General features: G+C 42.3%; 4 protein-coding genes and 2 long non-coding RNA genes across 8 annotated transcripts; 4 read left to right on the top strand and 2 right to left on the bottom strand.

Annotated features, from left to right (window-relative positions):
* The first annotated feature begins 20529 nt into the window (after positions 1 to 20529).
* Positions 20530 to 23796, top strand: LOC146679663 (uncharacterized). Its single transcript, XR_014918487.1, has 7 exons — positions 20530 to 20784; positions 21503 to 21542; positions 21689 to 21735; positions 22048 to 22092; positions 22932 to 22961; positions 23415 to 23483; positions 23691 to 23796. It is a non-coding gene; the product is annotated as an uncharacterized LOC146679663 (long non-coding RNA).
* Positions 23797 to 39351: 15555 nt separating this feature from the next.
* On the top strand, positions 39352 to 41757 carry LOC146679662 (protein NLRC3-like). Its single transcript, XM_085450118.1, has 3 exons — positions 39352 to 39479; positions 39641 to 39827; positions 39956 to 41757. The coding sequence occupies exons 1-3, from the start codon at positions 39477 to 39479 to the stop codon at positions 41755 to 41757; spliced, it is 1992 nt and encodes a 663-aa protein (XP_085306244.1). The 5' UTR covers positions 39352 to 39476.
* Positions 41758 to 52375: 10618 nt separating this feature from the next.
* On the top strand, positions 52376 to 71009 carry LOC146679661 (stonustoxin subunit alpha-like). Of its 2 annotated transcripts, none has more exons than XM_085450106.1 (5): positions 52376 to 52552; positions 61699 to 61872; positions 62585 to 62758; positions 69112 to 69158; positions 69307 to 71009. In XM_085450106.1, exons 3-5 carry the CDS (start codon positions 62703 to 62705, stop codon positions 69849 to 69851), a joined length of 648 nt encoding a protein of 215 aa, XP_085306232.1. In that variant the 5' UTR covers positions 52376 to 52552; positions 61699 to 61872; positions 62585 to 62702; the 3' UTR covers positions 69852 to 71009. The 2 variants fall into 2 exon arrangements, with proteins under 2 accessions (XP_085306232.1, XP_085306231.1); XM_085450105.1 differs by lacking the exon at positions 52376 to 52552 and adding an exon at positions 55569 to 55738.
* A 10248-nt stretch (positions 71010 to 81257) lies between these two features.
* On the bottom strand, positions 81258 to 83372 carry LOC146679660 (uncharacterized). Its single transcript, XR_014918488.1, has 3 exons — positions 82437 to 83372; positions 82186 to 82359; positions 81258 to 81582 (listed from the first exon to the last, which is right to left on the bottom strand). It is a non-coding gene; the product is annotated as an uncharacterized LOC146679660 (long non-coding RNA).
* Positions 83373 to 90190: 6818 nt separating this feature from the next.
* Positions 90191 to 108630, top strand: LOC146679659 (protein NLRC3-like). The gene is made up of 9 exons (XM_085450109.1): positions 90191 to 90881; positions 91137 to 91238; positions 92231 to 92309; positions 92471 to 92657; positions 92786 to 94604; positions 95517 to 95690; positions 95964 to 96131; positions 104782 to 104828; positions 104977 to 108630. The coding sequence occupies exons 1-9, from the start codon at positions 90766 to 90768 to the stop codon at positions 105516 to 105518; spliced, it is 3234 nt and encodes a 1077-aa protein (XP_085306235.1). The 5' UTR covers positions 90191 to 90765; the 3' UTR covers positions 105519 to 108630.
* Positions 108631 to 113002: 4372 nt separating this feature from the next.
* LOC146679658 (uncharacterized) lies at positions 113003 to 118708 on the bottom strand. 2 transcript variants are annotated; one of them, XM_085450107.1, is made up of 3 exons: positions 118509 to 118708; positions 113462 to 113666; positions 113003 to 113346 (listed from the first exon to the last, which is right to left on the bottom strand). In XM_085450107.1, the coding sequence occupies exons 1-3, from the start codon at positions 118593 to 118595 to the stop codon at positions 113306 to 113308; spliced, it is 333 nt and encodes a 110-aa protein (XP_085306233.1). In that variant the 5' UTR covers positions 118596 to 118708; the 3' UTR covers positions 113003 to 113305. The 2 variants fall into 2 exon arrangements, with proteins under 2 accessions (XP_085306233.1, XP_085306234.1); XM_085450108.1 differs by having other exon boundaries at positions 113481 to 113666.
* Positions 118709 to 144179: the final 25471 nt, after the last annotated feature.

The raw sequence follows: 144179 nt of genomic DNA, 5'->3' as shown, positions 1-144179 counted from the left end.
ATACAGGAGATATACAGGAGACGCTGAGAGTAGAACTGATAAAATTAGGAGCTGGCTAAAGTGAGACCCATTTTTATTTCCACCCATTTTCCACTGTGGAGGACAAAAGGTTTCAAACTGGTCCAGGTCTTAAACCTCACGTGTTCTTCCTAATAGCAGTAAATGGATAGAAATAAGGCTTTTATGAAAACACTGAATAAAACTTGCTGCCTTTAAAAAGACTAAATGTACAGTTCAGTATTGAATACTACATAAAATAAACTATATATAAAGTGTGTCTGAATGGTAGAGATGCAGAAATATGTGCATGTAGCACAGAGCCACGGCTCAGTGTCTGAATGAGTCTCACAGACCTGAATGTGCTGTTGAAGCCATTTATAATTATAACGTAATTCTTTACTCGTTTGATCTGCTCCTTACCACAAGCCACCAGACGTAGAAGGTTTTGGACTTTTAACTATATTTTCTGAAGTTTTACAACTTTTCTTACTGTTAAAAACCTCGTTATGGCCATTCATGCTGTACAAAGTAATTAGACATGTGTGGTATCTACAGAAACGTCAGAATCTCAGCTAAAAGGTCACAAAACCATCTCAACAACCACCAAACAGCTGAAACAGCAGGTGAACAGATCACACAAAAAAGATGTAAACACAAATCCCCCTGATCATCTGTTTTTTAAACATGAAGTGTAGTTTTGGACGTTCATTTACTGCTGGTTCAGTGAATTTTGGTTGGACAGTGATGAAACCTGCAGCCTCAGAATCTGTGAGAAGTCTGCTTTCAGCATAAGAGTACGTTGCCCTTCAAAACACCTCCACTTCTCCTCTTATTAGAGGACTGCCTTATTATTAATCTGCTAATTCTGTCAGTTGATGAAAGAAAAATGCTTGATCTCACCTGAGAGTTTCCAGTGTACAGCGTGGACTCTTCAGTCCTTCAGACAGAAGCTTCACGCCTGAATCCTTCAGGTTGATGTTACTCAGGTCCAGCTGTCTCAGATTAGAGGTCTGAGAGCTGAGACCTGAGGCCAGAGCTTCACAGCTTCTCTCTGACAGGTCACAGTGACTCAGTCTGAAAAATAATAGATAAACAATTACAAAAATAAAACACTTATGTTGAAGCGTAATGAGATACTATTATTTTTAGCAATATTTCATCTTGTTTTGTCAGGAAACTGAGCACTGATGCAGAGCAACATGTGGAGAGAATCAGAGGAGAAGAAGTGAAGAGAGAACAGCAGTAAAACAACACTGAATTGTTCAGTGTGCTTTTGATATCAACAGAATGTGTCAAATTTCTTTATGTTGTATTTGTTTTAGTAGAATTGATGATTATCACTTAGATAACAACCACAGGCCAGGTCTAAATTGCACTTTGGTGACAGTTACACCCAGAAATATTTCAGAAACGTGGACAATTTGTGCTCCATTGTATTCAGTATTGAACAAACTGAGTACCGATGACCACTTAATATTTTTGATATGTTATTTGAGTTGTTCCACCTGATCTGTGTTAACTAGAATAAACATTTAAAAACTAAAGCTATGATCACATATGTACTTACAGAGCTTTGTTGGAGGCTTTGACCACTGGCAGCAGCCTCAGAAGAGCCTCCTCTGAAGCAGAGTATTTCTTCAGGTCAAACACATCCAGATCTTCTTCTGATGACAGTAAGATGAAGACCAGAGCTGACCACTGAGCAGGAGACAGTTTGCCTGTGGAGAGACGTCCTGATCTCAGGGACTGTTGGATCTCCTCCACTAGAGAACGATCATTCAGTTCATTCAGACAGTGGAACAGATTGATGCTTTTCTCTGCAGACAGATTCTTACTGAGCTTCTTCTTGATGTACTGAACTGTTTTCTTATTGGTCAGTGAGCTGCTTCCTGTCTGTGTCAGCAGACCTCGTAGGAGACTCTGATTGGTCTGCAGTGAAAGACCCAGGAGGAAGCGGAGGAACAAGTCCAGGTGTCTATTTGGACTCTGTAAGGCCTTGTTCACAGCACTCTGGTGGAGAGACTCTTTTTTTCTAAAAAAACTAGACCGCTTGGATGTTGTTTGTTGTTGTTCCAGCAGATTGAGTCCAGAGTTGATGAAGGTCAGATGGACATGAAGAGCAGCCAGAAACTCCTGAACACTCAGATGGATGAAGCAGAACACCTTGTCCTGGTACAGTCCTCTCTCCTCTTTAAAGATCTGTGTGAACACTCCTGAGTACACTGAGGCTGCTCTGATATCGATGCCACACTCTGTCAGGTCTGATTCATAGAAGATCAGGTTTCCTTTCTGCAGCTGATCAAAAGCCAGTTTTCCCAGAGACTCCATCATCTTCCTGCTCTCAGGACTCCAGTGTGGATCTGTCTCAGCTCCTCCATCATACTTGACCTTCTTCACTTTGGCCTGAACCACCAGGAAGTGGATGTACATCTCAGTCAGGGTGTTGGGCAGCTGTCCTCCCTCTCTGGTTTCCAGCACATCCTCCAGAACTGTAGCAGTGATCCAGCAGAAGACTGGGATGTGACACATGATGTGGAGGCTTCGTGATGTCTTGATGTGGGAGATGATCCTGCTGGCCTGCTCCTCATCTCTGAATCGGTTCCTGAAGTACTCCTCCTTCTGTGGGTCAGTGAACCCTCTGACCTCTGTCACCATGCCAACACAGTCAGGAGGGATCTGATTGGCTGCTGCAGGTCGTGTGGTTATCCAGAGGCGAGCAGAGGGAAGCAGTTTCCCCCTGATGAGGTTTATCAGCAGCACATCCACTGAGGTGGACTTTCTAGGGTCAGTTAGGATTGTAGTTTTGTGGAAGTCCAGAGGAAGTCGACACTCATCCAGACCATCAAAGATGAACACAACCTGGAAGTCTTCAAAGCTGCAGATTCCTGCTTCTTTGGTTTCAGTAAAGAAGTGATGAACAAGTCCCACCAAGCTGAACTTCTCCTCTTTCAGCACATTCAGCTCTCTGAAAGTGAATGGAAATATGAACTGGATGTCCTGGTTGGCTTTGTCTTCAGCCCAGTCCAGGCTGTATTTCTGTGTTAAGACAGTTTTCCCAATGCCAGCCACTCCCTTTGTCAGCACTGTTCTGATTGGTTCATCTCTTCCAGGTGAGGCTTTAAAGATGTCTTCTTGTCTGATGGTTGTTTCTGGTCTGTCTGGTTTCCTGGATGCTGTTTCAATCTGTCTGACCTCATGTTCATCATTGACCTCTGCAGTCCCTCCCTCTGTGATGTAGAGCTCTGTGTAGATCTGATTCAGGAGGGTTGGGTTTCCTGCTTTAGCGATGCCCTCAAACACACACTGGAACTTCTTCTTCAGGGTGGATTTAAGGTTACGATGACAAACTGCAGCTTGAAGTTCTGAATGAGAAGAAAAATAAACACTCAATTCCAAAAAGAACTAATCTTTAAAACATGTTGCTCCATCTTCCATCTCTGGAAAATGTTCATTTATCCAGCAGCTTAAATCTTTAGATAAATCCTCTTACTGCTCTGCAGACGGTCAGCCAGCTCCTCCTGCTTCATTCTCCTCAGGAAGTCCACTGTGATCTTCACAAACGCCTCCCTGCTGCTGCTCCTCTGACTCTCTAAGCATTCTGGGTAATCTGGACTCAGAACCTTCTGGATCTTCTTCAGCTCGTTCTTCACAAAAGTGATGATGTTGTCCTCCAGCAGCTGGAACAGAATATTTATGAATGAGCCAATCAGACTGAAATCATGGAGCCAAACATCAGATCCATGTTGGACACACTGACGATCCACTGCTCTACAAAGAGCAGCATGGAGATGACTGTGAACAGAACAGATGTAACAGTAGTTGTTGTACATGTACAGACCATAAATATGGAGTCCAGCTGTGTTTGATGCTGCTGGGCAGACTGACCACTGGGAACCTCTGAGCTCTGCTGCTCCACTCTGTGGAGGAACCATGAAGGATTAGATCAACACAGGATAAAGATCCAGGAGTTTCTGCTCAAATAACTTCATCTGAATCAAGTCTGTCAAGTTTTAAACTCTCAGATTGTGAACATATCAGTAATTTTCAGTCTGTTTTCATGGACGTCCTTTCAGTGGTGATGTCAGGGATGATTTTGAAGAAGCTCATCAAACTGAACCATCAGCAGATCACTGCTCCAAAACCAGAACATGATCCGAGTCTCCCTCCACCACCAGAACACCAGCTTTACTAACGTGGTAGATCAGTGTAGTACAGATCAATAACTGATGAGTCATTTGATCAAAATCACTGAGTGCTTCACGTCTGACCCTCTGATGCTTCTGTAGACATTTTGCATATTTAATGAATGTCTGACAGTTTTACATTCATTCTATGAACACAGTGGAAATGTTGTGTTATAGTCTCCATGTTGTTTCCAGCATCATAAATTCTTAAGTTCAGAAAATTAGATTCTTTCTTCACAGCTGAAAAACAACAACATTTATTCTCTATTGAAATCTGCATCGTCCACTCCAAAGGTCACAATCTGAAGGTAACATCTGGTTTTGTTCCCTGTGGTTAACTCTGAGCATCAGTATGGTGGGATTTATCCACTACATCCACACCACTGTGGTTCAGTGTTGTCCTGATGGAGTAACAGCAGCCAGTATGATCCAGGCTTTCGCTGCTGGGTCTCTGTGTGACCTCTCAGACTGTTTAACAGATCAGACACAAAGAGAATCAGAGCAGCTCTGTTCTTTAAAGACAAACATGAACCCACTCAGGTCACACTTTCCCCACAGATATGAGCATCACTGTCCTCAAACAGCAAATGACCAAGTCGAACATTTGGATCTTTTCTCTTTCATTGTTTTCTTTTTAATGAATCTTTGTAACAATCTGAGGATGTTTCAGGTCATATTTATCCAGGAAACACAAACATGTAAAGGAGTCATCACAGCTCTCTGACCTCGTTGCTCCAGGTTCACCACTGAAGAATGGATTTTGACCTTTGGACCAGTCACTCCTCACAGACGGACAGCTGGACCCTGCAGACTGTGACCTCTGACCTCTGCAGACACAAACATGATTGAAGCAGCTGTGATCACACAGACTGCAGATAATGCAGCTGTTTCCTGTCAGTAACATCCTCTTAGATTAGAGTTCAGCTTTTTACAGGAAAACTGGACAAAACTGATTTTTGTTACAAACTCATTTTCATTTCCTCTCAGCTCACAAACACAGTCAGACAATCAACCAGAGTCAACACTGATTATAATGTCAGTGCAGAATTATTTCTGTTACTCAGTGAGTTCAGCTCTCTGACCTCGTTGCTCCAGGTTCACCACTGAACTCTGGAGGATTTAGAGGTTTGGACCAGTCACTCCTCACAGACGGACAGCTGGACCCTGCAGACTCTGCTCTGTCCTCCTCTTCCTCCATCATCATCTTCAGTCAGTCTGAGAGGTAAACCACAAACACTCAGTGAGTTCACATTAACAGGAGGAACTGAGTTACAGTCGCTGACCTCTGACCTGTCATGTGACCATGAAACCAGGTCAATATGTCTGTAGGTTCAGTCATCCAGGTCATGTGATCTAAGGAGCTTGGAGAGAAAAGAGACGTCTTTAAGTTTCTGGAAGACGTTTCATCAGAGAAGCTTCTTCAGCTCTAAAACCAAACGGTGGAGAGTCCCAGATATTTAAACCTGAGAGGGAAAGAAAGCATGTCGCTGACCCACCACTGATGTTATTTCAAGGAGGAAACTGAGAGCCTTTGCACCAGGAGCACAAACATCAGCTCCAGCAATGATCCACTGATGTGTTTTTATTCCATGTATGAATGTTGTTATTGACAGAGATGACGTTTGTGTGTCAGTGATGCAGTGACTGTTGTTGTTACCTGTACAGGCTGGTTAGACTCTATGAAACAGATCATACAGATCTCTGCATGTTAGAAGAGACTATTAAAGGTCATGAATGAGACAAAGGCAGGGAGGCGTCCTTTACAGCTAAACAGCAGAGTGAGAGAACAGCCAGCACCTCTACATTTATCACATTATACAGCACATGTATGATACTGACAGGGATGAGAAGAATTTAGTGATTCTGATCCCATCATTGATATTACTTATTGATTCTCAGTAGCTCTGCTCTGACAGTCACCACCATCACTGAGCAGCATATCAAAGACATTTGTGCACATTAACTGCATGTTGTGGCTCAAATGTTTGTGCATGTTGGAGGCATTTCCTCTTTGTTGTGATCAGTGTTGGTCATTACTCAAAACAGTCATTATTACACATATTACACAGAACACTTTAATTAAAAGTAATGGAGTACGTTACTTCATTACTCCTCATAACATTACTTTGATGTTACTGTGTAAAATGAACAAATGAGCATGTAACAACATAAAGCTGAGGTACAGCCCCACACACCAACACAGATCCTGATGAGGTCACGTGATGTTTCTCTGAGTGTTTATGAACACAAATCAAAGATGAAACAGCACAAAGACACTTCAAAGTGATTCTACTGTAGAAACATGAACAGGTAGAAACCTGCAGCCTGACTGCTCATCACTTTGTTACCTGTTCAAGTTCAGCAGCAGCAGCTCACTTTATCATTGTGAAAACAAAAATGTCAAAAACCATTGCTATTCTCTATAAAACAAAGCATGTCCTGAACAAAAAATCATTATACACACTTTATTGTACTCTGTTGCTTCCATATATGACTTACTGTCTGGAGATATGGGGTAATGCATATAAAACGAACACTCTTCCTATTTTCAAGTTACAAAAAAGAGCTATAAGAATTATAAACCAATCAAACTATATAGAACCAACTAACATTTTGTTTATTAATCTGAATACCCTGAAATTTTATGATTTAGTTGAATATAAAATGGCACAGATAATGTATAAAGCACAAAATAACTTGCTTTGCCCCAGTACTCAGAAGCTGTTCAAAGTCAGAGAGAGTCAATATGACTTAAGGGGAAGAGATTTCTTTAAAAAAAAAACAAGATAAGGACAAATATAAAGCAGAGATGTGTTTCTGTTAGAGGAGGTAACCTGTGGAATAGTTCTGACAGGGATTTAAAAAGGTGTAGTTCATTTTCCTTGTTTAAAACATGTTTAAAAATAGAGTATTAGAAAAATATATAAATCAAGAATGAAAAGAGCAAAAAAAAAAAAACAACCTCTTGATTCTTTTGCTTTGATGTAGTTACTTATCTAAGGTGGAAAGTTTTTTTTTCTTGTTTGTTTGTTTGGTTTTTGCTTTGTTTTCTTATTTGCTTCAGGCCCTGTGTACAGGAGCTGCATGCAAAAAGATATTTTGTGAAAAGGGTTGGCGTAATAAGCAAATGCTTCAGCCAATACCTTTTGATTAGCCTTGTTTCATGCTTACTTGCTTTATGGTCGATTTTTGTTCTGTTTTCACTGAGATATTTGAATGCTAATCAATAAAATCAAAATCAAATCACGGTGCTGGTCTGGGGTCAGTGTTTACTCAGCTTTAACCTCACTCTGGGTTCTAGGTTAGCTTAGCGTTAGCTTAGCGTTAGCATGCTGTGTGCTAGCTTAGCGTCAGAGCTCTGCAGGTGTCTCGTGTGTAAATATTAATCACAGTGACAGTAAAGGAGGTAAAGGGCTGTGACGTCATCACGTACGCTGCGTCCTCTGTGGGCTCTGACTGAACTCAAAGTACAAACTACAAGTACACAAACACGAACGTAGCTCAGAGTGGCGGACACACTCGGCCTCGTTGGTCCAGCTGTGAGTCCGTTACCGTGAACTATGGAGCGGCAGATTTGTGCTGAACTAAGCTGCACACAGCTGATGTTAGCCAGGAAACATTACACACTGACTTTAATGGAGAGACCGGAAATACAAACACACACAGTTTGTTGTGTGAAGAAATCAAACACGAGCTGAACAAACAGTAAAGTTCCTAAAGACAAACTGTTAAAGGAGGAAACAAAGCAAACTTACAGTTTCTTCACACCAACAACAAGCTCCACTCCACACCTGGGGCCCGTTCTTCGTACGTCGCTTACTACATCCAAGATCAAATGACACATCCAAGATCAAATCATCGCGCTAACCGTGAGCTCGCTAATCCGGTTCCCCGAACACGCCTGCTGTTGACGATTAGTACAGCTGGACGCAGTAATGTGACATCACTGGGTGTCGTAAAAGGGGCTACGCATCGATAGTAGAAACATTGATCGGCAACCCGCTGATTGGTCGGCGAAAATGTCGAAGGGGCGTGCTCGGTATTTTCCGGCAGCAGAGCAAGAACTCATGAGTGAGGGATTTCAGGAGTTTCAGAGTTTAATTAAAACGCAAGAGAAAACTGCAAAGGCTGCAGAAGCAAGGAGAGAGGGCTGGCAGAAAGTTGCTGACAAATCAAACTCGTAGGTAATTTAATAATAATACTAATAATAATGGATTGGGTTCATATAGCGCTTTCCAAGGCACCCAAAGCGCTTTACGATACCACTATTCATTCACTCCCACATTCACACACTGGTGGAGGCAGCTACGGTTGTAGCCAGGCTGCCATATCGCGCCATCGGCCCCTCTGGCCAACACCAGTAGACGGTAGGGTAGATCTATCATATGACACTATATTGTCCAATATCATATGGCATTATATTATATTATAATATGTTATATTATATCCCCTTTCACATTAGAGCCACAACAGGACCCACAAGAACATGGGAACAAGTAAAAGTGGAATACAGGAGTATTCTACAGAATGGTAATATTTATCTCTTAGATTGCTTTTCGTCTCTTGGCAAGGTAATACTGGCCTGTAATACTCTGTTAGTTTGTTCATAACAGCAACCAAGAAAAGGGCAGAGGAAAAAAAGACAGGTGGTGGTCCTGCACCCCCTCGTCAACAAGTTGGTTATGTAAATAATACCCTCACGGGAATATCGATATCTCTCAATGAGCACACTGTCGCGCTGAGCTAAAGGATCCTGTCTATCCCGTAATATACGCTGAATTCTGAAAACTCTCCTTATCAATCTTGCACCTTCCGCAATGGGTTGGTCGCGTATACGGACAGGACATGGCTGCGACAGGCTTCCCAAATCCACCTTCGCTTTTATAGCCGTGGTCTCTCATCTTGATTACACGAAGTAATTTACAATTACTACTCTGAAATATGAATTACATCTGTAATAATCACATACATGTAATAGAATGTTAATAGTACATTTCCCTTTTTTAGGAAATGACCTGTATGTATCTGTGTGACATCAATAAAAGGATCAAGTGCTGCATTATCTTTAGTTACATTGATGTTATTTATTTATGGTGAAACAGTGGTGGAATATCGCTGTTGCTTTCGTATAAATGAAGCGGACATACCTGCGTGGCCGCGATCTAATCCTGTTTACATAAAGTAAACCTGCTCCCGAGCAGGTTTACGCTTACGGCTCTGTTGCTATGACAGCAAGTCCCGGATGAGCTTCGGGGAACCGACTGATCCAGGATCACGCGAAATCGTCAACAATCTAATCCGGCTAACCTACTTAGCGAGGTACGAAGAACGGGCCCCTGGACACTAAACACGGACACACAGGTGAGCTGCTTCCTGGAAGGAGGCGGGGCTCCACCTGAAACTCAGCACAGGTGGGAGGGGCTCAGCTCTGTGTGTGCTGATGTGTTAACTTTAAAAATATGCCGTCTGACTGCTCAGACTGAGTCAGAGTAAAGTTCACATGCTGACGTGTGGAGACATGAAACCTTGTTGTAGCTGCAGGTGTGAACACACTGGTCCCAGATCAGCTCTGCTGTATTTGTAACATGAACATTTCTGCTGCAAAGCTTCAAATGTTCAGCATGTTTCTCTGTTTCCAGTCTATAGATCCAGTCACACTTTCTACCTTCACCTGTGCAGTAAAGACTGAGAGCAGAGCTGAAACCAAGCGTCCAATCAGTGAGCAGCATCAACACCTGAGCTTCATTCAGACTCTGTTATTGAAGATGTTGTTGGTACAAAGTTCATCTGCTGCTCACATGAATCCATGAAAGATTTATTTCACTGAATGTTTCTTCAAAGCTCATTTCAACCTGTTGAAGTCATGAATGAAAGTGCAGACTGAGAGTGGATCACATGATGTTTGAGGTGTGTCATGTGACATGTTCAGTATTGTCACACATGTCTAGATTGTCCCTGATATCATAGCTGCTCAAACACTGATGATTATATTTGAAGAATTATTCCTGATGGCAGCAAAGTTTGAATGGAGCTCTCTGTCTGTGCTGATTTGTCGCCCTCTGGAGGTCAAAGCACAAACTGCATGATGTCACTGTAACCACCACAGTGACAGGAAGTGTTTTTATGACTGAAACACTGAAATGATGCTAACGGCTGTCGTTAGGCTCACTGACAGCAGTGCTGATGTGTTCATGTCAAACACTGGCTCAGGTCAGGCTCCTTCATCCTTCTCCAGCGTGAGGCCGCCCTCAGACCCACAGGAGCTCTGACCTTTGACCTCCTGACCCTAACCATTTTAGTCTTGTTGCATCTTTAAATGCAAATCCTGTGAAATGGTCAGGGGCGGCTCTAGAGAAATTTTCTTAGGGTGGCAAAATCAAAGCCTTTTTCCCCCAAACACATATGCAGGTGGTTACATGTGGTTAAAATGATTCAAATGCAGTAAGTATGCACGTTTTTCATATAAATATAGTCTATAACTTAATTATTGTCTGTACCCACATGATTACACACTTTAGTTACATGAAACATGTGAGTTTTGATGTTATGTACTGTACAGCCTGTATATTAAATACATATGTAGCCCAATAAGTATAAACTCCAGAAAGCTACACAACATGGGGCGCTTCATTTACAAACACAAGTCTAACTTAAGTTTCACTGTTTTTGTTAGAAAACTGTCACATTGTTGCAGCTTAAATGACACAAAATGTCAGAAATCTGCACTGTCATGAACAAACATGTAAACCTCATTTTTCATGATTTGTTGGATTCACCCTCTGAGGTCTGAAATACAACCGGACATTTGTGACTCCTTTGAGTTTACGTTTGTATTTCACCCTCAGATTGTTTCATTTTATTTTTTCCTCCTCTTGCTTTGTTTGGTATCTTTTCAGCTCAACTGGATTTAGTTGTTTTTTCACTGACATACTGCATTAGTATTACTATTACTATTAATGTAACTATTACTGATCTGAAATCACACAAAGAACCTAAAATCCTAGCAGTATTTTTTACTGTAAAAAAACCACAGACGTGTTGGGTAAATGTTTATAACTTGAAATGCAAATATAAATTGTACATTTTGTAAACATATACAGCTATTTATCTAAAAATGCAGCCAATACACCTGCTGTTTTTTCATTTTCTACAACCATTTAAAATAGCACTCACCTTCCTTCCATTTCCACAGTGTAACATCCACCCACCTGTGTAAAATCCAAAATTCCCATGGTGTTGTTCAAAATGTGCTCTGGCACAATCATAAGCATCGCTTGCTGCTGAAAACAAGAAAAAAGCCGGTCCTGCTATGGGCTGAACCATTTGTTAATGTGGAGGGGGGGACACTATGGAATATATCCAGTTCTAGCATTTATATTCACTGCTGACTGTAACTACGCTCAAACTGTTAAACTTATTTTAATAAACAACACTGTCATATGCAAAACTGGGGTGGCACTTGGGGTGGCAAGGGATCATTTTAGGGTGGCACTTGCCACCCCATGCCACCCTTCTAGATCCGCCCCTGCTGATGAAGCCAACAGGTTCGCTTCATTTGCAAAAAGCAGATATGAGTTTCTGAGGCCACAGTCTTCTGTGGCAGAAGGGGAATCAGGGGAAGCCCTGGAGGAGTCCACCACCCACCAGAAACAGGTCTGAGCTCTCACTGCAGTGGTAAAGGGGCTACACAGCCCACATGAGGCTGAGGGATGCAGCCTTCTGTCAGACTGTCACTAACACAGAGAAACACCCGTGTACACTCATACTCATGGGCACATACACCAATCAGCCTCGACCCTTTCTTCCTTTGCATTTGTGGTTTGGTGCCATAAATGCACAACATAGAAGAGCCACCTCGACGGGACAACACTCAGCGGTTCATCTGTCTCTCTTCCACAGCATGTCTTTATCCTGTTTTCCTTCTCTCACCCCAACCAATCACAGCAGATGGCCCCGCCCCTCCCTGAGCCTGGTTCTGCTGGAGGTTTCTTCCTGTTAAAAGGGAGTTTTTCCTTCCCACTGTCGCCAAAGTGCTGCTCATAGGGGGTCATATGATTGTTGGGTTTTTCTCTGTATCTATAATTGTGCGATCTACTGTACAATATAAAGCGCCTTGAGGCGACTGCTGTTGTGATTTATATAAATAAAATTGAATTGAATTAAGAAGCTCAGAAACAAAAGTGTCTGGACTTTTTTAAGTTTCTTGAAGACATTTCATCTGAGAAGCTTCTTCAGTTTTACACTGTGTGCACAATTATTATGCCAGAACTATTTTTGAGGATTAATGTCATTATGGACCAAGGACAGTACTCTGGGTCTCCTGCAGAACAACTCAAGCTGTGATACCTGAATGAAGAGCCTCTGCTGCTTTAAAGAAGGAGGCTCGAGGCAGAGGTGAGGTGCAGACCAACCAGCTTTTATTCAGCAACTTTAACAGAAGGATCAGAAAAATAAAACTATACAGCACAGTGATGCTGACTGAAGCCACAGCATTAAACTAAACAAACATCTGATCATCTTTAACAACATCTAATAAATAATGACAACTATTTACTCCTGTATTTCCTACAATAAAGCCTGTTCAGATATTTGTTGCTGATGGAAATGTAAAAGGCTCCCAGGAACCAAAGGACAAAAACAGAGGCAACAGTCACAGCTGCAAAGGATCCCCTAACACATAAACTGGTTCGAAGATATTTTCTAGCTCTGCAGAGGAGCTTGATTGCACGGACAGTAAAAAGTGGATTCAATAACAGCAGCGAGCGCTGAGTGATATAACGGTGCTGCGAGCAGCAGTGCAAAGGCTCACACAGAGACAGCAGCTACACTGTGTGTGGATGTGATCCACAGTCACAGCTGTGGGTTTCAGTCAGTGTGTCTCTAACTTCATGGTCACATTTCAAAGCTTATTGGAGCCAGAAGATGTTCAAGTAAAAGATTTATTGCTGTACTCGTCTACCAGGATAACAGGAGGTTCATAAAGCTGTGTAATACTTCAGCTTTCCATCATGGAGTAGTAGTTGTGTCCCTTTGTGTTCATTAGTGTGTTCACACGTCTACTTTAACTTCACTCTGTAATGAAAGGATTCAAATCACTGATAAATACATACATGCTGACTCTGAGTCTCAGTGAAGGAGGAAAGGATGGATGAAGGCAGCCTAGTGTGGGTCATGTGTGTCCAGCAGTCATCCAGGGCCTGGATCCATCTGTAACAGGAAGACAAAGTCCAGCCTGTAATCATCCTATCAGGCACAGCGTTTCCATCCAGCATCCTGACTACGCTAACAACCCGTCAAACGTCTCCTCTGGTCCACAGAAGTCACACTTCCTGTGTCATGTTTACCTTTTTAAGTGTGCTATTCAAGCCTGTGTGACCAACTCTGACTCTCCAGATTCCATCCTGGTCTCTGCTGCAGCTTCTTCTACACGACTGTTTTCTGTATAATAATATCTGCCTTTCCCGTCTCTGTCCCAGTGTGCCTGCCACTCGTCCTTCATCTTTACCTTCATTATACTCTTCACCTCACTTTCACTGTATTTTATAGTCAAACCTGCACGACTTCTTCTTGCTGCACCTTTTTAAACTTATTGTCCTGTTCATTGCATCAACACCGATATTCACAGGGAGCCATAAGAAATCCACTTCTATCCCTGTGTGTTTGATTCTATACAGTAAATGAAGTATATCAAAAACAATATGTTGCCTAGAGTCTGAAGACATATCACCTGTGCTCACTAGCACGCTGCTAGAGTCCCAGCAAACCACATACCTCCATATTAGTGCGTCCTCCACCCAGTTCAAGCCAGTAACATCACTACCAGCTCCCAGTATAAACTGCCACATCATCTGTAATTCTTTTACTCATCACCAAACTTATTTGTGGGAGAACAAATGCAGCAGCCGTTCTTTTATCTGACAGTGTTGACGCATCAGTAAATATCCTCACATGACCTGAGGACTTTCCCACTATATGAACCTGCTTTTAGTCGCCCCTCCTCCCTCGCCACAAGCTTCCTTTACAACATAACTTATAAAAAACAACTTTATTGACAATCAGCAATAACAATTACAGACAGTCTAGAAGAAGAATCACATGATCAAGGAGCAGAAGTTTATGGTTTTAATAGCTTTTACATTTTGGGAAAGTTTTAAAAACATTGTTTGGTTTTCTTTCTAAAGCGTTGAAAGGACGGCTTTGCATCAGAAAAGTAAGATCAGCAAATGAATCCATTAAAGTTCTTTTGCCTTGTTTGCAAAAGAAGCCAAACAACATTTGTGTTACAAAGAGAGACTTCAGAACAGATCAAAGATCACAAACATCAGGCACTGATGGAAACAGCCAAACACAGAAACAGAGGCACCAGCAGGTGAAGGAGGCCTGTTGTAGAAATGACTCTGAGTGCTCAGGTAGAAACGCATGAAGAACCAGTGCGTCTAATATTTGGAAACCAGTCTGTGTTTGAGCGTCCTGGATGAAACACAGATCATGTTGCAGAGCGAGGACGTCGTCTTTCCTCCCGAGTGTGTAACTACAGGACGTGTGCAGCAGGTTTAATCGTCCTCCTGACAGTTACTGATGAACGAGTCCTTCAGGGAGGCTCCAGGATCACTGTGGCTTTTACCAGCTGCTGCTAAACTGAGAGGTGTTGCTGCTTCATGTGTGAAGATGTTTGCATGGCTTTAACAGTGCAGACGTTCCTCATGTGCACCCATTTCATATGTTTTATTGTGATGTTTAGTAACATCTGCTTCCCTCCTTCAGGCAGACGATAAAGTGAGCTCAGCCTTAAACATGTGGAGAGAACGTTTGACCGACAGTCCTGGGACGACTGCAGAACAATGGTTTGTTTTTAATGATAAAGTTTCATAATGGAAATAAATGCTGAGCCTGTTTCATGATGTTGGCCCTGCAGCATCAGGCAGGATTAATACTGTAACAAACGTGTGTCACAGTTATAATGACTTTAAATGAAGACTTGGGTTGGATGGAGATGTCAGCTGGATTTGTGCTGACTGTCACTTTAAATGTTTTCAGTTCAGCTTCTAAATCTACTTTTGTATAATGTTTGCTGAGTTTTGCACTTCATGACGCTTTTAAGAAGAGCCAATAAATCCTGACTTTACACAAAAATAAAGGTTTAATGTGTTTAGTGTGACAGTGGAGGAGAGCGCACATAATAAGAGTCATTAACAGAATGGTGACAATTATAATCTGTCTCATTTTAGGAGCAGCTCACAGGCACAACAGACTACAGAGCAATCAAAGCACCAGTTAAACGTCCATGTGACCGGCTTACAGCCAATGAACAATCAGTCCCCACTGTCCCCACCAACATCACTGTACTGGAAAGACTGTGCTGCCATGGTCAGAGATGAACTGGTACTAAAATGTAAGGCAGCTGATGTGTGTGGCCTTAGCAGCACAAATGCATCACGGCTGCAACGCTGCAGTGTGTTTAAACATTTGAACATTTCTGTGGCTTCAAACCAGCAGCTGCTCTGTACTCAGTCGTGTTTGTGTGTCTGTCAAAGTGATTGTTGTCTTTAAAAAGCCTTTTGTGTTTGAGTTTTGTGAGCAGTGCCGAGCTTCTCTGTAGTCTAAGCCGAGTCGATATATTTGATTCCATGTTTGGTGTGATTTTCAAAGTCAGCAGCAGCAAACCCATACGGTAAAAAAATACATTTTTCCTGGCCAAAATATATTTCAAATATATGGTAAATATATTTTGTATTTGTGATGCTCCAAAAAAATATATTTTTGAAATTGAAAATATATTTCTTTCAAACCAAAATACATTTCAAAACATATTTTAGGGTGAAGAAAATACATTTCCAACCTTACAGTAGAATGTATATCAAAGTATCCTTTATTTAAAATATATTTAGTGCAATAATGATGATAATGATAACAATACTAAAAGTAACATGTTTTATGCACATCTGCAAAAAACAGTTGGATTCAAACAAAACAGAGTCAAAGGTCTATCACGAATTAGGTTGTTTATTCATTTGCTTACAGTATTTCACATTACACAATATCTCACTATAATGTAGCGTTCATTGACTTTGAAATTATCTGTCAGTGATACAGTAAACAAGATACAACAACTGCTATGTACACTTTAGTTTTTGACAATATATACAATTTAGTACTTAAAGGAACACACTCCACTGTTTTGGAAATAGGCTCATTCTCCATCTCCCTCAGAGTTAAAAATGCAGCGTCTTCTTTCTAGATCCGTACGTTAATAGGGCTCTGGAGCGTGATCTTACGGGATGGGGCGTAGCCAGGATTTTTGGTCAAGGCGCCATATTAGCAGGCCAAACAAATGCTTGCTGTGTGGTCGGTTGTAATGTTAGATTGCACTACCGACAAAGGAATAAGCTTGAAAACAGGCTCTCTTTTCATTGTTTCCTCACCTGGAAACATCATGAGGGAGCTTATGTGTTGGATGTTACCAAAAGAAGGCGTCTAGCCTGGATAGCAGCTGCGAGACGAGCTGATATTCAGTTCTCTACCAGCCACAGATATCTGTTGGTGTGCTCCAGTATTTTCATTCAGGTAAGTTCTAAATAAGTTCATATTATTATTTATAGCCTGTTAATTTTATTTTCAATGCGCTCTGAGATCATAGCACAAACTTAGAACAAACATGCAGAACTACCTTCTATTTATAGAGTTGCTAATTATTTGGCATTATTGCAACAAACCAGCCTATGAAATGAATGAAACAAATCCTGACTGGGTTCCAACACTACACATGGGGCACTACGAAATCCCTGCTTCAAACTACATGCTACATACCACCATGCCAATCAGATTACTTCTTCCATGTGAGGGTAAAAAGGTGACCTTCCTGGATAAGATGGCAAAGGTTTGCTGCGTTTTGGTGAACATGTGCCCCAGTGTGGTAGTAAAACCAGGGAAAAATGCTCTTGTTAAATACTTTTAAGTCTTGTGCTGTTTATGTAGTGATAAGTTTTCTTTTTTTTTTTTTTTCCTTTTTTCTCTTCTTTTTTTTTCTCCTTCTCTTTTTACAGTTGCAGAAACATATAGGTGATTGCTGTAACGTATGTTTTAATTTTGAAATTAAAGCAGCCTTTTTTCCGTTAAAAGGTTCTTTGTGAGGATCAATCCAGACATGGGAACAAAATGCCCTGCAAAACTTGGTACAAGCCGCAAGACAGGTTGTGTCGTAAAGAGGAAGGTTACAAGAATCAGCCCTCGGATCACCACCTTCCTCCAGCGGCTCTCTGAGTTTGAATGGAGGACTTCCAACTAGGTAAGAACAGAGATGATAATATCTTTTACATAGCTGATAATTATATACATACTGTACACACATCCATACAACAGTATGAATGATCTCAGACAGATGTGAACAAGTGAATAACCTGAGCAAACATGAATATTGATGATGTGTCTTTGACAGGTGGTGATAAAGACTACGCTGAACCCGACCATCCTGGTAACGGAAATCTAAATCCCATGTCACATTCTATTTCCTGGGACCCACTGATAATTATTACATTTTGTAAATGAGTTTTGTTTTACAATTGTAATAGTTTATTTAATGTTCATGCTGGTGGGTTTGTCCTGTTTTTAGTGGAATGAAAAACTGTTTTCCTTAAAAAAATCAGACAGAAAGGTGAAGGACTGTGTAGTTTTCATGTACGCTTCTATTTATTTTGGTTATTGGCATTGTTTTTATTCAGTTGAAAAATGTTTTTCTTGTTAAAAAAAAAAATCAACAATAAATGTTGGTTTAATTCACTATTCTGAGACTACTTTATTTTTTTTTTTTTTTTGTCCCGTTTGGATCTATAGCCATCAGAATTGTTGTCTTGAGGCCAAGAAAGATGGCAAGCGGATTTATTTTACCAAGTGGATCATCATGGCCTTGCCATATTGGTCCATTTGATTGACCTTTATTATAATTATGAATTTATTTTATTTTCAGTTGCAAACGGGACAGACATGACTGGGGGATAGGACAGGGGGAAAGAATGAAAGAAAGAGGGGGAGAGAAAGAAAGAAAACCAAAGGGGGGAAGAGACGGTGAGAAGGGGGGGAAGAGAGAAAAAAAAACAAACAACAAAAAAAAAACTCCTGGGTCACCTGTATGGAGAAAAAAAAAAAACAGAGGAGACAGCAAACAACAAAGAGCAACATAATAATAGAAAAAAAAGCACCATCACAATAAACTAGCTAGCCATAGATATCAATAGTTACTAAATAATAAACGATATTGTGCAGCACGCAGGATAGACAGCGCACAGTGTGCTTTGAGGCAGCAGCCAAGAAAGCTGTAGTCCGCGTCTGTGAATACCCATGTGTACACCTGTGTGCATACCTGTGTGGATCAGCATGGTTGCATTCCAAAGGTTTCTCCATGTGATAAGTGATAAGTTTTCAAAAGAGACAGTAAATTACAGAATGCTAGTAGTGGGTGATATTATACAAATGCTGTCATGATTTTATGTGAACATTTTGTCATTTGTAAACTATACATAACATTTTTTCTACATTGTAACTGATGTGATGTTCGACAAAGTGCTTTTAATTCAAAATAGGCAAACATTTCTTTGTTTCTTTATTCAACTTTTGAACAGTGGTATTTAGTAAGTACATATTCAGTAAATGCAAAGTATTTACATGGCCCCCTAAATTAAAACACTATGGGTTATTCAGAACAGAACTATGCTTGGAAAAATATTGTCCCATCAGTTGATCCAACTCCTCCACAGTAGCAGGTGGAACTTTTCTTTTTTGAGGATGGCTTCTTTTACCTGTCACTACAGATGGTCTGTCTATGTTTTGATCAAGAACCTTTTTTTTGGGCAGCTGAAGAGGAGAAGTCTATCTTATGGCCAACCTCTGGCTGTATCTTGGTCATATTACCCAGCAAAACCCAGTATGCAGGTTCATCTGTAACAGTCCTTGTGCCACAGATCCTCACTGTTGCTTCTACATTAAACAGAAGAGCAGTGACATGGCTGCAAGTCTCCACGACTCTAGCCATACAGCTGCAGTGGGCGGCTTCAACCTTCCCTGTGATGCTCACAATGACCTGTGGCTGCAATGCTGCAATTCAGTCTTTAAGAGTGCAGGACCTGAAACACACACAGACAAAGTTCATTTAAAGACAAGAACTATGAGCCAAGGCCGACACAAATGTGTTTTATTTACTTTCAAATCCATTTATCATAAATGTAACAAATAAAGTGTTTTTATGTATCCATCTATAGAACGCTGCATGTTATATTCTAAATCTGCATGTTTCTTTTTAGAAACCGATCAGCGAAAAATGAACCTAAAGTATGTAATGCAAGGATGTAATCACTTTCAAGAGGGAGAAAACATAAAGTTCGACTTTAAGTGACAACTATGGACACCTAATATGACAAGGAGATTCTGCAGGTCATTAATCAATGTATAAAACTAAAACAGAATGTATTTTTAGTGACACAGGACACAAACAAGGAAGCAAGATGTGTAATTAGGATTATTTATAATAAATATGAATTAATTAGGGCAATTTCTTTAACCATAAAGAATAACTAAATCCTTCAGGACAATGTCACATCAATGCACTGAACTCACTATGTTATCCCTCTAACAGAGCCTCTACATGTTCTCACTGTAATTTCCCCCTCACGAATGAATTTTTGCTAGCACTAATTTGAATGTTGGGGGGAATCAAACGCATTTTACTCGCAGTACTCAAGCTGACTTACCTTTGCTTGAATGACGGCGTACTCACAACGTGGAGGCTTAAAAATAGCCAAATCTTGTACCCAGTCCTTGGTGAATTGGATGTGCGCCTCCAGAGATTTATAATTGCGAAATTGGTGCGCCGTGTATGCTCTGACTCCACAGACAAGGTATGAGAGTAGATCATGCTAAGTCAATAGCGGTTTGGTCTTCAGGGTTTCTACTCCACGGCTATATTTCATACGGGTCCACATTTCAACAATCAAGTACCGTCTCTTTGCATCTGGACAGAATCTGTCTCTATACCGTCATTTTCTTTTGAGCTACGTTTCAGAATGGTTCGTAGCAATCTTGTTTTGATTCGTGACCTGCCAAGATGGTGCTGCGCTCCCACAATGCATTGCGACATTACGTCAACTCCAAAGCCCTTTGCGTGCAGGAGTGTATGCGCATGCGCATTGCCACGGTGGTTTAAAAAATAAAGATATAATGAAAAGTAATTAATAAAAATTAAATATTTAAACATTCCCACAAATGTGCAATGAACGTGCAAAAACTCTCTTTAGTAGTTGTTGCTGTTTCTTTCTTTCTTTCTTCTTTTTTTTTTTTTTTTGAAAAATAACGACGTCTCTGAGGCGCGAAATCTGACAGCGAGAGGAACGGCCGGATACAGGAGACGGGAAGAAACAAGCCGATTATGTTCGCGTTAATTAAGTGGTTGGAAGATGTAAAATTCTCAATTCTGCCAACTGAACATATACGAGATTTTAATGAGGATGAATAATTAGCCGGCATGGAGGAAACGGACCTTTATTTCGTGGAGTGGCGACAAGAAGCCAAGGCGGGTGGCCAGTCTAAGAAGCCTCCATCATCAAGCTAGCAGGTGCCTTTTCCCATATAATATTACTTTATTCTCGTGTATTTGGAACGGAAGCGTAGAGCTGCCACCCAGGCAAAAGAGAAATATAAGTATATCACGTTATAACGTGAAAAGTTTATCGTTCTAACAATATACTATCATGTTTGAACAACATGTTTGAACAACATTGTACGAAAAATGTACATAATTATCACGTCCGTACAATATTGTGCGAACGTGACAATTATGTATATTATAATAATGTGATATTATATTATACCAGTGGTTCTTAACCTGGGTTCGATCGAACCCTAGGGGTTCGGTGAGTTGGTCTCAGGGGTTCGGCAGAGCCTCCGCTGTGACGTGCACGGCTCATTTTGTGCACCAGTAAAAAACATATCTACGTCTAATTTGAAAAAAAAAACACACTTTATTTTTCACTAAAGAGGGGTTCAATGAATGCGCATATGAAACTGGTGGGGTTCGGTACCTCCAACAAGGTTAAGAACCACTGTATTATACAAACATGAAAAGCATAATGTTAGAACAATAAACATTTCACGTCATAACGTGATACAGCTCTATTTTTCTTTTGCCTGGGTGGCAGCTCCATGCTTCCATAATTTGGTAATCAAAATATGTAACTTAATTAATTATATTGTGACGTACTTTTGCCTTTTCTTATTATTCTGCCTTCTCAATAACTATCAAAGCCTATTCACATTTAATTTGGCTTTCACAGAAATCCTACCTCTCCTTCTGGCTACAGAGTACTTACCAAGGTTAGAAACAAAGAACAGTTATGCTTTATTAATGTTCGCTAATTACAATGTTCCACATTTCCTTGCTTTTTAAGTCATTTTTAGGCTTTTTAGAGTTTTTGTTTTTTATTTTTTTTAGCAGTAATGTTTCTGCCTATTTATTTCAGCCCATGAAATCGAATGCAGATCTTCCTAATGTGAGATTTACATAAATGTAAGTAATTTTGTTTGTCATTGTCATTAATGTTGTTGCTGTTGTTGTTTTTGTGCAGTTTGCAATCATATAAACCTAGCAAGCATCAGTCAGCACAGTGACTAACCTAAACAGATTCTTGCTTTATTCACATATATTATATGTAATTATATATACCTGCACATTGTACCTAGGGTTGCAGCCACTTGGCCCCACCCCATTGTTGTGACAGCCCTGATTGTACTTATACACTGCATCTGAACAGGGAACAGTCTGCCACATTAATGTATTTTTAAGTGACTTGTTTGTAATACATGAATTTGTTTTTTACAGATGTCAAAGTCTCAACCTCATGCTGCCCTCCCCCATCCTCCTAAAGTAAGTATTTGTTGTTGTAGTTTTTTATGCGGTGTCTGTGTCACATGCTAATCATAATTATTGAAATAACTGTTTTCTAACAGATTTTCCAAAACACTAGTTAGGTTTGTTGTCATTCAGACCAGTACTACTGCTTAGACATTGTTTAGTGGTCATGCATGTTTGACAAGCTCGTTATGATACCAAAACAGTAGGCCTATCACAATAATCGATATATCGACTTAACACACAATACATGTACATGACCTCAATAATTGTTGATGATGTAATTTATCTGCCATTATATTTACAAAAATAAAATATAATGATAACAAAACAATAACATTAAATAACATTGTTTTCTATTTGTTAGAAAACTTACTATTTATTCAAGTTTTTAAGGTATCTAATATTTTGATTCCTAATTTCAATGATCTAAATACTTTAAGAATTAGATGTTGGTTTGTCAATTGAAAGTGTGTAGATCTTGCATTATTATGGTGTTATATTATGATTATACATTCAAAGACATAAAATGGTCTTAAAATGACAATGACATAACTTGTCGCAATTGTTTATGGGGCAATATACCGACCAACAAAAAGTCGCTATCGTAACAGGCCTTCAAAACACACAGTTTTATGATTGATAAATTCAAAAAATAAATACATTTAATTTCTCTGAGATTCTCTAATATTCAGTTACAGTTCACAACACAGCTACCCGTACATGCAGTATTATACTGTAAATATAAATCTCTGCATTTAGCATCCCACTAGAAGCGTCACAGTTACTGCCTCTTTTTTTTTTTTTTACAAATACCTGTACTATCACTAACACATTTACTGTTTTACTTTTAGCCTGTGGATACAAATGCAGATTTCCTTAATGTAAGTTGTGCATTTTAATTACATCATGTTATTTTTATTATTATTTATTTATTTATTTTATTTTACATTCAAATATTTCAAGCTTCTTGGTTAAAGAAGCTTGATTGCTAGTAGGTAAAGAATAGTTCACCTATAATTCATATTCCCAATTAATTTCTCACCTCTGATTGAATGCCTTTGTTTGTTTTCCTATAACAAAACATTTTTGCTGGATATATATGGTGAATTTATATGCATAGATACAGTCGTAGTGCTTGACACATGCAAACAGCAGTAGATGTACTAAAAAGGAAATAATTACAATCATGATGTTGATTGCTGATGTCAGTATATATATTTTAGAGGAATGTTTTGTTTTTCACCCAAAATAACTATATTGCTTCAGAAGAGATTTATTACCCTACCGGACTCTTATATATTGTTCTGTTTTTTGTTTGTTTTTGTTATTTTCAGGTTCAATGGTGCGTGTTCTTCTAATGGCCGCCTTCCCACTGGAGGTTTTGATCCACAGCAATTTAAAAGGTAATCAGCTTTGAAAGTCAGTTCAAATGGTTAGCTAATAGTACTTTAAAAAGCCTACAACTCTGTCACCAGTTTCTTTACCAAAAATTACCCATAAAAGTATCGCTCAATAGCATATAATTGTAGTTCAAATGTTTAGTTGTACAAATATCAAATTTTTGGAAATCTAAAACTAGTCAAACACTCAAATGTTCATGCTTTTTATAGGAGGACAGAGCAAAACGGACATCGGCGCAGAGTGAAGAACTGCCCTTGATAAGGACACTATGACAGCCATATATAGTAAGTGAAGACTTTCTGTGTATCTAAAATTGCATACACCACAAGTAACTTACTTTGCAACCATTAAAATAGGTTGTAAAGTAAGTTACCAATACAAATAGGTGATGATGCATTGTAGTGGTTGGTCTCAGACAAAGAAGGTCAACAGATTTATGAATGCTGGAAGGTAAGGAGAGACGACCAAAAGGGGTGTTAGCATTACTGTAATGTGAACTGGATAGACTTCCCATCTAGGAAAAAAAAAGAGGTAAAATTATGCGTAAAATATATCTGTATTAATATCTGTATCTGTATAAACAGAAATATCTGTTTGCTAAATGAAGCCAGCTAACATAAATCACATTTTTATTTTAACTCTGATAAAAGTAATAGAACTGTGACTTTTGTTTGTTACAGTGGGGGTAAGGAAGGGGTTTCCCAGCGTGTCCAGAAGGGCTTTGAGGATTGCCGTGAAAGCTGGGGGACTGAGACTGTGTGTGTATATATATATATATATATATATATATATATATATATATATATATATATATATATACACACATATATGTATATGTGTGTGTGTTTCTTTTAGAATGTTTAAGTATGTAATGAGAATAAACTTATAAAACGAATATTCCTTGCTTGATTGATATGCTATATGTATGTTTTAAACATCAAATAAAGATTTCTTTCAGATGTTACATGTGAATGTGTTTTCTTAGAAATATATGAAGGGTTAAATTTATATTTTTTTGAATGATTTTAAATACATTTAAATTGTATTTTGAAATATATTTTATTAATATTGTTACACCCCGGCCTAGGCAACCGGGGTGCAACGTAGAAAAACAAAGATAAGGAAAATAAAACCACGAAGGCTCTCCACCAAAATCCCAAAACGAAAACATCCCATGACGAAAGTATTAACAAACCCATTCACAACTATTTACAACAGACTATTTATTTACAACAAAACACCAAACTATTTACAACACGGGGGAGATCGCGACCATGACACACTGAAACACAAGGCTTAAATACATAGAAGGAGCAATCAGGGGATGGACCACAGGAGGGAAACACAGCTGGGGCAAATTAGAACTGACGAGACAGGGAAAAAGTAAACTGAACACACTAAGATAACACAGACTTTCAAAGTAAAGCAGGAAATACATAAGTCATGCAAAAACAAAACACTGACACACCGAAACGTAACATTTCCCCCTACCCAAAAATCAAACATGTAACCCCAAGTGAAAAGTTTGATTCAGACAAACGAAGGCTGAAACGAAGGCAGACGAAGCTGATGGAGGCTGGAGCGGTCCCACTGACCCTCCAGCAGACGACGAAGGCTGGAGCGGTCCCACGGACCCTCCAGCGACGACAAAGGCTGGGGCGGTCCCACGGACCCTCCCCCCAGCGAAGGCGGATGAAGGCAGACGAAGCTGATGGAGGCTGGAGCGGTCCCACGGACCCTCCAGCAGACGACGAAGGCTGGTGCGGTCCCCCGGACCCTCCAGCAGAGGCGGATGAAGGCTGGAGCGGTCCCTCGGACGCTCCAGCGAAGGCGGATGAGCAGCTCACTAGCTGCACACATGGACACGCAGCCCACCAGCTGCACACACGGACACGCAGCCCACCAGCTGCACACACGGACACGCAGCCCACCAGCTGCACACACGGACACGCAGCCCACCAGCTGCAGAAGGCTGGAGCGGTCCCTCGGATCCTCCAGCGAAGGCGGATGAAGGCTGGAGCGGTCCCTCGGATCCTCCAGCGAAGACAGACGAGCAGTTCACTAGCTGCACACATAGACACGCAGCCCACCAGCTGCACACACGGACACGAGATCCTGGTCCTCCTCAGCTGTGAGTTCTTCCTCTGTCATGAGAACCTCAGGGGGAGAACATGTGCTCACTCTCAGCTGCTTTAACAGGAAAGAAGCTCTTTTAGATCAAAGCTGAGAAACTGTTTGTAACAGCGAACTCTGTCACCTTTCTCTCCTCAGCCTGCTGCTGGACAGGCCCATGAAGCTCTGCTGTAAAGGCTTCCATGTCCCAGGCTTCACCTTTACCTGCTGACCAACGGGAGGCGTGGCCAAAACAGCGATGGGGAGTGGAGCAGCAGGTAGCAGAGGTGAGCCTCTTGTATGCAGCCTGTTATCTGTGGGACCAGGGAGGACGTGACAGCAGATGTTGCTGATTCAACATCTGTGTGACAGCTGGAGCAGCACAGTCTGCAGGAAACATCTGTGCATGTAGGAGACACCAAGGTTTACATGGTGGAAGCAGACGACTGACTCAAGCAGCCTCACATCACAGGCTGCTGGCTACAAGCACATGACCACAGTGACTGGTTTCACTGGTGTCTGTCCCAGTCTGTGGCAGAGATACAGGAAGTCACAGACAGCCTGCACACAGCGTTTCCTCTGGAGTGTGTTTCACACCCTGTTTGTGTTTCTCACTAACATGTTGTAGTTCTTCCTGCACACAGCAGCACTTTGATCATTTCTCCTGCTTTTCTTCCTTTTCTAGCTTTTATACACTGACAGTAACACAAAACTCCAAAGTCATCATTTGAGGAGCTTCTTAAGAGTTTCTGTGAGTTTAGTGAAGTCAGCCTCTCAACAATAAGTGTGTGTGTGTTGATTAGCTAATGTTCAGAGAGGACTGCACTGATGTAGCATCCAGGTGAGCAGCTTATGAGCCAACAGGGGAAATTTAGCTGTATTATTGTTGTTTAAATGTAATAATTTATGATTTCATGTTCCAATATTTCACTTTTCCCAACGTTTGTTATCATTTGGTCTGAAAACCATGACAAACAGCAGTGTTACAGTTGTTAGCATTAGCTGCTATAGAGCACTCAGTCCCTGTATTGGTGTTAGCGACATGAACATATCTGAGCTAACTGTGTGTTCCAGATGTGCAGCAAACCCAACTGTCCCTGTGGTTTCCTGCTGTAGACATTATCCCCATGATGCTGACGTCCTCTGGTGGGACGAGCTCACACGTTTATGGATTCAGATGCTAACTGGACCAGACTGGTGTCAACCTTTGTGCTATAGAAGCAAATCAAAGAAGAACCAGTTGAACCTGAGCTGTCTGTAGTGGTGACACCAACACCATGTCACCTGCACATGCTGACCCAGGGTCAGTGTTGAACCTATAAGCTGTGTCCTCACAGTTCAATATGTCCTCACTGCACAGGTCAATGACATCAGAGCTGTAATGTTGTTCCCGTCTCACTAAAACTTCTGGCATAAGGTGACTTTTCTGGGTGATTCCTACTCCAGGGTCACCAGTTTGAATCCCTCTGTTACTGCTGGGAACGTGCTGCTAAAGTGCCCTTGAGCAAGGCCACGTCCAGCTTCTGAAGCCAACCCTGGGCTCTGCTTGCTGGCAGTGACAGAGTAGATGAAACAGCTCAGTGGATGCTAACTCACAGCTAACAGCGCTCTGTCATGGATAAGTGAAATAAAGCTGACTGACCCACAGCTGCACACAAACACCTCCAACACCTACAGGTCAGCAGGTCCACTGCTGTCTCTGATGGGCCCAAACTTTGCTTGTTCAGCGTTTGCTGCTGCTGACTTTGAAAATCACACCAGACATGGAATCAAATATATCGACTCGGCTTAGACTACAGAGAAGCTCGGCACTGCTCACAAAACTCAACACAAAAGGCTTTTTAAAGACAACAATCACTTTGACAGACACACAAACACGACTGAGTACAGAGGAGCTGCTGGTTTGAAGCCACAGAAATGTTCAAATGTTTAAACACACTGCAGCGTTGCAGCCGTGATGCATTTGTGCTGCTAAGGCCACACACATCAGCTGCCTTACATTTTAGTACCAGTTCATCTCTGACCATGGCAGCACAGTCTCTCCAGTACAGTGATGTTGGTGGGGACAGTGGGGACTGATTGTTCATTGGCTGTAAGCCGGTCACATGGACGTTTAACTGGTGCTTTGATTGCTCTGTAGTCTGTTGTGCCTGTGAGCTGCTCCTAAAATGAGACAGATTATAATTGTCACCATTCTGTTAATGACTCTTATTATGTGCGCTCTCCTCCACTGTCACACTAAACACATCAAACCTTTATTTTTGTGTAAAGTCAGGATTTATTGGCTCTTCTTAAAAGCGTCATGAAGTGCAAAACTCAGCAAACATTATACAAAAGTAGATTTAGAAGCTGAACTGAAAACATTTAAAGTGACAGTCAGCACAAATCCAGCTGACATCTCCATCCAACCCAAGTCTTCATTTAAAGTCATTATAACTGTGACACACGTTTGTTACAGTATTAATCCTGCCTGATGCTGCAGGGCCAACATCATGAAACAGGCTCAGCATTTATTTCCATTATGAAACTTTATCATTAAAAACAAACCATTGTTCTGCAGTCGTCCCAGGACTGTCGGTCAAACGTTCTCTCCACATGTTTAAGGCTGAGCTCACTTTATCGTCTGCCTGAAGGAGGAAAGCAGATGTTACTAAACATCACAATAAAACATATGAAATGGGTGCACATGAGGAACGTCTGCACTGTTAAAGCCATGCAAACATCTTCACACATGAAGCAGCAACACCTCTCAGTTTAGCAGCAGCTGGTAAAAGCCACAGTGATCCTGGAGCCTCCCTGAAGGACTCGTTCATCAGTAACTGTCAGGAGGACGATTAAACCTGCTGCACACGTCCTGTAGTTACACACTCGGGAGGAAAGACGACGTCCTCGCTCTGCAACATGATCTGTGTTTCATCCAGGACGCTCAAACACAGACTGGTTTCCAAATATTAGACGCACTGGTTCTTCATGCGTTTCTACCTGAGCACTCAGAGTCATTTCTACAACAGGCCTCCTTCACCTGCTGGTGCCTCTGTTTCTGTGTTTGGCTGTTTCCATCAGTGCCTGATGTTTGTGATCTTTGATCTGTTCTGAAGTCTCTCTTTGTAACACAAATGTTGTTTGGCTTCTTTTGCAAACAAGGCAAAAGAACTTTAATGGATTCATTTGCTGATCTTACTGTTCTGATGCAAAGCCGTCCTTTCAACGCTTTAGAAAGAAAACCAAACAATGTTTTTAAAACTTTCCCAAAATGTAAAAGCTATTAAAACCATAAACTTCTGCTCCTTGATCATGTGATTCTTCTTCTAGACTGTCTGTAATTGTTATTGCTGATTGTCAATAAAGTTGTTTTTTATAAGTTATGTTGTAAAGGAAGCTTGTGGCGAGGGAGGAGGGGCAACTAAAAGCAGGTTCATATAGTGGGAAAGTCCTCAGGTCATGTGAGGATATTTACTGATGCGTCAACACTGTCAGATAAAAGAACGGCTGCTGCATTTGTTCTCCCACAAATAAGTTTGGTGATGAGTAAAAGAATTACAGATGATGTGGCAGTTTATACTGGGAGCTGGTAGTGATGTTACTGGCTTGAACTGGGTGGAGGACGCACTAATATGGAGGTATGTGGTTTGCTGGGACTCTAGCAGCGTGCTAGTGAGCACAGGTGATATGTCTTCAGACTCTAGGCAACATATTGTTTTTGATATACTTCATTTACTGTATAGAATCAAACACAGAGGGATAGAAGTGGATTTCTTATGGCTCCCTGTGAATATCGGTGTTGATGCAATGAACAGGACGATAAGTTTAAAAAGGTGCAGCAAGAAGAAGTCGTGCAGGTTTGACTATAAAATACAGTGAAAGTGAGGTGAAGAGTATAATGAAGGTAAAGATGAAGGACGAGTGGCAGGCACACTGGGACAGAGACGGGAAAGGCAGATATTATTATACAGAAAACAGTCGTGTAGAAGAAGCTGCAGCAGAGACCAGGATGGAATCTGGAGAGTCAGAGTTGGTCACACAGGCTTGAATAGCACACTTAAAAAGGTAAACATGACACAGGAAGTGTGACTTCTGTGGACCAGAGGAGACGTTTGATGGGTTGTTAGCGTCGTCAGGATGCTGGATGGAAACGCTGTGCCTGATAGGATGATTACAGGCTGGACTTTGTCTTCCTGTTACAGATGGATCCAGGCCCTGGATGACTGCTGGACACACATGACCCACACTAGGCTGCCTTCATCCATCCTTTCCTCCTTCACTGAGACTCAGAGTCAGCATGTATGTATTTATCAGTGATTTGAATCCTTTCATTACAGAGTGAAGTTAAAGTAGACGTGTGAACACACTAATAAACACAAAGGGACACAACTACTACTGCATGATGGAAAGCTGAAGTATTACACAGCTTTATGAACCTCCTGTTATCCTGGTAGACGAGTACAGCAATAAATCTTTTACTTGAACATCTTCTGGCTCCAATAAGCTTTGAAATGTGACCATGAAGTTAGAGACACACTGACTGAAACCCACAGCTGTGACTGTGGATCACATCCACACACAGTGTAGCTGCTGTCTCTGTGTAAGCCTTTGCACTGCTGCTCGCAGCACCGTTATATCACTCAGCGCTCGCTGCTGTTATTGAATCCACTTTTTACTGTCCGTGCAATCAAGCTCCTCTGCAGAGCTAGAAAATATCTTCGAACCAGTTTATGTGTTAGGGGATCCTTTGCAGCTGTGACTGTTGCCTCTGTTTTTGTCCTTTGGTTCCTGGGAGCCTTTTACATTTCCATCAGCAACAAATATCTGAACAGGCTTTATTGTAGGAAATACAGGATTAAATAGTTGTCATTATTTATTAGATGTTGTTAAAGATGATCAGATGTTTGTTTAGTTTAATGCTGTGGCTTCAGTCAGCATCACTGTGCTGTATAGTTTTATTTTTCTGATCCTTCTGTTAAAGTTGCTGAATAAAAGCTGGTTGGTCTGCACCTCACCTCTGCCTCGAGCCTCCTTCTTTAAAGCAGCAGAGGCTCTTCATTCAGGTATCACAGCTCGAGTTGTTCTGCAGGAGACCCAGAGTACTGTCCTTGGTCCATAATGACATTAATCCTCAAAAATAGTTCTGGCATAATAATTGTGCACACAGTGTAAAACTGAAGAAGCTTCTCAGATGAAATGTCTTCAAGAAACTTAAAAAAGTCCAGACACTTTTGTTTCTGAGCTTCTTAATTCAATTCAATTTTATTTATATAAATCACAACAGCAGTCGCCTCAAGGCGCTTTATATTGTACAGTAGATCGCACAATTATAGATACAGAGAAAAACCCAACAATCATATGACCCGCTATGAGCAGCACTTTGGCGACAGTGGGAAGGAAAAACTCCCTTTTAACAGGAAGAAACCTCCAGCAGAACCAGGCTCAGGGAGGGGCGGGGCCATCTGCTGTGATTGGTTTGGGTGAGAGAAGGAAGACAGGATAAAGACATGCTGTGGAAGAGAGACAGATGAACCGCTGAGTGTTGTCCCGTCGAGGTGGCTCTTCTATGTTGTGCATTTATGGCACCAAACCACAAATGCAAAGGAAGAAAGGGTCGAGGTTGATTGGTGTATGTGCCCATGAGTATGAGTGTACACGGGTGTTTCTCTGTGTTAGTGACAGTCTGACAGAAGGCTGCATCCCTCAGCCTCATGTGGGCTGTGTAGCCCCTTTACAACTGCAGTGAGAGCTCAGACCTGTTTCTGGTGGGTGGTGGACTCCTCCAGGGCTTCCCCTGATTCCCCTTCTGCCACAGAAGACTGTGGCCTCAGAAACTCATATCTGCTTTTTGCAAATGAAGCGAACCTGTTGGCTTCATCAGCAGGGGCGGATCTAGAAGGGTGGCATGGGGTGGCAAGTGCCACCCTAAAATGATCCCTTGCCACCCCAAGTGCCACCCCAGTTTTGTATATGACAGTGTTGTTTATTAAAATAAGTTTAACAGTTTGAGCGTAGTTACAGTCAGCAGTGAATATAAATGCTAGAACTGGATATATTCCATAGTGTCCCCCCCTCCACATTAACAAATGGTTCAGCCCATAGCAGGACCGGCTTTCTTCTTGTTTTCAGTAGCAAGCGATGCTTATGATTGTGCCAGAGCACATTTTGAACAACACCATGGGAATTTCTGATTTTACACAGGTGGGTGGATGTTACACTGTGGAAATGGAAGGAAGGTGAGTGCTATTTTAAATGGTTGTAGAAAATGAAAAAACAGCAGGTGTATTGGCTGCATTTTTAGATAAATAGTTGTATCTGTTTACAAAATGTACAATTTATATTTGCATTTCAAGTTATAAACATTTACCCAACACGTCTGTGGTTTTTTTACAGTAAAAAATACTGCTAGGATTTTAGGTTCTTTGTGTGATTTCAGATCAGTAATAGTTCTATTAATAGTAATAGTAATACTAATGCAGTATGTCAGTGAAAAAACAACTAAATTCAGTTAAGCTGAAAAGATACCAAACAAAGCAAGAGGAGGAAAAAATAAAATGAAACAATCTGAGGGTGAAATACAAACGTAAACTCAAAGGAGTCACAAATGTCCGGTTGTATTTCAGACCTCAGAGGGTGAATCCAACAAATCATGAAAAATGAGGTTTACATGTTTGTTCATGACAGTGCAGATTTCTGACATTTTGTGTCATTTAAGCTGTAACAATGTGACAGTTTTCTAACAAAAACAGTGAAACTTAAGTTAGACTTGTGTTTGTAAATGAAGCGCCCCATGTTGTGTAGCTTTCTGGAGTTTATACTTATTGGGCTACATATGTATTTAATATACAGGCTGTACAGTACATAACATCAAAACTCACATGTTTCATGTAACTAAAGTGTGTAATCATGTGGGTACAGACAATAATTAAGTTATCGACTATATTTATATGAAAAACGTGCATACTTACTGCATTTGAATCATTTTAACCACATGTAACCACCTGCATATGTGTTTGGGGGGAAAAGGCTTTGATTTTGCCACCCTAAGAAAATTTCTCTAGAGCCGCCCCTGACCATTTCACAGGATTTGCATTTAAAGATGCAACAAGACTAAAATGGTTAGGGTCAGGAGGTCAAAGGTCAGAGCTCCTGTGGGTCTGAGGGCGGCCTCACGCTGGAGAAGGATGAAGGAGTCTGACCTGAGCCAGTGTTTGACATGAACACATCAGCACTGCTGTCAGTGAGCCTAACGACAGCCGTTAGCATCATTTCAGTGTTTCAGTCATAAAAACACTTCCTGTCTCTGTGGTGGTTACAGTGACATCATGCAGTTTGTGCTTTGACCTCCAGAGGGCGACAAATCAGCACAGACAGAGAGCTCCATTCAAACTTTGCTGCCATCAGGAATAATTCTTCAAATATAATCATCAGTGTTTGAGCAGTTATGATATCAGGGACAATCTAGACATGTGTGACAATACTGAACATGTCACATGACACACCTCAAACATCATGTGATCCACTCTCAGTCTGCACTTTCATTCATGACTTCAACAGGTTGAAATGAGCTTTGAAGAAACATCAGTTCAGTGCTGAAATATTTAAACGCTGCAGGAAGAACAACAGCAAAGTGATGACGGATGTTTGTGCTTCAAACAGGAAAACCAGCAGAAATAAATCACAGCCTGCCAGAGGTTTGGAGTTTCCGAGGTGCAACTGAACGCAGCACAGTGTTCCAATGCTCCTGATTGTCCTCAAACGTCTCTTTGGGTGTTTCCTTCCTGCTCAAAGTTTACTTTCACTTCCTGAACTTCGTGGAGTGGAGCTTGTTGTTGGTGTGTGAAGAAACTGTAAGTTTGCTTTGTTTCCTCCTTTAACAGTTTGTCTTTAGGAACTTTACTGTTTGTTCAGCTCGTGTTTGATTTCTTCACACAACAAACTGTGTGTGTTTGTATTTCCGGTCTCTCCATTAAAGTCAGTGTGTAATGTTTCCTGGCTAACATCAGCTGTGTGCAGCTTAGTTCAGCACAAATCTGCCGCTCCATAGTTCACGGTAACGGACTCACAGCTGGACCAACGAGGCCGAGTGTGTCCGCCACTCTGAGCTACGTTCGTGTTTGTGTACTTGTAGTTTGTAGTGATGTGCGGATCGATCCTGAAATATCGATTCCTCCGATACAGTCATTTATGTTCTAGAATCGATTCTCACATTAAAATATCGATATTTTAGTAATTTAGAGTAAATTTGTAGTTTATCATTAACAGGAACACAGTGGAAAGAAACTCTAATATTCGGATTGCCTACATTCAAAGGAACTACTTCCTCTTCCGCCTTTCATAGTCATGTGCGAAATACGGCTGTATAAATGTCTCGCAGCCCCTTGGCGTGCGCACTCACAACAATGGCTGAGCGTAATTGTGCGGATGTATTTTACCTCCACAAACAGCTGAGCCGTGGTTTGCAATAAATGTGGCAAAAAAAGTGAGGTGTTGTGGCCATACTTGCCAACCTTGAGACCTCAGAATTAGGGAGACATTCAAAAGGGCTGTTTGGGCGGATAAATATATTTTACAGGGTTTATTTATCGGATAAAATACGTTAAATGTCACCGTTATTATTGGCCGGCCCGGAAACAGCGGGGGTGTCCAAATTCAGAGGCTGCTTCCACCTGAGGACCGGTGTTGTGCCAAAAAGTGATTTCCAGTGTTTCTGTGTATTTTTTATGTGTAATATCTTTACGTATGTTCGTAAATAGACTTCGGTGAACAGGGTTTACAAAGGGGTTATATAGAGAATTAAAACAATATCTGTTTTTCAAGTATCTTTACAACTCTCTGCTATTGTACTTACATTATAACCAATCCGGTCCTTTATCCCCACTTAAAATATTTTTACAGAAATATTGTAATATTTGCTGCCATTTCTGCTGTCCTCTTGGCCAACTTACTCTTACAAAAGACATTTTTAATGTTAATGAGATTTTTTTAACTGCATAAATAAAGGTTATATAAAAGTCACTGCCAAAAACTGATTGCGGCTTCTACCTTGTTACACGAATGTTGTTTGTGGCTCAAGATGACTTTATGTCATCCATGAGGGATGCATTTGACATATGTTTCACATATTATAGCCCAACAAGTTACTTATAGCAGTTTAAATACGAGCAATCGGCAAATACCGGAAATCAGTTTTTGGCAGACAATCACTTTTTGGCACAACACCGGCCTTCGCGGTCTAAAGAAAGCCGGGTAATACGTCACGAGCTCCCTCGGTGGAGTGAAACTCTGCCGTCTGCTCCTTGCTGTCTAAAATATAACCGGACACTGACGTAAACTCTTCTGTTTAATCAGTTTTCTGTTTGACGTTTATTCAGCTGTGTGAAAACCCCGGAGGAACCCTCCCGAGGGAATAATAAAGTTTAATTTAATTTAATCTAATCTAATAACTTTAATCTCAGCCAAACCGATTTACTCACGAACAAATAAAACACTGAAAAAGCCAAACAAGAACATTTTTAAGTTATCAAAGTGACTTGTATATCATGTTTAACCCGAGTGGTGAAAGACTGCGGGGGTTTGAAGACGATGTGTCGGTCGGCTCAGATATTTGAAGTTTGCACAGCTACATTCTCACCTGAAAATATGTTAAAAGTTTTTTTGCGACCCAGAAAGAGAAATAAGAGTGATATTAAAACTAAGTCGCTGCCGTCATTGTTGGAAACTGGAATTGGCTGGGCCGCGCTATGAATTCTGCGATATGGTTTTTCAACTTTGTTGTCCGGGTGGAAAATCTGGAGAAAGGTGGGATTCTCCCGGAAAAATCGGGAGGGTTGGCATGTATGGTTGTGGCAACATCACTAACCTTGTCAAACACCTCAGAGTAAATCATATCACAAAATATGACGAGCGTATGTTGAGGCGAACTGAAGAGGAGGAGAGGGACAGGTGCTGCTAGGGTGAGAGTCTCTCACGGAGTCCTTTAGTCCTCCAGGCAGGCAAGGTGTTCAAATAGCACACAACTTTAGTTTTTTTATTTCTATATGATGAACTCTGCATTATTAAGTGATAAGAAGAAGGTATTCTGATGTCCTGTAATCATTATGACGCTATAATTTGAGATACAATAAATAAAATCCGTTTTGTACAAAGTATCGGTATCGGATCAGTATCGTCGATACCACCCTGAATATTACTTGGTATCGGATCGGAAAGGAAATCAGTGGTATCGCACATCACTAGTAGTTTGTACTTTGAGTTCACTCAGAGCCCACAGAGGACGCAGCGTACGTGATGACGTCACAGCCCTTTACCTCCTTTACTGTCATTGTGATTAATATTTACACACGAGACACCTGCAGAGCTCTGACGCTAAGCTAGCACACAGCATGCTAACACTAAGCTAAAGCTAGGCTAGCCAAGAACCCAGAGTGAGGTTCAAGCTAGTGATGGGCAGATGAAGCCTCATGAAGCACTGAAGCTTTTCATCCAATTGGTTCACCCCAACGCGAAGCTTCTTGAAGCTTCATTTGCTCTAGTAGGACACCTACTGGACGTAAAATTATTAGTTGGCATGAATTTGAAGAGTGTGGCCTTTTTGCACACAGCCTGTAAATGTCAACAACAAAAGGAGTGTGTAAAACATGTATATTGTAGTGATGCAGTGTACTGTGTATATTTATACTGGCAGTATGGAACATGATTATTTGGAAATGCCTAAAATGGAAATGATCATATACTGTGAGGTGAGGTGTGGACAGTGGTTGTGCTTTTGTAACATTGAGGCAAGGACAGTGATTAGTGTTTAGGGGACACATCATTGGTTTTTGTTAAAAAGAAACAGTTTCTCCACTGTGGCAGGTCGTAGGCGATTTTTTTTTTCTAAACTGTCTCTAACTCTCACTAACCGCAACTCTCCATCAAACGCCCACATTTTGTCTGAGGGGTTTATATCGCTGTCATAGCTCGCGGCAAAGTTCGAACCGCTTCCTGAACCAGTCACGTGGTACAGCCGGGCAGCGAGGCTTCGGACGTCATCATTTTCAGCTCCTCCCATAAATGAAGCATGCCTGGATACGCGCTTCGCGGAAACGCCCCCTCCATTACTCGACACACGCTTCGAAGCCTCGATACAGAACGTCACATCACTAGTTAAAGCTGAGTAAACACTGACCCCAGACCAGCACCGTGATAAAGTGAGCTGCTGCTGCTGAACTTGAACAGGTAACAAAGTGATGAGCAGTCAGGCTGCAGGTTTCTACCTGTTCATGTTTCTACAGTAGAATCACTTTGAAGTGTCTTTGTGCTGTTTCATCTTTGATTTGTGTTCATAAACACTCAGAGAAACATCACGTGACCTCATCAGGATCTGTGTTGGTGTGTGGGGCTGTACCTCAGCTTTATGTTGTTACATGCTCATTTGTTCATTTTAACATCAAAGTAATGTTATGAGGAGTAATGAAGTAACGTACTCCATTACTTTTAATCAAAGTGTTCTGTGTAATATGTGTAATAATGACTGTTTTGAGTAATGACCAACACTGATCACAACAAAGAGGAAATGCCTCCAACATGCACAAACATTTGAGCCACAACATGCAGTTAATGTGCACAAATGTCTTTGATATGCTGCTCAGTGATGGTGGTGACTGTCAGAGCAGAGCTACTGAGAATCAATAAGTAATATCAATGATGGGATCAGAATCACTAAATTCTTCTCATCCCTGTCAGTATCATACATGTGCTGTATAATGTGATAAATGTAGAGGTGCTGGCTGTTCTCTCACTCTGCTGTTTAGCTGTAAAGGACGCCTCCCTGCCTTTGTCTCATTCATGACCTTTAATAGTCTCTTCTAACATGCAGAGATCTGTATGATCTGTTTCATAGAGTCTAACCAGCCTGTACAGGTAACAACAACAGTCACTGCATCACTGACACACAAACGTCATCTCTGTCAATAACAACATTCATACATGGAATAAAAACACATCAGTGGATCATTGCTGGAGCTGATGTTTGTGCTCCTGGTGCAAAGGCTCTCAGTTTCCTCCTTGAAATAACATCAGTGGTGGGTCAGCGACATGCTTTCTTTCCCTCTCAGGTTTAAATATCTGGGACTCTCCACCGTTTGGTTTTAGAGCTGAAGAAGCTTCTCAGATGAAACGTCTTCCAGAAACTTAAAGACGTCTCTTTTCTCTCCAAGCTCCTTAGATCACATGACCTGGATGACTGAACCTACAGACATATTGACCTGGTTTCATGGTCACATGACAGGTCAGAGGTCAGCGACTGTAACTCAGTTCCTCCTGTTAATGTGAACTCACTGAGTGTTTGTGGTTTACCTCTCAGACTGACTGAAGATGATGATGGAGGAAGAGGAGGACAGAGCAGAGTCTGCAGGGTCCAGCTGTCCGTCTGTGAGGAGTGACCGGTCCAAAGGTTATAATCCAGCCTTCAGTGGTGAACCTGGAGCAACGAGGTCAGAGAGCTGAACTCACTGAGTAACAGAAATAATTCTGCACTGACATTATAATCAGTGTTGACTCTGGTTGATTGTCTGACTGTGTTTGTGAGCTGAGAGGAAATGAAAATGAGTTTGTAACAAAAATCAGTTTTGTCCAGTTTTCCTGTAAAAAGCTGAACTCTAATCTAAGAGGATGTTACTGACAGGAAACAGCTGCATTATCTGCAGTCTGTGTGATCACAGCTGCTTCAATCATGTTTGTGTCTGCAGAGGTCAGAGGTCACAGTCTGCAGGGTCCAGCAGTCCGTCTGTGAGGAGTGACCGGTCCAAAGATTTCCCTCCAAACTTCAGTGGTGAACCTGGAGCAACGAGGTCAGAGAGCTGTGATGACTCCTTTACATGTTTGTGTTTCCTGGATAAATATGACCTGAAACATCCTCAGATTGTTACAAAGATTCATTAAAAAGAAAACAATGAAAGAGAAAAGATCCAAATGTTCGACTTGGTCATTTGCTGTTTGAGGACAGTGATGCTCATATCTGTGGGGAAAGTGTGACCTGAGTGGGTTCATGTTTGTCTTTAAAGAACAGAGCTGCTCTGATTCTCTTTGTGTCTGATCTGTTAAACAGTCTGAGAGGTCACACAGAGACCCAGCAGCTAAAGCCTGGATCATACTGGCTGCTGTTACTCCATCAGGACAACACTGAACCACAGTGGTGTGGATGTAGTGGATAAATCCCACCATACTGATGCTCAGAGTTAACCACAGGGAACAAAACCAGATGTTACCTTCAGATTGTGACCTTTGGAGTGGACGATGCAGATTTCAATAGAGAATAAATGTTGTTGTTTTTCAGCTGTGAAGAAAGAATCTAATTTTCTGAACTTAAGAATTTATGATGCTGGAAACAACATGGAGACTATAACACAACATTTCCACTGTGTTCATAGAATGAATGTAAAACTGTCAGACATTCATTAAATATGCAAAATGTCTACAGAAGCATCAGAGGGTCAGACGTGAAGCACTCAGTGATTTTGATCAAATGACTCATCAGTTATTGATCTGTACTACACTGATCTACCACGTTAGTAAAGCTGGTGTTCTGGTGGTGGAGGGAGACTCGGATCATGTTCTGGTTTTGGAGCAGTGATCTGCTGATGGTTCAGTTTGATGAGCTTCTTCAAAATCATCCCTGACATCACCACTGAAAGGACGTCCATGAAAACAGACTGAAAATTACTGATATGTTCACAATCTGAGAGTTTAAAACTTGACAGACTTGATTCAGATGAAGTTATTTGAGCAGAAACTCCTGGATCTTTATCCTGTGTTGATCTAATCCTTCATGGTTCCTCCACAGAGTGGACCAGCAGAGCTCAGAGGTTCCCAGTGGTCAGTCTGCCCAGCAGCATCAAACACAGCTGGACTCCATATTTATGGTCTGTACATGTACAACAACTACTGTTACATCTGTTCTGTTCACAGTCGTCTCCATGCTGCTCTTTGTAGACCAGTGGATCGTCAGTGTGTCCAACATGGATCTGATGTTTGGCTCCATGATTTCAGTCTGATTGGCTCATTCATAAATATTCTGTTCCAGCTGCTGGAGGACAACATCATCACTTTTGTGAAGAACGAGCTGAAGAAGATCCAGAAGGTTCTGAGTCCAGGTTACCCAGAATGCTTAGAGAGTCAGAGGAGCAGCAGCAGAGAGGCGTTTGTGAAGATCACAGTGGACTTCCTGAGGAGAATGAAGCAGGAGGAGCTGGCTGACCGTCTGCAGAGCAGTAAGAGGATTTATCTAAAGATTTAAGCTGCTGGATAAATGAACATTTTCCAGAGATGGAAGATGGAGCAACATGTTTTAAAGATTAGTTCTTTTTGGAATTGAGTGTTTATTTTTCTTCTCATTCAGAACTTCAAGCTGCAGTTTGTCATCGTAACCTTAAATCCACCCTGAAGAAGAAGTTCCAGTGTGTGTTTGAGGGCATCGCTAAAGCAGGAAACCCAACCCTCCTGAATCAGATCTACACAGAGCTCTACATCACAGAGGGAGGGACTGCAGAGGTCAATGATGAACATGAGGTCAGACAGATTGAAACAGCATCCAGGAAACCAGACAGACCAGAAACAACAATCAGACAAGAAGACATCTTTAAAGCCTCACCTGGAAGAGATGAACCAATCAGAACAGTGCTGACAAAGGGAGTGGCTGGCATTGGGAAAACAGTCTTAACACAGAAATACAGCCTGGACTGGGCTGAAGAGAAAGCCAACCAGGACATCCAGTTCATATTTCCATTCACTTTCAGAGAGCTGAATGTGCTGAAAGAGGAAAAGTTCAGCTTGGTGGGACTTGTTCATCACTTCTTTACTGAAACCAAAGAAGCAGGAATCTGCAGCTTTGAAGACTTCCAGGTTGTGTTCATCTTTGATGGTCTGGATGAGTGTCGACTTCCTCTGGACTTCCACAAAACTACAATCCTAACTGACCCTAGAAAGTCCACCTCAGTGGATGTGCTGCTGATAAACCTCATCAGGGGGAAACTGCTTCCCTCTGCTCGCCTCTGGATAACCACACGACCTGCCGCAGCCAATCAGATCCCTCCTGACTGTGTCGGCATGGTGACAGAGGTCAGAGGGTTCACTGACCCACAGAAGGAGGAGTACTTCAGGAAGAGATTCAGAGATGAGGAGCAGGCCAGCAGGATCATCTCCCACATCAAGAAAGCTCGAAGCCTCCACATCATGTGCCACATCCCAGTCTTCTGCTGGATCACTGCTACAGTTCTGGAGGATGTGCTGGAAACCAGAGAGGGAGGACAGCTGCCCAAGACCCTGACTGAGATGTACATCCACTTCCTGGTGGTTCAGGCCAAAGTGAAGAAGGTCAAGTATGATGGAGGAGCTGAGACAGATCCACACTGGAGTCCAGAGAGCAGGACGATGATGGAGTCTCTGGGAAAACTGGCTTTTGATCAGCTGCAGAAAGGAAACCTGATCTTCTATGAATCAGACCTGACAGAGTGTGGCATCGATATCAGAGCAGCCTCAGTGTACTCAGGAGTGTTCACACAGATCTTTAAAGAGGAGAGAGGACTGTACCAGGACAAGGTGTTCTTCTTCATCCATCTGAGTGTTCAGGAGTTTCTGGCTGCTCTTCATGTCCATCTGACCTTCATCAACTCTGGACTCAATCTGATGGAACAACAAACAACCTCTACATGGTCTAAATTATTTAACAAACCAAACCTACAATCTCTCCACCAGAGTGCTGTGAACAAGGCCCTACAGAGTCCAAATGGACACCTGGACTTGTTCCTCCGCTTCCTCCTGGGTCTTTCACTGCAGACCAATCAGACTCTCCTACGAGGTCTGCTGAGACAGACAGGAAGTAGCTCACAGACCAATCAGGAAACAGTCCAGTACATCAAGGAGAAGCTCAGTGAGAATCTGTCTGCAGAAAAAAGCATCAATCTGATCCACTGTCTGAATGAACTGAATGATCGTTCTCTAGTGGAGGAGATCCAACAGTCCCTGAGATCAGGAAGTCTCTCCACAGGTGAACTGTCTCCTGCTCAGTGGTCAGCTCTGGTCTTCATCTTACTGTCATCAGAAGAAGATCTGGATGTGTTTGACCTGAAGAAATACTCTGCTTCAGAGGAGGCTCTTCTGAGGCTGCTGCCAGTGGTCAAAGCCTCCAACAAAGCTCTGTGAGTACATTTGTACTCATGTCTTTACTTTTAACATCCAACTGTGTCAGTAATTTATTTCACCAGGTTTTCTGTCTTTGTATGAATTTGTAAAGTTTTGGGATTTCTCCAATACAACTGTAACCTCTTTAATGCCTCCAGAACTCGAGACGCTGGATTCACCATAAACTCTGATCATCACTGCTGCTGTTATGTTATCAGTCTTTGTTTAAACACTTAGGCTGCATGTGCCTGATGTTGTGATACTTTATATTCACATGCATGCTCCTAGATACATTTCTACTGCAGGTCTATTTTAGTCACAAATGTTGGTGAAACACTTGCTTTTACATGCATGGTGGGTCCTGCATTAAAGAAAGCATTTGAATTACTCAGTGAATCCTGGCAGCCAGAGAAACATCCTTAGTTCCACTTTAAACTAAACTCAGCCTCGGTCTTCCACAGTGTGTTTGTTGTTTCTTTGTTGTTGTTGGCCTGCTCTCTCCTCTCACTCCAATCTGGTTGCAGCAGATGTTTGTCCCTCCCTGAACCTGCAGACTTGGGTGCAGCACCTCAGTTCATCTTCAGTCTGAAACCAGCTGTTGTAGCTATATCCCCTCAAGCACACCTTCCCTGGTCATCTCTGCTGTGGTTGCTATAAAATTTAATCTTGATTTTAAAAAAAAAGAACAAAAAACCTCAAGTCAGACTTGATGCCATTTGTTGGCAGCATGGTGCCTGTTTGTCTTTGATGATAAACTGCAGCACAGTCTAAAGCAAACCTTCGGACTTTATTGACTTTATGCATGTATATATTCTTCCTGTTCACCTTGGACACACAGCAGCTCTCTGTTTGTTGTGATTGGATCTAGAACAGCCAACATATCCTAATCTAGATGATTTCTAAGGTGGTATCTGGGAGGAAAAGTTAAAATCAGCTTGGATGGCCTGTACTGTATGATGGCCTTGGTTGCACCACATTGATAGCCATGCAGGGTGGTTCACTCCTTGGGCAAGAAGACCGAGGAGTGAGCCACCCTTGGTCAAAGCTTGGTCATTCAAGCTCACTGTTTTCCCCTTGTTGGTTGATGATAGTATTTTTTACCTGACTTATAGTCATCATTGTCTTCAAATTAACTCACACACTGCTGACTGCTGTAGCTTACCTGGCTGAGCAGGTGACCCATGCACTGAAGGTTAGAGTCGTGACTCCAGGGCCTGGTTTGAGTCTGCCCAAGACCATTTCCTGTGTGTTATTCTCCTCACTTCTCCCTCCCTTCCTGTCTTCTTTGTCCTGTACAGTGAAGACAAAAGGCCTCGAGTTGTGAAAACTCTTCCCCTTCATCATCTTCCAAATCATCTCTCTCATCTAAAATCTCCAGTATTCTCTGAGTAGAGAATCTTTTCACAATCTTGAATGATAAGGATCCAAGTGGGTAAAGTTATTTATTTGTTGTGTTCCTATTTGCAGCTGGGATAGATTAAGAAAAACTATCGGCTGCCCAAATTACATCCAGTTTAGAAGACAAACATTGAGTGAAGTGTTTGTTTCATCATCCTTCACAACTCATCAACCAGGTGTCACAAACTGCAGCAGGACAGTACAAAGCATGTCATACTGGATGGCTGCAACAACCAGAGTTTTACCTACCTTTGGTATTTGGTGACAGCATGAGCGTAATATTTACTGAACAGAGACGTCTTCTGTAATCTTTTCAGATTCAGAACACTGTATTTATTTTCAAGGGGCAATTAGGATACTGAGCTTTCCAACCGTACATACAATACACAAACATCACATTGGGGAGACGGGTCAGGCTAGGTAGCTGGCCGGTCAGCCGCTAGAGCAGCGACCTGGAACCGAACAGCAGAAAATGCACAACATCAGGAAAGATGAGGAGAAAAAAGAACTCCTCCCAGACTGAGCTTCAACAGGGAGATCAGTTTGAGAACAGACAAAAAAAATGACCCCAGCGCAGAGCACATGAAAACTCTTAATGCGCCATAGAAACACATGACAAGCAGCAGGGATGGGTAAAAGGTGAGAGACAGCCGGTGTAGACAGCGCATCCGGGCCTGCAGCATTTGCGCTGGTCCCCTCGACCCACCGTCTGCACCGGGAGGGGATAAGCATGCTTAGGATGGGAAGGAACAGTCTAAACACCGTCTGTTATCAGGGTGAGATTTGTTATGTTCAGCTCCAGCCTTGAGACCACAGCTGGCGCCGGTATGTTAGCCGCATGAGATGATGGTGGTTTTCTTTGGTGCGAACAACTGCATGTCAATTTCACAGCTGATCTAACAGTCCGTCACTCGTCTCTCAATCTCCCGTTGGAGAGCCACGAGCTTCTCCGAGAGGTTATCGGTTTTGCGCTCAAAGAGCAAAGTCTGAGAACTCACGACCGCCATGAGCTTCTTCAAGATCTTATCCGTGCTGCGTTCAATGAGCCCATTTTGAGAAGTCACGACGCGTCCCATTGTTTCAGTCACAGCGGGCAGCCTTGTGGGGGTTTGAACAGCTGATTCCGCTTTCTTTAATCTTCAATAAGCCAGGGCCAAGCCAGCTCAGATCAGCAAGAACCCTTTGCTGCTGTGAATGTCCGTGCTGCTATATTTCAGGATCAGGCTCTAAATGTACAAATGGATCTGAGAAGATTTCCAATCATGTTTCTACTAGATTTACAGTTTGTTTTCATGTCGTCTGACTCAGATGGTGGAGCAGGTGGAGCTTACAAGGAGTAAGTGCTGCTATAGAAGAAGAGTTGTGTTTTAATGAAGCTATTTAGTTAACCAATAATTGTATTGCATGCTGGCATTAAAAATGTTTCATTTGACTGATTTAATTGTTTGTTTGTTTTCTTCCAGACTGAGTGGCTGTAACCTCTCAGAGAGAAGCTGTGATGCTCTGTCCTCAGTTCTCAACTCCCAGTCCTCTAGTCTGAAAGAGCTGGACCTGAGTAACAATGACCTGCGGGATTCAGGAGTGAAGCTTCTGTCTGCTGCACTGCAGAGTCCACATTGTACACTGGAAACTCTCAGGTTAGGATCCAAACATATCATTAAATGATATTATTGTACAAACAACCAAGCTTTATAGAATTGGCAGGTGAACTTTTCTTTATCTTTGGATTGCTTAGGAGATTCTTAATTACTGTCTGAACATTTTTTACAGTCACATATTTTGTTTTAATGGTCAAACAGAATTATTGTTCAGTTCAATGAGCAGGTAGCTGTGAGATTCATAATAATGAGGTATATTTGTATTAAAGATGACTAAACTTGAACAGTAGCTGTGTGAGTTACTTTGTTTACTCATGTGTGCTGATGTTGTGAGTATTTTAAAGCTGAAGTAAACTTGTAATGAGTTTAATAGAGTTTCTGAAGTAAGTGTACTTGGAGACATTTATGTGTTTACTAAAGTCCAGGAGCAGGAGGCTGTGTGTAGCATAGAGGAACCCAGACCTCAGCTTTGTCTCCTGGTTTCTGTTGCTGCTGTTACAGTTTCCCCTCATCGTTCCTTCAACAGTCTCCTCACTGTAACAAATCAAAGTGTTACTGTATAGATTCACGTCTGAATGTTGCCATGTGCTATTAAAACTGAAAGCGATGTTTCATACACCCACGTGGTTCAGTCACACAGTAACTGATGGTAAATAATGTTTGTGTTGAGCACATCGTACAGGTCCATCCCACCTCACAGGTGTGCCACATCAGGATGCTGATCTGACATCATGAGTAGTGCACAGGTGTACCTCAGACTGCCCACAACAAAAGGCCACCCTGGAATGTGCAGTTTTGTCTCACAGCAAAATGCCACAGATGCCACAAGCAATGAGGGAGCGTGCAATTGGCATGCTGACAGCAGGAATGTCAACCAGATCTGTCGCCCGTGCATTGAATGTTCATTTCTCAACCATAAGCCGTCTCCACAGGCGTTTCAGAGAATATGGCAGCACATCCAACCGGCCTCACAACCGCAGACCTCGTGTAACCACACCAGCCCAGGACCTCCACATCCAGCAGGTTCACCTCCAAGATCGTCTGAGACCAGCCACCCAGACAGCTGCTGGAACAATTGGTTTGCACAACCAAACAATTTCTGCACAAACTGTCAGAAACCGTCTCAGGGACGCTCAACTGCATGCCCGTCGTCCTCATCGGGGTCTTGACCTGACTCCAGCTCGTCGCCGTAACAGACTTGTGTGGGCAAATGCTCACATTCGATGGCGTCTGGCACGTTGGAGAGGTGTGCGCTTCACGGATGAATCATGGTTCACATTGTTCAGGGCAGATGGCAGCTGAGAATGTCCCAGTTCTTGCATGGCCAGCATACTCACCGGACATGTCACCCATTGAGCATGTTCGGGATGTGCTTGACCGGCGTATACGACAGCGTGTACCAGTTCCCACGAATATCCAACAACCTCGCACAGCCATTGAAGTGGAGTGGACCAACATTCCACAGGCCACAATTGACAATCTGATAGACTCCATGCGACGATGTGTTGCACTGCATGAGGCAAATGGTGGTCACACCAGATACTGACCGGTTCTGGGTCCCCAGACCCCCAATAGCGCAAAAAACTGCACATTCCAGGGTGGCCTTTTGTTGTGGGCAGTCTGAGGTACACCTGTGCACTACTCATGATGTCAGATCAGCATCCTGATGTGACACACCTGTGAGGTGGGATGGATTATCTCAATATAGCAGATGTGCCCACTACCACACATTTGGACTGATTTGTGACCACTGTTTGGGAGGGATGGTTATATTGTGTATCTGGAATGAATTTTAGGTCTCTACGTCCATCCCATGGGGAATGGGAGCAGTAACAAAGGTGTTGTGTTTATATTTTTGTTGAGTGTATTTGAATGTAGGATAATGTAGGGGATCAGAAACAACAGTAATAACTAACCACCACCTCACCATTTGGGTTGGTAGCTGCATGTTGATTGATGAAGTCATTTTCTTCTTCCTCCATTTCTACCTTATAAACATCAGATTAAAAGCTGCACAGAGACAGGCACTGGACGTGTTTAGCCTAGCTTAGTACAAGGACTGGACATGGGGGAAACGGCTCTCATCACTGGATCAAAACATGAAAACAAATCTGAAGTAAAGTTTTGTTGAAGTGAACTGTGGTGGTGCCCAATGTTCCCTCTAAGCTGCGCTCGTGCAACTGCGCGCTGCTGGCACGTCTCTGCACAGAAAATCTGTGTTGCACACAAAAAAAAAAAATCAAATCTCAATTGAAATAAAAATTAAATCTTCAACAATTCTGTTTTGCAGTGTTAGTCAGTGACTGGCTGCTCCCATATGGGATTAGAACGATGCCACCTTATCCCATAGTCCAGCCAATCACGCGATTCACATTCGTATATACGCAGCTAATCAACGTCGCTGACAGGCTATGACAGCGTCCTTATGTGCCAACACCGGTGTTATAGCGAGCAAAGTGGCTGATGATGAGGTGAAGCCACGTTAATGACAACGTGTACAACCATTGGAGATGTGAGCAGGACAGACGGAGCAACTGAGGGAAAAAGTGTGGACTTTATACCAGTTTTTAAATTGTGTTGATCGGCCGCGTAAAACCAGAGTTATGATAAAATATCTGCAATGTTTGGTTTTCTTCCTGAATAGTATTGTTGTTTATAACAACGATAGTATTCAGTATTTATTGCAACAAACTTTGTTGTTTGCAAAACTCAGTTACTTTTTTGAAGAAGTAACTATATAATTAACTGCCCAACATTGGTCATTATATCCTGTATTTTGCAGACAGAGTTACAGACTCTCTCCCAGACCACAGACTCATAATACAAGTCAGAGCTTTATAAAAATAGAAAAAATAAAGTTGTGTTTTCAAAATTGGAGTTCAAGTTATTTTTACTTCCAATAGTGTTAACATGCTACAGGTCATGAACAAGGTTGTTTTTAATTTTCATTGTAAGTGGGCTAAAGCAGTTAATTAAAAGTAGTCTAACATAAATGTAAATGCTGTAATTTGATTACTTTAATAAACCATGTAACTTGGATGGATAAGATGCTGGCGTGACCACAGTGCACACGTCTGCTGTTGCTCACAGTGGTCCAAGGGACGCTCAGGGAGTTTGTGTGTTCGCTCAGACACATGAAACATTAGAGGGAACATTGGCGGTGACTGGCAGGGAAAAGGGGAATGATAAGACTTACTGTAAATATAATTATGTATGTATTGAAAAAGGAACAACTAAAATGTTCCAGCTGAAAAAATGAAATCAGTTTCAGTTTATGAGCTCTGTTTGTTTTCTTTACAATTCCAACCTTTTATTTTGAAATGAGCTGCTCGTTCCTGTTTAGAGTTGATGAGCTGATGTGGGTGAGAGGACTCAGGCAGCCTGACAGAGTTGATGTCCAGGGGCCCGTTCTTCGTACCTCGCTAAGTAGGTTAGCCGGATTAGATTGTTGACGATTTCGCGTGATCCTGGATCAGTCGGTTCCCCGAAGCTCATCCGGGACTTGCTGTCATAGCAACAGAGCCGTAAGCGTAAACCTGCTCGGGAGCAGGTTTACTTTATGTAAACAGGATTAGATCGCGGCCACGCAGGTATGTCCGCTTCATTTATACGAAAGCAACAGCGATATTCCACCACTGTTTCACCATAAATAAATAACATCAATGTAACTAAAGACAATGCAGCACCTGATCCATTTATTGATTTCACACAGGTCATTTCCTAAAAAAGGGAAATGTACTATTAACATTCTATTACATGTATGTGATTATTACAGATGTAATTCATATTTCAGAGTAGTAATTGTAAATTACTTCGTGTAATCAAGATGAGAGACCACGGCTATAAAAGCGAAGGTGGATTTGGGAAGTCTGTCGCAGCCATGTCCTGTCCGTATACGCGAGCCACCCATTGCGGAAGGTGCAAGATTGATAAGGAGAGTTTTCAGAATTCAGCGTATATTGCGGGACAGACAGGATCCTTTAGCTCAGCGCGACAGTGTGCTCATAGAGAGATATCGATTTTCCCGTGAGGGTATTATTCACTTAACCAACTTGTTGACGAGGGGGTGCAGGACCACCACCTGTCTTTTTTTCCTCTGCCCTTTTCTTGGTTGCTGTTATAAACAAACAGATTATTCCAGGGTCTCTTTCCAAGAGACGACAAGCAATATAAGTGATAAATATTACCATTCTGTAGAATATTCTTATATTTCACTTTTACCTGTTCCCATGTTCTAGTGGGTCCTGTCGTGGCTCTAATGTGAAAGAGGATAAAATATAACATATTATAATATAATGTAATGTAATATAATATTGGATAATATAGTGTAATATAATAAATCTACCCTACCGCCTACTGGTGTTGGCCAGAGGGGCCGATGGCGCGATATGGCAGCCTCGCTTCTGTCAGTCTGCCCCAGGGCAGCTGTGGCTACAACCGTAGCTGCCTCCACCAGTGTGTGAATGTGAGAGTGAATGAATAGTGACATTGTAAAGCGCTTTGGGTGCCTTGAAAAGCGCTATATCAATCCACTCCATTATTATTGTTATTATTAAATTACTTACGAGTTTGATTTGTCAGCAACTTTCTGCCAGCCCTCGCTCCTTGCTTTTGCAGCCTTTGCAGTGTTCCCTTGCGTTCTGATTAAACTCTGAAACTCCTGAAATCCCTCACTCAGGAGTTCTTGCTCTGCTGCCGAAAAATACCGAGCCGAGCGCGCTCCTTCGACATTTTCGCCGACCAATCAGAGGGTTGCCGATCAATGTTTCTACTATCGATGCGTAGCCCCTTTTACTACACCCAGTGATGTCACATTACTGCGTCCAGCTGTACTAATCGTCAACAGCAGGTGTGTTCGGGGAACCGGATTAGCGAGCTCACGGTTAGCGCGATGATTTGATCTTGGATGTGTCATTTGATCTTGGATGTAGTAAGCGACGTACGAAGAACGGGCCCCAGGTCTTCCCTGCTTGTCCTGATATACATAAACATGAGTATCCTTGCAGGTCAGATCTTATCAGTCACACCTGGTAGTGCAGCTCTCCTCTAGATTGTAGTGCTTGTTAAACTAGGATGATTTTAGGAGCCTGGACCGCAGATCTAAGGGAAGATATGACTTGGAAAGACTAAACCAACCTATTAGAGGTGTTCACACTAACATAGATAAATACTCAGATTTACACCTTTAGTGTCTCACAAAGGGTTGAAAAGTGAATGTGCACAGAGAGGTTGGTGGTGAGACGGGCACTTCCAGCACTGTAGATGTGTTCCAGCTCAGTGTTCATGGAAATAATCTGGAGAGCAGGATTCCTTGATGAATGTCACATCTTCTTAAAGTTATAATCCACAGGGAAAACTGTGAAACTGTCGATCTGATATCTACTCAACCAATCAGGTGTTTACATGCCCTTCACTGATCTCCAGCCCCACCTTATTATCAGTTTCTCTCTCTTTTACATCTGAATTATCTTCACTTCACATTTCAGTCAGTTCAGATTTCATTAGCACGTTCACTTTAGCATAATCCATTTTAATCCAAACACCTTTCTCTTTAAACTCTGTTTGTCAGTCACAGTATATCCAGTACAATCCTCTTTTTCACTGCGTCACACACATTCAGAGATCAGAGTGTCCTGTGTGTGCTCTCATTCACTCACACTCACTCTCATATGGCTGAAGTCTGTTTGTACACAGGCTGTCAGCCTGCCTGAGTTAGGCCTGTCTCTAAAATCATTATTTTATTACTTTTATTCTGATTCATCAAAGCCAAACTCAAACATATTTATATTTACTGATTATGTTCTCATCAATAATTAACAGTCAGTACATTCAGATATGAATCATAATTCAGTGTTTAACATATTATCACAGATGGACTGCACAGGAGATCTCCTTTATGAAGAAACTGTGAAAGTTTGTCCAACAGTGGGAAACATTTCAGAGAACATCTCAGAGAATATCTGTGAAGCAGAAACTAAACATAATAATAGAAGAAAAGCCAAATAATGATCCAAATCCTGCTCTGAGACTATCAGACAGTAAAGGCTTCCAAAGACTGCTCACCTCTCAGACTTACTTAAAGATGCTGGTGCTGTCCACAGATCAGCTGACCTGCTGGGTCTCCATGATCAGCTTTGTTTCTTGGAGATAAAGGCTGAAGCCTTTAGAGCTTCAGTTCTCCAGAGCAGCAGGATGTCTGAGGTCCGCAGAAACACAAAAACACAGCAGCTAAAAATAGTTGTTCAAAGAAAACGAGGTGGGAGCTGCTGATTCCTGAGCTTTGATACTGGATTAGCTTCAGTAGTTATTCCCATCACTGCTGTAGGAGCTACATTTAGTCACAGCTGACTGTCTTCTTTGAACAATCACAATGACTACTGTTCTAAAAAACAAGCACACAAAGAACCAATGAGAGTGTAGAACATGATAAAGAGCTCCTGTGATTGTGGCAAAGAAATGAGCAGCAGACGGCCGTCTACATGTTGTAGTGGTTTACAGTCACCAGGGGGCGCCGTCACGGCCACGCAGTCAGTGGGCTGCTCTGCTTGTGCTGTTGTTGGTGAAGCTGAAGTGAAAGCGAATGTTAAAACAATGAAAAGTGTCCACTGCAGCCTCCATCTGAGCTTGTCATGTTCTTCTTCTTTGATCCTTCGTGTTTGTGCTGAACACTGCTGTCGCTCTCTTCCCTGTTCCCGCCCACTTTCTAACCAATCAGCATTGGAGCGTGCACAGCGTCGTCCACACTGAGCTTTGTTGTGAGCGCATGGACTCGTCTGCAGAACATTTGTATGGGCTCAAAATGTGGTCATAAATATTTTGTACTTGTAAATCAGGATTTGTATGTGTAAAAAGAATTTGTGTGTGCGTGAAAAAAACTTTGTATGTGTAAAAAAGATTTGTGTGTGTGTGTAAAAAAGATTTGTGTGTGTGTAAAAAAAGATTTGTGTGTGGACTTAGCCAAAAAAAACCCTGCAAGTTACAAGTACGAATTTTGACCCTATTTTTCTTCCTTTCATCTGATTGGTCAATGTCATGTCAATCACAAATGTAACTATCCAATCAGAGAACAGATGGGTTTGGCTGTCGGAGGGGCACTTTTTTGACCTGACGTTCCCGTCACAAGTGTCTTCTAAGTGAAGCTACCAGGTTCAGGTCCATCTCTGTTTATCTGGAGCTGCAGTAAATGATCCGTCCTCACAAAGCAACACAGACACCAGATATGCAAACACAGCATCATACAACACAACCAAGAGATCCAAAGAATTATCTCTGCATTTCTGTGGCTGATGCTGCTGGAACGAAGCTGTTTGAAACCTTGTTGTTCTGCACTTTGGGACCTGAAGAGGAACCTGAACCTCTGTGCAGAGGGTTCAACTCTGAGGATTCCTGTTCAGTTTTTTTTTATTTCACACGGCAAAACTTGACAACTTTATGATAAATGTACGACTTCAATGTGAAAAATTCATTTTTTTCTCTTGTTTGTTTGAAGCTGCTTCCTGTTGGCTTCAGCTGTTTGGAGTTTCCATTTTCTAAACTTCTACATTCTGAACCTTCTTCAGCTCTGAACAGATGATGAAACACTGAATGATTTCAAGCTCACACTTTGTCTAATAAACTTACATCTTTCATTCTTTATACAGATTGTGGGACTGTGATTTGTCAGAGATCAGCTGTGATTATCTGGCAGCAGCGCTGAAGTCCAACCCCTCGTATCCCAGAGTGCTGGACCTGAGTGGAACCTACAACAACCTGCAGGATTCAGGAGTGAAGCAGCTGTGTGTTCTTCTGGAGAATCCACGATGTCGATTTGAAACTCTGAGGTCAGTCACATGTTTTAGTTGTGCTGAGATGAATATGATGTGAAAGTTGTGCTGACACTGTGGATCAGTAGGCCCACACACCTCTATACAGGAAGTCTGGTTCTACTCTTTGTAGAACTTCTGATCCCTGATCCTCTGAGTCTGACTCAGTAAATAATGCAGAGTTCTGAGCTGATGTGGGTGAGAGGACTCAGGCAGCCTGACAGAGTTCATGTCCAGGTCTTCCCTGCTTGTCCTGATACACATAAACATGAGTATCCTTGCAGGTCAGATCTCATCAGTCACACCTGTTAGTGCAGCTCTCCTCTAGATTGTAGTGCTTGTTAAACTAGGATGATTTTAGGAGCCTGGACCGCAGATCTAAGGGAAGACATGACTTGGAAAGACTAAACCAACCTATTAGAGGTGTTCGCACTAACACAGATTAATACTCAGATTTACACCTTTAGTGTCTCACAAAGGGTTGAAAAGTGAATGTGCACAGAGAGGTTGGTGGTGAGACGGGCACTTCCAGCACTGTAGATGTGATCCAGCTCAGTGTTCATGGAAATAATCCGGAGAGCAGGATTCCTTGATGAATGTCACATCTTCTTAAAGTTGTAATCCACAGGGAAAACTGTGAAACTGTCGATCTGATATCTACTCAACCAATCAGGTGTTTACATGCCCTTCACTGATCTCCAGCCCCACCTTATTATCAGTTTCTCTCTTTTACATCTGAATTATCTTCACTTCACATTTCATTCAGTTCAGATTTCATTAGCACGTTCACTTTAGCATAATCCATTTTAATCCAAACACCTTTCTCTTTAAACTCTGTTTGTCAGTCACAGTATATCCAGTACAATCCTCTTTTTCACTGCGTCACACACATTCAGAGATCAGAGTGTCCTGTGTGTGCTCTCATTCACTCACACTCACTCTCATATGGCTGAAGTCTGTTTGTACACAGGCTGTCAGCTGGCCTGAGTTAGGCCTGTCTCTAAAATCATTATTTTATTACTTTTATTCTGATTCATCAAAGCCAAACTCAAACATATTTATATTTACTGATTATGTTCTCATCAATAATTAACAGTCAGTACATTCAGATATGAATCATAATTCAGTGTTTAACATATTATCACAGATGGACTGCACAGGAGATCTCCTTTATGAAGAAACTGTGAAAGTTTGTCCAACAGTGGGAAACATTTCAGAGAACATCTCAGAGAATATCTGTGAAGCAGAAACTAAACATAATAATAGAAGAAAAGCCAAATAATGATCCAAATCCTGCTCTGAGACTATCAGACAGTAAAGGCTTCCAAAGACTGCTCACCTCTCAGACTTACTTAAAGATGCTGGTGCTGTCCACAGATCAGCTGACCTGCTGGGTCTCCATGATCAGCTTTGTTTCTTGGACATAAAGGCTGAAGCCTTTAGAGCTTCAGTTCTCCAGAGCAGCAGGATGTCTGAGGTCCGCAGAAACACAAAAACACAGCAGCTAAAAATAGTTGTTCGAAGAAAACGAGGTGGGAGCTGCTGATTCCTGAGCTTTGATACTGGATTAGCTTCAGTAGTTATTCCAATCACTGCTGTAGGAGCTACATTTAGTCACAGCTGACTGTCTTCTTTGAACAATCACAATGACTACTGTTGTAAAAAACAAGCACACAAAGAACCAATGAGAGTGTAGAACATGATAAAGAGCTCCTGTGATGGTGGCAAAGAAATGAGCAGCAGACGGCCGTCTACATGTTGTAGTGGTTTACAGTCACCAGGGGGCGCCGTCACGGCCACGCAGTCAGTGGGCTGCTCTGCTTGTGCTGTTGTTGGTGAAGCTGAAGTGAAAGCGAATGTTAAAACAATGAAAAGTGTCCACTGCAGCCTCCATCTGAGCTTGTCATGTTCTTCTTCTTTGATCCTTCGTGTTTGTGCTGAACACTGCTGTCGCTCTCTTCCCTGTTCCCGCCCACTTTCTAACCAATCAGCATTGGAGCGTGCACAGCGTCGTCCACACTGAGCTTTGTTGTGAGCGCATGGACTCGTCTGCAGAACATTTGTATGGGCTCAAAATGTGGTCATAAATATTTTGTACTTGTAAATCAGGATTTGTATGTGTAAAAAGAATTTGTGTGTGTGTAAAAAAGATTTGTGTGTGCGTGAAAAAAACTTTGTATGTGTAAAAAAGATTTGTGTGTGCGTGAAAAAAACTTTGTATGTGTGTAAAAAAGATTTGTGTGTGCGTGAAAAAAATTTGTGTGTGTGTGTAAAAAAGATTTGTGTGTGCGTGAAAAAAATTTGTGTGTGTGTGTAAAAAAAGATTTGTGTGTGGACTTAGCCAAAAAAAACCCTGCAAGTTACAAGTACGAATTTTGACCCTATTTTTCTTCCTTTCATCTGATTGGTCAATGTCATGTCAATCACAAATGTAACTATCCAATCAGAGAACAGATGGGTTTGGCTGTCGGAGGGGCACTTTTTTGACCTGACGTTCCCGTCACAAGTGTCTTCTAAGTGAAGCTACCAGGTTCAGGTCCATCTCTGTTTATCTGGAGCTGCAGTAAATGATCCGTCCTCACAAAGCAACACAGACACCAGATATGCAAACACAGCATCATACAACACAACCAAGAGATCCAAAGAATTATCTCTGCATTTCTGTGGCTGATGCTGCTGGAACGAAGCTGTTTGAAACCTTGTTGTTCTGCACTTTGGGACCTGAAGAGGAACCTGAACCTCTGTGCAGAGGGTTCAACTCTGAGGATTCCTGTTCAGTTTTTTTTTATTTCACACGGCAAAACTTGACAACTTTATGATAAATGTACGACTTCAATGTGAAAAATTCATTTTTTTCTCTTGTTTGTTTGAAGCTGCTTCCTGTTGGCTTCAGCTGTTTGGAGTTTCCATTTTCTAAACTTCTACATTCTGAACCTTCTTCAGCTCTGAACAGATGATGAAACACTGAATGATTTCAAGCTCACACTTTGTCTAATAAACTTACATCTTTCATTTTTTATTCAGATTGAAGGACTGTGATCTGTCAGAGATCAGCTGTGATTATCTGGCAGCAGCGCTGAAGTCCAACCCCTCGTATCCCAGAGTGCTGGACCTGAGTGTAGACTGCAACAACCTGCAGGATTCAGGAGTGAAGCAGCTGTGTGTTCTTCTGGAGAATCCACAATGTCGATTTGAAACTCTGAGGTCAGTCACATGTTTTAGTTGTGCTGAGATGAATATGATGTGAAAGTTGTGCTGACACTGTGGATCAGTAGGCCCGCAGACCTCTATACAGGAAGTCTGGTTCTACTCTTTGTAGAACTTCTGATCCCTGATCCTCTGAGTCTGACTCAGTAGATAATGCAGAGTTCTGAGCTGATGTGGGTGAGAGGACTCAGGCAGCCTGACAGAGTTCATGTCCAGGTCTTCCCTGCTTGTCCTGATACACATAAACATGAGTATCCTTGCAGGTCAGATCTCATCAGTCACACCTGTTAGTGCAGTTCTCCTCTAGATTGTAGTGCTTGTTAAACTAGGATGATTTTAGGAGCCTGGACCGCAGATCTAAGGTAAGATATGACTTGGAAAGACTAAACCAACCTATTAGAGGTGTTCGGACTAACATAGATAAATACTCAGATTTACACCTTTAGTGTCTCACAAAGGGTTGAAAAGTGAATGTGCACAGGGAGGTTGGTGGTGAGATGGGCACTTCCAGCACTGTAGATGTGTTCCAGCTCAGTGTTCATGGAAATAATCCGGAGAGCAGGATTCCTTGATGAATGTTACATCTTCTTAAAGTTATAATCCACAGGGAAAACTGTGAAACTGTCGATCTGATATCTACTCAACCAATCAGGTGTTTACATGCCCTTCACTGATCTCCAGCCCCACCTTATTATCAGTTTCTCTCTCTTTTACATCTGAATTATCTTCACTTCACATTTCAGTCAGTTCAGATTTCATTAGCACGTTCACTTTAGCATAATCCATTTTAATCCAAACACCTTTCTCTTTAAACTCTGTTTGTCAGTCACAGTATATCCAGTACAATCCTCTTTTTCACTGCGTCACACACATTCAGAGATCAGAGTGTCCTGTGTGTGCTCTCATTCACTCACACTCACTCTCATATGGCTGAAGTCTGTTTGTACACAGGCTAATCTGGGACTCTCCACCATTTGACCCTAGAAATAAAGAAGCTTCTTGGATGAGAGGTGAAAGGCGAAACGTCTTCAAAAAACTTAAAGAAGTCCAGATGCCTTTTTTTCTAAGCTCTTTAGATAACTGCGATCCTTCACAAACTCCTCATCAGTGGGACTCTCAGAGCTACCAGCCCTTTGCTACAATCACAAAGCTCTTCATTGAAATCAATGATATCAAAGCTGGAATCAAGCTATAGCCATATACACTGGTAAAGACTTCTTATCTCGAAATAATATACTGAAGTGGCAATGCAGAAATTGAAAATAGGTGGACGTGCTACCTATGCTATTAGTAGAATGGACATTGGCCTGCTGGCTAAAGAAGGCCCTGTCTCACATAGAGGTGAGACAGGCCCCCCTCGAAGCCCCCTCTTTTATCGGGGCTTACTTAGGGTCATATCGGGGACCCCACAGTTAGAAGTCTTTTTTTTTTTCTTTTATTTTTCTTTGACCAAATAAAGCTTATTTCTGTAGCTGTTGTTTTATACAGCTTTAATGTTAATATTAACATTTGCTTATGTATGTTTAGGGAGTGGTCTGATGGTACATGTCGTTGTCACATTAATAATATTCAAATAGTAAGGGTATGCTTAAAGATATGGTAAAAATCATATCATATAATGTAAATGGCCTGTCGAATCCAATTAAACGTAATAAAATTTTAACTAAAATGAAGAAAGAACAAGTACAAATAGTGTATCTACAGGAAACCCATCTAGACTGTAAGGAGCATGAAAAACTGAAAAGAATGGGTTATACAACAGTTTCTCCTCTTCCTATAAAACTGGACGAAGGAGAGGAGTGGCTATCCTGTTATCAAGCAAATTACTCTTTGAAAAAATATCCGAGATAAGTGATAAAGAGGGACGTTATATTTTGGTAAGGGGAAACATTGAGGGGAACCCAGTCACGTTGTTAAATATATATGCACCCCCTGGAAGCGATATTTATTTCTTTAAGAAAATTATAGATGTGATGGTAACAGAGACAGTAGGTTTCCTAATTTGCGGAGGAGATTTAAATATACATCTACAACCAAAGCTAGATATTTCCAATAGAAAAGCACAGAATACTAAAACATTAATTAAGAATATAAATACATTGATGAAGGAGGTGGGACTAATTGATATATGGAGAGACTTGCATCCCTACCAAAGGGATTATACTTATTTTTCCTCACCGCACTCGTTATACACAAGAATAGATTATTTCACAAGTTTTGGGAAAAATAAAGATAAAATAAACACTTGTGCAATTGGAACAATAGAGTTAAGCGATCATGCACCAGTATACCTGTCTGTTGATTTAAACGTGCAACCAAAACTCAATAATTGGAAATTAAATTCAAGCTTACTGAATGATCCTCACTTTAAAGGACAAATTAAGAAAGAGATTCACTTCTATATGGAAACTAATGACAATGGTGAGGTGTCTCCTCCTATACTGTGGGATGCCTTAAAAGCTGTCCTGAGAGGGAAAATTATAGCAATATCCTCTTATAAGAAAAAGATGAGAAATAAGAAATTAGAAGAGCTACAAAATAAGAATTAGAGAAAAGGCATGAAAGAAAAACATCTCAGGATATATTGGAGGAAATTAGGAAAACAAGAAATGAAATAAATGATTTGACCACATATGAAATTTAAAAAAAATCAATGTTTCTTAAACAAAGGTATATAAATACCTTTGTAAATACAAGATAATGTACGACGGACATTACAAATTATTAATCATATTCAAAAGAATAAAATAGAAGCAATGGTAATCAGTATCGATGCAGAAAAATCATTCGATTCAGTTAATTGGAACTTTCTTTACCGAGTCTTGCATACATTTGGCTTTCACGAAAATATAATTAAGACAATACAGGCACTTTATGATAACCCTACGGCAAGGATTAAAATTAATGGCTACCTATCAAATAGTATTAAGCTGCAAAGAGGAACAAGGCAGGGCTGTGCGTGCTCACCATTATTATTTGTGTTATATCTGGAACCATTGGCTCAATATATAAGACAAAATAAAGAAGTAGAAGGTATTAATATCCATGAAAAGGAGCATAAATTAGCCTGCTATGCAGATGATATTTTAATATTTTTGGGTCAACCATCAAACTCTTTACCTAAATTAATGCAATCATTTGAATACTTTGGTCGACTATCTGGATATAGGGTTAATATGAGTAAAACACAATTGCTTAAGTACAACTATATTCCATCAGAAGAAATTAAAAATAAGTATCAATTAGCATGGCAAACAGAGTACTTTAAATATCTAGGAGTCATAATACCTAAGGATCTTACAGAACTATTAGAACAAAATTATTTACCAATACAGAAAAAAATTAAGGAACATATAGCGAGATGGAATCTAATTCCATATTTAAGTTTATATTCGAGAATAGACTCAATTAAAATTAATATTCTTCCTAAATTATTATATTTATTTCAAACATTACCAATAGAAATTAACCAGAAACAGTTTAATGAATGGGATAAAAATTTTTCAAGATACATATGGCAAGGAAAAAGGCCCCGAATTAGATTTAAAACCCTACAACTTAACAAAGGAAAAGGGGGGTGGGGCTTACCTTCTCTTAGGGAATATTATTGGGCAGCACAATTAAGGCCTATGATATGCTGATGTAATCCTTCATATGACGCTCAATGGAAAGTTATTGAGGAGAGTCTGACCTCCATCCCCATATAAGCTATTATAGCAGACAGAAGCTTTCAAAATTTAATAAAAACTATTGAAAATCCATGGATCAAGTTGACTTTTAAAATTTGGGAAACAGTAATAAAAGAATATAAACTAGAAGAGGATATAGCAGTTCTTAAGTGGTGTGCACATGACACACATTTTGCTCCAAATAAATTGGACACCAGATTCAAAGATTGGACATATAAAGGATTAACAGCTTTATGTATGGTAATGGAGGAAGGCAGACTAATTAGTTTTGATAAAATGAAAGATAAATATTCATTAGAAACACAGGATTTTTATAGATGTCTACAGATGAGGCATTTTGTCAATAAAACGATAAAAGCTAAGGCTGAACTGAGTAAACAGCTGATAGACGTATTTAAAAGGGCAGTTCAAATAAAAATAGAGGTATTATAGGTGACCTCTATAAAGGATTAACAAATATGAAATTACACTCAACCTTGTATATCAAAACAAAATGGGAAATGGAGGGAGGAATAGAGATAAAGGAGGAAGAATGGACAACAATGTGGGCATATCAATGGAAATGTAGCAGCTCACAGAGCTGGCGGGAATTTGGGTGGAAATGCCTGATAAGATATTTTATTACACCTCACCAAAAATCTCACTATGAAGGTAACCCTCCCGCTTGCTGGAGAAATTGTGGAAATACAAATGCAAATCACTATCATATTTTCTGGGACTGTCATGTTATTAAAACCTATTGGAAGGGAATACATGCAGCAATACAAGAGACATTTGGAAGATATTTACCTTTGGAAAGTAAAACTCTACGTTTTGGACTTATTCCAGAAGGATGGACAAAGAACGATAAATACTTGTTTAATATTTTACTGGCAGCAGGAAAAAAAGCCATCACAAAAAAATGGCTTTCTTCAGAGAGCCCAGCTATGAACACGTGGATGAACATCACACTGGACATTTACAGAATGGAGAAAATGACAGCAGATGTGAACTACAAGAGGGAGCTGTTTGTATCACGATGGAAGAAATGGATGGACTACATTAGAAAACGCAGGCCAGTTTTTGCTTTTGCATTAGATTTTGACTTTGTTAACTACTAGAAGACTAGAGGAAAAACTAGTTACATTAATGGAAACAAAAACACACTCCCTATATTTATTTATTTATTTTTCTTTCCTTTTTCTTTTTCCTTATGTATTTTTTATTTATGTTGTTTGTTGTTTCCTGTTTTGCTTCTTTTTCTTTTCTTCTTCTTCTTTCATTCTTATTGTATGGATATTTTAGTTGTTTAAATATAGAAAAAAAGAAAAAAAATATGTACTGAAAGATAGCTGAAGTTGATGGTATTGTATAGTGATTCTAAAATGTCAATAAAAAAAAAAAGCTGGAATCAAATGAGTCCAAGTCTTCTGCTGATTCAGCATCACATTCATCTTTGCTCCTTGTTCTGCATCCCCACCATGGACTTCATTCCTTTCCAAGCCAGCCTTGAGTGTCCTTTATTCAGCTCATCCTCTGCTTTACTTTTACACCTGATTTTAGCTGCTTTTCTTCTCTCCCTCATAACAAGACAGCTTCTTCTGCCTGAGAACATGTTGGAGTGATTTACTAATCCAGGGCTGATTTTTGGGGAAAATACTTCCTGTTTTCAAAGTAATCCCCATTTTTCCCAGAATGAAATGTAAGTAGAAATAAATGATCTAAGTGAGAACATGAGCCTTTAAAAAGGCTCTTCTGAGGCTGCTGCCAGTGGTCAAAGCCTCCAACAAAGCTCTGTAAGTACATATGTGATCATAGCTTTAGCTTTTAAATGTTTATTCTAGTTAACACAGATCAGGTGGAACAACTCAAATAAAATATCAAAAATATTAAGTGGTCATCGGTACTCAGTTTGTTCAATACTGAATACAATGGAGCACAAATTGTCCACGTTTCTGAAATATTTCTGGGTGTAACTGTCACCAAAGTGCAATTTAGACCTGGCCTGTGGTTGTTATCTAAGTGATAATCATCAATTCTACTAAAACAAATACAAAATAAAGAAGTTTGACACATTTTGTTGATATCAAAAGCACACTGAACAATTCAGTGTTGTTTTACTGCTGTTCTCTCTTCACTTCTTCTCCTCTGATTCTCTCCACATGTTGCTCTGCATCAGTGCTCAGTTTCCTGACAAAACAAGATGAAATATTGCTAAATATAATAGTATCTCATTACACTTCAACATAAGTGTTTTATTTTTGTAATTGTTTATCTGTTATTTTTCAGACTGAGTCACTGTGACCTGTCAGAGAGAAGCTGTGAAGCTCTGGCCTCAGGTCTCAGCTCTCAGACCTCTAATCTGAGACAGCTGGACCTGAGTAACATTAACCTGAAGGATTCAGGCGTGAAGCTTCTGTCTGAAGGACTGAAGAGTCCACACTGTACACTGGAAACTCTCAGGTGAGATCAAGCATTTTTCTTTCATCAACTGACAGAATTAGCAGATTAATAATAAGGCAGTCCTCTAATAAGAGGAGAAGTGGAGGTGTTTTGAAGGGCAACATACTCTTATGTTAACAAGACAGGAAGTAGTTCCTGGGAACTGCTTCCTTTGTTATTGTCTAAGTAGAAACATGATGGTGAAACAGTGATGAGTTTGCAGAGGTGAATCCACACAACACAACAATGCTGTTGCGTGCTGAAAGCAGACTTCTCACAGATTCTGAGGCTGCAGGTTTCATCACTGTCCAACCAAAATTCACTGAACCAGCAGTAAATGAACGTCCAAAACGACGCTTCATGTTTAAAAAACAGATGATCAGGGGGATTTGTGTTTACATCTTTTTTGTGTGATCTGTTCACCTGCTGTTTCAGCTGTTTGGTGGTTGTTGAGATGGTTTTGTGAACTTTTAGCTGAGATTCTGACGTTTCTGTAGATACCACACATGTCTAATTACTTTGTACAGCATGAATGGCCATAACGAGGTTTTTAATTGTTTTTAATTTAATTTAATTTTTTTAATTTTAATCAATTTTAATTCATGCGCCAACCAGCATGGAGCCTGTTACAGTCGCTCCTGCTTTTCTCTTAGTTTAGCTCTTTTTTCTTACTTGTATTAAATAATTTCCCCCAGGGATCAAAAGTAAAAGTATTCTGATTCTGATTCTGCAGTCTGTCAGGCTGTTTGATCACAGAGGAAGGCTGTACTTCTCTGGCCTCTGCTCTGAGCTCCAACCCCTCCCATCTGAGAGAGCTGGACCTGAGCTACAATCATCCAGGTGACGCAGGAATGAAGCTGCTGTCGGCTGGACTGAAGGATCCAGGCTGGAGACTGGACACTCTCAGGTATGGAGATAATGTCTGACAGAGGAGGAAGAGCTGGAAACATTTTCTGTGTCCTTCACTCACTTCCTGTTTGTTTCCTGCAGATGAGACATGAGCAATCACACATGCAGGAATATTTTCAGGGACAGACACACTAGTCTAGCTGGATAGTACGTGGATATTTATGCAGGGGTCTCCAAGTAGTCTGTTTGCAGGAACATTAATGATAACTGATAAGTCATGTTGAGAGTTTCATTAAAAGTAGACCTACAGTCCATAAATATTTGGACAGAGACAACATTTTGTAACTTTAGATACACTTTATTAGGTCACAGATGTACTATACCTGAGATAGTGGCCACTGTGTACCGAATAAAGTGTCAGCCATGTGTATGTTTCCCATGCTGTATGTCCACAGTCACAGTGACAGTCAGTGACACTGACAGAAGGATGAAACAAGGCTGTGAATCATTTCAGTCTGTGTGTGTTACAAAGAGGCAGACAGGAGCAGCTAGCCTACCTAGCACTAGCTGCTCGCATTGTTAAAAGGGAAGAGAAAACAATATTAGCATTAGCTGCTAATAATTATTCACCCCTAATTAGAATAATCCGCTAAAAGCAGCCTACTTACCATTAACTCCTCACTTTGTTGTTACCCAACGGAAAAGAGTATTAGTATTAGCTACTATCATTTTTAATAAGTAAGAGAAAACAGTGTTATTGGATAATGCTAACTCACATTAAATTAGCATTAGCTATTTACAGCAGCGTACTTAGAATTAGCCACTCACACTGTTAAAAAGTAAGGGAAAACAGTATTAGCAGTAGCGCATAATGCTAATTCACGTCAACGTAGCATTAGTTAATAATGGCAGCCTACTTAGCATTAACTGCTCACTAATATAATGCTAATTTGCATCAAATTAGCATTAGCTGCTCAAGTTGTTATAAGGAAAAAGAGAAAACGATATTAGCATTAGCTGGTAATAATTATTCACCCCTAATTAGAATAAGCCGCTAATGGCAGCATACTTGGCATTAACTCCTCACATCGTTATAATGCAAATGAGGCTAACTTGCATTAAATTAGACTGCTGTTATTAGCTAATGCTATTTAGCAGTAGCTGCTCACATTGTTATAAAGCAAAGGAAAACGATATGAGCATTAGCTTCAAATGCATATTTGCCTTAAATTAGACGTAGGTGCTAATGGCGGCCTACTTAGCATTAGCAGCTCAGATGTTGTAATGCTAGGAAAAAGAGTGTTAGCATTAGCCGTTCACATTGTTATAAAGTTAAGGGAAATAGTGTTAGCAATAGCTACTCACATTGTTAAAAAGTAAGCGTTAGCATTAGTGCATAATGCTAATTCACATCAAATTAGCATTAGTTAATAACAGCAGCCTATTTAGCATTAGCAGATAATGTTGACCTTGGCCCACTGGAAAAGTTCAGAACTAAAGATTTAGGAGTGTTTCTCGATAGCTCTTTCTCATTTGAGAAACAAATGAATTCTGTTATTAAAACCAGCTGTAAGGTTTATATTGTTGATTGTCATTTATGCTTAGAAATATTTACTCATATATGCTTAATTTTATAATCGATTGCATGATGATAGAGGTTTGATCCTGAGTAGTCTGTAAAGACTCTGTGTGCCTTCCAGAGTGCTCTGGCATGCACACACCACTTGGGGCCATGAGAGAGGTCGTACCCTCTCTTACTGATTTATGGTGTAGGACAGGGGTCTCAAACTCAATTTAGCTGGGGGCCGCTGCAGGCAGAGTCTGGGTGAGGCTGGGCCGCATTAGGTTTTCCACAAGAAAGGCATGGTTAAAAAATTCCAATCTTCTCAAATCTCTTTATTTTTATTTTTTAACACAAAATATGAAAAATGAATAAACAAATTAAGAATTAATAAGAAAAAAAATCAATCTGTAATACATAAATAAAATAATAATAAGATATTTTTAGTCAGTGAACTTGTGTGTTTTTTTCAGTCTTCTATATCTGCTGTATTTAGATTGAAATGTCTGTATTAACAGTTCTATAACCTTCTTCTGAACATGAATGGAACACTGTAGAAAATGAACTGTTCTTCTGAACATGGCTTCTCTTGCCTACTCCTTGCTGCTAGAGACCTGGCAGCGTTTCCTCTCGCATAGCCGAGCCAGATTTGGCCTGAGGGAGGAAGCAGTTGCGACCCTCAGTATGTCTTGAAGATGATCATCCGTAAGTCTGGACCTGTACTTGGATTTATTGAAGTTCAAAGTGGAGAAGAGCTTTTGGCACAAGTATGTGCTACCAAAAAGGCACATGGTCCGCTTGAACATTCGGGAAAGCCGAGGGAAACTAGGGCTCAAGTCTCTCAAAAATTGTCCAAGCTTGTCTGCTTTTCCACTCACCTCCCTGAACTTTGCTTTGAGTTCAGAGTTGCACTGCAGCTCAATGAGCTCCATTTGAAGCACAGAAGGGGCATCTTGCACATCAAAGGAGAAGGGGTCCGCAAAAATGTGAAAGGTGGCTCTGTGTGTCTTGAAGTCAGCAAATCTGTGATCAAATTCCTCCTGTAGCCTCAAAATGACATCAACATACTCGTCAGCACTGAATGGTGTGCCTGCATCCACGAGTGCCTTGCATGCTGGGAAATGGCAAAGGTTTGTCTGAGAGAGCTGAGCTTTCCAGAGCGCCAGTTTTGTGGAGAATGCTCTCACGTTGTCATAGGCAGCACTGACAAGTTGCCCCTGGCTTTGTAACGTCTTGTTCAGTACATTGAGCTCATGTGTCATATCAACAAGAAAAGCTGAGTCCATGAGCCATTTGGGATCAGTTAGCACAGGAACACTAACTCCATCCTTCTCCATGAAGGCTTCACTTCTGCTCTCAACTCAAAAAGTCTCTTTAATACATTTCCCCTGCTGAGCCAACGTACCTCAGTGAAGTCGAGCACATCCCCATATTCTGACTCCATTTCCTCTAAAAAAGCACAGAACCTTCGGTGCTTTAAGCCCCTGGATCTGATTTGGTTGATGCATTTCACAACAGACATCACATTGTCAAACTTCAGGCATTTGCTGCAAAGGACCTGCTGATGGATGATGCAGTGCAGAGCAATGGCCTCCTCCACGCCTTCCTCTTCCAGTTTGTTTTGTGCCACCAGTCCATGTTTCCTCCCTGTCATTGATGGCGCTCCATCTGTTGTTATTCCAACAAACCTCTTCCATGGCAAACCAACATTCTCAATGGCATCACACAGCTTGTAAATATCTGCTGAGCGGTGGTCTGGCCATGCATTGGAATTACTGTGAGCAGCTCCTCCATCACTTCAAAACTGTCATCAACACCACGGACATACATTGGGAGCTGGGCAGTGTCGGTGATGTCTGTGGTCTCATCAGGAGCGACTGAGTATACACTGAAACATTTGGCTTTCTCACACAGTTGGTCATAAATGTCACTTGACAGGTCAGAAATGCGATCTGCTGCGGTGTTGGCAGAAAGGCTGATGTTGCTAAACTGACCTTTCTTTCCCGGACAGACTATATTTGCAGCCTGCAATATGCACTTTTAGACAAATGCACCTTCTGTGAATGGCTTCCCTGCTTTAGCAATCATCTCACTAACCACGTGGCTCCGACTGCTGCATTATTCTCTTTGGTTGCTTTCTTGGAGAAATCTTGCTGCCTCAGTAGATCTGTTTTAAGACTGGCAACCCGGTTCGCTCTCTCGTCTCCCTGGTATTTTGCATCCAGCTCAGCATGTCTAGTTGTGTAATGACGTTTCAAATTGTATTCCTTGTGCAGCGCAACTTTCTCTGTGCAAATAAGACAGGTCGGGGTGCCCCTGTGCTCAACAAAGAAATATTGCATTTCCCACTTTTCCTGAAATTGTCGGTGCTCATCACCAACCTTTCTCTTCACCGCAGGCTTTGAAAAAGACATGTTTGGGGCTATGTGACATTTATAATTCTACTTGGTGTCACTGTCGCATTGAAGTTTCAATCAAGCGTTTAGCCGACGGACGGGGAACGTCTCAACGCGTAGAGAACGTCATTTCTGCTTCTTTTTCTTGCAACCGTAGCACGGCGATCGGCAGATAAAAAGCCGGTAGCAGTCTCCTTTGTTTTTACGCTCGATGTTCATGTCTTTCATGACGACACGAACACCGTGGCGTTTGCAGATGGTAGAAAGTGCAGGGATAGCGAGCGCAAAAAAGGCGACTGCTCACGGCGCCGGGCTGTTGTTACAGGAGAAAGAAGCGGAAATGACACCGTGACATATAACAAATAACATCAGCTGTTTCTGATGTTAGTTGTTTTGACTGCTTTTACATTATATTGAAATATATGTAATGTTCATGTTTGCTGCAATGCAAACGCAGTGATGCAAATAAAAACATGGAGCCACAAATTACGGTGCGACCCTATAATTAGTCCGGGTTACCGGGGACTGTTGCTGCCGATGAACAGGTGTCGCTATGTGACTGCAGACTAAATTGGGCTGCATTGAGTTCATGACTTTTCTTTTATCCCGCCGCCTACGCATCACTGTGAGAGTTAATATGAGATCTCTCTCTGTGGAAAAATAACTTTAAATCCCACTGACGTGTGTATAAATCTATATACGTATAATGTCCCGCTGGGCAGCAACTTAAAAAAACAACTTTTTTTGAAGTGTTGTGAACGCAGCGCGCTGGGGCGAATGTCGGCGTTTGCCCAATAGAAAGGAGGAAGCCAGCCAGGCACAGGAAAGAAAGAAACACTCCAGGGCAACGCTGCTGGAACTTTGACTCATTGAGAAATGTTTCCCTGCTTGCATCAAGCCCGGCTGGTGTCCCCTGAGATCCATATCCCACCGTGATTGGTGGGTTAATTCAGCTCCGCCCACAACACTGTAAAGTGTCATACATTATCAAACTAACATTACATTTTCATATTAAGGTGGGGCCAAAAACTATCGTCCTGCGGGCCGCAATTGGCCCGCGGGCCGCGAGTTTGAGACCCCTGGTGTAGGAGGACACCTACTCTGTGTCTGGTTAAGTATAAGAGCCCTTTGTTAGGGGGACCGCTGGACTCTTAGCACCAGCTTTGGGGTCACAGGGTCACATCTGGAACACACACACAGACACACAGACACACACACACACAGACACACACACAGACACACACACACAGACACACACACAGACACAGACACACACACACACAGACACAGACACACACACACGCACGCACGCACACACACAGACACACACACACAGACACACACACACACACACAGACAGACAGACACACAGACAGACAGACACACACACACAGACACACACACACACACACAGACACACACGCACGCACGCACACACACAGACACACACACACAGACACAGACACACACACACACACACACACAGACACACACACACACACACAGACACACACACACACACACACACACACAGACACACACACAGACACACACACACACACAGACACACACACACACACACAGACACACACACAGACACACACACACACACACAGACACACACACACACACACACACACACACACACACACAGACACAGACACAGACACAGACACACACACAGACACACACACACACACACACACACACACACACACACACTATGCACAGACTGGTACTCTTTGTTCATACCTGTGTAAGACGTCATAATGAACTTGTGCATATTCATGTAAGCTCAATAAAGAGCAGTGTTACGAGGGAGCAGACGAGAGCGACTGAGGTCAAGTGAAGGAACGGCGCTGTCACAGTTCTCTCCCTCATCAATTGTCTGGTTCCAGCGGTGGGTCTGTGCTAGACGACCCATCACCAGCTTTTTCCACTGGTTACCAGTACGTGGTAGAATCCACTTCCAGATCTGGTTGTCTTTAAATCTGTGAATGGATTGGCTCCATCTTATCTCTCTTTAACAAAAGAATCCAAGTGGAGCCCTCAGGTCTGCAGATAAGCAGCTTCTGACCAGAACTAGACGTAAAAACAGAGGTGAGCTTTATCGATGGCTGCAGCCAAACTCTGGAACAGTCGCCCTTCACATCAGGTCGTCACCAACACTGGACATTTTTAAAAGCCGGTTGGAAACACATTTGTACTCTGTAGCTTTCAATCCTGACCAGTCTTTATAGTCATTACTGTGTATGTTTCCTATTTTCTCTCTACTCTGTGCAGCACTTTGGCTCAAGCTGTTTTTAAATGTGCTGATAAATAAATGTAGATTTCTTTGAATAAAACAGTGGAGCCGAGCTTTGAGCTCAGTGTGTAACAGTGTGTGTGTGAGAGCCATGTAATGTCCATGTGTGCATGCTGACTGTGCTGCTCTGACCCCCCTCCTCCTTTCAGGGTGGAGCCTGCTGGAGTCCGATGGTTGAGACCAGGTCTGAGGAAGTGTACGTGTGTTTTTAATGGGATTCATGAAAACAAAGCAGCACACATTCAACCATCTTCATCATGTCAGGAGTCATCATCAAAGTGTCAATCAATGAACAGATGATGGATCAATAACTGCAGCTGGATTGTGTTTGTTCTCTCCATCAGATTCCTGTCAACTCACAATCGACACAAACACAGTGAACACAGAGCTCCAACTGTCTGACAACAACAGGAAGGTGACACATGTGGAGGAGGTTCAGTCATATCCTGATCATCCAGACAGATTTGATGTTTTTCTTCAGCTGCTGTGTAGAAATGGTCTGACTGGTCGCTGTTACTGGGAGGTCGAGTGGAGAGGAGACGTTTATATATCAGTGAGTTACAGAAGCATCAGAAGGAAAGGAGTCAGTAATGACTGTTGGTTTGGATACAATGATCAGTCCTGGAGTCTGATCTGCACTGATGATGGTCCTGAGTTTGTCAGGCACAATAACAGCTACACATCCATCTCCTCCTCCTCCTCCTCCTCCTCTGTCTCTAACAGAGCAGCAGTGTATGTGGACTGTCCTGCTGGCACTCTGTCCTTCTACAGAGTCTCCTCTGACACTCTGATCCACCTCCACACCTTCAACACCACATTCACTCAAACTCTTTATCCTGGGTTTGGGTTTTATGTCTTGTCTCCTGGTTCCTCAGTGTCCCTGTGCTGAGTGGAGTGTAAAGAGTGTCTCCTGTTACAGAAACACTCTGACTGTTGAACAGATAGTTCAGTCTGTACATGTCTGTCTCTTTCACTCACAAACACGTTTTCAGATTCATGGATTCAATCAGTTGATGTTTGAAACTCTTCTAAATGATTCCTTGTAAACTTCTTCCTCTTCAGTCACAAACAAACAGGAAGTGATGTCACATGTGTTCCTGTCCACACAGCAGAATGAGTCTATTGCTGACAGTGATGTACAAACAGAGTGAGCATTTCTGAGGCCCAAAATAAACTGAGTAGTTCACTGAATGAACAATGGACTGTGAGCTCAGTTCCTTCATCATTAGTATGGATTATATATGTATATGTATTATATTAGTATCATATATATCAGGTGCTGCTGCTTTCAGTCATTGTGCAAATGTGCTGTTTGTAAGCTTGTAAAGCTGCAGTCAGCTGAGACTGAAGAAGTCACCTGATCAGTGAGCAAACGTTTCTGAAAACGTCCAGATGAACAGAATCAACCTTTTGGGATCAGCCAGCAATGCAGCATCATTGTTGTTCAGCTTCAGAGGTTTGCAGGAATGAACTGATGACCAGAAACAGCTGCAAAGTCCAAGAAAATACCAGCTGGAGTTCAGCTGCATTTGAAGAAGTCAAAGAAAAGTAAGGATGGCAAAGGGCGACGTTTTCTTCCAAAGAGCTGCAAACATGGTCGACGCCTCATTAGAAGAATCATCTGGACATTTGTGAGGAACTCTAACCAAGAAAGCAACGTCACACAGATCCAACAGACAGTTTCCATGACTGCAAGTGTTGAGTGGAAAAATGCTACATTGCATTATTGCATCCTCTCACCACAGGAGGCGCTGTTGGCACCACTGATTGCTGATCAGCTGTTCTCTGATGATCTGATTGATACTGTGAATAACGGGACTCACTGAACTCTGTGACACAGTGAAGATTACAGAGTTTAACTTCACCCTTTAAGACTGACCACAGAACCAAGTCCGCCAGAGCTTTTGTTATATTTTTACATGCTGTGGAGCCATTTGTGGGAGCATTTCAAGTTGCTATACATCAATACAACTGTTATAGCCCTAATTTTAATAATATGTATGCATTAAGTCCATAGTAACTACATAAACTGCAAAAAAAACCTCTGCTCATCCATCTCTGTGTGTATCAGGATACATTTGGTTCATAATACACAGAAAAATCAGAGTTATTACCTGTAATAAATGTGAAAGATTCCTGCAGTGATAACCAGGCAGGACTGAAACACATCCAAGCTGTCACCACGGTAACAGCACCGCCCATCCACAGGTGAGGGGAGGAGCAAAAAGAGGGACTTTGACCATTTTATACTAAAAACACTCAACTAATGTTTCTAATATGAAACAAATAAGCCCACATTAATGTGAGCGTTTATTAAATAATAATAATGATGATTTCCTCCTGATCTCATTTCCACAGCAGAGAAAACTGTGGTGTATATTGAGGTGGAGGGTGTGGTCTGTGGCTCAGGTGTAGAGTGAGGGTGGGGTGCACCACAGCAGCATGCTGGGACTGCTGAGGGTGGAGGAGGGAGTGATGATGACATCAGAGCTGCAGCACAGAGACCAGTGAACACACAGTCTGTTCATCTTTGCATAGATACAATATACAGCACAATATTGAATGACAGACACGCTGTGGGAGCTTCCACAGATACACTGACGTCAGCATCCAGAGTCCTCCTGCTGCTCCCCCCTCAGAGCCCCGTGATCAGCACCAACACATTCAGTTAGATGACAGAGTCCAGCTGCAGCTAGAATCAGCTCCCCTCTGTGAACAACAGCACAGCGTCAGTGTTTCACACTCAGTGAAAGGAGGAAACAGCAGAAGAACACCATGTGTGCTACGTTTCCCAGGACACACTACAAACTGCACAAATACAGAGCAGCACGTGGAAGGACCTGGAGCTGCATTTACAGAGCTGCAGACAGCGTGATGTCCTGTATGGACAGGTGGAAGGAAGCAAGTCCTCAGCTGGAACACTCGTGTTTGTCCACAGACAGGAAACACAGCAGGAAACTTCCTCACAGAAGTGCAGCTCATGGATAACACACTTCCTGTCAGTCAGAATGAGGCTGCAGCCAAACACAGAAAGGTGTTTTTGTCCAGATGAGCCCAGAGAAGAAACACGAGTGTTCACAGACATCAGAAGCTCAGAGAGGTGAAACATGAGGTTGGAGTCCTCGTCAGCATCCAGAAGAGCTGCTGTGAAACCCTGAGTACTCATGACAGACTCTGATGGCACAAACACATCATGATTCAAACAGAAAGACAAACATGGAGCTCCTGATCCTCCTGCATGAGAACAAGCTGACATGAGCGCTGTGTCTGAGAGTGTCTCCCTGTCACAGTGACAATAACACAGCTGCTGCTCACAGTCATTAAACTGACCTGAGGTCAGCTGTGCTCCTTACATATGAACCATGTGACCTCACATCAGTGCTGTGGATGACTGTAGTCATAGAAGAGTAGAGCTGTAGCAGGTGGTGTGAGGAGGAGGTGGTGTATTCTAGTTAACGCAGTACTGAAACACTCCAGCAGAGGGCGCTGTTAAGTCCTTATTGTAACACAGTTACTGTGTGCAGTTAGACTTCATACATAATCTGCACTTATTTCCATCAGACATGCTGTCAGTAAATGATTGGTTTCTATTGATTCTACTTCCTGTTGACTCGTTTGATGACAGTGAAACAATCACAGCTGATTGTGTGATGATGTAAACTGTCACTGTTACATTCAGTGTGTGTGACATAATGTTAGTGCAGGCTGATAACAGCCTGGTTCTGTTAGAAACACATGAACGTGTCCATAGATCAGTGTGTGTTTAACATGAGAGCTTCAGCCCTGCTGATGTGTTAAATAAAGACATGCAGGAAAACTGATGAGACTCTGAAATAACTCTTTATATTTATAATGTAACTCTGCATCAAAAGAACAACAAAGGATCCCAGACAGGTTTCTGTGAACAAAGACCATTCTGATGTTTCTGTGTTTCTAACACTTTGACATTATTAGTAAACAGACTGCAGTGAGCAGCATTTATAAAGAGCTTCTATATAAAGATATGACAGCTGTTTGACAAGTTTATCACTCTGTGTTTGGACCTGATCAGTCCAGCTGTTTACTTGAAACATGTTCATTTACCTGTTCTGTTATATTCATGTTCTTGTCTCTGTTGAAAACACATTTTAATGTCCCTCAGATTTTTCTCCCAGATGAATAAATATAAAAATGACACAAACTGACTGCAGCTACTTTTTGTCCTTTCTGTCAAAAACCTTCATGTGACTCATGAGAGACACGTTTCAGCTGTTTGTGACAGATCAGAGGCCAACAAGTCATTTATAACACTTTCCATCATTGTTTAAAGTTCTCAGTGTTTCTGTGTTGCTGCGTATAGGATCTCCCAGCATCATCACTGTGCTGTCCAATCATTGTGTGCGAGGTTACCCTTATAGTGCGATGTGTGTTTGCACAAAGAGAAGCATGTGTGTCAAATATAAATAAGCACAGAACAGAAACAGCTGCTCGTTTCTTCTGTTTAGAGTCAAGTTAGTGTTTTGTGTCTTTGTTTGAGGCCTGATGTCGAGCAGAGGTGTGTGTAACTGCACTGCTCTGTTATATGTGTGAAGTGTGTGCTTCTCTTCAGCATCATCTTTGTCACTGCTGATTCCTTTGTGTCATCATGTGTTGAGAAGAGAGAACAGTTATAACGGAGGAGCAAAAGGAAGCCCTGAAATCTGCATCAACAAGGAAGTGTTGGCTCACCAGTGATCCCAGCAGAGCCACTGGTTTGGCTCCAGTTGTTCTAGATTCAATGATGTTGTTGCTACAGATACATGACGGCTGTTTGATCCTCGACATGTTTAAAGGTGTCCAGTCCTGAGACACTGGGGCTGGAAACAGCTGTGATGTCATTGGACTGTCACACAGACAGAAGTGCATGAAGTGAGCAGCCGAGGAGCCGCTGATGTTTTGGATTCAACAGCATTTGAAAGGTCGACACAGACACATTTGCACACAGAAAGCTGAATCTGTCATATGCCACAGTGAACTCACTGTTCAGTGTTTTTCAGGAAGCTTCTTAACTGCCTCTGCTGCCAAACAAGCAGCTGATGTCCTTGAGAAGAAGCTGAAGAAGTCTTCAACAACAAATACAGGAAGTGGACTTTCAAATACTAGATTCACTTTAGACTCACAGAGAAATGACTCAACCAGCTGTGTTTGACTCCTTTGATTATATGAAAGGTCAGTGTGTGTCTGCACACAGACTGTTGTGTTGGACTGTTATTCAGTTGTCTGCTGAATGGTTTCAAATGTCTGCATCTCAGCTGTGATGAGGCTGGGGGTCATGGGAGGCCACCGTAGCAGCCTCTTCAACATCATGACATCATCATAAATGCTGCTGGACTGTCTGATGGGCTGACGGTGAAAAAGCCGTCGGGAAGGAAACAGAAGACATTTCAGAGGCTGCAGCAGATTTCTTTGATTCGGGGCCTTTTTCAGCTTTATTGGACAGAGCAGTGAAGATAAGTGACAGCAAAGCAGAGAGAAAGGGGGCGTGGCCCGGGTCAAAGCCAGGCCAGCTGCTCTCCACCTCGTGGTCACCTGCTCATCCTAGTGAGCTCCACCAGCAGCCCTTTCACACACTTTACACTGTCAAACACTGTGTGTGGACCTCAGCTAACAACAGGCTACATTTAAGTCTGGACTACATGCTTTTATATTGTTTTTATTCCATCAGCAGCTCAACATCATGAGCAGCTTTGACATAAAGACATCAAACTCAAGCTGACTTTAAACTACTTTTAATACAGGGGCTCAAAAACAACAACATCTTTATTATATATCAGGACACAAAGTCATTTCATCTCAAAGGGAAACAGCTTTATTTGGAATAACCAGCACTATCAACTGGTTTGGGATCTCCACCAGTTTCATGTCTTTGCAGCTTCTCCAACAAAGTTCCTGTAAAATCAGCATGTTTGTCTTTATTGGTTTGATAGTGATTGATTATTCAGTCCCAATCTGCTGTCATCTAAAGAACAAAATGATGTTTCTATGAGTCACAAAGCTCCAGATGTTGTCGGCTTCACAAAGAAAACAAAGAACTTAAACACAAAGTGTTTGGAGCCAAAATGTTCCCAAGCTGCTCTTTTTGAAATGGCAGAGGTACAGTGGTGTCTAACAGCACACTGTGGAAGGCAAACATGTTATTGTTGGATGAAACTTCATGAATCCTTTGTAGATTTGAGCTGTTGGAGCCTTTCTTTTCTCTTCAGGTGTACAGATGCTGAGGAGGCAGGTGAAGCAGGTGGAGCTGTTGTGATGCTGGCAGAGGGTGTGTCTTAGTAACTCTGTGAGGCACAACTGGATCCAACATTGTGGATGTGTTGATGTTGGAGCCATTAAGAGTCTCTGGCCACACTGTAGGATTTCCCTTTGATCCACTGTGGGGGCATTTTGGAGTCTGTCAGTGAAACTCTTCATGTTTGTGTTTGACTCCAGTTTATAGAAACAGAGAAATGTGTCATGCTTTTGTTCGGCCTCCACAAATACACACATTTGTTCATTGGTTGGACTTTTTGGAAGGAGACACATTGAAAACCATGTTAATAAGATCTTGTTGTTTCCTGTGGATCCGACACAGAGAGTGGACTTCAGACAGAAAGCGTGGAAGAGATTTTAGAGGCCGTGTGTGGCAACAGGAAGTTTCTGTGTGTTTGCTGATCTTACATGTGGAAAACAACACGTGATGTTTGTGAAGTTCTACAATGATCATTGTTCTCACAGCATTTTGAGTGGGAACAGTTCAAACTGGGAGTAGTGGGAGTTATTTACTGATTGAAACAAGCTGAATGTTTCTGTGACGATGAAGATCAGCAGCTCAGCTGATCAATGAACTGACATCTATCAGTCGTTTCATGAGATGAAGTCGTCAGCAGACATTTGTTCTGACTGTGTGATGAATGTCAGAACGTCAGGGCTCTGCTTTAGTCACTGCTTGATGATCATTGGCTCATTGTTGAATCCAGGGGCCCAGTCTGACCTCTGACCTTTGCTGCAGGTCTTCTGTGTTATCTCCACTTTCATGTCTGATCTTCTACTTGTAGTCCTGTGTCTATATATACAGTGGCTTTCAAAAGTATTCGGCCCCCTTGAACTTTCCCACATTTTGTCACATTACAGCCACAAACATGAATCAATGTTATTGGACTTCCAGGTGAAAGACCAACACAAAGTGGTGCACACGTGAGAAGTGGAACGAAAATCATACATGATTCCAAACATTTTTTACAAATAAATAACTGCAAAGTGGGGTGTGCGTAATTATTCACCCCCCTGAGTCAACACTTTGTAGAACCAGCTTTTGCTGCAGTTCCAGCTGCCAGTCTTTTAGGGTCTGTCTCTGCCAGCTTTGCACATCTACAGACTGAACTCTTTGCCCATTCTTCTTTGCAAAACAGCTCCAGCTCAGTCAGATTAGATGGACAGCGTTTGTGAACAGCAGAAATTGAAATTGAAATTGCAGTGAAGTCAGCTAGAAACTTACAGTGACGTGGACATCATGCAAAGACTGCCAGACTCTGTAATACTGCAAATGATCAGTGACTCAGGTTAACACTAAACTTTAAACGGCACCTCTGTGTCTCTGTGTGCTGAACATCTAGGATTGAGTCAGGCTGCATCAGCTGAAGCTGTTATTTGTATATATCAGTATTTTTTTATTCAGGTGTGGGGAAAATACGTAAGACTGCAGTGAAGCGATGCACCAGATGAATCCCTGGCCAAAGGTATCGTACTCAAATCAGACTACTGATCCAGCCACATCAGCCTTTTGTGAGGTCTGTTTAAAGTAGACTAAAAGTGAACTGCAGGTTCCTGAGAGGTGGACTGTGAGCACAGAAACACATGTTCATACATACAGCTGCAGCAAACTTACATTAATTTTAAATAGATTTGTTACTCTGATGTCTGTCTCTGTGTTAGTCCTCTGACAGACTGGTGACCTGTCCAGGTGTGCTCTACCTACTACTGGGACAGGTTCCAGCCTCTGTAATAGAAATGTTCTGTTATTCTCATTTAAAGTGTTTAAGTGCTTATGCATATGCTTAGTTGTGACACTGTTACTGTTCAGTGAAAGTTGCTAAAACTAGATGAACTTACTTCAGCAGTTTGAGAAAACAACTCCCTTTACAGGTGCTGATAAGGCCAAGGGCACAAAACAGCACAACCATTGATGCGTTAGGTTTCATAGCGAGACACGTGAAGTGTGGTAGGATCAGTTTATAACTTCCTCCCTCTTCCTTGGAAGGCGTAAAGGAGGAGGAGCACGACTTCTGTGGCAGCGCTGACATGACTGAACTGTGATGTTTGATGTGTGTTGGCGCAGTAATAAATAGCTTGATCACAGCTCTTTCTGTGTTGCAGACTTTATTTAAAAAATTCCACGAAACCCCCCCCCCCCCCCCCCCCCCAACCCTCCCACTGTGAACCTGAATTGAATATTCAGAAGACATTTGTTTAAATAGTTCTACAAATCTGAGCTGTTGGTGTGTCCTTGGATTGTGTGGTAATAATATTAGAGCCTGCAATCTTTCTTACTGGATCTCTACTATGAGTCATGTTACCTGAGATTAGTTCTATGTTTACCTGTCAGCCTGGACGAATGTGCTGTGTGAAGAATGTAAATGACATCAGATCTGAACTGCTTACATCTAAGGAGCCTGTTCATATTTAATTGTAATATGAACCAATGATTTTCTGATTGATTGCTGATATATACAGTGGGGCAAAAAAGTATTTAGTCAGCCACCGATTGTCATCATTTTAGGTGGGGGAACTTGCACAGAGGTCAGTAATTTGCACCAGAGGTACACGTCAACTGTGAGAGACAGAATGTGAAAAAAAAAATCCATGAATCCACATGGTAGGATTTGTAAAGAATTTATTCGTAAATCAGGGTGGAAAATAAGTATTTGGTCAATAACAAAAATACAACTCAATACTTTGTAACATAACCTTTGTTGGCAATAACAGAGGTCAAACGTTTACTATAGGTCTTTACCAGGTTTGCACACACAGTAGCTGGTATTTTGGCCCATTCCTCCATGCAGATCTTCTCGAGAGCAGTGATGTTTTGGGGCTGTCGCCGAGCAACACGGACTTTCAACTCCCGCCACAGATTTTCTATGGGGTTGAGGTCTGGAGACTGGCTAGGCCACTCCAGGACTTTCAAATGCTTCTTACGGAGCCACTCCTTTGTTGCCCGGGCGGTGTGTTTTGGATCATTGTCATGTTGGAAGACCCAGCCTCGTTTCATCTTCAAAGTTCTCACTGATGGAAGGAGGTTTTGGCTCAAAATCTCACGATACATGGCCCCATTCATTCTGTCCATAACACGGATCAGTCGTCCTGTCCCCTTGGCAGAAAAACAGCCCCATAGCATGATGTTTCCACCCCCATGCTTCACAGTAGGTATGGTGTTCTTGGGATGCAACTCAGTATTCTTCGTCCTCCAAACACGACGAGTTGAGTTTATACCAAAAAGTTCTACTTTGGTTTCATCTGACCACATGACATTCTCCCAATCCTCTGCTGTATCATCCATGTGCTCTCTGGCAAACTTCAGACGGGCCTGGACATGCACTGGCTTCAGCAGCGGAACACGTCTGGCACTGCGGGATTTGATTCCCTGCCGTTGTAGTGTGTTACTGATGGTGACCTTTGTTACTTTGGTCCCAGCTCTCTGCAGGTCATTCACCAGGTCCCCCCGTGTGGTTCTGGGATCTTTGCTCACCGTTCTCATGATCATTTTGACCCCACGGGATGAGATCTTGCGTGGAGCCCCAGATCGTGGGAGATTAGTCAAAGGAGCTTGCAAAGAAAAGCGTCTGGACTTCTTTAAGTTACTTGAAGACGTTTCACCTCTCATCCGAGAAGCTTCTTCAGTTCTAAGGTCAAATGGTGGAGAGTCCCAGATATAAACCTAGTGGGAGTGACCCCCCACAGAGGGACAAAAGGACCCCCTGATGATCCTCTAATCACCTGAGCCAAGGTGGGAAACTGGGTGTGGGCCCCAATCAGCCAGTTTCGGGTGAGTTCATTGTGAAACCTGGCCCCACCTTATCATGCGAATTCCTGAGGTCAGATGGCCCAGGATGTGAGTGGGCGTTAAGGCGTCTGGGAAGGGATCTCAAAACTGGATTATAGATGGCAGAGAGTTGGTGTCGTAAACCCCGCCTCTGTTCAAAGATGGTCGCTCACAGTGGACATAGATGGCTTCTTTCACTCCTCTTTCAAACCATCTGTCCTCTCTGCCCAAAATGTGAACATTAGCATCCTCGAAAGAGTGTCCTTTATCCTTAAGATGCAGATGGACTGCTGAGTCTTGTCCTGTGGAGGTGGCTCTTCTATGTTGTGCCATGTGCTTGTGAAGTGGCAGCCACTTGGCAGCCACAGTGATAAATGGCTGAGATGGCTGCAGCTGTACGTGTGAGGTACCTACATGTTTCAAGATGAATTTGCAGAGATGTCATGTTTGGTGCTTACAGACATCACACTGCATTTTGTGATTTCGTAGCTATTGTTGTGATATTTCGGAGCTTCCCATGATCACCGTGACAGTCATTCATTTTAACATAACCTTTCTATTCCTTTCAGGGATCCTCATTTTTTTGGTGAGGAAGATCAGCAGCTGTGTCGACAGGCAACAGGTAACGGCATGCTTTTCTGTTAGTACTGTAGACCTTGGTCTGGTGCTCTTTTTTAGTTTAACACAGTATTTTCATTTGCCGAAGTGTAGAAAGCTTGTTCCAGGAGAAACAAACTTTAGTGAGTTCTGCAAAATGATTCCCACCATTGCACACTCTGTCAGCCTCCAGTGTGCCCTTTTTTTGTCCTTTAACTGAAGAAAGTCGGTAGTCAGAACATATGAGATAAGTGAGATCCTCATTTTGCCTGCTTATTTCAAGATACAACATTTTCACAAACTGCTGTAGGATAACCTTGCTATTTGTCTTTTCCAACACTTCTACATTCATCCATATTTCCTTGTCTGCTTCTTTCCAGGTGAAAAGTACCTGAAATGGGTGAAAGATTTTGTTTCCAAAAACAAAAGCATGTGCGTTCACCTGAAGAAGCCAAGTGGTGCTGACCTGTGGATAGAAGAGCTTGAGAACACCAAATACGACGGGGATGATGATGAAGTTAACGCCTGGGGAAAATTCTACCTTCCCGAGATTGTAAAAATGCAGGTTATTGGTGTGGTAAAGGGCACCTCATGTCCATGTGACGAGCTTGTGCTGATGACATGTGAGGACAAAAAGCTGTACGGCTATGACAGAGAGGAGCTGCATCTGCTGGCTTCCAGTTTCCTGGAACTATGTGACAAAACGATAGAGTATCCAGCATCCAAGCGCTACTACAATGGAGAGGCCTTCAAAGATATGGTGAGAAGTTAGACTGCTAAGAATAAGACTGGGGATGCCTAGTGTTAGAGATCAATCACCTGAGCTTTTCTTTGTATTGTTGTGTGTTCTGTTTAGACTGAGGAGGACTGGAAAAAAGTTAAGATGAGTGATGTGGGGAGGAAACTGCAGGAAGAACATAAAAAGCTGGTAAATGAAACCCAGTCAGCGTTCGTCAGCCTAATATCATAGGTGGGTATTGGAGCTGAGTATCATCACTGATTTCTAGAACCTGTTCAATTCCAATTCACAAGGTCCCAATTAGATTCCATTTAATTCTTACTCAGAGAGTCAGAAACATTATAATTCTGATCATTTATCAGTACTGACACTTGTGAAACTTCATCAGAGGTGTGAGCATCACAGCAGATGCTTTTGTGTCAAAGTAACTGAGGATAAAACACAAAACCATGAAGCAGATTTTCCTGGCCTAGCTTTTTACAGTAGATAACCTTAAAAATATTATTCTGCAGTAGAACAAAAGCAGACGAGAACCACGACTCAACAAATGTACATTGGCTGATGCTGCTGAAGTGATTCAGAGGTTTTAATAAGAGGTTTTAATAGAGACACAGCAGAGCATTTTGCAGTTTCACTTAATTTGAAAAAAATAAATAAAATTTGGTATTGAACAGCAGAAATGAGGCTGTCTTGTCGGAAGTCATTGAAAAAAAAAAATGGCTGTAAACAACGGTAGACTGCTTCATAACAAGCAAGCGAATAAACACAGCTATTGTTTGCAAATTGCTCAGGCTCTCAGCTTCAGCACAGTTACCATATGGCCACTCTCTGAGGTCTTCTGTGTTCAAGCCAAACAAATTCTTACATGATCTGCAAGGCTTCATTCTGGCACCATCACGGAGACAAAAAGCCTCACACCTGATATTTCCAGGTACTTCAATTGTTCCATCAAAGTAATCTTTCTGGACTGTGTTTGGATAATAGGTCATCACCGCACCAGATACATATTTATGCCATTTGCTAAGACAGGAGGCAGCAATCATAATTTTCCCAGCGTTAGGACCTTTGGTGGACATGGAGACTCCGTAGTACCTTTCTGATTTGTTGGTTTGGGATTTTTGAGAAATGCAGATGGTGGACGAGACGAAAGCTGTTTTTTTTATTATTCTCTTCTAAGTCCAAGTCTGTGAGGAGATCTTGCAGACTCTGCTTTATTTGCTCTTCATTCTCTGAGTTATTTTGCAGGACGATCTGAAAACAGTTACAGATCTGGTCAAAGTGTTGCACCTGATTATATAGTTGTTTTTAATAGAAAGTTGATCAACATGTTTGTTTCGCTGCTTGACTTGTTTAACTATGCAGGACCATTGGATGCTTTTGGTTTAAACATTTTAAGATAGGGGGTGAAACAAGTCACAAAAATCTATTTAATTTTAAATCAATAAGCAAAAATCCATCTTTGTTCTCACTAATTTATAATTAAATTTGCTAATTGACCTTTTTTTTTCTATTTTGCTATGCCGGGCTGTCAAAACACGCTGAATTTAGAGTCTTTGAGCTTAACAGATCCAGCAGCTACACAGTGACAGCATCATATACGCCTTGAAGACTGTAAGCATCTCCAATAATGAGTCTGTTAGACATTATTTAGAACTAACAAATTCTGAAGCAAGTCTCCAGCTCTCCTGCAGTCTCTGTGTTTGGTGGAGAAGTATAGCTAGAAGCATATGTTGAAGTATAAGGTACAGTATGGATTTTCTTTGGATTTCTCAGTAAAAAAGCACTTTGCATTATACTTTCCTAAAAACTGGAAGTTTGTCAGATTGACTGAAAATGTGAGAAGAGTTATCTTACCATGTCGAGCACACAGGAGAAGGGACTTCGCCTGGGAAGCTGAGTCGAATACAACTTTAAAGGCCTGGGATATCTTCTCATTAAAGAACCCAAAACAAAAGGATTAGGGAAGATTTCTTCTGGAGAAAAGGGGATGTTGTTGATTTTGCCCAGAAACAACATGCTGTGAAGGATCTGTTGAGTGAAAACATATTTGCTTATTGTTAGTAGTGATAAACAGGACTGTCTTAAAAGTGTCAAAGGTAACACACCTCATCCACCAAGTGTTGACTTCCCGGAGTCATGTAAGAGCCCCGAACCATCCTCTTGGTAATCTTGTAGGCATTAGTTTTGAACCTCCTTTGAGAAATTGTTGTCTTCTAAAATGATAATGATCGAGCAGTTAGGGATTTAAAGACACAGGAGATCTGATAACTTTGGCTACAGCAGAGTCTGCAGACATACCTATTTTGCTCTTGGTCGGCCTATTTTAAACATGAGAGAAAACATAGTTAGTGAAATGTTGATAACATACAATGACTATCATTGGTGGCTGAAAAGATGCCAGGTAACAAGTGAAAAGCTGCTACTTACCATCGCCACAGTCTAAGAATGAAACAGGAAACACTGAGCGAGTTGCCTCCATCTTAAAGCTGTTGATCATGTGATTTAAAGGAAAGCCACACCCAGCTCTTTCCTGGAATTTTACTCGACTGTAGAAAACTTCTCCATTTGCCCCGCCCACCCATGATCTTTAATATCTACCAAAAACAACCTTTTGGTTGTCAGTAACCAGTCGATCGTTTGCGCGATTAAAAAATGACTTTGTGCGGCGGCGTTCCCACCGCGAGCAGAACTCCGGCTCAAAAACCGCTGTTTTTGAACACTTTTATTTACTTAAGCATTTTAATGGGCTTACTTTGAAACAAAGTGCGATTGAATGATTATTGTTATGTGTTGCCTTGAATTCGGCTATGCTGTCTGTTAGACAGCTGTTTTCCTTTATTGTTGTTTTTGTATTGTTTGTAGCGAACGCTACTGGAATGTATAGATTAAGCTACGTAGCCAAGATAATTAATAATTTAACTGTTGTACATTGGTTGATGATGATTTGCATTGTTACATAGGCTTGCAGAAAAATATATTTGTTTACCGGTAAACTGAATCGAACTTGATGTGCTAATGGACGTTTTTCTGACCTACAGGTCAGGTTTTGTTCCCTCCCTTTGAATTAATCTTCTTCATATTGAAGTGGCGAGCCGGTAGGACCATTCTTTGTTTCCCCTCTTTCCCCCACTTAGCCGTCTTTGGATTACGGACATATTTCCCCATTTGTATGAAGCTGGACTCTAAGGAGGAATACCTTAAAAGTGAACTTTAAAAAGAAGAGGACCAAAAAGGACTTTTGCACAGAAAGATCACAGCATTGATTTATTATTTAATTGTGGGCATTTATGTTGTGTGTTGTGTTAATTATTTTGTTCCATTTCCCCTGTCCTCCATTTATTCAATATATTTTTGGTACAAGATATTGCAGTCTTTGGTCTCATCATTCACACCATCTAGGCTCCATAAAGAACTATTTCTTCTGCGCGTCAGTCAGTAAACTCATCCATTGAAATAAACTAGTCCTTAAATAACTTTGAGTTACACAGTGGCAAATGTAATAGAGAAAGACACAGGGCCACCTGAAATCTGTCGTCCTATCTGATTCAAAACCAACATGTAGGAGAATCTGGAATCTTTGATTTTGAGTTAAAAATAAAATATGGGTAAAATGCAGAAATGTTTTTACTAACATGTACTAACAGAGACTTGGAGGAGAGAGACCTAATGTTTAATAATCCACATTTCACTGTTTTACTCTTTGGTTCAGATGTGGATACTGTATTGTTCTTTCTTTGTGATTGTTTATGTTTAAGTTGTTTGTTGCTGGTTTTTAGTTTGTTTTTTGTCTGTTTGGAAGCTGACACAGTCTCTATGGAGATGGGTTTTTGGGGGGTAGCAGGAGGAGAGAAGCTGCAGAGAGGCGTGTAAGACTGCAACTCTGCTTCCTGGTCCCAACTCTGGATAGTCATATTTTGGGGGGTTTAATAAACTACTACTGCATGATGTAAAGCTGAAGTATTACACAGCTTTATGAACCTCCTGTTATCCTGGTAGACGAGTACAGCAACAAATCTTTTACTTGAACATCTTCTGGCTCCAATAAGCTTTGAAATGTGACCATGAAGTCAGAGACACACTGACTGAAACCCACAGCTGTGACTGTGGATCACATCCACACACAGTGTAGCTGCTGTCTCTGTGTGAGGTCTGTGTATATATGTACATATTTATGCTTATATTCATATTCTCTTATTCCCCTTTATTTGATATCCTAATTCTGTGCTGTGTAAAGATTTGTCGGTGTTCTGCTGCTACAAACTGGATTTCCTGGAGGATAAACATGAGGGATTCATAAAGTTCTATCTCTCTGTTAAAATCCCCCAAAATAAATGAAATGTGAATTTCAGGCAGACGTGTTTTTAAAAGAGTCTCTTTAATGGAAAAATGTGTTTTTAAAACCAGCCAATAGGAGCGTCTGTGGATATCAGCTGAGGCTGAACTCAGGAACACCATCACATATAAATACACAGAATTAAATCACTAGATAAAAGACGTCATTAAATAAGGATCAAATCAACATGTCAGAGGTCAAAGGTCAGTCAGAAGAGGTGTGGTTAAACACTGGCAGTGCAGTGACCTAATGCAGTTTGGTTACCGCCACGGGAAAAGCCCCGCCCCCTCTGAGCCTCCGCTGTGTCCTCAGCACATCCAGGAGCAGCAGGTCAGAGGGGGCGGGGCCATGTCAGGACTTATTTTAAGTAAAATTTAAAGTGGAGCGACGGCAGGAGTCACACAGCAGTAACCAGCTCTGTCTGCCAGGGTCAAAGGTCAAACAAGTCCTGCAGCTGACCCACACACAGACTTACACTGATCCACAGAGAGTGATGAATCCACACATCACTCGGCTGGAGGAAGCTGGGTTTCCACACCGTCCAATCAGAAACCAGCGTTGACGCTGAGACCCGTCTCTGTAACAGGAAGTCCATGAACAGGCAGACCCTCTGCAGCAGGCTGACCTGTGACCTCTGAGACAGAGGGAGGAGTTTGTGTCAGCAGGGGGCGCTGCAGCATCGCCTGAGAGCTTTAAGAACAACAGCAATAAACAGGAAGTGAAAGTCACACTTCTGTTGGTGTGCGTCATCAGCAGACCCCACCCTCTGCAGGAAGCTGAGATAAGAAGCAGCCAATCACAGAGCAGAGAGCATGTGACTTCCTGTTCCTGCTGTTACTGTGACAACAGCTCCTGGGACAGAGAGCAGCTTTCTAAAGAGGAAAGATGTTGCTGTCACCCCCGGGTGTCATGTGACCCGCCTGATGTACCGATTTAAGACTGTAAGAACAATAATAACAACATGTTTTAGTCAGGTGATCCATGCAGAGCAGATCCATGTGACCAAACACAGCTGGATCACATGTTTCCTCTCCTGGAAACAGAAAGCCTTCATGTATAAAGGCTCATGTACCCACTGAGCCCTGCTCTCAGATCTGTGAGGCTTTAACAAACAACAGTTTAAAGTCATGTTTAGCATCTTCTGTCAGTGTGGAAGGTCACACACTTTCCTGAGTGTTGAACCCTGAACTACTAGCTGTTCATGTTAGCCTGGACATAAATACAGACCTGCCTGCTGTCATAGACCCCAGCACTCACATGTTACTTATAAGTGACTCATATGTATGCATGTATATATTGTGTATATTGTGCTATTTCTTACTTAGTGTGTTGTGTCTTTGTTCCTGTTTGTGCTGCAGCACTGTAACCTAAATAATTTCCCCTGGGGATCAAAAAAGTATTCTGATTGTGATTAAATGAAAGCAGTCAGAGCAGAGGACGGTGATGTAAGGAATGGGATTTTAATCAGCCAGTCTCCTTTAACTCTCAGCATCACAAAGTAATGTGGTAACATGTGGACTGATGTGTTTACTGTCAGCTAGTTTAAATGCTGTAGGCTGCAGCCGCTGCTCTAACACTATAACTGTAACAGGGCTCAGTGCTGCTTCTAACAGTCTGAGCTGCTTCAGGCTTTATTTGTGAGGAGCACAGCAGCTTACAAACACGTGGCTGGGCCTGGACCCAAAGGAGTGTTTGTTAAAGCCTGCAGTGAATCCAGCAGCAGAATGATGGAAATGCAACACAGCAATGATGAAGAGGAGCAGCATTAAAGCCAAAGTCCAGTTCATACAGTTAGGTCCATAAATCAAATAAGGGAAAATAAAATGTTGTTGGATGCACCTGTCTGCACCCTTAATGCTCTCTGGTCGCTATGGTAACGCGTAAACATTTCTTTCAAAATAAGACACACGACTACAACACGGGAAAAGACCCAGGGAAACGAAGTTAAGGATAAAAACCCTGAAAACCATTGTTGGATTTATATTTTATCATTGTCATTGTTATTGGGGAATATCTAACCATATATGCTTAGAGGTGTAGAACCAATTGTGTAATGATAGTAGTCTTTAAAGACTTTGTGTGACTCCAGAGTGTTCTGGCATTCACACCCACGTCCTGGGATCATGGGAGAGGTGCTACCTTCTTATTGTTTTGTGGTAGGATGTCTGTTTTAGTCTAAGTGCCTTTTGTTTAGATGAACTGCTGGACTTCCAGACCAGCAGGTTTAGGGAAGTCGTTTATGGGGTCACACTCTGACTCCACACACACACACACACACACACACACACACACACACACCTACATAACATACAGACTGGTACCTTTGTTCACGTGTATGTTCATGTAACCTCAATAAAAGAGCAGTGTTACGAGGGAACGGACGAGAGCGACTGTGGTCAAGCGAAGGAACGGCATTGGTCCAGGTCTCTCCCGTGCACGAGAAACATAAAGAACTACTCGTGTCTTGGGTGAACCCATTGTGAGATCTAGCCCCACGCTATCATGTGATTTCCTGTGATCAAATGTCCCAGGATGTGAGTGGGCGTTAAGACGTCCATGTCCCTCATCAAGCAACTTAAAGAAGTCCAGACGCTTTTCTTTCCAAGCTCCTTCAACAACATCATTCATAGAACAACTTCCAGCTTCTTTTGCTCGGCTACAGTTTGGATGGATTTGCATTTAAAGATGCAACAAGACTAAAATGGTTAGGGTCAGGAGGTCAAAGGTCAGAGCTCCTGTGGGTCTGAGGGCGGCCTCACGCTGGAGAAGGATGAAGGAGTCTGACCTGAGCCAGTGTTTGACATGAACACATCAGCACTGCTGTCAGTGAGCCTAACGACAGCCGTTAGCATCATTTCAGTGTTTCAGTCATAAAAACACTTCCTGTCACTGTGGTGGTTACAGTGACATCATGCAGTTTGTGCTTTGACCTCCAGAGGGCGACAAATCAGCACAGACAGAGAGCTCCATTCAAACTTTGCTGCCATCAGGAATAATTCTTCAAATATAATCATCAGTGTTTGAGCAGTTATGATATCAGGGACAATCTAGACATGTGTGACAATACTGAACATGTCACATGACACACCTCAAACATCATGTGATCCACTCTCAGTCTGCACTTTCATTCATGACTTCAACAGGTTGAAATGAGCTTTGAAGAAACATTCAGTGAAATAAATCTTTCATGGATTCATGTGAGCAGCAGATGAACTTTGTACCAACAACATCTTCAATAACAGAGTCTGAATGAAGCTCAGGTGTTGATGCTGCTCCCTGATTGGACACTTGGTTTCAGCTCTGCTCTCAGTCTTTACTGCACAGGTGAAGGTAGAAAGTGTGACTGGATCTATAGACTGGAAACAGAGAAACATGCTGAACATTTGAAGCTTTGCAGCAGAAATGTTCATGTTACAAATACAGCAGAGCTGATCTGGGATCAGTGTGTTCACACCTGCAGCTACAACAAGGTTTCATGTCTCCACACGTCAGCATGTGAACTTTACTCTGACTCAGTCTGAGCAGTCAGACGGCATATTTTTAAAGTTAACACATCAGCACACACAGAGCTGAGCCCCTCCCACCTGTGCTGAGTTTCAGGTGGAGCCCCGCCTCCTTCCAGGAAGCAGCTCACCTGTGTGTCCGTGTTTAGTGTCCAGGTGTGGAGTGGAGCTTGTTGTTGGTGTGAAGAAACTGTAAGTTTGCTTTGTTTCCTCCTTTAACAGTTTGTCTTTAGGAACTTTACTGTTTGTTCAGCTCGTGTTTGATTTCTTCACACAACAAACTGTGTGTGTTTGTATTTCCGGTCTCTCCATTAAAGTCAGTGTGTAATGTTTCCTGGCTAACATCAGCTGTGTGCAGCTTAGTTCAGCACAAATCTGCCGCTCCATAGTTCACGGTAACGGACTCACAGCTGGACCAACGAGGCCGAGTGTGTCCGCCACTCTGAGCTACGTTCGTGTTTGTGTACTTGTAGTTTGTACTTTGAGTTCACTCAGAGCCCACAGAGGACGCAGCGTACGTGATGACGTCATAGCCCTTTACCTCCTTTACTGTCACTGTGATTAATATTTACACACGAGACACCTGCAGAGCTCTGACGCTGAGCTAGCACACAGCATGCTAACACTAAGCTAAAGCTAGGCTAGCCAAGAACCCAGAGTGAGGTTAAAGCTAGTGATGGGCAGATGAAGCCTCATGAAGCACTGAAGCTTTTCATCCAATTGGTTCACCCCAACGCGAAGCTTCTTGAAGCTTCATTTGCTCTAGTAGGACACCTACTGGAAGTAAAAATATTAGTTGGCATGAATTTGAAGAGTGTGGCCTTTTTGCACACAGCCTGTAAATGTCAACAACAAAAGGAGTGTGTAAAACATGTATATTGTAGTGATGCAGTGTACTGTGTATATTTATACTGGCAGTATGGAACATGATTATTTGGAAATGCCTAAAATGGAAATGATCATATACTGTGAGGTGAGGTGTGGACAGTGGTTGTGCTTTTGTAACATTGAGGCAAGGACAGTGATGAGTGTTTAGGGGACACATCATTGGTTTTTGTTAAAAAGAAACAGTTTCTCCACTGTGGCAGGTCGTAGGCGATTTTTTTTTTCTAAACTGTCTCTAACTCTCACTAACCGCAACTCTCCATCAAACGCCCACATTTTGTCTGAGGGGTTTATATCGCTGTCATAGCTCGCGGCAAAGTTCGAACCGCTTCCTGAACCAGTCACGTGGTACAGCCGGGCAGCGAGGCTTCGGACGTCATCATTTTCAGCTCCTCCCATAAATGAAGCAAGCCTCGATACGCGCTTCGCGGAAACGCCCCCTCCATTACTCAACACACGCTTCGAAGCCTCGATACAGAACGTCACATCACTAGTTAAAGCTGAGTAAACACTGACCCCAGACCAGCACCGTGATAAAGTGAGCTGCTGCTGCTGAACTTGAACAGGTAACAAAGTGATGAGCAGTCAGGCTGCAGGTTTCTACCTGTTCATGTTTCTACAGTAGAATCACTTTGAAGTGTCTTTGTGCTGTTTCATCTTTGATTTGTGTTCATAAACACTCAGAGAAACATCACGTGACCTCATCAGGATCTGTGTTGGTGTGTGGGGCTGTACCTCAGCTTTATGTTGTTACATGCTCATTTGTTCATTTCACACAGTAACATCAAAGTAATATTATGAGGAGTAATGAAGTAACGTACTCCATTACTTTTAATCAAAGTGTTCTGTGTAATATGTGTAATAATGACTGTTTTGAGTAATGACCAACACTGATCACAACAAAGAGGAAATGCCTCCAACATGCACAAACATTTGAGCCACAACATGCAGTTAATGTGCACAAATGTCTTTGATATGCTGCTCAGTGATGGTGGTGACTGTCAGAGCAGAGCTACTGAGAATCAATAAGTAATATCAATGATGGGATCAGAATCACTAAATTCTTCTCATCCCTGTCAGTATCATACATGTGCTGTATAATGTGATAAATGTAGAGGTGCTGGCTGTTCTCTCACTCTGCTGTTTAGCTGTAAAGGACGCCTCCCTGCCTTTGTCTCATTCATGACCTTTAATAGTCTCTTCTAACATGCAGAGATCTGTATGATCTGTTTCATAGAGTCTAACCAGCCTGTACAGGTAACAACAACAGTCACTGCATCACTGACACACAAACGTCATCTCTGTCAATAACAACATTCATACATGGAATAAAAACACATCAGTGGATCATTGCTGGAGCTGATGTTTGTGCTCCTGGTGCAAAGGCTCTCAGTTTCCTCCTTGAAATAACATCAGTGGTGGGTCAGCGACATGCTTTCTTTCCCTCTCAGGTTTAAATATCTGGGACTCTCCACCGTTTGGTTTTAGAGCTGAAGAAGCTTCTCAGATGAAACGTCTTCCAGAAACTTAAAGACGTCTCTTTTCTCTCCAAGCTCCTTAGATCACATGACCTGGATGACTGAACCTACAGACATATTGACCTGGTTTCATGGTCACATGACAGGTCAGAGGTCAGCGACTGTAACTCAGTTCCTCCTGTTAATGTGAACTCACTGAGTGTTTGTGGTTTACCTCTCAGACTGACTGAAGAAGATGATGGAGGAAGAGGAGGACAGAGCAGAGTCTGCAGGGTCCAGCTGTCCGTCTGTGAGGAGTGACCGGTCCAAAGATGAAAATCCAGGCTTCAGTGGTGAACCTGGAGCAACGAGGTCAGAGAGCTGAACTCACTGAGTAACAGAAATAATTCTGCACTGACATTATAATCAGTGTTGACTCTGGTTGATTGTCTGACTGTGTTTGTGAGCTGAGAGGAAATGAAAATGAGTTTGTAACAAAAATCAGTTTTGTCCAGTTTTCCTGTAAAAAGCTGAACTCTAATCTAAGAGGATGTTACTGACAGGAAACAGCTGCATTATCTGCAGTCTGTGTGATCACAGCTGCTTCAATCATGTTTGTGTCTGCAGAGGTCAGAGGTCACAGTCTGCAGGGTCCAGCTGTCCGTCTGTGAGGAGTGACTGGTCCAAAGGTCTACCTCCACTCTTCAGTGGTGAACCTGGAGCAACGAGGTCAGAGAGCTGTGATGACTCCTTTACATGTTTGTGTTTCCTGGATAAATATGACCTGAAACATCCTCAGATTGTTACAAAGATTCATTAAAAAGAAAACAATGAAAGAGAAAAGATCCAAATGTTCGACTTGGTCATTTGCTGTTTGAGGACAGTGATGCTCATATCTGTGGGGAAAGTGTGACCTGAGTGGGTTCATGTTTGTCTTTAAAGAACAGAGCTGCTCTGATTCTCTTTGTGTCTGATCTGTTAAACAGTCTGAGAGGTCACACAGAGACCCAGCAGCTAAAGCCTGGATCATACTGGCTGCTGTTACTCCATCAGGACAACACTGAACCACAGTGGTGTGGATGTAGTGGATAAATCCCACCATACTGATGCTCAGAGTTAACCACAGGGAACAAAACCAGATGTTACCTTCAGATTGTGACCTTTGGAGTGGACGATGCAGATTTCAATAGAGAATAAATGTTGTTGTTTTTCAGCTGTGAAGAAAGAATCTAATTTTCTGAACTTAAGAATTTATGATGCTGGAAACAACATGGAGACTATAACACAACATTTCCACTGTGTTCATAGAATGAATGTAAAACTGTCAGACATTCATTAAATATGCAAAATGTCTACAGAAGCATCAGAGGGTCAGACGTGAAGCACTCAGTGATTTTGATCAAATGACTCATCAGTTATTGATCTGTACTACACTGATCTACCACGTTAGTAAAGCTGGTGTTCTGGTGGTGGAGGGAGACTCGGATCATGTTCTGGTTTTGGAGCAGTGATCTGCTGATGGTTCAGTTTGATGAGCTTCTTCAAAATCATCCCTGACATCACCACTGAAAGGACGTCCATGAAAACAGACTGAAAATTACTGATATGTTCACAATCTGAGAGTTTAAAACTTGACAGACTTGATTCAGATGAAGTTATTTGAGCAGAAACTCCTGGATCTTTATCCTGTGTTGATCTAATCCTTCATGGTTCCTCCACAGAGTGGACCAGCAGAGCTCAGAGGTTCCCAGTGGTCAGTCTGCCCAGCAGCATCAAACACAGCTGGACTCCATATTTATGGTCTGTACATGTACAACAACTACTGTTACATCTGTTCTGTTCACAGTCATCTCCATGCTGCTCTTTGTAGACCAGTGGATCGTCAGTGTGTCCAACATGGATCTGATGTTTGGCTCCATGATTTCAGTCTGATTGGCTCATTCATAAATATTCTGTTCCAGCTGCTGGAGGACAACATCATCACTTTTGTGAAGAACGAGCTGAAGGAGATCCAGAAGGTTCTGAGTCCAGGTTACCCAGAATGCTTAGAGAGTCAGAGGAGCAGCAGCAGAGAGGCGTTTGTGAAGATCACAGTGGACTTCCTGAGGAGAATGAAGCAGGAGGAGCTGGCTGACCGTCTGCAGAGCAGTAAGAGGATTTATCTAAAGATTTAAGCTGCTGGATAAATGAACATTTTCCAGAGATGGAAGATGGAGCAACGTGTTTTAAAGATTAGTTCTTTTTGGAATTGAGTGTTTATTTTTCTTCTCTATCAGAACTTCAAGCTGCAGTTTGTCATCGTAACCTTAAATCCACCCTGAAGAAGAAGTTCCAGTGTGTGTTTGAGGGCATCGCTAAAGCAGGAAACCCAACCCTCCTGAATCAGATCTACACAGAGCTCTACATCACAGAGGGAGGGACTGCAGAGGTCAATGATGAACATGAGGTCAGACAGATTGAAACAGCATCCAGGAAACCAGACAGACCAGAAACAACCATCAGACAAGAAGACATCTTTAAAGCCTCACCTGGAAGAGACGAACCAATCAGAACAGTGCTGACAAAGGGAGTGGCTGGCATTGGGAAAACAGTCTTAACACAGAAATACAGCCTGGACTGGGCTGAAGACAAAGCCAACCGGGACATCCAGTTCATATTTCCATTCACTTTCAGAGAGCTGAATGTGCTGAAAGAGGAAAAGTTCAGCTTGGTGGGACTTGTTCATCGCTTCTTTACTGAAACCAAAGAAGCAGGAATCTGCAGCTTTGAAGACTTCCAGGTTGTGTTCATCTTTGATGGTCTGGATGAGTGTCGACTTCCTCTGGACTTCCACAAAACTACAATCCTAACTGACCCTAGAAAGTCCACCTCAGTGGATGTGCTGCTGATAAACCTCATCAGGGGGAAACTGCTTCCCTCTGCTCGCCTCTGGATAACCACACGACCTGCAGCAGCCAATCAGATCCCTCCTGACTGTGTTGGCATGGTGACAGAGGTCAGAGGGTTCACTGACCCACAGAAGGAGGAGTACTTCAGGAAGAGATTCAGAGATGAGGAGCAGGCCAGCAGGATCATCTCCCACATCAAGACATCACGAAGCCTCCACATCATGTGTCACATCCCAGTCTTCTGCTGGATCACTGCTACAGTTCTGGAGGATGTGCTGGAAACCAGAGAGGGAGGACAGCTGCCCAAGACCCTGACTGAGATGTACATCCACTTCCTGGTGGTTCAGGCCAAAGTGAAGAAGGTCAAGTATGATGGAGGAGCTGAGACAGATCCACACTGGAGTCCAGAGAGCAGGACGATGATGGAGTCTCTGGGAAAACTGGCTTTTGATCAGCTGCAGAAAGGAAACCTGATCTTCTATGAATCAGACCTGACAGAGTGTGGCATCGATATCAGAGCAGCCTCAGTGTACTCAGGAGTGTTCACACAGATCTTTAAAGAGGAGAGCGGACTGTACCAGGACAAGGTGTTCTGCTTCATCCATCTGAGTGTTCAGGAGTTTCTGGCTGCTCTTCATGTCCATCTGACCTTCAGCAACACTGGACTCAATCTGCTGGAAGAACAACAAACAAGAGGCTCTTGGTGGCCTTTCCAGTTTATGCTGTGGTTTAAACCATTTCCAGAGAAAATACATCTTTATCAGAGTGCTGTGAACAAGGCCTTACAGAGTCCAAATGGACACCTGGACTTGTTCCTCCGCTTCCTCCTGGGTCTTTCACTGCAGACCAATCAGACTCTCCTACGATGTCTGCTGACACAGACAGGAAGTAGCTCACAGACCAATCAGGAAACAGTCCAGTACATCAAGGAGAAGCTCAGTGAGAATCTGTCTGCAGAGAAAAGCATCAATCTGATCCACTGTCTGAATGAACTGAATGATCGTTCTCTAGTGGAGGAGATCCAACAGTCCCTGAGATCAGGACGTCTCTCCACAGATAAACTGTCTCCTACTCAGTGGTCAGCTCTGGTCTTCATCTTACTGTCATCAGAAGAAGATCTGGATGTGTTTGACCTGAAGAAATACTCTGCTTCAGAGGAGGCTCTTCTGAGGCTGCTGCCAGTGGTCAAAGCCTCCAACAAGGCTCTGTGAGTAAATCTGTGATCATGTTTATTTTTAAAATGTTGATTAAAAGTGGTCATAGATTTCTTCCATGACAGATCCATGTCCTAAAACCATGAGCCAGAGTAGTTGTATAGTATAAAAGAAAAAAGGAGAACTTTTGACCACAATATTGTAACTTGAATGAACTTTTGATACAGCCTTTAAACATAAAATTTATGAACAGAATCGGTGACAAAGGGCAGCCCTGGTGGAGCCCATCACCCACCGGACTTATTACTATCCAACGTATTGCCGGCTATGCCAACCAAGCTCTTGCAATGGTTGTAAAAGGATCGAATGGCCATAAAATGTTTCTCAGTTTTATTATTTTCAGTCACATCTGTTTTTGATTATTAACTGAATATTTTAAAATTCAGGCTTTTTATGTTATACAAAACATCATATTTTCTTATGATGTCTTGTATTGATTCTGAAGGAATAGTTTTCATCAGTATCGCAGATACCAGCCTGAATTTTACTTTGTATTGGATCAGGAAGGAAATCAGTGGCATCACACATCACTTACAGCAACTTCAGTACCTCTTCATTTTAATAAACTGGGGGAGGTGCACCAAGATTCAGTATGAGATAAAGAATTATTTTTAACTGTAAGGTTGGAGAAATCTGTTGTTGGAAATTGGAAGAACAGGTCATCTTAAAAATCACTGCATTGTAGTTTTATTCAGGCCCCTTCAATCTGTGATCGCTGTTGCTTTGCATTGTAAATGCTACTATTACAAAAGTCACAAATATTAGTGTATGTGTGTGTTGTTGGGTAATAAACCAAAAGAACAGAATCTACCAGCACCTCACTGATTTCTGCTTAAAAACAATAAAAAAGCAATAAAGCTCTGATTTGTTTGGTTGATCTTGTCTCCCTTCCACCTTGATTTCAGACTGAGTGGCTGTAACCTGTCAGACAGAAGCTGTGAAGCTCTGTCCTCAGTCCTGAGCTCCCAGTCCTCCCGTCTGACAGAGCTGGACCTGGGTAACAACAACCTGCAGGATTCAGGAGTGAAGCTTCTGTCTGCTGGGATGAAGAGTCAATACTGCAAACTGGAAACGCTGAGGTCAGATCAAGCGATATCGATTTTTTTTTCATCAATTAACATCATTTAATCAATTTCATTTGGAAAAAATTAACAGTGTTTATGTTTTGTTTTTTTAATGAATCCATCCAAATCACAGTAAACTGCCACATTTGTCTTTTGTAACATGAGGCAATAAGGATTCCAGCATGTCCTGAAACAGTGTTGAAATATTGTAAATGTAGTAGCTCCTCATGGCACCATGAATATACTTTAACACAAGTGTTTCATGTCTTCTTGTCATCCTTTCTTCAGACTGAGTGGCTGTAACCTGTCAGACAGAAGCTGTGAAGCTCTGTCCTCAGTCCTGAGCTCCCAGTCCTCCCGTCTGACAGAGCTGGATCTGGGTAACAACAACCTGCAGGATTCAGGACTGAAGCTTCTATTTTCTGCAGTGGAGAGTCCAAAGTGTACAATTCTCAGGTCAGGATTCAGTCTTTTCTGATGATGATTTAAAACCTGAGTCAGGTCGATAAATGGCTTACTCATTTACAACAGACATGATTTGTCAAATCACCTTATATCTAACCCAAAGGTCCTGTGTTTTACTACTTTGATTTTTTAGTAAAACACAGGACCTCTTAATATTTATCTAAGAGACCATATATAATTTTTTTCCCTGGATCATGTGTGTACCCTCCTGGTTGGAGCTCCAGCAGCCTGTATCAGTGAATGGGACTTTAAATGAAATTGCTGCCCCTGTCAGGAAGAGGTCTGAGTGACACACAAAACAGAAAATATGAGCACTGCATGTGTCTGAGGCTACTCAGATACAGACCTGAATGAGACACTAACTTTGTCTCTGAGAGATAACTTTTATTATTAAATACACTTCATTTCTCATCTGTGTAGAGAATGTAGAGTTTGACATGCTAATATTACAAAATGAAAAATCACACTGAGTCACAAAGAAATTGTTTTGGAGTATTTATGGTTCAGCTGATGAAATTGTTCAAACAAACCAGTAATTTACACCGAAACAGCACAAGTGAAACTTTTTCGAGGGACTTACACTAAGCTTGTCCTGGTACACCTGTAGAGCCCAGCTTCTATGGACCATGAGCTTAAGTTCTGTGCTGCTCTGATTTATTGCCTGTGCTGTCTTTCAGTTCAGCTTTGTCGAGTCTCTGGTAGGATTTCTTTTACATGACCTGTGTAAAAACAAAACAGGAAACACATTAAGCTGAAGTAAGATGCACAATTTGAAAAATGGGGCACAAAAAATGTTGCTGCTTTCTGGAAAGTGCGTCTAAGAAGACCCAATGGAGAAAGTGAAGAGAAAAATCAAAGATTAAGAAGAAGAAAATGGCAGAGGCAGTTTCTCTTGGACTGCCTGCAGATGGGGTGAGACTCTAGAAACAGGGATGATTGGAGAAAATGCAAAGAGGCCATAGGATAAACCAGGAGATGAATACTCTGGTGTTCTGGGGATAGTGGGAGTGAGAGGGAGAGATGCCAGTAAATGATTTCAAGGATAAATTTGAGAGAATCAGAGCTAAGAAACCAAAGCAAGTGGGGAACTACAAACATATGGAGGAGCTTAGCATGAATTTGCATTGAGGAAAGAATAGCAACGAGCATCAGAGGAAACAGTTAGGAAAACTAAAAGGATGTACTGGCAGGAATACTGCAGTACTTTAGGAAGAACTACCATATTTCCCGGACTACAGAGCGCACCTGAATATTAGCCGCACAAGCTAAAATCAGGGGAAAATCCTGTTTTGTACATACATTAGCCGCACCTGACTAAAAGCCGCAGGTGTTTCAATGTTGACTTATCATATGTAAGAGAATATGCACAAAGCGAATTGTCAGGAAAGAGATGGCTGTTTGGAGACACACCCCTTTTATTAATATTTTGAAAAACAAGTTATGGGTACATATTTGTATAACTTTTTAGGTATATGTACAAGTAGCGGTAATTACAAGTACAAAACATGTACTGTGCTTCATAAATGAGTAACAAATGTAGTACATAACAATAACCTACAGCACACCAGAACAATAGATTCGGACTACCTTTTAGGCTCAGGTGCAGTGACACGGCTTTAACAAGAAGAAAAGTCAGTCATTCACCACCATCTTCCTGCGCACTAAAACCACCAAAGTCCTCTCCTCCAGTGTCGGAAACAAACAGGCTCAGGGTGGCTTCGTCATCCACTCTCAGCTTCTTTCTTTCGTTGTCACTTTCAAAACCAAAGAAATCCTCGTTGTCAGTGTCAGAGTCGAACACCCTCAGAAGGGCCGTGGCGGTGTCCTCCTCTCCATCATGCAGCATTCAGCCCTTCGAAATCTGTTGGTGATCGTGGATGTTTTCACACTTTTCCACGCTGTCAGAATCCAATGGTGGAGTTGGGCATAACTTGCTTTTTGCAAGTTTATCGCCGCTCATCATCCAGGCCTCCAGCTGAACGGGTAGCGCTACTTTGAAGTTTGTTTTTCGCGCTACCTCGTACTGCACTACGTTGCCTGACGGATGGACATGTGACCAACATACCACTCTTGAACCCCGATCCTTCCGCCAGGCAACGTAGTGCCGTACAACAGCGGAACAAACAAAACAAATCCGCTCATGGACAATCCATAGAAAAGCCGCACCTGACTAAAAGCCGCAGGGCTCAAAGCTTGTGCAAAAAGTAGCGGCTTATAGCCCGACAATTACGGTACACCAGTTCAGAATGTGTGGAGTACAGTTAAGAACATGAATGCAGACAGGAAACAACAGCAGCTGTTGTAAAGTAAATTCAAACTCCTTCATTAAATGCAGCTGGTTGAGTTGAAAACAATGGAGAATGATTGTGTTACGTTGTTTATTCTCTATAGAAATGGAGCAGGAGTGCATGCAGAGCTGGACGTGGGCTGTATATACATGCGTGTATCTGTGTTGTCTGTGAGCAGAGAAAACAAAGCGCTGGAAATGTCATATTGAAATGTTAAATCAGGAAAATCCTGGAGAAGAGGATAGTTCTAATGTTCAGTTTGTAATGTTGAATTCAACACAGCTCTTAAATGCATAAAAATGACTTCACCTGACGTCAGACTGAGCAATCGGATTAGCTACTGATATTGATTTAACCCTTTAAGACCTACCATAGAACCAAGTCCGCCAGAGCTTATATTATATTTTTACATGCTGTAGAGCCATTTTTGGGAGCATTTCAAGTTGCTATACATCAATACAACCATTACAGCCTAAATTTTAATAATATGTATGTATTAAGTGCATAGTAATTACATAAATTGCAAAAAAGTGCAATAAACTACAAAAAAATTGAAAATCGTTTTTGTTTTTTTAACATATATTTCTAGTTAGAGAAATTTAAGAGGCTTATCCCTCAAAACTGTAAATACAAAAAAGTTGCACAAAATAGTTTCCCACCTCAGGAAATTTATTTTGAGTGCCTTCATAGTTTTATTTTTGAAATACACCAATTTTTATATACTGCAGGAAAAACGAAAATAAATATTATACTGCAAATTTGCAAAATAACAGCATATGCATCAAAATAAACTATTTCCAGCAGAGCAATATGAGTCCTAAGCATATGTGGAAGGAAACTGTAACCTAGGACAAGCTGATGGCATAAGATGTAAATACAACTCCTCAGGTTTCATATGCAAAAAAAATTATTGCGCTAGCTCACGTGATTACAGTGCTACCGGGATTTAAAAATAGTTGCGCAAATCGGAGTGTGCCCACTCTGACCAGTTTTAAAGGGTTAAAGCAAGAAAATATGGTATTAGCATTAGATGCCAATTCCTATTAACCTTAAATTAGCATTACCTGCTAATGGCAGTCTACTTAGCATTAACTCCTCACTAATGTAATGCTAATTCACATCAAATTATCTTTAGCTTTAGCATTAGCTGCTAGCTTCAGCCTACCTAGCACTAGCTGCTCACATTGTTAAAAGGGAAGAGAAAACGATATTAGCATTAGCTTGTAATAATTATTCACCCCTAATTAGAATTAGCCACTAATGGCAGCATACTTAGCATTAACTCCTCACATCGTTATAATGCAAATGATGCTAACTTGCATTAAATTAGACTGCTGTTATTAGCTAATGCTATTTAGCAGTAGCTGCTCACATTGCTATAAAGCAAAGGAAAACGATATGAGCATTAGGTTCTAATGCGTATTTGCCTTAAATTAGACGTAGGTGGGCAGCACGGTGGCACGATGGTTAGCACTGTTGCCGCACAGCAAGAAGGTCCTGAGTTCAATTCCACCATCAGGCCGGGGTCTTTCTGTGTGGAGTTTGCATGTTCTCCCCGTGTTTGCGTGGGTTCCCTCCGGGTACTCCGGCTTCCTCCCACCGTCCAATGACATGCAGCTTGTGGGGATAGGTTAATTGGATAATCCAAATTGCCACTAGGTGTGAATGTGCGAGTGAATGTGAGTGTGAATGGTTGTCTGTCCCTGTGTGTTAGCCCTGCGACAGACTGGCGACCTGTCCAGGGTGTACCCCGCCTTTCGCCCTATGACAGCTGGCATAGGCTCCAGCGCCCCCCGCGACCCTGAAAAGGATAAGCGGAAGCGAATGGATGGATGGATGGATGGATAGACGTAGGTGCTAATGGCGGCCTACTTAGCATTAGCAGCTCAGATGTTGTAATGCTAGGGAAAAGAGTGTTAGCATTAGCCGTTCACAATGTTATAAAGTTAAGGGAAATAGTGTTAGCATTAGCTACTCACATTGTTAAAAAGTGTTAGCATTAGTGCATAATGCTAATTCACATCAAATTAGCATTAGTTAATAACGACAGCCTATCTAGCATTAGCAGATAATGTCGACCTTGGCCCACTGGAAAAGTTCAGAACTAAAGATTTAGGAGTGTTTCTCGATAGCTCTTTCTCGTTTGAGAAACCAATAAATTCTGTTATTAAAACCAGCTGTAAGGTTTATATTGTTGATTGTCATTTATGCTTAGAAATATTTACTCATATATGCTTAGAGTTGTATAATCGATTGCATGATGATAGAGGTTTGATCCTTAGTAGTCTGTAAAGACTCTGTGTGCCTTCCAGAGTGCTCTGGCATGCACACACCACTTGGGGCCATGAGAGAGGTCGTACCCTCTCTTACTGATTTATGGTGTAGGACAGGGGTCTCAAACTCAATTTAGCTGGGGGCCGCTGCAGGCAGAGTCTGGGTGAGGCTGGGCCGCATTAGGTTTTCCACAAGAAAGACATGGTTAAAAAATTCCAATCTTCTCAAATCTCTTTATTTTTATTTTTTAATACAAAATATGAAAAATAAATAAACAAATTAAGAATTAATAAGAAAATAAATCAATCTGTAATACATAAATAAAATAATAATAAGATATTTTTAGTCAGTGAACTTGTGTGTTTCTTTCAGTCTTCTATATCTGCTGTATTTAGATTGAAATGTCTGTATTAACAGTTCTATAACCTTCTTCTGAACATGAATGGAACACTGGAGAAAATGAACTGTTCTTCTGAACATGGCTTCTCTTGCCTACTTGCAGCACTGACAAGTTGCCCCTGGCCTTGTAACGTCTTGTTCAGTACATTAAGCTCATGTGTCATATCAACAAGAAAAGCTGAGTCCATGAGCCATTTGGGATCAGTTAGCACAGGAACACTAACTCCATCCTTCTCCATGAAGGCTTCACTTCTGCTCTCAACTCAAAAAGTCTCTTTAATACATTTCCCCTGCTGAGCCAACGTACCTCAGTGAAGTCGAGCACATCCCCATATTCTGACTCCATTTCCTCTAAAAAAGCACAGAACCTTCGGTGCTTTAAGCCCCTGGATCTGATTTGGTTGATGCATTTCACAACAATAGACATCACATTGTCAAACTTCAGGCATTTGCTGCAAAGGACCTGCTGATGGATGATGCAGTGCAGAGCAATGGCCTCCTCCACGCCTTCCTCTTCCAGTTTGTTTTGTGCCACCAGTCCATGTTTCCTCCCTGTCATTGATGGCGCTCCATCTGTTGTTATTCCAACAAACCTCTTCCATGGCAAACCAACATTCTCAATGGCATCACACAGCTTGTAAATATCTGCTGAGCGGTGGTCTGGCCATGCATTGGAATTACTGTGAGCAGCTCCTCCATCACTTCAAAACTGTCATCAACACCACGGACATACATTGGGAGCTGGGCAGTGTCGGTGATGTCTGTGGTCTCATCAAGAGCGACTGAGTATACACTGAAACATTTGGCTTTCTCACACAGTTGGTCATAAATGTCACTTGACAGGTCAGAAATGCGATCTGCTGCGGTGTTGGCAGAAAGGCTGATGTTGCTAAACTGACCTTTCTTTCCCGGACAGACTATATTTGCAGCCTGCAATATGCACTTTTAGACAAATGCACCTTCTGTGAATGGCTTCCCTGCTTTAGCAATCATCTCACTAACCACGTGGCTCCGACTGCTGCATTATTCTCTTTGGTTGCTTTCTTGGAGAAATCTTGCTTCCTCAGTAGATCTGTTTTAAGACTGGCAACCCGGTTCGCTCTCTCGTCTCCCTGGTATTCTGCATCCAGCTCAGCATGTCTAGTTGTGTAATGACGTTTCAAATTGTATTCCTTGTGCAGCGCAACTTTCTCTGTGCAAATAAGACAGGTCGGGGTGCCCCTGTGCTCAACAAAGAAATATTGCATTTCCCACTTTTCCTGAAATTGTCGGTGCTCATCACCAACCTTTCTCTTCACCGCAGGCTTTGAAAAAGACATGTTTGGGGCTATGTGACATTTATAATTCTACTTGGTGTCACTGTCGCATTGAAGTTTCAATCAAGCGTTTAGCCGACGGACGGGGAACGTCTCAACGCGTAGAGAACGTCATTTCTGCTTCTTTTTCTTGCAACCGTAGCACGGCGATCGGCAGATAAAAAGCCGGTAGCAGTCTCCTTTGTTTTTACGCTCGATGTTCATGTCTGTCATGACGACACGAACACCGTGGCGTTTGCAGATGGTAGAAAGTGCAGGGATAGCGAGCGCAAAAAAGGCGACTGCTCACGGCGCCGGGCTGTTGTTACAGGAGAAAGAAGCGGAAATGACACCGTGACATATAACAAATAACATCAGCTGTTTCTGATGTTAGTTGTTTTGACTGCTTTTACATTATATTGAAATATATGTAATGTTCATGTTTGCTGCAATGCAAACGCAGTGATGCAAATAAAAACATGGAGCCACAAATTACGGTGCGACCCTATAATTAGTCCGGGTTACCGGGGACTGTTGTTGCCGATGAACAGGTGTCGCTATGTGACTGCAGACTAAATTGGGCTGCATTGAGTTCATGACTTTTCTTTTATCCGCCGCCTACGCATCACTGTGAGAGTTAATATGAGATCTCTCTCTGTGGAAAAATAACTTTAAATCCCACTGACGTGTGTATAAATCTATATACGTATAATGTCCCGCTGGGCAGCAACTTAAAAAAACAACTTTTTTTGAAGTGTTGTGAACGCAGCGCGCTGGGGCGAATGTCGGCGTTTGCCCAATAGAAAGGAGGAAGCCAGCCAGGCACAGGAAAGAAAGAAACACTCCAGGGCAACGCTGCTGGAACTTTGACTCATTGAGAAATGTTTCCCTGCTTGCATCAAGCCCGGCTGGTGTCCCCTGAGATCCATATCCCACCCTGATTGGTGGGTTAATTCAGCTCCGCCCACAACACTGTAAAGTGTCATACATTATCAAACTAACATTACATTTTCATATTAAGGTGGGGCCAAAAACTATCGTCCTGCGGGCCGCAATTGGCCCGCGGGCCACGAGTTTGAGACCCCTGGTGTAGGAGGACACCTACTCTGTGTCTGGTTAAGTATAAGAGCCCTTTGTTAGGGGGACCGCTGGACTCTTAGCACCAGCTTTGGGGTCACAGGGTCACATCTGGAACACACACACACACAGACACAGACACACACAGACAGACACACACACACACACACAGACACACACAGACAGACACACACACACACACACACACACACACACACACACAGACACACACACACACACACACACACAGACACACACAGACAGACGCACACACGCACACACACACACACACACACAGACAGACACACACACACACACACACACAGACACACACACAGACACGCACACACACGCACACACACACACACACACAGACACACACACACACACAGACACACAGACACACACAGACACAGACACACACACACACAGACACACACACACAGACACACACACACACACGCACGCACACGCACGCACGCACGCAGACACACACACACACACACAGACACACACAGACACACACACACAGACACACACACACACAGACACACACACACACACACACACACACACTATGCACAGACTGGTACTCTTTGTTCATACCTGTGTAAGACGTCATAATGAACTTGTGCATATTCATGTAAGCTCAATAAAGAGCAGTGTTACGAGGGAGCAGACGAGAGCGACTGAGGTCAAGTGAAGGAACGGCGCTGTCACAGTTCTCTCCCTCATCAATTGTCTGGTTCCAGCGGTGGGTCTGTGCTAGACGACCCATCACCAGCTTTTTCCACTGGTTACCAGTACGTGGTAGAATCCACTTCCAGATCTGGTTGTCTTTAAATCTGTGAATGGATTGGCTCCATCTTATCTCTCTTTAACAAAAGAATCCAAGTGGAGCCCTCAGGTCTGCAGATAAGCAGCTTCTGACCAGAACTAGACATAAAAACAGAGGTGAGCTTTATCGATGGCTGCAGCCAAACTCTGGAACAGTCGCCCTTCACATCAGGTCGTCACCAACACTGGACATTTTTAAAAGCCGGTTGGAAACACATTTGTACTCTGTAGCTTTCAATCCTGACCAGTCTTTATAGTCATTACTGTGTATGTTTCCTATTTTCTCTCTACTCTGTGCAGCACTTTGGCTCAAGCTGTTTTTAAATGTGCTGATAAATAAATGTAGATTTCTTTGAATAAAACAGTGGAGCCGAGCTTTGAGCTCAGTGTGTAACAGTGTGTGTGTGAGAGCCATGTAATGTCCATGTGTGCATGCTGACTGTGCTGCTCTGACCCCCCTCCTCCTTTCAGGGTGGAGCCTGCTGGAGTCCGATGGTTGAGACCAGGTCTGAGGAAGTGTAAGTGTGTTTTTAATGGGATTCATGAAAACAAAGCAGCACACATTCAACCATCTTCATCATGTCAGGAGTCATCATCAAAGTGTCAATCAATGAACAGATGATGGATCAATAACTGCAGCTGGATTGTGTTTGTTCTCTCCATCAGATTCCTGTCAACTCACAATCGACACAAACACAGTGAACACAAAGCTCCAACTGTCTGACAACAACAGGAAGGTGACACGTGTGGAGGAGGTTCAGTCATATCCTGATCATCCAGACAGATTTGATGTTTTTAATACTCAGCTGCTGTGTAGAAATGGTCTGACTGGTCGCTGTTACTGGGAGGTCGAGTGGAGAGGAAGCGTTTATATATCAGTGAGTTACAGAAGCATCAGAAGGAAAGGAGGCAGTGCTGACTGTTGGTTTGGACACAATGATCAGTCCTGGAGTCTGATCTGCTCTGATGATGGTCCTCAGTCTGTCAGGCACAATAACAGACTAACATCCATCTCCTCCTCTTCCTCCTCCTCCTCCTCTGTCTCTAACAGAGCAGCAGTGTATGTGGACTGTCCTGCTGGCACTCTGTCCTTCTACAGAGTCTCCTCTGACACTCTGATCCACCTCCACACCTTCAACACCACATTCACTCAAACTCTTTATCCTGGTTTATGGGTCGGTCGTGGTGGCTCAGTGTCCCTGTGCTGAGTGGAGTGTAAAGAGTGTCTCCTGTTACAGAAACACTCTGACTGTTGAACAGATAGTTCAGTCTGTACATGTCTGTCTCTTTCACTCACAAACACGTTTTCAGATTCATGGATTCAATCAGTTGATGTTTGAAACTCTTCTAAATGATTCCTTGTAAACTTCTTCAGTCACAAACAAGCAGGAAGTGATGTCACATGTGTTCCTGTCCACACAGCAGAATGAGTCTATTGCTGACAGTGATGTACAAACAGAGTGAGCATTTCTGAGGCCCAAAATAAACTGAGTAGTTCACTGAATGAACAATGGACTGTGAGCTCAGTTCCTTCATCATTAGTATGGATTATATATGTATATGTATTATATTAGTATCATATATATCAGGTGCTGCTGCTTTCAGTCATTGTGCAAATGTGCTGTTTGTAAGCTTGTAAAGCTGCAGTCAGCTGAGACTGAAGAAGTCACCTGATCAGTGAGCAAACGTTTCTGAAAACGTCCAGATGAACAGAATCAACCTTTGGGATCAGCCAGCAATGCAGCATCATTGTTGTTCAGCTTCAGAGGTTTGCAGGAATGAACTGATGACCAGAAACAGCTGCAAAGTCCAAGAAAATACCAGCTGGAGTTCAGCTGCATTTGAAGAAGTCAAAGAAAAGTAAGGATGGCAAAGGGCGACGTTTTCTTCCAAAGAGCTGCAAACATGGTCGACGCCTCATTAGAAGAATCATCTGGACATTTGTGAGGAACTCTAACCAAGAAAGCAACGTCACACAGATCCAACAGACAGTTTCCATGACTGCAAGTGTTGAGTGGAAAAATGCTACATTGCATTATTGCATCCTCTCACCACAGGAGGCGCTGTTGGCACCACTGATTGCTGATCAGCTGTTCTCTGATGATCTGATTGATACTGTGAATAACGGGACTCACTGAACTCTGTGACACAGTGAAGATTACAGAGTTTAACTTCACCCTTTAAGACTGACCACAGAACCAAGTCCGCCAGAGCTTTTGTTATATTTTTACATGCTGTGGAGCCATTTGTGGGAGCATTTCAAGTTGCTATACATCAATACAACTGTTATAGCCCTAATTTTAATAATATGTATGCATTAAGTCCATAGTAACTACATAAACTGCAAAAACAACCTCTGCTCATCCATCTCTGTGTGTATCAGGATACATTTGGTTCATAATACACAGAAAAATCAGAGTTATTACCTGTAATAAATGTGAAAGATTCCTGCAGTGATAACCAGGCAGGACTGAAACACATCCAAGCTGTCACCACGGTAACAGCACCGCCCATCCACAGGTGAGGGGAGGAGCAAAAAGAGGGACTTTGACCATTTTATACTAAAAACACTCAACTAATGTTTCTAATATGAAACAAATAAGCCCACATTAATGTGAGCGTTTATTAAATAATAATAATGATGATTTCCTCCTGATCTCATTTCCACAGCAGAGAAAACTGTGGTGTATATTGAGGTGGAGGGTGTGGTCTGTGGCTCAGGTGTAGAGTGAGGGTGGGGTGCACCACAGCAGCATGCTGGGACTGCTGAGGGTGGAGGAGGGAGTGATGATGACATCAGAGCTGCAGCACAGAGACCAGTGAACACACAGTCTGTTCATCTTTGCATAGATACAATATACAGCACAATATTGAATGACAGACACGCTGTGGGAGCTTCCACAGATACACTGACGTCAGCATCCAGAGTCCTCCTGCTGCTCCCCCCTCAGAGCCCCGTGATCAGCACCAACACATTCAGTTAGATGACAGAGTCCAGCTGCAGCTAGAATCAGCTCCCCTCTGTGAACAACAGCACAGCGTCAGTGTTTCACACTCAGTGAAAGGAGGAAACAGCAGAAGAACACCATGTGTGCTACGTTTCCCAGGACACACTACAAACTGCACAAATACAGAGCAGCACGTGGAAGGACCTGGAGCTGCATTTACAGAGCTGCAGACAGCGTGATGTCCTGTATGGACAGGTGGAAGGAAGCAAGTCCTCAGCTGGAACACTCGTGTTTGTCCACAGACAGGAAACACAGCAGGAAACTTCCTCACAGAAGTGCAGCTCATGGATAACACACTTCCTGTCAGTCAGAATGAGGCTGCAGCCAAACACAGAAAGGTGTTTTTGTCCAGATGAGCCCAGAGAAGAAACACGAGTGTTCACAGACATCAGAAGCTCAGAGAGGTGAAACATGAGGTTGGAGTCCTCGTCAGCATCCAGAAGAGCTGCTGTGAAACCCTGAGTACTCATGACAGACTCTGATGGCACAAACACATCATGATTCAAACAGAAAGACAAACATGGAGCTCCTGATCCTCCTGCATGAGAACAAGCTGACATGAGCGCTGTGTCTGAGAGTGTCTCCCTGTCACAGTGACAATAACACAGCTGCTGCTCACAGTCATTAAACTGACCTGAGGTCAGCTGTGCTCCTTACATATGAACCATGTGACCTCACATCAGTGCTGTGGATGACTGTAGTCATAGAAGAGTAGAGCTGTAGCAGGTGGTGTGAGGAGGAGGTGGTGTATTCTAGTTAACGCAGTACTGAAACACTCCAGCAGAGGGCGCTGTTAAGTCCTTATTGTAACACAGTTACTGTGTGCAGTTAGACTTCATACATAATCTGCACTTATTTCCATCAGACATGCTGTCAGTAAATGATTGGTTTCTATTGATTCTACTTCCTGTTGACTCGTTTGATGACAGTGAAACAATCACAGCTGATTGTGTGATGATGTAAACTGTCACTGTTACATTCAGTGTGTGTGACATAATGTTAGTGCAGGCTGATAACAGCCTGGTTCTGTTAGAAACACATGAACGTGTCCATAGATCAGTGTGTGTTTAACATGAGAGCTTCAGCCCTGCTGATGTGTTAAATAAAGACATGCAGGAAAACTGATGAGACTCTGAAATAACTCTTTATATTTATAATGTAACTCTGCATCAAAAGAACAACAAAGGATCCCAGACAGGTTTCTGTGAACAAAGACCATTCTGATGTTTCTGTGTTTCTAACACTTTGACATTATTAGTAAACAGACTGCAGTGAGCAGCATTTATAAAGAGCTTCTATATAAAGATATGACAGCTGTTTGACAAGTTTATCACTCTGTGTTTGGACCTGATCAGTCCAGCTGTTTACTTGAAACATGTTCATTTACCTGTTCTGTTATATTCATGTTCTTGTCTCTGTTGAAAACACATTTTAATGTCCCTCAGATTTTTCTCCCAGATGAATAAATATAAAAATGACACAAACTGACTGCAGCTACTTTTTGTCCTTTCTGTCAAAAACCTTCATGTGACTCATGAGAGACACGTTTCAGCTGTTTGTGACAGATCAGAGGCCAACAAGTCATTTATAACACTTTCCATCATTGTTTAAAGTTCTCAGTGTTTCTGTGTTGCTACGTATAGGATCTCCCAGCATCATCACTGTGCTGTCCAATCATTGTGTGCGAGGTTACCCTTATAGTGCGATGTGTGTTTGCACAAAGAGAAGCATGTGTGTCAAATATAAATAAGCTCAGAACAGAAACAGCTGCTCGTTTCTTCTGTTTAGAGTCAAGTTAGTGTTTTGTGTCTTTGTTTGAGGCCTGATGTCGAGCAGAGGTGTGTGTAACTGCACTGCTCTGTTATATGTGTGAAGTGTGTGCTTCTCTTCAGCATCATCTTTGTCACTGCTGATTCCTTTGTGTCATCATGTGTTGAGAAGAGAGAACAGTTATAACGGAGGAGCAAAAGGAAGCCCTGAAATCTGCATCAACAAGGAAGTGTTGGCTCACCAGTGATCCCAGCAGAGCCACTGGTTTGGCTCCAGTTGTTCTAGATTCAATGATGTTGTTGCTACAGATACATGTCAGCATCTTTATTGTAGTAAAGTCTTGTAATGTGAAGATAGAAACAAGGCAGCAAACAGCTCCATGATCTGATCTTAATGATGTTGTTTTTATTCCTGTCTGTCAGAACTGGATTGGAAACTATCAAAGGTCTAAAAACAGCCTCGACCCTCCCACAGAGCAAACTTTACACACGTCATCTTTCAGCTACAATCTTTGTTGCAGGGATCTTCTGCCAAACAAGGCTGAGAGAAGATTTCTTACAGCTGTCATGTTGATGCTGTTTCAGTCTTTGGGCAAACACACTCATATATTAGGGCTGATATCAGGGCTGCACAAGTTCTTTGTGTTTGTGATCATGAATAACAGAAGTGTGCCTGTTGAAGATCATGTTTCTACATTATTATATGTCCTGTTATTGTTCTGTGTTATATTCAGCTTTCAGCATCCTTTCCCAGCCCCCTGTTACACCATCCATACAAAGCCAATCTGACTGTGAGCCAATGTGTTTGTTTGTGTTGGATCAATAGATTTGACAGACTTGGTTCATCCAGAGGGAAACAGTCCACATTCAGATCTAATGAAATGATGGAGGCTGTTTCCTACCACGGTGCTGATGTGTGACTAACAAGGCTCATGGTCTCCAGCAGACCAGCGCCTGGAATGAGGTGAGCTGAGTGTTGCTTTGGTGGGTCTGTGCCCACGTCATGCATCAGGATTCATGTTGGCAATAGTTCATATCTCTGTTCTTCAGCCTTCATCACAAAGCTGTGAAGGAAAAACAAACATCTAACAGGATGTGATGGATGCAAAGTCCACTGAGCTCTTTGTCATTTACAAACTTGTCCAACCAACAAGAGCACAGATCAAAAACACAGTGACAGTTACAGGATTTTGCCATATATGAGCATAGATGACTTTCATATAGATTTTCAATGCAGGCTTTTGGTGAGCCGCTGGGTTCTGTCTAATAATCATCTCAGCATTTTACAATAGAACAGCTCTTTATTAGCTCTGCATTTATTGTTATTGGACATGAAACAAGGAAGCTGTTTCTCATTGGATGTTAGTTTCATGTTCATCAGGATCATTTTCTAAAGAGCTGATATTGAGACCATTTACTGCACTGGCTGCACATCCTGTCTACATTTCTCTGTATGTGCTGTGTTTAGACTCACAGAGAAATGACTCAACCAGCTGTGTTTGACTATATGAAAGGTCAGTGTGTGTCTGCACACAGACTGTTGTGTTGGACTGTTATTCAGTTGTCTGCTGAATGTTTTCAAATGTCTGCATCTCAGCTGTGATGAGGCTGGGGGTCATGGGAGGCCACCGTAGCAGCCTCTTCAACATCATGACATCATCATAAATGCTGCTGGACTGTCTGATGGGCTGACGGTGAAAAAGCCGTCGGGAAGGAAACAGAAGACGTTTCAGAGGCTGCAGCAGATTTCTTTGATTCGGGGCCTTTTTCAGCTTTATTGGACAGAGCAGTGAAGATAAGTGACAGCAAAGCAGAGAGAAAGGGGGCGTGGCCCGGGTCAAAGCCAGGCCAGCTGCTCTCCACCTCGTGGTCACCTGCTCATCCTAGTGAGCTCCACCAGCAGCCCTTTCACACACTTTACACTGTCAAACACTGTGTGTGGACCTCAGCTAACAACAGGCTACATTTAAGTCTGGACTACATGCTTTTATATTGTTTTTATTCCATCAGCAGCTCAACATCATGAGCAGCTTTGACATAAAGACATCAAACTCAAGCTGACTTTAAACTACTTTTAATACAGGGGCTCAAAAACAACAACATCTTTATTATATATCAGGACAGAAAGTCATTTCATCTCAAAGGGAAACAGCTTTATTTGGAATAACCAGCACTATCAACTGGTTTGGGATCTCCACCAGTTTCATGTCTTTGCAGCTTCTCCAACAAAGTTCCTGTAAAATCAGCATGTTTGTCTTTATTGGTTTGATAGTGATTGATTATTCAGTCCCAATCTGCTGTCATCTAAAGAACAAAATGATGTTTCTATGAGTCACAAAGCTCCAGATGTTGTCGGCTTCACAAAGAAAACAAAGAACTTAAACACAAAGTGTTTGGAGCCAAAATGTTCCCAAGCTGCTCTTTTTGAAATGGCAGAGGTACAGTGGTGTCTAACAGCACACTGTGGAAGGCAAACATGTTATTGTTGGATGAAACTTCATGAATCCTTTGTAGATTTGAGCTGTTGGAGCCTTTCTTTTCTCTTCAGGTGTACAGATGCTGAGGAGGCAGGTGAAGCAGGTGGAGCTGTTGTGATGCTGCAGAGGGTGTGTCTTAGTAACTCTGTGAGGCAGAACTGGATCCAACATTGTGGATGTGTTGATGTTGGAGCCATTAAGAGTCTCTGGCCACACTGTAGGATTTCCCTTTGATCCACTGTGGGGGCATTTTGGAGTCTGTCAGTGAAACTCTTCATGTTTGTGTTTGACTCCAGTTTATAGAAACAGAGAAATGTGTCATGCTTTTGTTCGGCCTCCACAAATACACACATTTGTTCATTGGTTGGACTTTTTGGAAGGAGACACATTGAAAACCATGTTAATAAGATCTTGTTGTTTCCTGTGGATCCGACACAGAGAGTGGACTTCAGACAGAAAGCGTGGAAGAGATTTTAGAGGCCGTGTGTGGCAACAGGAAGTTTCTGTGTGTTTGCTGATCTTACATGTGGAAAACAACACGTGATGTTTGTGAAGTTCTACAATGATCATTGTTCTCACAGCATTTTGAGTGGGAACAGTTCAAACTGGGAGTAGTGGGAGTTATTTACTGATTGAAACAAGCTGAATGTTTCTGTGACGATGAAGATCAGCAGCTCAGCTGATCAATGGACTGACATCTATCAGTCGTTTCATGAGATGAAGTCATCAGCAGACATTTGTTCTGACTGTGTGATGAATGTCAGAACGTCAGGGCTCTGCTTTAGTCACTGCTTGATGATCATTGGCTCATTGTTGAATCCAGGGCCCAGTCTGACCTCTGACCTTTGCTGCAGGTCTTCTGTGTTATCTCCACTTTCATGTCTGATCTTCTGCTGTATCGTCCAAAATAAACATCTGGATCATTTCCAACACTTCAGCAGATCTTTAGTTTGGGCAGTGCAGCACAGAATAACACATATTGTACTATACTGCCCACTTCCTGATCTTATTGGATCTGTGTGTGAGGTTGGTGAAGGAAACACATGTTTACTGAGTGAGTCGCTGCCATTAGGAACTAGTTTTTATATCACAGCCTGGAAATCACACAGGACCATTTCTGCAAGTGAAAAGTCGTCATTGGAGGAAAATGATTGTGTAGTTTGTGCGACTGAAGACTTGTCCCAACTACATGTGCTGCTGACCCTTGACCTTTTCTTTAGGTGCACAGAGGAGTCTGTGGGAACATCCAGAACTGAGGCATCTTGTGTACAAACGTGTTCAGACCAGATGTCAAATGATGTCAGATGTCATCCGTGAATGGATGCAACTGTGGATCGTTCCAATAAAATGAGGCAGTTTTGTAAGTACAAGCCCACTACAACCCATCATCAACATTTTAAATTACATTATACATCTTCACTGATATAAAGCACCACTATTTTAACCTGATTCACTTTTTCCACCCTAACAGTTCATTCCTCAAATCAAACAAGATATTTGACCCTAAAAAAATGCATCAACAAATAATTTTGTAATAAAATATTTATTCTTCAACTTTTACAAGTGAAATCAAACAAGTGTGTTTAAGAGTGAAACCAGAGTGGAAGCTGCTCATATAGAGTCCAACCCAGGCTAAAGTAAGCTGAGTAGAGCAGCACCATCAAAGTGTCGGCTCTCTGAACACGGTGCAAGATCGCCATCTGCAGGACTAAACTAGTTTTTCTCGCCCTCCTCGTCAACATCAAGATGATGTCATCGTACAGCAACTGATTCCCTGTCCGTCTGGAACAAAGCATTTACATTAAAAAAGACATTTACAGAAAATACAAACACCAACAACACATCTCATCATCACATGATATTTTATTATTTATTATATTATATATTTTTATTGTACCATCAACATCAACAAACACCAGCATATTTTCTTTGAGATTGAGTAGAGTGGACCTTTCCCTTGGTTCACTTCCTGCTCGCAGCATCAGCTGACCTCTGACTTCCTGGTTAAGGTCTCTCAGCGTTGACTGGAATATCAAATCGGACTCACACCATGTTCTTGTAATGTGGTCATGTCTGTCCGCTGTTTGAAGAGCATCTCTGGCCTAAACACAATAGGAAGAACAACAACACGGCAAAAAAAACAACACATTTCCATATTAGATGAAGGGCACCGTAACTGGAAATGGTAACATTCATCTGATGCTGCTTTGGATTTATCTTCTGTTTTAGACCAACTTTGATCACTTCGAGCCATCTTAAGTCCGTTTGTTCTAACTTCTCACTAACATCTCGTATGATTTCAGATCCCTGCTGTTCCCCAGCTGCCCTGTAGGTTTGTGCTTTGACCTCCAGAGGGCGACAAATCAGCACAGACAGAGAGCTCCATTCAAACTTTGCTGCCATCAGGAATAATTCTTCAAATATAATCATCAGTGTTTGAGCAGTTATGATATCAGGGACAATCTAGACATGTGTGACAATACTGAACATGTCACATGACACACCTCAAACATCATGTGATCCACTCTCAGTCTGCACTTTCATTCATGACTTCAACAGGTTGAAATGAGCTTTGAAGAAACATTCAGTGAAATAAATCTTTCATGGATTCATGTGAGCAGCAGATGAACTTTACAAAGAATCAGTGGATTTATCTTCTGTTTTAGATCAACTTTGATCACTTCGAGCCATCTTAAGTCCGTTTGTTCTTCTCACTCACTAACGTCTTGTATGATTTCAGATCCCTGCTGTTCCCCAGCTGCCCTGTAGGTGGCCTCAGTGTGTCTCACACCATTTACAGATGATTACAGGTCGTTTACAGTTCAAACAGGTCCAACATAAGAAATATGTAGAAAATATCCTGCTATAACAGTTTGGGTCAAAGTGCAGATGTTCCAGATGTTCTGAGTCTGTCTGTGTTTCATGTTAACATGTAGATGTTGGACCAAAGTGAAGCTTTTTGATGTGACAGCAGGAATGTGAAGTGTAACTCTGAGCTGTAGGAAATGAAACTAAACGGACTTTTTCTCCTTTATTTATAGGAAAGTGTAGGAGAGCAACAGATGAACAAGCGTTACTGTAACAGGAAACATCAGAGGACCTGTATGTTCATCATCATCACTGTTTCCTTGTTCTGTCACAAACACACACTTCCTGCTCTCTCTCTGATGGATCTGATTGGCTGTTTCATTCACAGGAGGTCAGGGCGTCACACAAACAGCTTTAACTGCACAACGACACACTTTAAATCATCTGCAGACAAACCTGTGTGTTTGATTTATGAAGAAATAATAAAGACGTGTGTACAGCTGTCCATGAAGCAGCTTCTCACACAAACTCTGACACTTCAGCCACTTTAATTCCTGCAAAGCTGCGTAATAAAGAGCTGTGACTGCTATGAGCTGCTGATGATGACTGCATGAAGCTCTCAGCTGAAGCTTCTTTCATTTATTTTAATGTTAATGTCGCCTTTTTAAGTCTGTGTGAGGATTTTAATGACACACATTAAAGGAGCTTCTTTGATTAGAACCAAATTCATGTTGATTTTCAGCCTGAAATGATACAAACTTTAATAATTCTGTTTATAATCATCAACCTGGAGACTAATGAAAAGTATAATAGTGAAAAAAAGCCTTTATTATTTGAGTAATGCCTGAATCTGCTCAGAGACAACACAGAGGTGTTGATGACAGTTTGACATTAACTGAATTAAAAACAAAGTGCTCTTATTGTGAAAATCTGCCTCCTACTTCTTTAAATCATTTTTATGTATTTTTTAACCTCACAGTGAAACATTGAGGCATTAATCTGACACAGTTTGATCAGCAGCTGTGTTTTCACTGACGTTTCACTTTGATTTGTTCAGACTGAGCAGAGAGGATCGGTTCTCTGTGTGCGCACTGCTGAGAAACACAAGCTCATTTCTGCTGTTTCATGAAAAGTGTTATGGAGGAACAAGAAGTTCAGCCTCTAAACTCTCAGCGTGAGGACTGAGTGAAGAGTTTCAGAGCAGAGAGTTTTGGCTCACAGCTTTTAGCGTCTACACAAAGAGACGATTACGCACTTGATCTGAGAACATCTCCACCTCCTACAAACAAACTCTCCTACGAGCAGCTGTCACAACCACAACAGGCAGAAGACTGGATTTCTTCAGGTCAGATTTACTGCAGTTTGCATAAATTGTGTGTCACAGACTTTGTAGTTCACATTTGTGTGACTCGTTTAAATCTTCTCCTCCTGAAAGTGAAACTCTTACAAACACATCAGGCCACAACCTGCTGCAGGTTAATGATTGATCTGAAGGCAGCTGACCTTTGAGCAGGAACTTGTGAGTCTTTTATTGTGTTTAGCACTGCCAAGTGCTGGCCTCTGCTTCCACCATCACATTTACACTGGTAGGTTCAGCACTGCTGCCTGCTTCAGACTGAATCCAGCAGCACAAAGACACAAGTTAATAAAATCAGCATCTATTCCTTTATCACTGCTTTGTTACAGAGGAGAACAACGCTCCAGTAACGCGTAATCTGATTACTTTTTTGAAGTAACGAGTAAAGTAAGGGATTACTATTGCAAAAACAGTAATTAGATTACCGTTACTTTCCCGTAGGAACGCTGCGTTACTGCGTTACTAAAACCGTGATTTTTTTGCGAGAATGTCTCACGACAGTGACGTAAGCGAGTGCGACGTTAGTGACAACAGCTGTGTGCAGATCAACAATGGATCACATATCGAGTGCAGAGAGAGTATGAGCGTGCAGCGTTTAAAGCGTGGAAGTACTGACCTTACTTTGAGTTTGATTCCATAAAAGTGACAAAAACATTAGTGTCCGCTGTGCGTGGGAAGAAAACTTCTTTTTACAGCGAAAAAACCCCTAAACTTCCAACAAGCACCGAGTAGCTACGACGTAATGGGAAACTCACAGAGAAACTCGCGGATTCTTCCACTGACCGCGGCACACCTGCACCAGGGTAAACCTCCGCCTACCCCACTCCTGCTTTACAGGTGAAAATAGAGCAACAGGACCGCTGAGTCTTTGACTTTATTTATTTTCTGCTGTGTTTTACTTGCATCTATTTGAAAGACTGAGTGTAAACACAAAAAATATTTTATTTTATGTGCTGGAATGTGCAGAAAATAGGTTTAAATGTTAAACTAATTTCTTCCAGTCAGAGAATGTTGCAGATAATTAAATGTTTGCTCGATGCATAAAGTTAAAAGATTAAAACTAATAAAACAAGTTTTAAAAAGAGACTTTTCCATTTGATTACATTTTGTATGATGGATTATGCAGAAAAAGTAGAATTGGGCTGAAAGATCTATCACTTTATCACCTACTCAGGTTGGAAATCGTGTTTTTAAAAAGTAACTAAGTAACTAAGTAATTAATTACTTTTGAAAATAAGTAATCAGTAAAGTAACAGGATTACTTTTTTTGGGAAGTAATTAGTTACTGATTACTGTTTTCAAGTAACTTGCCCAACACTGGACAGAGTGTTGGCTTCATCACCGACACACGTCACCACATCAGGAAACAGCTGGTTCAGTGAGTATTTAAGGTTCACTGCAGACAAACTGGAGAAAAACGAATCACATGAAACATTTGTTACTGGTTTCTGACCTCGTCGTAGAGACTCACATACCTGTGTTCTGCTATCAGTGTGATCACATGTGCTGGTACAGTTTGCCAGGTTGACCCATGTAACCTCCACTATCCTGTAGACGTGGAATATGTTTCACATATGGATCGCTTCATTACTCGACTATGACTGTGTGCTTCACAGGTGCTTACTGAAGTGCTGCTTTACACAAAACCAGACAGTAAAAATAAGAACTGCAGGTCCAGACCACAGGTTTATGTGTTGATAATGATGATGTGCAGTCACTCATTGTCACAGGATACTTCCTGCAATGATGCTACAGGTCATGCAGTTCTGCAGAAGTGGAGGAAACAGATGCTTTTCCTAACAGAGACACTTTAATGACTTAAAGAATCTAACTGACACACAAACCTCAGTTTGTCTGACATTCATGAGAGTAAACTGCTCCTGAATGTTCTGTTAGTTCACTGGATGTTCACCTGACTTCAAATGTAAAGATCCCTGAGACAAACTCTCACGAGTTCAGCGGCGACGCGATCGCACAACCAGCCGCGACGTTAAAGGCCGACGCGCTCACTACCTTTGGTTACAGCTCTCAGCTCACACGACATACACAAAAATAATGACAACACGAGTCCTCTGTAGGACGTCACTGTGGTTTACTGACAATGTTCTCAACAACAGACGCACAACCCTGGTTTGGTCTGGTTATTTGTGTTGTACGGCTTCGTTGGTCTGACGAGCTTTTAGGGATGTCAGCAGTAGGATTTCACGTGCTGAGGTCATATTTATGAATCAACCTGAACAGCAAATAGTTTACCTCTTTATTTTATAACACATATGAACACGTTATAGTAGATTTGTGCAATGTGTGTTTCACGTCTTTATGGGCGTATAGATCTGTAAACAGGCTGATGGGTGTGTGTCTGTTTATTGTAGCGGTGCAGAAATGTTAAAAATGATGATAATAACAACACTTCTCACATCAGGCTACAACACAAACCTCCTGATAGCTGCAAACACCAAAACCCCCAACGACAGGCACACAAAGAGCGAGCAGGGACCCACCCTGACAGCATGTGAGCCTCCTACTACGACTCACTGTGGAGCAACACAACACCAGGAGACGGAGGATATGAGAGAGGATACAACTGCTGTGGGGGAGCAGCCACACACTCCACAGGAGACGACGGGGTGAGAGATGGTTCGGTGCTCCTAACATCATGTGGACGCTCGTCTGCACATAAACAAACCTCACCTAACCCCACCTCCTTTCTCTTTTTGCAGGGTGGGGTGCTCCATCCTTACACACTTTGCACCACGTGGCGCTCCATCTATTCGTTTACCTTCTTGGGTCTCTTCCTCCTCTGTCCCAGCCCGTTGAGCCGATCGCTGGGGTCCAGCCTGTAGTGGGAGTGGCTGTCCTCGCTCATCCTGTCCCCGTCCACTCCGGGTTATTCCTTTCTTCTTTCTGTCCTCTGAATCGAGCTGACCTCTCTCCTCTCTGGTCCTCGCTCTCTGAGCCGGCAGAGCATGAGAGAGAGGAGTGGTTGGGGAGAGGGAGGGGAGACGAGCCAGGGAGGGAGGGAGCACAATGGTGTTGCCATGGCAGCAGCTGCCACCAGTGTTTATCTGGAAACGTCGCTGGCAAACCAGAATAGTTGCCACACGTTGCCACACTCGCACACTCGGCAGCCACACGTTTGTGTGCGACCTGCCCGTGGCTTCCTCGTTACAGACACACTGAGAGGAAACGCTCAGACACAAGGCCGAACATGAACGAACACTCGTGTGTGGGAGGAACAGGGCACAGACTCCACGCCATCGTTAAAGATGGCGTGTGTGCTAAACGGAGCTGTGCGCTGATCGATCAGTCAAGTGAAAAAAAACAAAGGAAGCTATCTGGATGGAGTTTGCTGCTCCCACTAATCAAAGAGATGCATCACAGCTGGAGCTGATTGATGCACGAGCCACCGTTTGCACCACCGACTCCACGCTTGTGTTTCCTTTCTGCACCATGTTGTTAACACTGACCCCACACAGACACACACAGACCCACACAGATCCACACAGACACACACAGATCCACACAGACCCACACAGATCCACACACACACACACACACACACACACACACACACACACACACACACACACACACACACACACACACACACACACACACACACACGTCCTGCATGCTAAGAAGTGAGTGAAGGATGCAGAGGTGTTGAGACACTGAGGATGTGGGAGCACAGACACCGTTCAGCCTGTGTTTGTGTATCAGAATGAATCAGGCAGAAAAACATTAAAAGCAAACTGGTTGTCCTAAAGTGAATCAGGCTGCAGTCAAACTTCAGCTGATCTCTCATCAAAGCTCCCAGATCGATTCGTGCTCCAGTTTCACCATTTCAGCAACACTGTGGGAGAACGGGGTCAGCTTCCAGCAGGGGCCACGATTATGCACAGAAGGAAGACGGGACACGGCCGGTCCTTCAACCATCGTATGGATGTAAGAGCCTAACACAGGTAACACAGGTCACAGCAGCAGAGCTGGTAGCAGCTTTGTGCGCTTGTAGAAAACTCAGCGGTACTGCAGAGGTTGTGTACTTTACCAGGGAAACGTATGTATTTTGTGTGTGGTTGAAGATTTCCAGGTTGTGTGTTCTCCTGTTTTATTCAGTTTATCAGAAGTGAGCAACTAAAATGTAAAAGCAGCTAAAAAGAAAAGACAATGATAGCATTGTGTGCACAGTGTGTTACAGAGCTGTTGGTGGCAGTCCAATCCAATCCAATCTTATTTATAAAGCACTTTAAAATAGCCAGCACAGGAACAAAGTGCTGCACGGAAAATAAGTTAAAACAATAGAACAACAGAAAACAGCAAAATAAATAAATAAAACACATAAAACATCAAATGAAAACAAAACAAGATAAAACAGCATCGAATCACCTAAAAACAACTGAAATAAAAACCAACATCTCACGTGGTGTCAAAGCTCAGGGTAAAGAGGCGGGTTTTCAAGACTTAAAAACAGGTAAAGAAGAGGCCTGTCTGATCTCCAAAGGAAGCTCGCTCCACAGTTTGCAGCTGCTACAGCAAAAGCAGGATCTCCTCTAAGTTTACGCCCAGTCCTGGGTACATGCAGGAGCAGCTGATCAGCTGGCCTGTATGAGGCTGTCGCAGCTCAGAGAGATGAGATGGGGCGAGGCCATGGAGAGCTTTAAAAGTAAATAAAAGAATTTTAAAATGAATCCTAAGAGAAATGGGCAGCCAGTGACGTGAAGCTAAAACAGGGGAAATGTGCTCAAACTTTCGAGTGCCAGTTAAAAGACGAGCTGCAGCATTTTGACTAATATATGATGCGCTGACCCCAACATGAAGGTCATCACAGTAATGCAGCCGAGTGCTGACAAAGGCGTGGATCAAAGTGCTGCCGTGAAAGAATTGGCTTTGTTTTTGCAGCTGCCTGAGCTGAAAGAAGCTAGATTTGACCACTGCCTTGATTTGACCACTGCAGGTAGAATGAAATGCCAGCATGTTGTTCACACTTCTTACCCGAGCTGTTCTCCAGCGCATCCGTGAGTGTGGCTGTGAACAGAGGAAGCACTCGAGCAGAAAGTGCTCGTGTGAATGAGTTCAGAGTAGAGCAGCTCGATGTGGGAACAACTCGTGGCGTTCATTTAGAGAACGAATATGTTCATGGTTACTGTATCTCCTCAGCCGAGCCGCCCTTCGTGCCCCTCCCACAGCCACATGCTCCGTCAGCTGGCCGTCTGCCTGGCAGAGAGGGAGGGGGCGTCTGGCCTAGTGCCAGGCTCTCTCAATATTTTATGAGAGGGAGGGGAGGGAGGAGGTGCAGCGGGTTGGTTGGGGGTTAAGAGACTAGCTACACTGAACTACGACGGGGAAACAATTATCCTCCCTGCTGAATTTATAAGTTTGCTCACTTACAGAGAAATGAACAGTCTCTGATTTTTACCTGAGTTTAGAAACATCGAACAAAAAACATATCAGTTATGAACAGATCTGCATGTCCCTGAATGAAGTGTGTGATCCTCTACAACCCTGGATCCCACAGACTGGCTGTGGGACTCTCAGCATATAGATGCAAAGGGCGTCAGCATGAAGCTCGGTGACTGTGGGTGCAGCAGTTCTGACCATGATGTGATCAGTCAGCCTCATGGGCGGAGGATGATCACAGGAAAGGTGCTGGATGGGCCCAAACTCACACAGGAGGAGCTGGTTAATGGTGAGAAGGCAGGTGGATGACAGTCACCACATACTGGTAACACTGGTAGAGGATTGAACTACTGCAGCACCCACGCGGTTTAGCATGTACAAGCCCGTCTGAGGTTTGACCGTCTGGATGATTGGCTGAAGGCTGAGAAATGCTGAGTGTGACACACCAACATCCCCACAGTCAAACACACAGTGGTGGCCGTGGATGGGTGCAAACAAAGCAGGGGCTAAAGAAGAAGTGGGCTAGCCAGCCTCCAGAGCCTCCTTTACTAAATCTGTGGAAGCAGCTGTAAAGAGCAGTGGGCCAAAATCCCTCCGGACATGTCGGCACTTTTTGATCAGTTCAGATTCTGGGAGATGCTCTGATATAAAACATGTACACAACAGAAACGAACAGAAATATCCGTTATTGTCCTGATTGGGGAAATCCCGGTGCTCCAGCAGCAGAGTGACGGGCAGGAGCAAAGCCTCACACAAATAAGAAACACGAGACTTACAGTAACAATAAGAGCTGTACAACATGGAACAGCAGCAGAGTGACGGGCAGGAGCAAAGCCTCACACAAATAAGAAAAACGAGACTTACAGTAACAATAAGAGCTGAACAACATGGAACAGCAGCAGAGTGACGGGCAGGAGCAAAGCCTCACACAAATAAGAACTACGAGACTTACAGTAACAATAAGAGCTGAACAACATGGAACAGCAGCAGCGATGGAAACAACCTCGTGTTTGTTGGAGCAGGGATGGTTAGAAAGAGACGACGCTGCTTTGTGCACGGACCATATTTATGAGTACGAGTAGTGAGTTTAATGATATTTCAATTATATGACAAATATCCAGTGTTGGGGAGTAACAGAGTACACGTACGAGTAACTGTATTCTGTTACAGTTACCGTTTAAACAGGTGGTATTTAGAATACAGTTACTTTGTTGAAATAAATGGATTACACTGCATGTTGGGGAGTAACAGAATACATGTACGAGTAACTGTATTCTGTTACAGTTACCGTTTAAACAGGTGGTATTCAGAATACAGTTACTTTGTTGAAATAAATGGATTACACGGCGGTACTTTCCTGTTCATATTGTGGCGGGTCAGGACTGTTTGGGTTTGTTTGACATGTTCTGTTGTTCCAGGCGGCAGCGTTGTGGTTGCCATGGTTACAGGGTGACACGCTGCGTGTTTCCTGGGTGAGAGAGGCCTTGTTGTTGTTGTTGTGCTAAGCTAACAGGCAGAATGTAGCATCATGGGCAGTGTAGTCCGTGCTGCAGGGAGAATGGACTGCTGTACCCGTGATGTGTCTGTGAGCGAGGAGGGAGAGAAAGGAAAAGCACGAGCTGTCACCGAGCAGAAACGGGAGCTGGAAGCATGTAAATATAATAATAACCACTGCAAGAAGAGAGCCTGACGAGCCCAGCTGTAAGTAAGCTGTTAAGACTCGACCGTACACCGTGTTCCTGTTTTCCTCCGAAAACAATAAGTTCTGTTGTCTGTGAAGGTTCTCAGTCATCCAGGTCATCGTAGTCTGAGGAGCTTGCAAAGAAAAGCATCTGGACTTCTTTAAGTTGCTTGAAGACGTTTCACCTCTCATCCAGAAGCTTCTTCAGTTCTAAGAACAGAAGGTTTGACTCTGTTCTGCTCCTTTGACAATAAGTTCTGTTGGAGCAGCCTTTCAACGCCTCTCTGTCTCTGCTAGCAAAGTTGACCCAGACAACAAAGTAAAGCTCGTTTTCAGCTACGAGCCCGACACGAACCCGACGTGTTAGCCAGAGGTCCCTTTACTACGGTTCGGAGCCGCGGACCTTCAGTAACAGTAATAAATCACAGCAACAGTACATTCATGCAGTTGTAAACAGCATGATAATATATTAAGTAATCCAAAGTATTCAGAATACATTACTCTCATTGAGTAACGTTACAGAATACATTTTGGGGCATGTAATCTGTAGTCTGTAGTGGAATACATTTGAAAACACTGCAAATATCCAGCACACTGACAGCTGTGACCTTATACACATGCCCAGTGAAAGGTTGATTGAACACTGTACATGGTATATAGCTGATCTGGGGTCAGATTCTGCCAACCAGGCAGCGCTGCCTCATGACACGGGGCTGGATCAGCCATCTATTGATCCATCCCAGAGAAGATGAAGGACACGTGATGATAATGCATATGAAGATAATGTGTTTGATATATCTGTTAATACCTGACACGACTTCTTTCCTTTCAAGTCTGTTTCACATCCAATTGTAGAGACAAGTGTGTCAGAGGATCGTGTGAAAGGATGTTCTGTCTTTCTTCAACATACATATCTGTGTCACGTATTTACATAAAGAGAAATCGTATCGATGGCGAGGCTGGCGAGGAGGGCCCGCCCTCACCGATCCACCGTTTATATGCAGCCTGTGTCTTTCATGTGTCTCCACCTGGATCCCTGCTGAGCCACTTCCTCCCCAGCCCTCAGAAACACTGTTGCTATAGTAATTGTATCTAAGTGAATAACCATAGCAACCACAGAGATGTTTTGGATGGCACAATGGTAGCTGCTGGTTTTAAGTGCTGGAGATCAAAGGGGCCTAACGTTGTTAGGGAAGAGGAGGGGTTAATCAGTGTCGGGGAAAACGGAGACCAGCGGGGTCGGCAGGAGCAAGCAGGAGGCAAAGGGAGGAGCGAGGAGAACGACGGTTTTCCCTCATGGCACCAACACCCGTCCCATTTCCCTGCGGTCCAATAATTAGCTGTTTGGGGTATACTGCGACAGGAAGACGGCTCCTGCTGTCGAGCTTGCAGTGATGGTTAGTAGCTGTTCCACCCATGCTGTGTGAAACTTAATACACGGCCTCATTAAAGATGGAAATTAGCCTTTGGCTATAATCTGGCATGTTTACATTCATGTAATTTTTCTTTTTACATTTATGTTCATTAACATGCACGGTCCTAAATAAATAAATAAAATAAAATCGCTTCCTAAGGAGATTTGGTTTCAAGGTCAAATTTATTTCTATAGCACATTTCAAACAGCCGATGATGCACAAAGTGCTTAACAATATAAAAATGGTATTAAAAAGCAACAATGTAACACAATAATAACAGTAAAAACAATAATAGGACAGTAAAAGAATTAAAACAATAACTAAACTAATTCAAATAAGACCAGAATGCTTGGGTCATAGTGTGTTAAAAGCCAGGGCATAGAAATGTGTCTTTAGTAAAGATTTAAATTGCTCAAGTGTTTGTGCAGATCTAATATTTAAGGGGAGACTATTCCAGAGTCTGGGACCTGCCACAGAGACGGATCTATCACCACGGGATGTGAGGTCAGTCCGTGGGATGGACAGCATTAGTTTTGAGCTGGACCTCGTGGTTTGTCCTGGAGCATAGGCAGAGAGGGGCTCAGACAGGTGAGGAGGGGCTCGGGCGTTAATGACTTAAAAACAAAAAGTAGAAGTTTAAATTGGATCCTGTAGGAGACAGGAAGCCAGTGTAGAGAAGCTAAAACTGGGGTTATATGCTCTTTCCGTTTGGTACCAGTTAGCAGGCGAGCAGCTGCATTTTGAACCATCTGAAGACGATGGATGGAGGCCTGATCTAGACCATAACACAATGAATTGCAGTAGTCTCATCTGCAAGTAAGGGAAAGGTGAATAAGACGCTCAAAGACGTTAGGAGGTCTGGCTTTACCTTGGCCAGCTGTCTTAACTGAAAGAAGCAGGACTGAACACTGCACTCACCTGCTTCTTCACTTTAAAAGAACCATCAATGTAGACACCGAGCTTTTTACACGTGTTTCAAGTAGCGGTGCTTTATCAGGCCAGTACAGGTCAGCCTAATCACTGGTTTCAAACTCCCAGTAATGAAACTGGGGAACACTGGTTGTGCTCAACCTACAAAATATTTCACGTTCCTGCGATATGTGCTGAGCACGCACGACAGACATGAAGCAGACAGGATCACAGCTGATCTTCTCTCGCTCACGAGTGAGCTAGTTAATGTTGGGAGTCACAGAGGGAGCGCTACGATCAACCTTTAAATCAAAACGCTTCACCTCCGACACAAGGCGTCCAGTCGACGCAGAACCCAACGCAAGGCATCGTCTGAGGGTTCTTCCATCCATCACTGAAACAATTCTGTGTAGGTGCAGAGACACCCCAAGAATCCAGGTGAAAATATTATGTGGCAGGTTCGTGCACAAATGCTATTAATAAGTAGCTGTTATTAGAGTGACGCTGAGGGTGCTGAGTGGTTGGGATGTCCCCCAGACCATCACTGAAACACCAGAGCAGCCGTGCTGACGAGGTTCCAGCAGCACGATGCTCTGCAGCCTCTTCCACATGTGCTCAGCATGCAGCGGCTCTCATCTGTGGAAAGCACAGTTCTGCTCTTTGGTGAGAAATGTTAATCACAGCCGCACGCCTGCACCACTGACGGTCTGCATGACTTATATGTAAAACGAATAATTTGCACCTAAAAGGATGAAAAATAAGCAACATTTTCTAAGAAATGGAAAACTTTAAACTTCAATAAGGATGCCAGCAAAAGCAGCTTCTTTCCACTGCTGGAAAACTGCAGTGTTTGATGTGAAACAGCAGTAATCACATCAGCGATGGCTTCATGGGGACACTGACAGACGATTTCTGTCCCTGCTCCTCTAACCTGTAGCTCCTTAAATCCAAACCCAGACAAAGCTCGACGTGTCCTGTGAGGTTGGACCGCTCACATCCCCAGGTTTGGCTTTTAAATCACATCGTACACTCTGTGCTACAGTCACAGCGTAGGGAGGCAGGAAACTGCCCCGTCGCCAAGGAAACCTAGGTGTCTGTCTGTTGTCAGGGCAACAGGGCAGAGGGGATGGGAAGCAAAAACACAGATAACGACAGGAAGGCTGGGCAGAGACAACAAAGGCAGGCGGGGCTGTCGGCTGACATCTTTGGATCCACGATTGTGCCGAGCAGGAAACTGAAGCAGTGCATAAACAGATCTGATGCTCACGATCTGTTTACATGTTTTTCTCGTCACGTGGAGTAAAAATGGCGTCATTCACGAGACCTGGTTGTTCCAAATATGTCAGATTCATGTGCTTATCCATCGTTTTCCTACTGATTCTCCACACAGACAGTCAGCCTGTCGTCAGCTACTTTTCAGTGGCTTGTATGCAACGCTTGGGAACATGCTGGGGAGGGTTACCCATCACCTGCCATCATCGCTCATCGTAACTGAGGATGTGGTCCCAGCTAGTGAAATTGCTAGTAAAAATGTTAATGTGATAAACTCACCAGCTACTGGCTCACTGACATCCAGTACAAGAAGGCCAGGCTTACCAAAACATACAGTTTGATTTGTGCGCTCTGCTGCTGCACACAAATACTGTCCAACACAAGGAATTCAGCCTGGATTTACACTCTTCCCAGTGTCCTATGGCAGGTCAGCTCTATCACAGGCAAGGACAGCTCTGATGCTTCAGAAGTGTTATCAAAATAAATAAATAAATAAAATAGAAATAACATAGTAGTTTGGATCAAAAGCCAGACTAAAATAATAAGTTTTAAGACACAATTTAAAAGACTGGATGGACTCGGAGAGACGAATATAAAGAGGGAGGTTACTCCAGAGTCTGGGAGGTACGACAGTAAAGGCCCGATCCCCTCTGGACTTCAGACGAGACCTCGGTTGCGTCAGGAGCATTTGATTGGAAGATCTAAGTGCCTTATTAGGGATGCACAAATGGAGGCGCTCGCGTAGATAGCTGGGAGCTAAATTGTTCAAAATTTTAAAGGTAAGCAAAAGAATTTTGAATATTGGTACGATAATCAACAGGGAGCCAACGTAGGTTGGCTAAAACTGGTGTGATGTGGGCATAATTTCTAGTTCCAGTTAAGAGACGCGCAGCTGCATTTCAAACTAACTGGAGCCGGTGAATAGAGGAAGGTGGGAGGCCCGAGTAGAGAGAATTACAGTAGTCTAATCTGGAAGTGATAAGACCATGAATGAGTTTTTTGAGGTCCTTCAAAGGGAGGTATGGCTTTGCTTTAGATATCTGACGCAGCTGGTAGAAACAGTTTTTTACCACAGAGGAGGTCGATTTCTTGAGCTGTCCAGGAAAACACCAAGGTTTCTAACAGTGAGTGAGAGATGGCTACCAAGGGGCCCTAAGGCATCAGTAAGTTGTTCCAGCGGGGTGTGACTATCAAAAACTATAACTTTTGTCTTATCCTCGTTCAGTGTGAGAGACGTGACCACGTTTGTACCTCATTTAGACAGTCAAACAGGGGTTCCAGAGACGTAGAGACATCTGATGTCAAAGGGAAATAAATTTTTATGTCGTCGGCGTAGCAGTGAAAGGAAATGTTATATTTTTTAAGTATTACTCCCAAAGGCAGCATGTACAAGGAAAAAGAACTGGGCCGAGCACAGATCCTTGAGGCACACCACAGTGAATTTGTTTTTAAAAACTGAAGCTGGCCCTCCACCTCTGTCAGTGGACTGGGGTGAGCTCAGAAAGGTGAATCGGGTTGGTTCTGAGAAAGAAAAGAACTCACCAGGGCAAAGCCAAGTTTCAGTCAAGAATAAGAAGTCCAGCCCGGATGAAAGATTCAGCATACAGAGTCCTGAAGTTGGCAGCATGGTGTTCAGAAAACAGCCTGGGACTGAACACTAAGAAAACCAAAGAGGTCATTGTCAACATCAGGAGGCACTGACTTGGCCCCCCTCTACATCAACGGGGAGTGTGTGGAGAGGGTCCACACCTCCCGGTTCCTTGGTGTCCTCATCTCTGCTGACACCTCCTGGACAGACAACATCTCAGCGGTCGTCAAGAAGGCCCAACAGCGGCTGCACTTCCTGAGAGTCTTCAGGAAGTACAAGCTGAACTCCAACCTGCTGTTGACATCACGGTATGGTACGGCAGCTGCACTAAGGCGGATAGAGGCTTCAGAGTGTGGTCAAGACAGCACAGAAGATCATCGGCTGCCCTCTCCCCTCCCTGATGGACATTTATTCCTCCCGCTGCCTCAGCAGAGCAGCAAGCATTATCCATGACAGCTCCAGTCCGGTTCTAACCTGTTCAACCTGCTTCCCTCAGGGAGGCGCTACAGGTGCATCAGCAAGGAGACCCACAGACTCACAACAGTTTTTTCCACCCGTAACCTGAACTCACACATGATAAACACAGTTCCACCCCCCAATGTAGGACCTCTATACACAGACTACACAACTATCATCACCACTGTGCAACACTTAATTTACGTGCAGTAACCCACACTGTAATATATAGCACTATGTTTTGTTTCTATATTTGTAGATAGTGCTGCAGAACTGTGCAACTCACCCCCCTTTCTTTCCCACGTCTGCACTGAATAGGAGATGCTCTGAAGCTTATTGTGCATGTGTGTAGTGACAATAAAACGCATTCTATTCTGTTTTTGTTCACATGCTAAGTTCAGCATTCAAAATCTGGGGTTACTTCTTCTTCTCTGTAATGTTGTAGGGTATTTACCTTACAATATAAAGTGAGGCAACTGAAATATGTCAAAACAAAGCAGAGACAGCGATCAGTGATAACTGATTCTCAGTGCTGGAGATAAGGATGTACGGTAACCTTCAACATTACACATCCTGTGGACACATACTGTTTGATCTATTGTTAGCATAAAGACGCTGACAGGTGCAGATGAATGAGCCCCTGATTTCTTCAGCCTACAGCAGACAGACTGTCAGGAGTTAGCTGTAGGACTGCAGAGCGTATGCTTGGTTTTATGTTGCGTTGTTGTTTTTAGCCTGACAGATGCCAAATGATCTGTCTGATCAAACGGGCGATTGTGGAAGAACACAAGCGCTTTGTCCTCTGGAGGCTGCTGACCTTCTCTGGCCACACAAACTGCTACACACACTCACACTGACATTAACCTGTCACTGTGGTACACCACTCTATACTTCACATATCTTGGTTGTCCTCATTTACACGACAAACACTTAAATAGACACACACAGTGACACTGTACGCCACCCCGAGAGGCCCAGTGTGGCACGCTACTGGTGTGTCACATGCTCAGAGTCCAAACAGCCTCTGTGAACCCACACTGCTGCAAATATGTCGCCAGCACCTCCAGATTCAAATCAGTGTGTCATTGAGCAACAGAGGTTAGCAAAGGTGTCCCAGTCCAAATATGGTGTAACAGCAGGAACGTGTGGGACATTCCTTTCTTATGACTTCATAAACTCAGCTACTGGGAGATTAATCCAGTGTGGTGTGGCAGCTTTGATCGTAGACCAAAAATGTGCAGTCCAAAAAGATCCCAGTGTAATCAAAACAGGCCGTCCTTTGGCGTCCACCGGGCAGTGTTTTGTAAATAATATGTGTTTATCATCAAGAACTAGTTTTAGCTGTTCTACATAAACAGCATATCCCAAATATCATCAAAACAGAAAATTAGAATAAGAGCTTTCAAATCTAATTTATCGGCACAATTATTTCAATTTACTTTGCTTTGGAAACAAATGTGCTGTGAGGGCTGTTTAGATCACATGTTACATAATGAAGTAATGAATGTCATTTCTAACTGTTTGATTTTATAAAGTATGTTTGATAAATGTGAGGTCACGTCCAATCTGGAAGAGACATGTTAAAAAATGACCACGGCCTGCACGACTTCACATTTGATGTTATAGTCAGTGTGTACTAGTGATGGGATTTCCGGCTCTTGTTAGAGAACTGGCTCTTCAGGTTGTTTTGTTGCAATAATTTACATTATTATTAACAATAATATAAAATTATGCACAAAAGGAATTACTAATGTAAAAAAAAGTGGTTTTATTTGTATATGTTTATATATAAATATATGCGGTGGCCCCTAGAGACAAAACACGTACAAACTCCAAAACACATTTCTAGCATGAACTGAACTTCCAAAGCAGAGCTACTAGATCACCTAAATTACACAATTGAAAGCATGTGTGTATTGTTTGTGTATTTATACACAGGAATTCATATATAGTCAAATAATTTAAAAAAAAGTTCATTTACCTGTTACTACCACACACCAAATCCGGTCGTTGGTACTTGCTGGCTTGTGTAGCCATGAGGTAACAAAAGCTCAACACTGCGCCCAGCATCCTGGAGCACGTCTGTTGTGTTTTGTACGTGTTTTGAGTTTTTATGTGCTTCTGAGTTTTTACGTGTTTTGGAGTTTGTACGTGTTTTTACGTGTTTTGGAGTTTTTACGTGTTTTGTCTGTAGGGGCCACCGTAAATATTCTTTTATTTATTCACTCCACATAAAATGTAATAAATAAATCATATAATACAAAAATCAACTATTCACATTTCAACTTTTAACTATTTAAATTTTCAGCTTTTTCCTTTTACAAATTTAAAGTGAAAACAACACAAAACACTGCAAACCACAACACAATTAAATAGATTAGGAGCCGACTCGCGTCGTTCATGTCAGAAATCCGGCTCTAAGAGCCATTTCGTTCGCGACCGACCCATCACTAGTGTGTACATGTTTCTATTACAGCAGTGCAACAGTGTTCAACCCAACGTATCTCTGTGAAAGACAAATAACTGCAGCTGAATAAAAGCTTTATTGCTGCCTAATTCATCGCTACGTGTACCTCCGTCCAAGATAATGGATGGTTTGTCATCTGCTGGTGTGTCTGCAGGACAAGCATGTAATGGGATCAGTGGGGATAAATTCATGGAGGAGAGGAGAATGAGACAGACCTAATGCTAGCTAATGAAAGGACAGCAAACTAACACAGAGGAAGAGGTCAAGGCAGATTTCTTTGCAGGGTGAGATGAGGAAGGGAGGAGAGTAACCACTGTGATCACCCAGAAGAGAATGACTCAGGTCTGTGTCCAGTCTCCCCAAATCAGCATGACACAGCAAACTAAGCTACATAAATCTCTGAATTACCAGCTGAGCCACTAATCCAGGCGGTATGACACTCGCCAAACTGCTAGTTCTGTGATATTTTACCACCGAGCATAAAAGTGCTTACAGGAAAGAATAAGCCATGAATACAGAGTTTAAATCATAAGAATATTTTATAACGTTTAACATTACGCAGAAGCATTTCATATTCATGAAACGCTTTCAATTAAAAGAAAACATCGAAACAGGTAATAAGAACACACCCAACATGCTCAACACCCACTTTAGTACTTCCTACTCAGCAGTTTCAATTACTGGTTAAAGCAAATGTGTTAGAAACTTAAAGCACGTAAAGAATCTGCTCAAGTCAAACAAGACATCAGACACACATCACCAAGAAGGCAAGTTTAAAGCAGTCCTACAGAAAGGTTTCAAAACTCACTCCCACAGCTTGATTCCAAGGATGTTAGATTCCTATCGGGCCTTTTCTACTGTTAATGTTTAAGCTAAATGACAACTTTGTTTGTCCACTGTCAGCATTCGAAACAACTTCTACAGGGTTTAATGGAGCACAGATTTGACTTTTTACAAAAGCACTCAATGAGCTGTAGTAATGAAGAATTGTATCACAGCATGTTTTGTCATATCCTGTCTAAGATGTTTTTTCTTGCATGAGCCTAAGCACTCATTTATACTCGTATCCAATACAACTGATTTCGGTTTTATGCTTCCTAAAACCCTTAAAATTCCTTGTCAATGTCTTTTAGTTTAACCAATCCTAAAGGAAATCAAGCATTTCAGAAGCATGTTTTTGTTTGTTAAGCCATTGATCACTGAAACATAAAAAAGGCACTCAAGTCAAGGGATGAACCAGTATTGTGTCTAGCACGTACATAACAGACTTAGCAAAGAACCAATTTTAAACTGTATCTTTTAAACTGTGCTCTCAAACACATTTAATTTCTTACAAAATGCCAAAGACAACATAGTTTGACAGGCACAATAGCATCTCTGCAACAGCGTGATTCCCAAACAGCTGTCTGGGAGGCTGTAAAGAAATCATTGTTACAGAAGGGAAACGGAGAAAAGGCTGAACACTGCCAAATGGTTCAAGAAATGTCTTTCTTTGTAAGAAATTACATCTTTTTCAGTTCTTCTTTCAACTCTTGGTACCCCTTCAGCTTCTCGTGTTCCTTCTTCCTGATGCAGCTGTCGTTCGGGACCACTACATCGATCACTACGGCCGTCTTCTTCTGTTTGTCTACCACAATTTTGTCCGTCTGTATCTGGAAGTCCCACAGGATCTTAGCTCGGTCATTCTTCACCACCTTTGGGGGCATCTCCCATTTTGACCTCGGGACTTCCAGGTTATACTCGGCACAGATGTTCCTGTACACTATGCCGGCCACTTGGTTATGGCGTTCCATGTATGCCTTGCCTGCTAGCATCTTGCACCCTGCTGTTATGTGCTGGATTGTCTCTGGGGCATCTTTACACAGCCTGCACCTGGGGTCTTGCCTGGTGTGATAGACCCCAGCCTCTATGGATCTTGTACTCAGAGCTTGTTCTTGTGCTGCCATGATTAGTGCCTCTGTGCTGTCTTTCAGTCCAGCTTTGTCCAGCCACTGGTAGGATTTCTGGATATCAGCCACCTCCTCTATCTGCCGGTGGTACATACTGTGCAGGGGCCTGTCCTTCCATAATGGTTCCTCGTCTCCCTCCTCTTTCGTGGGTTTCTGCTGCCTGAGGTATTCACTGAGCACTCGGTTAGTTGGGGCCATCTTCCTGATGTATTTGTGGATGTTCCTTGTCTCATCCTGGACTGTGGTGCTGACACTCACCAGTCCCCGGCCCCCTTCCTTCCGCTTAGTGTACAGCCTCAGGGTGCTGGACTTGGGGTGAAACCCTCCATGCATGGTAAGGAGCTTTCTTGTCTTTATGTCAGTGGCTTCTATCTCCTCCTTTGGCCAGCCTATTACCCCAGCAGGGTACCTGATCACGGGCAGGGCGTAGGTGTTGATGGCCCGGATCTTGTTCTTACTGTTCAGCTGACTCCTCAGGACTTGCCTGACCCTCTGCAGGTACTTGGTGGATGCAGCTTTCCTGGCGGCCTCTTCATGGTTCCCATTCGCCTGCAGGATCCCCAGGTACTTGTAACTGTCCTCTATGTCTTCAATGTTGCCTTCTGGTAGTTTGATCCAACTGCTCCATTCTGTAGTCTGCATCTGTAGCCAGTCTTGTCAAAGACCTCACTGAGAGGGTTCAGGCCTATGCAGAACAGCAGCGGCGACAGAGCATCTCCATATGGATTGCATCCTACTCCCATATGCTCTTCCAGTATTGCTCCATCTCTAGCCTTGGTGGGGCTCTTCTCATAGTGTCCCCCTGCCACTGAGAATATACCTTGAACTGTAGATTACTCTTAGTTAATTCTCCTGCCTTCTATCTCTCTGGTATGGTCCCTTCAAGCGGCTGGCCAAGGCTTTGAGTCGTTGCTTGGCAGTTTCCAAGGCCTCAGGTATGGGCAGCTTGCTGTACTTCTTAGGCACCTTCTTCATTGCACCTTTCTGCAGCTCTGATAGTTGGCTAACATCCCTTCGTGCTCCCTTGGTCTTTCAATTCAATTCAATTCAATTTTATTTATATAGCACCAAATCACAACAAAAGTCGCCTCAAGGGTTTAGCCTTAGTGTCCTTCTCCATGGGAGGCATTGCTACTTGAGATTGTTCATGTTGCAGCCAAGAACTTCACTGATAACTGCTGCCATGGTGTAAATCAGCTGGTTGGTTCCAGCGATGGTCACACTAGGGACTGTCCACTGCAGTAAAAACTCTGCATTATCACTCCGTTACCTGCTGCAAGCACTGCCACAGTCTGATTTTCTTTCATCACTACCTGAATTGTTTGACTAAAAGGAAAAAGAAATGGCAGATGTCCTTCTCTACAGGGGCAGAACTGTTGGCAAACTGTTCACCACCCCCCAACCGCCCTGTCTGTCATCACTCCACTAGCATTGCTGTTTGTAACTATATTCACTCCACTTTTACACACCTATACATAATATCCTAAAAGCCACAAATCAATTAGAACCCTGCTCTGTTTGGTAATGAACTGTGATAAAACAAATATCCCCTGCCTATGAAAAACCATAGGCTTCCCAAGGGAGTCATGAGTTCATAATGTTCATGTTCATAAACACTGAAAGCTGACATGGAGTAGGTCCCAGGCCCTGAACTCCATAAGCAAGAAAATGGATTGATGTATAAATACACACACACATATATACAAATATATTAGGGGTGCAACGATACACAAAATTCACGGTTCGGTTCGGTTCAGTTCGATACTTTGGTGTCACGGTTCGATATTTTTTCGATACAAAAAAAATGTTCATGCCTTTTTAATTTGTCAGTTATTAAAATTATAAATATATATTTTAACTCAAAAGTACAGTTTTTAAATTTAATGTTGCTGAAACAACAAAGTAATAAAAAATAAAAAAATCTATCTGATGGAGGAATCACCCATCTTTGGAAAAGAGAGTTTATTACAGAGAAATGTCTCTTTCAAAATAAAAGCTATACTATACGCTTCTTCTGGGCTATATTCTCAGCAGCATATTAAACATATCAGGTCCCCATAAGGAGAATCCTGTGCTAACAGCTGTCTAAATGACTCGGGTAAAGTTTGTAGCATGCATGCTTGTTGTTTTGTCTGCTTCCACTTGTCTTTGCACTAGGATGATGTCGGAGTAAATGTGCAGTCATATTCGTTGTGTTCCCACTAGTGCTGTCAGCGTTAATCTGAAATGACGTTAACGCCACAACACGGCAAATCTCCGTTAACGAGCGACCGCGGATCGCCCCGTGCGTGGGGCTGGACGGCCAACACGTTAACGAGCTAACTGCGCTAACACACTAGTTCCCACCCATGTAATTGAGCATTGCGTGGCACATCCAACATACTGTTTTACTTTAGTCCATGACTCGCTTACCTTCAGGGTCATACGTCACATGAAAACCAAAATAGTTCCAAACACCAGATCTGAATGAGGGTGGGGGAGGTTCAGTTTGCCATGTTGCAACGAGCTTAACTTCTGTCTGCTAGCTTGCCCTGCGCTCAGTGGATCTGTGCTCGACAGTGCAGCCTAGGCGGAGTAGTCGAACGCAGATCCACTGAGCGCTCAACACAGACAGCATCGTCAGAAGGAAAGTTGATGAAATAAATTAAAAATGTTGTATTGTTCGATACATATGCGTACTGAACCGAAAGCACTGTATCGAACGGTTCAATATCGATACGAGTATCGTTGCACCCCTAATATATGTGTGTATATATATATGTGTGTGTGTGTGTTTCTGTGGTTCAGCATTATGATGCTGAACCACATCATAATGAATAAATGGATAAATTTCCAAAATCCCGGAGCAATGCAAATTAGCCGGTGAGAGGTAAGGAGCTCTGTCATTGGTTAGACAGTCTTAGCTTTGCACCTATACCAAAGGCCATTCAGCCTCTGTGTTTACACTCTGCCTACACAGATGTTGGACATGAGACGACACAGGAAAAGGATTTTTGATGTGAGGTTTTTATTGAGATTTTATTTCTTTTTTTTTCTGATTTGAAGTATTTATTAATGGAATAATTATTTATTTTCAAATACTGATTTATAAATATTTATTTTATTTTATTTTATTTTTTTGCCTGTCCCGTTTGGCTCTTTTGCATCAGAATTGTTGTCTAAAGGCAAAGAAAGATGCCCAACGGATTTACTTTACCAAACTGACCATCCCAGCCTTGCCATAATGGTCCATTTGATTCACCTTTTATTGTTTATTTTATTTTCACTTACTGAATATGGGACAGACTTGACTGGGGGAAAGAAGGGGAGAAAGAAAGAGAAACAGCTGAGAAGAGGGACGGGGGAGAAGGGCAAAAAACAAAAACCAACAGAATTTTCTTTTCAATTAAATTACTAGATAATAAATTACTTTTGTATTGAATAAATAAAATAACTTAAAAATGAATTTGTAAATTAATATTTTATCGCACAATTCATTGTTTAAGCAAAGAACTTTTTATTTCGATGCGCTGGATCTTCTGGTCCTCTGCACATAAGTGGATTTCCATTTAGACTTTATATAGACAACAACTCAAAGTGCTTTACAACAAGTCACATTCACCCATACGATCATCTAGTGCTGTACTTTAAACACTTTAAACACAAACACGGATACTGTGGGGAGAGGCCACAGAGGCACAGGGAGAAAACTCACACAGAAATCCAACAATTAAAGATGAACCTTCTCGATGTAACACTACCATCCTGCAAGATGACCTGGTCCTGGGCCATCTTAATAAGCATGCTGTGCACAGTAGTTTCATATTCCTGCCAGAACAAACACCAGACAGTTTGTACACAAGGCTCAGATTCTCGCTTTGCCAGATACAGACAATAGTTTAAGATCCTAATGTCTCTGCACAGCTCTGTATGTACTGAAATATCCAACCTCAGATATTTCCTGCTCACTCTCTGCACCGCCTTAGACAGCAAGTAGTTCATGCTATACATAGCATTGACTTTTCATTCCAGCCATGTGCACTCATCAGGGCATCAGTGCTGCCGTAGTAACCACACTAACACTTCCTTGCACCTGTTGAAATGGCCTCAGTCTGATCGTGCCCTGAACAAACTCACCTTTAACATCCCACACACGGACTAAATGTGTGCGTGTCAATAACACGTGACAGGAGAACATGCTGGTTGTCTGTCATGGGGCTGAAAAGAAAAATAGTATTTCTTTCAGGTGGTTTCAGAAAAACAGAAACATCAAACATCTCCAAGACTCTCTTTGAAAGAACTAAAAACCTTTGTTCTCATGGTCCAATCATGAGTGAACTCCCCGATGAAGCCTTGTGTGCTAAAACATGTCAGAGTTTTAAAGGTTAAACATGAGTTTCCAAAACGTTTTGCTGGAGAACAATGAACTATTTGACTGAGTTTCAATCATTTACAGACGAGCAAAACCAGGACAGAGAAAAAAGGACAAAACTGACTCAGTAAAACAACAGAAAAGAAGATCCCATGTAGATCTGTATTATGTAGAAGTTCAGCCCAGCAACCAGTTCAGTTCAACACAAGTTTAAATGATTCTATCTGAACTCTGTGGAGCCTGATCTCAAGCTTTTTGAGTCTGACACAGAAACCAGAGGATCTTTCTGTGTCTTCAGATTCACTGTGATCCAGTGATGGGAGTGATTTCAGCCCTGAGTGATCGCGCTGATGTTTGCACAGAGCAGACAATGAGGTGAATGTTTGGGCACATTGGTAACAGTGAAACAGTTTATTAGTAACGTGGGATCGTTTGTGTGCAGAGTATGATCTGAGATTCCTGAAGCTCTTGTCACACTGGTCACAGCTGTAGTTTCCTTCCATGTGTGCACGTTCATGAATGTTACGATGACCTGACTGTGAGAAGCTTCTCTCACAGTGTCTGCACTTGTGTGGTTTCTCTCCTGTGTGGACTCGTTTGTGTAATTTAAGCTGACTTGCAGTGGTGAAGGATGACCCACACTGATCACAGAGGTGCTTTTTAACCCCACTGTGAATCAGTTCATGTCGTTTTAAGCGATGTGATGTGGTGAAGCTTCTCCCACATTCTTTGCAGTATTTCAGTTTGTCTCCAGTGTGTCTACGTTGATGTACTTTTAGGGTCTTTTGCCGACTGAAAGTTTTTCCACAGAGGTCACAATGAAAGTCTTTCCCACCACCACAGTGATGACAGGGTTGAGAACTGGATCCATCTGTGTCGCTCTGCTTCTAAATAAAGACACAAAGACAGTGTAAGTCAGTCCTTCAACATTTGTATCCTGAACGTCGCCTGAAATAAAGAGCATCTCTGCAGACGTCCAACTACATTTGACTGTTTCCGTTAACACACTCAGTTTACTGGGCTGCAATAACTACAATACTACCACCATAATACTACAGTAATACTAAAATCATAACTGAAAGGAAAATCTGAATAATCACTCAGAGCTGCTTTTCCATGCAGTAGAATTGCTAACATGCTAACACAGTTTAATGAGCAGAGTTGTTCCAAACAGTCAGGCTAAAATGACAAGATAACAATATAAATACATACCTCACAGTAGCTGCACTTGTAGAGTCTCTTTCTGGTGTGGATCTGTTGGTGTTGTCTCAGGTCATGTGGAGATTTAAAAGTCTTCTCACACAGGTCACATTGATAAGGTCTCTCCTCAGTGTGGGTAAACATGTGTCGTTGTAACTGTGCGTCTGTTGTAAACTGTTTGCCACACTGTTCACAGCAGTACACATCATGTCTGGTGTGAATGCGTAGGTGTATATTTCGTCTCCCTCTCCGGCTGAAAGTTTTTCCACAGATGTCACAGCTGTATGCCTTAATTCCAGAGTGGGTAACTAGATGCCTCTGTAAGTGGCTACTGTGAGTAAAAGCTCTGCCACACTGATCACAGCTGTACGCTTTAACTCCACTGTGGATGAGTTGGTGTTGTTTTAGGGAAACCTTCCAGGAAAAAGACTTTCCACACAAGTCACAGCTGAACGGTCTCTCTCCAGTGTGGATGAGCTGATGCTGTTTTAGTGAAGCCTTCTCAGTAAAACCCTTCCCACACTCGTCACAGCTGTATGGCTTAATTCCAGAGTGGGTAACTAGATGCCTCTGTAAGCTGCTACTGTGAGTAAAAGCTCTGCCACATTGATCACAGCTGTACGCTTTAACTCCACTGTGGATGAGTTGGTGTTGTTTTAGGGAAACCTTCCAGGAAAAAGACTTTCCACACAAGTCACAGCTGAACGGTCTCTCTCCAGTGTGGATGACCTGATGCTGTTTTAGTGAAGCCTTCTCAGTAAAACCCTTCCCACACTCGTCACAGCTGTATGCCTTAATTCCAGAGTGGGTAACTAGATGCCTCTGTAAGCTGCTACTGCAAGTAAAAGCTCTGCCACATTGATCACAGCTGTACGCTTTAACTCCACTGTGGATGAGTTGGTGTCTTTTTAGGGAACGCTTCAAGGAAAAAGACTTTCCACACAAGTCACAGCTGAACGGTCTCTCTCCAGTGTGGATGACCTGATGCTGTTTTAGTGAAGCCCTCACAGTAAAACCCTTCCCACACTCGTCACAGGTGTGTTTTTTCTCTCCCTTTCTTCTGTGAGGTTTGTCGGCCTCCTGAGAGCGCTGACTTCTGGCTCCATGTTGGTCCTGCAGTGACAGAGATACAAACAGAGGCAGTGAGTGAAATGCAGTCGTGGAACAAACTCAACCTTCAAACTCCATTAACACTAGTTTTAAACCTGAAGGTGGAGCGTGGCACCAAACACCTTAAAGGTCTCTTATCCCCACCTGCTGGTAGTTCTAACACATTACATCCAACCTGCTGTTAAAGATAATTCATGACTGTTCAAACACTAAACACACACACACACACACACACACACAGTTTTATAATTTAGATTATTTTGTTGTTTCCTATTACATATTTCTATAATTTGTATAGATTTATACAGAATTATTCAGTGATAATAAATCCTATGTTTGTTTATTCTAAAGGAACCCCGTTAGCTTCCACAACAGATGTTGCTCGTCTTCCGTCAAATACTCACATAAAATATTACACAATAAAGTGGATTCAAGATATCCACATAATTTCACTCTTACATCCACAGTGAGGTTTCACAATTGTTCAAATATAAGCAATCAATAATAATAATAATAATATCAATAACATTGAGGCACATTACACAAATTTCAAAAACAAATCATGTCTTACAATATTTACAACAACTAAAAGCTCTGTAAATCGGCTTTTAAGTGTTCATTGAAGTTTTGAATAATTCTCTAATTTTTTAAGGCAACTTATTCCACTTAAAAGTTGCTCTAAATGTAACAGTTTAACAAAACGTTACTTTTAACTCGAGCATTTACTAAGTTGCAGCTTGTTGAAAACTGTGTAATATAAAGCCTTTAAAATATACGCCGTTCAATAGTCGACCTTAATCTGACAGAGAATGTGATGATTTTGTGGATAATTAAAGTCAGTCATATATCCACAAACACAACAAGCTGAAAGTCAGTGATGCTGCTCGGTTTGCAGCCCTGAACATCACGGCACAAGCAGGATTCACTGCACTGTTAATGTTAGCTGTGTTATATTGCTGCCTCTGTTCGGTGGTGTCGAGCCAAACGCACTTTAACGTGTGTTTGAACGAGCTGACGGTTCACTCGTTAAGCTGAAAGAAAGATGCTTTAATCACAGCAGTCACACATGTGTCCACTGCACCATCTGGAACTCTTCTTGTTTACACTCGTAATAACACAAACACTAAATCCTGCTTCTCTGGTGCTGTTGTGTAGCAGTGTGTACACCTGAGACTGTCACCTGTCTGTCTGTCCTGCACTCTCTCTCTGTTTCTTTCTCTCTGATTGTGGAATAAAAGTATGAACATGTGTTTATAAGTTACACTTGTGTTTGAATCCTGCAGCTTATCACACATTTGATTTCCATGTGTGACGACTGCAAGTGTCCAGAGTGAGGACAGACTGAGGGAGCCACTGCTGCACATCATCTGTGAGGCTTTGCAGCCCTGATGATCCACCAGGACAAACTCAGCAGTGTGTGAGGAAGAGGAGGAGGAAGAGCCAGCAGCACAGAAATGAAGCCCAACAATCATGTTTCACAGTCCTGTGGTCTCAGCCTCAGATACTCATCAAATCACACAGAGCTCATGTAGAAACAAATATGTTCTCCTTCATTTCTGTCAAACAAAGCTGTATGAAACGTTTCCAGCTGTTAGTATCATGGTTGCTAGGCAACCTGGGCAGCGCGACGGAGGCTAGACGTCCCATTTCACGAGCCTACGAGCTTGGCACTTCGGCCTTAGCGGTCTTTGAGTACGCGGCCCTTGAGGACTTTAAAGCTGCAGAACCTGAATCGGGATACAGCCATGATGATCTCCAGCCTCGTGCTCGCCAACATTCTCACCTGAGTTAAGAAGACGATCACTGAAATGGTCTCAGCAGGTCCTTTGATGACAGCAATGAAATGCAGTGGTAAGGCTTTTTGGGGATTAAGTTCGTTTTCATGGCAAAGAAGGACGATGCAGTTCATCTGATCACTCCTCATAACATTCTGGAGTGCAGGCAAAATGCTATTATAAAAACTTAAGCAGCAACTTCTCCAGGTTCCAATATTTATGCAATTCTCAAACCTTTTGGCCACGACTGTATAACCTCTTCTGAAGTTTAGTGGATATTATACATGGTTATGCTCAGGATGTGTCGGCCAGTTTCCACTGGAAACGCCTTTTGGTTAAACTGTCAGCGAGGAATTTGCATTTGCACTGTTACATTTTTATATAACTTTAATGCACATAAACAACAGCTGCTTGTTTCAGTGAAAATACATTGATGGCTTTTTAATAAAGTTGTGCAGCTGTAAAGTATTTTGTCTGGTGTCAATTCTATCGTCAGCTACATCGTTATGGCAAATGTTCAAATGTATATGGTGATAAATATCTTTGGTCATATGGTCCTGCTCTGTCTGTCACCTTCTGTGTTGAGCTCATTGTTTCCTCTGTAGTGGCTGAGCTGAGTCCAAGTAGCTGAAAATGTTCCTCTGCTGCTCCGTCAGACTCTCCTCCTCCTGCTGATCAGCTGGGACACAAAACAGATCTTTGTTAGGCTCCACACTGCACTGAAGAGTCACAGTGTCTCATATGTTCATCTGACAAGTAAAAGAACACATTTTTGTTTCCCGAGGTGGGCAACTTGTTGGAAACAAACACAAAAGCTTTGAGCACTGATACCTGCCATTGCTGCCATTGAAAGATGCAACGCCAGCAATGTGGATTGTCAAGACTCAAACCAATCATCAAGCAAAGACAACAGGGATCATTTGTTTCTCTTTATTTAGCATTCACAGCATTTGTAGTTGCCTTCTGTGCAGGGGAAGTCCACGCACACTGTGTGGTACCGCCATCCGCAGAAGGTGCATTCAACCTCTGTAGGAGAAACGAGATTGTCTGAGACTGAAATGATATTCACTAAAGAAGTGGTGATTTGTAAAAGTTCACATTTTGATCCGGGACGTACTCTGCATGAAAACAAGCGCTCACTCTTCCTGCTCAACAAATGATAAGGGCGGAGCCTTATACCACGTGATACAGAAGCTGTGCCGTGTGATGCTAAAATTAGCAGGGAAACAACAACGGAGAGCACGTCAGGGATGACGAGAAAGTGACAGGAGAAAATCCGTCCCGGTCAACCACCCAAACATCAATAACGGGAACCTTATACAGCGCTTCCCTATACACGTCGAACTCCCGCAGGCACAAAGACATTACGGAGGCTATCACTTATCACCTGACCAAAGATATGGCTCCATCAACACTGTGCAAAACGAGGGATTTAGGAAAACGATCAACACCCTAGACAAACGCTACACAGTGCCGTCCCGCAACTATTTTTCTATTGTTGCACTACCTGCTCTGTACACGCAGCGTCGAGCAACGGTGGAGACGGAATTTCAAGCAGGACAACATTTTGTTGCAACAACAAAACGTGAGACATTTGTTGTTTTATGTTTATTTATTGTTATGAGAGAATCATGATCTCAATTCTAAGCCAAAAAATCGTGATTCTCATTTTATGCAAAATCGTGCAGCCCTAACATTAACACAAAACTATTGTTTCACCAGAGAAACACACATGAAGAGAGAGAGAGAGACAATAACAGCTACCAAACAGTCGTCATAATTCGTCACACAATGAGAAAAGGACAAATCAACAAGTAACAATGACTAATTAATATTAAAATCTGTAACATAATGTATTGTTTGGAGTTTAGTCTGATTGGTTCAGGATGAGCTGCCATTATCCAATCACACGTCTGCTTACCTGCATCTTTTCTCTTTTTTCTAACCTGAGCACCTGATGGCTTTGAACTTTTGTTGTCCATCTTCCATTGGTTTGAATTTTGCGCTCCAGTACAAACACAAATCCCCCAACCCGAGGATCAGCACAATTAACCTAACAGACCTACACCTTAGTTCACAGATTCACTTTGTCTAAGGTTGATTTCTGGGATTTCACACAACCCAGGATTCAGATCGTGAATCCATGATGGGCTTGGATTTACATCATTATAAATGAAATGTGCTCTACTTGGAAGCAGCCGGCCCCGCCCCTTTTGACGGGTTGTGTGAGACTTTAAATCATCAAACTGTAAATTATAAATTTAAATTGTTATTGATCCTTTACCCCGAGTCCTAAAGTGTAGATTTATTTTCTTACTCTTCTTATATTTATTGTTTGTTTACTTGCACCGCTGTAACTGCAGCCTCGTCGTCTCGTCTCTCTATATGCTGGACTGTCTGTAGCGGAGATGACAATAAAGTTTACTTTGACTTCAGCAGCGCGCAGGCGCACCGAGGGCTCTCGCGCTCACTTTATAGAATTCAGAAAAAACATCGGTGCAGATTATAAGTCTGTATCATAATATCTGTTTGTTGTTTTTATTTTGTTTTGCGAGTTGGTTATTAGATGCCGCTCCAGCCAGCCAGAGACTCCCCGCCGCCCCGCCCTCTCCTCCCTGTGCCGCCAGCAGCAGGCGCACCTCGCAAACGGAGGGCGCCCTTACTCCCAGCAAATGGCTGATAGAAAACCGATCGGTGCCTACGAATTTCCCAATATGCGCTGGCATGACGTCGGGGAAGCATGGGTACGACCGATTATTTTATTTTTTTCTTGCCCGTGATGCCCCCCCCCCCCACCACGATGCATTCTATTGGTTTGCACACTTACACACACCCAGCTGTGGTTTCCTGTTTTGCTGGACTCTGGAGAGCCCCGCCTTT

Source organism: Copadichromis virginalis, unplaced genomic scaffold (genome assembly GCF_057382275.1).
Source record: "Copadichromis virginalis isolate Kocher_CV1m ecotype Utaka unplaced genomic scaffold, C_Virginalis_male_GT1.1 unmapped_scaffold_1, whole genome shotgun sequence".
NCBI lineage: Eukaryota > Metazoa > Chordata > Actinopteri > Cichliformes > Cichlidae > Copadichromis > Copadichromis virginalis.
Note: the sequence above shows the minus strand (reverse complement) of the source record. Positions and strands in the feature narration are given on the sequence as shown.

What these genes read in the sequence shown, in the direction of transcription:
- LOC146679662 (XM_085450118.1), top strand. An exon ending in GGCTGACCGTCTGCAGAGCA is followed by an intron (nt 39,828 to 39,955) that starts GTAAGAGGATTT and finishes CTTCTCATTCAG; the next exon opens with AACTTCAAGCTGCAGTTTGT.
- LOC146679661 (XM_085450106.1), top strand. Translation starts at nt 62,703, where the DNA reads ATGAAGCTGCTGTCGGCTGGACTGAAGGATCCAGGCTGGAGACTGGAC. An exon ending in TGGAGACTGGACACTCTCAG is followed by an intron (nt 62,759 to 69,111) that starts GTATGGAGATAA and finishes TCCTCCTTTCAG; the next exon opens with GGTGGAGCCTGCTGGAGTCC. An exon ending in GAGACCAGGTCTGAGGAAGT is followed by an intron (nt 69,159 to 69,306) that starts GTACGTGTGTTT and finishes TCTCTCCATCAG; the next exon opens with ATTCCTGTCAACTCACAATC.
- LOC146679659 (XM_085450109.1), top strand. Translation starts at nt 90,766, where the DNA reads ATGATGGAGGAAGAGGAGGACAGAGCAGAGTCTGCAGGGTCCAGCTGT. An exon ending in GGTGAACCTGGAGCAACGAG is followed by an intron (nt 90,882 to 91,136) that starts GTCAGAGAGCTG and finishes TTGTGTCTGCAG; the next exon opens with AGGTCAGAGGTCACAGTCTG. An exon ending in GGCTGACCGTCTGCAGAGCA is followed by an intron (nt 92,658 to 92,785) that starts GTAAGAGGATTT and finishes CTTCTCTATCAG; the next exon opens with AACTTCAAGCTGCAGTTTGT.
- LOC146679658 (XM_085450107.1), bottom strand. Translation starts at nt 118,595, where the DNA reads ATGAGCGAGGACAGCCACTCCCACTACAGGCTGGACCCCAGCGATCGG. An exon ending in GGAGGAAGAGACCCAAGAAG is followed by an intron (nt 113,667 to 118,508) that starts GTAAACGAATAG and finishes TATTGTGTTTAG; the next exon opens with GCCAGAGATGCTCTTCAAAC. An exon ending in GGTGTTTGTTGATGTTGATG is followed by an intron (nt 113,347 to 113,461) that starts GTACAATAAAAA and finishes GCTTTGTTCCAG; the next exon opens with ACGGACAGGGAATCAGTTGC.